The sequence below is a fragment of the Mchenga conophoros genome, linkage group LG11 (genome assembly GCF_057382185.1).
Source record: "Mchenga conophoros isolate Kocher_MC1m ecotype Shallow Benthic linkage group LG11, M_conophoros_male_GT1.1, whole genome shotgun sequence".
In the NCBI taxonomy this organism is placed as follows: Eukaryota; Metazoa; Chordata; class Actinopteri; order Cichliformes; family Cichlidae; genus Mchenga; species Mchenga conophoros.
The window spans coordinates 27312350-27453664 of record NC_140536.1 but is presented as its reverse complement, the minus strand read 5'-3'; the positions used below and the strand labels follow the sequence as shown (position 1 = coordinate 27453664).

Genomic DNA, 141315 nt, shown 5'->3' with positions numbered 1-141315 from the left:
TATTTGAGAACAATGTTATTGATTTAAATGTACTGTTCATTTATTTATCATTTTATTTTCTCCAAAAAAGCCTTTTCTATTGGTATTGCGTTGCTCATGCAGGTGGTGTGTTTGTCAGAGTTAAATAATCTGCATTGAGAAATAAAACGTTTTTTGGGGATACTTTGAAACTGATGATCTTTACATTTGAGTAGATACCGTCAGACTTAATCTTGAAATAATTCTGTGGTAATCTGCTGAACTTAATGATATTCATAGGTTAATACTATTAATAGTAAACACTGTGTAGTAAATGTTGAAAGGTTTAATTAAGGGATACTGAAATATATGTGATACAACATCAGCTTACTACTTTTTGTCAGTAAATCACACAACTGAAGGACGAATGGGTTCTAAATTTATTCTTGAAGTTTTGTGCCCCTTACATCACAAATGTTACACAGTTTTGTTTTTCATGTGTGGGTTGTAAACTGTTACCCCCCGTGTGGTGGTTGTGGTTTTATTTGAATGTGGGGTGTGAATTTGCATGCCATGAGAAATTATGACATACAATGAAGGCATGAGGACTTCAAACCCAAAATCGTCACGACAACTGGCTGTTTTTTACACGAGCTGGTTATTCTCGTTCACTCTGACACTTTGAACGCGTTTCTACATTCAGAAACGGCTGACGGATGCCGCAGTATGCCATAATAAGTAACACAGTCCACATCACAGAGATCAGTGCTGCTCTAGCAGCCACTGCAGACCACAGTTCTACAAAACATGACACCTGAGAGTATGTAGAGTACTGTTTTTGATTAAACCCATACTGTACTGACTATAGGTTGAGGACAACATACCTCCCGAATAGGCTGGCATCTTGTAACTGAGGAGCAATTACAAAATGACTCCAAAACATAAAAATATTATATGTGGGATTAGTTTTTTTTAGGGAGGTAGCAGGTTCACTTTATATGTATATATATATATATATATATATATATATATATATATATATATATGTATATATAATATCAAATATGTACGATGACTACCTGACCTTTCAGAGCTAAGTTAAAGTCATAATGCACCATGTCCAACCAGCAATATATAAGAGCAAAGCCTTCCTGCTTGTAACTTTACATAGACTTTCAAATGGCTTGCTGAGACCATGACATCAAATGTGAATGTTCATTATGCAGTGCAACCCAATTAAAAAGTATTAGTTTAGCTATATTTTCATTTCAGATTAGTTTTTACCTTATAGTTGTTTTGTCACATTTAAAGTCACATGAAAAACAAAGATTGTATTGGTGTCTGTGTAGCCCTGTTAAAAAGCAGAGTACACCCCATAATTCATCGTCTTGTAGAATCAACTACAATAACCTGAAGTATTTATTCTCTTCTTGCTTTTGTCAGTCTCTCACGTCATGGTGGAGGAATTTTGGCTCACTCTTGTTAACAGTGTTCCTTTAGTTCATTAAGGCTCATTCATGCACACCTCTCTTAAGGTCTCACTACAACATTTCAGTCTTGTTCAAGCCTGGACTTTGACTCGGCTGTTGCAGCACCTTGATTATTTTTCTTTTTTCAGTCATTCTGTTTTGCTGCTGTGGATCTTTCTCCTGTCGCATGATCAAATTCCATCCAAGCGTTAGCTGTTGGACACATTGGGATTGGAATAAGATAACACAAAGATAAGAATCTGGATGGCCCCTATACTCTTTTGCCTGGAAGACTTGCAGTTTAATATTTAACATCTTGATTTCTCAGTCCACAGGCTGATTTTCCACTATCCCACACTCCACCTTAAATGAGCTCAGCCCTGGGGAAGGTACAGATGGTTTTCTTTGCGTGGTACTTGTTTGTCTTTGTCCTGTCTTCCTCCCCTCACCTTCAACCAGTGAAAGATGATGGCTGCTGTCCCTCTCTGAGCCTGGTTCTGCTGGAGGTTTCTTCCTGTTAAAAGGGAGTTTTTCCTTCCCACTGTTGCCAAGTGCCTACTCATAGGGGGGTCATCTGATTGTAGGATCTTTACCTTACAATGTAAAGCGCCCGGAGGTGACTGTTGTTGTGATTTAGTGCTATATAAATAATAATATTAATATAAATGAAATAAAACTGTACATAATTTAATTTTTGTAAGCAATGATAAAGTATGGTTTTCAGAAATGTTCTATATGTGGCTCTATAATATAGTGGTTTGCACATTTGCCAAACAAGCAAAAGATTCCTGGTTTAATCCTGGGAGGAGACTGGGTTGCATCAGAAAGGGCATCAGGTGCAAGAATATGCTGAATGACCCCTTGCGAATTAGAGTGCAGCCTTCCTGGGCTCATGCAGTGATTTCCACTACAGATTTGTGTGTCTATGTGTTTTTAAAATTCAGTGCTGCTCAAGGGTCTGAACATCGCAGTCAGTCTATTAAGAGAGCGTAAAGAGATTTATAAATGTGTGTGTATATATATATATACACACACACATATATATGAAGAACCACAGGTCATGAAATCTTAAAAATTCTTGGTCATTTAGGAGAATATTTTTAAACCTTTAAACAGAGTGCCTCTGTTGTAAAGAGGTTTTATGCACAACTGCAAAAAGTGACTGTTTAAAGTTAATATGAGAATAATTATTTTCAATAAATTTTTTTTTCTGTTCTGCTCTTAGTAGATCCTGTCAAGTAAGTTTTTATGCAGCAGTCAATTAGTGGTTTAAGGTCTACAAGCCATACAGACTTTCAACTGCCTTTAACTTTAGTTCTCACACAGTTTGGTCGAATGTGTGGTTTCTGAGTGTATGGGCTCATCACAGTACAGGCCTGGTGGTCTTTTCAGGGCCCCTCATAGCTTTAACCTCAGTAAAATTGAGATGGAAATGCTACCAAAGTTTTTTAAAACCTTAATGGTGTGTGAGCATCTGTGTGTTTGTGTGTACGTGTGTATGTATGAGTGAGTACAGGACAAGTGAGCACTAGCAGTGTTTTTTTTTCCTTTCCCCTGAAGAGCCATGTGGTCAAGTTGGGTATGAGGAAGCGGGTGGAGGTGTTTCCACTTTCAGTTAAAACCACCTGCAGCATGCTCTGTCCAGTAGCATTTTAGTCTTCAGTGCTTTTTTTTTGAGGGGCCACAGTTTCACAATCCCACGGCCTTGTCATGAAATGTTTTGGTAGCTCTGAAGAGGATTCAGTGTTTTAGTTCTCTAGTTCACAGGTAGATTCTCAAATACTTAGACATTAACACATTTTCTCATAATTTAGTTTCTGTACACCTCCAACAATAGATTTTAGATCAAAGGTCAGTTCAGTTTTTATCTTCAATAAATAAAAAGCATGGCCCTGTTGGGTTGAGATCAGGTCATCAGGACATGGCCACTGAAGAATATCCCACTTCTGTGCTTGGAGAAACTCTTAGGGATGTTTCCTGGAAAAGTCTAATCTGGAAGTGGCTTGCAACTTGTGAAGCTGTTTTTCTTAATTATGGAAAGAATATTTTGATCATCCAGTCTTTCAGGCTTCTTGGTATTACTGAGCTGACAATGCATACCTGCTGTTTGAGAAGGAACCGGAGTTTTGATTTGGACAGCTAAAGATTTTTTTGTTTGTCCTCTTTTACTCGCATGGCATCTCTTTGTTCCAATGAACAGCTATCAAAGCTAACAAAATGACTTCAACACATGGGATCAACTCCAGATCCTGCTGAATCTGTTCATGGAATGACAAGGAACAGGCCTCACCTGGCCATGCAACTGCTGGTCAGTCAATTACCCCGTTGCTTTTGAGGCAAATGGGGGACTGTGTATAAAAATAAACAATTAATTCAAAATTGCAGTTAAACCCCTTCAGTTAAAGTGTGCACATCGATCTAATCTTGATTGTTTGATTCAAAATAATCCCCTGTGGTGGAGCACAGAGGCAAAACTAAAAAAAAAAAAAAAAAAAAGAACAGTACAAAATTAAACCAAAAACAAACAAATCAAAATCCAAAACCTTAAGCATGTAAATATGCTTTGTATTGTTCTTTGCTGCAGTTATTAGCAACATTTGAAATGAAAATACTCACTTTCTCACAGGTTAGCTAGCCAACACATCACTTAACTGTTTTTACAGCATGTGTGTTTGTTTGTTAGTTAAAGCGAGCCATGCAGCATTCACTCCCTCACTGCACCTCTGAATTATTTTTTTTAAGTACTTTTAGCATAAAAGAATCAGAATCAGAGTCAACTTTAAACACAGGAACTTTAACCCTAACAGCCTTTGAGACTTGTAATCTGTAAATGCTGGTAAAAGTGAAAGGACTTGATAAGACCCTGAAGTGATTCTTGGTGATTTAGATGAACTCCAGTGTTTTGAGTGAGTGTTGGATTATGAGGATTATGATTTATTATTGCGAGTTAATTTTTGTAGTAAAATGATTTTAAAATATAGCTGAACAAATGATTAGTAGTTTGACACACAATTATTTATTTATTTATTTTGATAATTAATATTATTAATAATATTAATAATTAGCAGCTCAGTTGTTGTGTACATAGTAGTTCAACTTAGTTGTTAAAGTAGTTAGAACAAATTATAATTGACTGCTCAAAGACATGCTGATCTAAGGACATACTAAGATTTTTTTTATTGACGTTTAAAAACATTGTTGTCGTGAAAGAAATACGTCCTTACGAAGAATGAAAAGTGTCACTATCACGTGGCAAACATTAAATCAAGATAAGATTTTGCAGCCCGGGTTCATATGAGTTGTCTGCTACAGGCTACTTGAGTAAATGCACTCGGTTACAGTCTGTTTCCCTCCTGACATGCATGTGTCTGCACCATGTCTGCAACCACTGTACGAGCCATGTCTTAGAGGATTTACCACAATGATGTAAACCGAGAAGACGTATCGATTATTCATCGTTTTCTTTTTGTCCTCCCACCCGTGTTAAAATGGGGCATAAAATAACCCTTCCGTGTATGCCATACTGTATGGGCAGGGCCCTACGAGTAATTCTAACAAAAATGACACCAACCCACGAAAATGGATTTTTAATTTAAGGATGTTCCATTTCCATACAGACTGAAATCTAACGTCTCCACCGTGCATTTTATTTTCTCGATTGGTGTGGCGGAAATTTGTGGCAGCAACATGGGATTATATTTCTCAACCGAGCACTTCAAAGCAAAACCCGATCCGGTGCTATTACGTAAGAGCCGGTGACATAACTCTCTCCAGCCTGGGACGGCTAGGGCGCACTGTGAGCGCAAGGGGAGGGGGGTGGCGGGCGCGCGGCCGGCCGGTCCAGCTGCACTCTCCGCACTGCTGCTGCCACAGGGGGGAACGGGATTATTTCAAAAACAACCACACAAGAGGAGGAGTGCTGTTGAATAAGGGACCCTGACACAGAGAGAGAGAGAAAGAAAGAAGCCAAGGAAGATGACTGCCGATTTTGGGGAGCCACTGTGAAGACTCTTGAAGGAGGCGAGATGGCAGTGCACGTTTTCAAATGCCTGCGCCGGCCTGGGCGCTAGAGCGACCAACAGGTAGTATGAGTCTCGAGTTTTGCTTCGTTTCTTTCTGAGCACTGCAGTGTCAGCAGATAGATTTGAAAACTGACTGACCTTACAGGACTTTGTGGTTTGTGTGCGCCAGAGTGCGTGAGTGAGAGAGCGAGTGAGTGAGGGGAGAGTGTGTGCAGGCCCACCTACTGGTGTTTTGACAGGAGAGTTATGGAATATGAAGAGCCCGACGTGCCCTCCGCTGACACCCCCATCAAGAGAGGTGAGATTTTCCCTCTCCAGGTTACATTTACACTGTGGCAGGTGCAGGAAAACTGAACTTTAAAGTCACAGCAAGAAAAATACAATTTGTTTGACTAGTTTCAGCTCACTAAACAGTGTGCCTTGACATTTTATGCCCTCATGTCCCTCGCTTATTTCCCAGCATGCCTTTGTGTGCCCACTCACTCCCATCCCCTCCTTTCCTCCTCACTTTTATCTCATCCTGTTGGCCTCTAGTACACCAGCTGACTCCCTATCTCTCCCTCTCTGTTCACTCTTAACTTCTCCCCCTTCACTCTCATCCATCTTTACCCTAGTAAACCTCCTCATCCCTTTAACTGGGGTATGGTTAAGGTGCTGTGAGTGTGTAAGAATGGCAGTAAGCCGGAGTAATCCATGGGAATTAGCTCTAATTTTTGCCTCTATTACTGGCCAATGCCTTTCTGTTCAAAGCCTCTCCCAGGCCATAATCAAACTATTGGCAGTGACTGGAGATAAGACTGTCTCTCTGTCACAGAAACCCATAGCACACCTTTCCTACAGGATAGCAACACAGCTTGTCTGAAGTGCTGCAAAATGTATTTGTGTGTGTATGTGTGTGCCTCCATTTAATGCAAAGCAAATAAATAGGTTCTTATTTCTAAAGAGGTGAAACGATAATGAGGCCTGTCCCCTTTTCTCCAGTAAATGTAGGAGGATCATAGCAGCAACAGTTTACATTCAAAGTCCTGAACTTTGTATTTTACCTTTGAAAATTTCACCACACTGCTGATATAGTTTTTGGTTTTCTTGACTTAAGTTTTTCGATATTTGCCACTAACATTGACAGATTGATACTTTTATCTACCCCCCTAAACTCCCCCAGAAACATAACATAAACAATTTTCTGGTTACCCTAGATTACCTTTAGACCGCAATGCCAACAGTTTTAATTTGGAACCATTAGTGATTTAATAGTATTATGTAACCATTAGAAAGAAAGCGACCAGCAGGCAGGTCAGAGAGGAAACAGGCACAATTTAGTGTCCATTATAGATGTATTATAGATGCACAATTATAATTTAAAATGGGTTTTGTTTATGTTGCAAAGTGTCAATGGTAATCAAGGGAGGAAAATAGGGTAAGATTAAAAGTGAAAAAAGAAATGCCAGTATCAACAGGGACACTGAAATGGCTCTTAAAAGTTTTATGTCCTTCTGTTCTTCTTCTTCTTCTGGTTTTTATTTGCAAGTGACAATACAAACAAATAATTCCAGAGTGGTTTCCTTTGGAGATAGCTTGCCTTGGGTAAGTTAAAGTCATGTCGTGCAGAATTTAGTGTAAAAATGACAACGTTTGGGGTAAATTTGTTAAAATGATGCACAGCTGAAGCTTGAACATTATGTGCAGGATACCTAATGCATCTGGCCCTGGAGCTGATGCTTTATTCAGGTTAAACTAGAGTGTGGTTGCACTGTTTTATTTTCATATTTAGTTTCCGTACTGCTGAGACGGCTCTTCTTGACTTGATGAGAGTCTTGGTTTTAGCGGCTGTTGTGGGCGTCACTCACTTTTCTCAAGCAGTAGTTTTAGTCTTGCTCCACATTTGGGGTTTTTTCTCCTGTCTGTACAGTATAGGAAAAGAGAAAAACAAAACAAAACAATCTCCTGTTCATTATCCAATAAACGCCCATTTGTGGTGTTCCCCAGGGACCTATTGTAGGTCCGATTAATTTCACCGTAAATCATTCTGCAGCCATTTCTGAACCAAAAACTGTCTTCACAGCAATGACAGTATATTATTCTTTTAACCAAAATGCATCTGGCCTTCTTCAGCCGTCTGCTATTTTCTTGGAAATCAATGCAGACAAGTCAAGAAATACTTTCTGTTCTAAAAGAACACTAGCCTTGCAGCCGTCCTACTGATGTTTTCAGAAACTCTTTGAAGCCAACATGTTCAGATGACTCTTTTTACAGAGAGATTATCCACAATTTGTGACACTGTGAGTGCTACTCCTTTTTTTGTCACTCTATACCTTACTTTTCTTAAACTCCTGCAAAGGTTTGCTTCACCAAATTGGCAGCGACATTTATTTACAGACTTGTGGTGAATTACTTACGGTGTACTTCTGAGCTACACGACTGTCCTAAAATTTTCAGCTGTGTAGATGTTTTGGGTTTAAGATTTTAGAGGAACTGCACGTGTTGGCACATTCTTCTTGAAACCTGGCGAACAGCTTAACCATCCAAATCAGACTTGCTTTTAACTTGATTTGTACATATTTCTTTTTGTTTCAGCATCTAGCATATATTCCTTTTCATATTTTATAGTTGTTATGGTACTATATGTTGTAATTTTTTTACTTGTTTTAGTAATCTTCTTCTCAAATGTATGCTTTTCTTTTGCTTACTGATTAAGCATTCTACCTAAACCTAATTTTTAAAAAGCCCTTTTTTAATCTTGTTTACTGTATTTGGCACCGGTCTTGAATGTTCACATGTTTTGTATGTTTTCTGTGCTAGATGGGTCGTGGTTTCTATTCAGACAAAATCGTCGCCTCCTCTCTGGGTTCAGTGGTCTTCGGTGCTGTTATGTAACACAGCAACTGTCACTTCAGCAGTGAGCTTAGATGTCAGTGCAGAGAGTGAGATTTTGCCTGATGGGTGGTGTTGATTTTTGTGCCTCCGCTGTCACTTTTGGGTGTGTGTAGATGGTTCATGGCCTGGCTAACAGGTGTGCCTTGCTAAATATGTACATGCTGTGTCACATTTAGTTTTCACAGGTGCCATCGACCGCATGTTTATTTAATTCTGCTGCAGCAATATTTTAAGCATTTAATACCATTGGTGACACATTTCAGGAATAACAGCGGTGCAAATAGTTGGCGTCAATTCTCGCTCATTTTCGATCAGCGTATCGGGGTTCAGCATTTTATTTATTTTTTAAAATCAGATTAGTCGGCCTTAAAATCGTCTCCGTAAGGCGAGAAGCTGCTGTGCGTTTCTGTAAATGACTATTCAAGGAACGCAGGGGAAAGCATTGATGTAACACTAATGTAAAAAACACTGAAAAAAATTCAGGCCGTCCTCATTTGGAAATGATGCTCTAATAAATGTAGCTGATTTTTTGTGTGTAATTAATCAGCCTTTTCTTAATCGATCACCTTTAAAACAGTTGCTCTGTGAGTGTTGAAATTTTCTTTTCATTTTCCGTGCGTGCACTGCTGCGCTTTCATTCCATATATTCTGCTTATGAAGCAAAACTGATTTGATGAGGGTAGGAAAACAGAGGAAACCACAAAGGGCCTGATCTGGCGCCAGACAAAGACCGGCTAGCTCTACGTCTTCCATTGATACTTATCTGCCCTGCATTCAAACCTCTGTCTAACACACACAGCCTCTCACACGCAAATACACAGAGAAAACGCACACATACCCTCACACACATGCGTATACATACACCCACAGCAGTAAACCCCCTGCTTAAGAACTGACCCTTAGTCGCTCTAGCTGCACTTCAGACTTTCTCACAATTGCGGTCACAAAGGCAGACAAGAAAGAGGACCTATTGCTTCACAGACACCCACCTTCCTCTACCTTTATGTCCTGTGTGTGCGTGCGCTGAAACACCACACAAACATATCATAGACCCACACTAGTGTAAATAGGAATCCTCTAATTTAGCCTCTCCGCTCTCACTGAGGCTTCTTATCTGTCCACATGCTATTGTACACTAGAAAAGAAGCCAAAGAAAGTGCTGCCTACTGCAAACCCCGTATCAAACTGCCATTTAGGAGCTGACAATGGCTACAGTGTAATTTTATGCCGGTTTTACTTTCCCTCTCATTTCAGTCTATTTGAAAGTCAGGATTTTACTTGTTGTTACAGTAGTAACATGCTCATTTGGATATTTGATTATGATTGGTGAGTATGATATGTATTTGAATATCAAACGTGCTTTTGTAATCCATTCATTGCACTACAAATAGCTCCTGTGTAGGTTTCAGTGGTATTTAAATTGTTCGCTTAAGTAAAAGTAGAGATACCGCACTCTAAACATGATCACTTCTTTTTTTAGTAGCAGATGTAAAGGGAACAATAAGTTAAGGTATCAAAGGTATTCATCGAGCAATCAAAGATTGTCTCATCTAACTTTTGTGATGGGGTTAGCTGTCATTTGTAACTCTTTTTTCTTAAAATGTTATACTGTACAACATTTATCTCAAAAATGAAGTAAATCCGATGCCTAATTTATTTTCCAGTGGCTATCACATTTTCAATTCAAAGAGATGGAAAACTCTATTGGTAAATGTTTACTCCTGGATTCAATATGAAGCTTAGATGCCACTGTGTAACGCCCACCATGTATTCATATGAGTATACAGCAGGTTGAGTTTCTTTCACTAAAATGCGCTTTAGGATGCTCGTACAAAGCATAGACTCACAAAGTTGTTTAGTTTGAATCCACTAACTACCCTTTTTCCTCCCTTTAGGAGGTGCCGTGTCCAAGAAGAGTCATTTGAGTAAGTTGTCTACATTTGTGTGTGTGTGTGTGCAGTAATAACTTTGCTTGTGTTTGTGCTAGATATTTGTGCATGCAATGTGGTTAACTTCATAGTTAGTGAACATGCAGCATGCACCTGTACAGCAAAACACACATACACACAGTAGTGTCGACGGGGACGGGGCCATTAGTGACACACTCGGCGCGCGGCGTGTCGCACCTGTGCTACCCCCCTCGCACAAACACACTCGCAGACAAACAGTGATGAAAATACCAACCACTTTGGCATCTGAATGCAGATGAAAGCGATAACATCTCGTCTTTTTTTAACTTTTTTGGTTTAACACCTTCTGCCACAACTTTAGCACACCTGTGTATGTTATCGAGAGTGAAGGTGCTGTGTGTAACACACCACCGACCTTCATATTAGGTGGCGTGATGATAAACCAACTGAGACTAAATAATAATGGTTTTCATTCATCACACGTACCCAAAACCAGAGAAGACAAGAAAGGAAGGGCAACGTTTGGGGGTCTTCTGTGGTTCTGTGTGGCGGGATGGAAGTGGAGGGAAATATGAGTGGAGAATGAAGAAGCTGTGGTGGATTGCAGCTGCAAGTGTTTACTTAAACACAGCACTGAAGACATAAAATAGTCTGAAATACATTTTTCAGTTAAGTTGAAGAGCTCACATAAAAAAATAACAGATCTCAAAATACGTACCTTTTTTTTAGCTACATCATCCGAACAATTTTTAATAAAATGCAAACTTAACATTGAACACATGCAGCATAATAATTAATTAAGGTAATGTTTAACTCACTGTACTTTTGAAACCTAATTGCTAATTGTATGAAAATGATAAATATGTAGATTTTACTTGGAGCATTTTCAGTGGAGGAGATCTGTAAGCTAAACTCAGATAACCTGAATCAAGTGTGTAAATATGCTACATGGAGAATAAATAATTCTTTAAAATGATTTTCTCTCTCTCATATACATATATATATGCATTATTTGAAAATATCTGAAATCTCCAAACTGAGTTTCCCAATAACAGAAATGTAAGTTTGTGTGACTTACATATTTTTTTTAAGTTCATCTCCAGTGATTCCTGTCTGCTGGTTTGACTTAAACTCTCTCATGGACAGTCTCAAAGGTGCCAGACATTATAAAGCATTTTTTGACATATGATACAGAGTGAGGGGGTGAAGGATAACAACAAAGGTATAAAGAAAAAGTACCTTGAGAAAAACGACAGGGCAGGGGACGGTCCCCCCTTCTTTGTCTTGATCTCTCTCTCTCTCTCTCTCACACACACACACACACACACACACACACACAAAATCATGCACACGCAAACAAGGAAGGTGAGGCGGTGACTGACACTCAAAAGTCTGAATATGTATGCTGAAGCTGCAGTGAGCACCCGACCCAGCTTGATAAAGGACGAGCAAAAAAAGGAGCAAGATTAAAAGATATAGGTGGTTCCAAAAAACGAGTGTGTGTCAAAAGAAAGACTATTCTTAGACAAAGTGAGAGGACAAGTGAGTTTGTGAAAGTGGGACAAACGTCTGACACAAGTGGAGGAGTGAGGATGATGCGAGGTAGGGATGAAGCTCTTCAGCGTGTGTGTGTGTGTGTGTGTGGGCACTTCAATCAAAGATATTTTTTATCAATTAAATCAGTTACGTGCTTTTTGATGACGTTTTTCTCCAAGCCTCCCATATTTCAAACTTTATGATTATAAGGTAACGTTGCGACTGATGCCTCTGATGGTGCGCGAAATCGGTATCGTTCGATAATAACGTCACCTTTTGGTTAAAAGTAGCTGTGTCTTTTTAAACCTTCACCAAGTCACCCTGAAATATCTGTGCTTTCATGCAGACTCAGACACCTGTGGCTTCAAACACATCAACTTTCTCAGGGTGTGTCATTAAGCTTTTTGTTCAGGTTTGCACTTTAGTTTCTGGTGTAATACTTCGTTGAACAGGAAAACGCCGCTCAAGTTTCAAGTGCCTTTATATTTCACAATTTTTTCTCGTGTGCTAACTAGAATTTTACAGCTTTACAAGTTTTATTGAATCCCACCGACGGATGTTTTTAGCAGCATTGTAGAAAGCATGAAAACACACACGTGTGTTCCTGTGCTTATGGTTTTCAGCGAGTAAAGATTATCTAATCTGTTTTGAGTCCCTCCATTGGCTGAATTTTGAGTACCTTCACAGTGATTGATGTGTTTCAGTTTTACGGTTTGGCAATATGACTCAATTTTGAGCTCTCTTTGATGATTTTAAGATTTGAATCATGTCTCAGATATTTCTGCCCTCTGATACTCCCACATATACAGTATACCTCAGGCTAGGCTAATTCTGTAGAGTGAAAAGGTTGTATAAAAATGTATATTTCTGGAAATAATACCCATTCATAACATTGTAGTAACACCTTTTGTCAAGTCAAGTTTCCATTGTAAGTAATTCTTTTAATGAAGCCAGTGATTGGTGGAAGATCAGTGTGACCAGGTTATAATTCACACACACACACACACACACACACACACACACACACACACACACACACACACACACACACACACACACATATATATTATATATATATCATAATCAATCATCATAGTCTTGCACTTGAGTGCGGAAAACAGGATGTTTCACTACCGCAGTGCGTTGCTTTTAAATGGACCGACTCCAAGCACGTACAGGATGCAGAGGAAATGCTAAAAGTGTGATACTGAAAATGATTTCTCACACAAATAAGTCCCAGATTACCTGAATAAAAATGGACAAAATACACAAAGAGGTGACAAGGGAGAAAAGGCAAAGGGAACAATGAAAATTGATTAATTTGTTTTTGCTGCGTACACACTTTTGCCGTTGCAACTTGCAAACACTTATAGACACACCAGCACACGCAAGCACAAACACGCATACACAGATGCGCAGCTGCTTTTTAGATGGCGGCTAGATGCAGCATATCTCTGCCCTGCAGCTGTGCTGTGGATACTGCCTGTGTGAACAAAACGAGAGCAGCCTCTGATGAAAAATAACTAACTAAATATATTTGTGTTATGACCACAGCTGGGAGACAATGAATTATCTCTGGTGTTACACACTTGATTCCATCAGGCGCACTTGAGATGGCTTTGTTGCTGTGTTTGGGGGGATTCCTGTGTAGATTGTTACACAGTTTCTTTATCAGAAAGGATTTCCTTGTTCCTCTGGGTGCAGAAGCCTGCAAAAGCACTTCCAAAGCAGCAGAAGCGGTTGGCTACAGATCAAAGCAGACATGAAAATGGCAGGTGACACATTCCCCCCCAAAATTTGGTAAATGAAATACACAAGTCGAGCTGATTCATACCCTTTGCTACTGTCAAAACATTACCTCTTTCAGACACCTCCGAATTCAGGAGCAACTTCAAAGTCAAATATGTGAAATCTGATGCTAATTGGTGTTCAGATCTGCTTTGAAAAATTCCTCAGATAATCATCTCTCAGTAGGTTTTTCCATCTGTTTTTTGTTATTGCAAATTAATGAAACTCAGCGAAGGAGTTCTTGCATTTATTAAACGACCACAGTCTGGCTCTGAAACCTAAAAATACATTAGCAGTGAACTATTTCTGAGTGAAAATGTTTAGTCCAAAAAAGCTGACGTGAAATGCTTCTTATTAAACCGCTCTCTGGCACTAGGTTTTACTTTATTTCCCCTTTTTTAAAATTAATTTTATTCAGTTGCTGCTTATTTTGTGTTTTCTTGTAACTCTTGGTTTCTTTTAATGGAAAAAAAAGTAACCTGACTTTTTATTGTTATTTGTTTGGATTTGCGCTGCAAAGTATTGTATGGTATGATGTGTAGCAAAACATTCATCTTTTATCTAATGTATTTAAATGCAGTACTACACATGCAGTTATTTGTTTAAAAATAAAAAGCTGTGACAATCTGCTTTTTTTTTGTCATTTAAAAATAGTTTTAAATGCAGCAGAAAAATAGTGGTTTTAAGCTAAAGTTCCAAAAGTCTCAAATTTTACTTCAGGACGACCTTAAATTAAAATCATTAAGTGTGTTTTTATGTATTAGAGATAATAACAGTACAAATAAAATTGAATTTAATTCGCCATGAGTCATATTAAAGTAAGCGGTTAAAGAATTTGTCTTCACTGGTGTTGTAAACTCAAAAAATGATCCTACATTAGGTACAGCCCTCCTGTGCTGAGTGTTAATGTGCTGTATGAGGATAAAGAGTCTGTGCAAGTGTGTTTGTTTGTGGATGCAGTCTGTATACAAAGCTTGTTTGCACTTTTGCTTGCGTATGTCTCAAAGGTAAGCTTCCGTCAGAGGAAAGATTGAGGTTTTTTTTGTCCGTTTACAGTTCATAGAACAAGCTGCTGACAAGGTAATTTCAGGCACAGAGAAGAAAGTGTCTGGTTAAACACTGCAACAGTGGAGCTGGTACAGTTTTCACCCGTGAGTCTGTCTGCCTGTACGTATCATCATGGTAAAATGGGATTCTTTGCCCATAGCGTCACAACCGTGAGAGACACGGTCTCAGAACTGGCGTCTTTGTGAGGTCAAACTGAAGGCCGAGTTCAGAGATTTGGGGCAGTCCGATGTACTAGTTTGCTGATAGCGGCGATGTGAAAAAGGACGTGAGTTTCCACGATAAACCCCTGTCAAAAAGTCTTTTTAAATACCTGCAGTGACAGCGGTGCCGTTAGTGTTTTGACTTTACGAGTCCGTTTCTCTGTCTGTGTCACAGCGTCGTGATTGAAAACCTTTACAGGTGAGAGCTCAGTTCAGAAGAAAGGCCTCGATTGATGGTGGTTGTAGTCTGACTCATGAGTGCTGACTAAAGGGAACTAAGAGTCGAGGGGCTAATCCCATTGTCCCTCTTTTAGAACAATTTTATATCACAGGTGTTCTGATCCCATCATAAAACTGGTGCTGGTTTGCATCAGTATTCACACACACACACACACACACACACACACACACACACACACACACACACACACACACACACACACACTTGTGCTCAGTTTGACTTAAACGTTGTGAGAGGACTAATTAATCTTTTTTTGATTTGAAATCCAGGAATAAAAAACTGTCCTTGATCTTTTCTTAATCCTTTTTATTTTTTCTAAATGATTTTGAAAACGTTCCTCATTTTGCAGTTTGCTTTTTAGCTTTGTAAATGTTTGAGGGTTTATTAATTTCAGCACATTTAACCTCATCATTATTATTATTTTTTTTGCTTTTTCAGTTTCCCTAAAAAGAGATTTAATGCTTGCACCATTATTATTTTCCTTAATGACTGATATTTATTATCCAAATTTCACTGAAAAGCCATTACAACGTCATCTCTGCTTACAGCTCTAAATGAAAGCCTATATATTATATTATTATATTTAATATATGATTTTTTTTTTTACTTTGACAGCAATCCTGCTTTGTCATTTAAGTTCTCAGTGAAAGATCTCAATACTGTTTTAAAGATCATCAGATCATCTCTGTGTGGCGGCATTTAGGTGTACAGTGCACTGTGTGCGGAAGCGTGGGAGGTGGCACGCTGTTGTTTGTACTGACAAATCAAAATATCTCCACCACTAGTGTACTTAAACCCCTACACTTGCCAACAGCATGTGTCAGGCAGTTTTGAATAACTTTTCAGGCGAACGGTTTTTGTGTAAATGATCTCATTTCATTGTTCCTCAATCATTAAGTGGTTGGTATAGGATTAGTTTCGCACTGTATGTCGTCACTTGTAGGTTGTGATTGCTTACGTAAGGTGTTGGCAGCCATGACTATCAAAAGAGACTTTTTTGAGTGGAAAAATCTGTGTGGACTGCAGAAACATGTTTAAAAGTCTCTATCAATATGAGTTTATTAGCATTACTGCATGTGATTACTGTGCAGTGGGAATTTATAACTGTCTAGCACTTAAGCTTTGCATTGTCATTAGCATACTGTCATGTTTATGTTGCAGTTATGAACTATAAAGCCTTCAATGACTAGAATGACTCATTTTTCAATGTGTTTTATTGCCACTAAAACAGAACAAATCTGAAATGGAGGAAGAAAACATCTACTCGCCTGCTGAGGCCTACTTTAAAATAGAAGAACTGCGCTTTGAGTTCTTCTGTGTTTGCGCACATTAATCAAATGAAAAGAAAAGGAAACCTACACTCACAAAATATAATGAAAGAAATAACACCATACCCGCTGCAAAAACAGTAAAAGTAAAGCAAATAGTACCAGTTTAATTCTGACTAAACTTCGGTTACATATTAAACACTGCTAATTACTTTTATTTTAAAAAATTTGGACTCCACAACTAGGAGGACTCAGGTCATGACATTTATGTGTTTAGGGTGCTAGGTGATAGACAAAGACTAGGTATTAAAACATTTATTTTTTTATTGGGTCTATTGGCTGCGCCGTGTTTTTACAGCTGGAGAATGTAAAGAATCGCTAACAGCACTGATAAATAAAAAAACAAAATGCCAAAAAAAAATTAAAAGTCAGATCAAACTGAAAAAGGTTACTGTTGCACCCAAAGGCCTTGTGGTTGCTTCACTGTTGCCAGTTGTGACAGCATTTTAGCAGTTTTCTTTTTAACGTACGTGTATTTGTAAAATCTTATTCAGTAGCGCAGATTCCCAACAACAGTTGCCTCAAACCGCTTTATATTGCAAGGCAAAGACCAAAAACCATTAGAGAGAAACCCAGATAATCACAAAACCCCCGTGTGAGCAAGCACTTGTTGAAGGCGGGAAGGAAAAACTCCCTTTTAACAGGAAGAAACCTCCGGCAGGGCCAAGATCAGGCAGGCGCAGCCATCTGCAGCGACTGGTGAAGGGTGATGGCAAAGAAAAGAAGAGAAGGAGACAGGACAAAAGGCAAAATAACTATAGTTTAATTCTGTATTAGCATCTGTTGTAGCGACCCCTAAAGGGAATGATCAAAAGAAAAAGATGAAGACAGTCATCTAGTTTTTAATAAGGCCATTGAGAGTCACTGGAGCTTAAACAGATCAAACTGAAAAAGGTTACTATTGCACCCAAAGGCCTTGCTGTTGTTTCACTGTTGCCAGTTATGACAGCATTTTGGCATTTTTCTATTTAACAAACATGTATTTGTAAATCAAGCGCTGTGTTTAGCTACAATGCGCACCAGACGCAATCGCTCGTGACGGAAAAAGACACAAATGGAAGAAATAATGGTAGCGCAGTATTTTTATCACTCTATCTCACACAACCATACAACCATGCAAGCACGCACACCAGGAGATGCTGGGTTTGATTGGTCTGTGCCTGTGGCTGGAGATAACCAGGTGAGACAAAAATGGCTATAATCTGCTGATAGAGGGCTGTTCGGTGGCTGCCTGGCGTTTATTTCTGTTTGGCAGTCGGGCTTTTAAAGGCAGATTGATTCTTGTTTCTGTGTGGCACCAATAAAGATGTCACAGTTGTGTTGGGCTCATTTAAGGTGAGCGCAGGTACGACTACATGGAAAGCTGTTGGAGGAGCGGTGTGCGTGATTGCCATGAGTTTGAGTGTGAGATTGCATGTGTGAGATTGCATGTGTGAACAGCGAAAAGCTTGTGGGCCACGGTGGATTTCCTGTTGTTTGAGGTTGACAATCAGAACTGAAATAACTAAAAAAGCAGAGACCACTGATGTTCTCTCTGACTATCCAGCACTACCAACAGGAACACAATTTTAGTCACAGCTCGGTCTCTTTTCTTCGTTCTTTTTTTTTTTACATGTGATATTCAGCTGGCGGCGAAAGGCTGCTGGTCAAGCTTAATGGTTAATTTAAAGGGACAGATTAATGTGAAATGTTAAGCATCAGAGTTAAACTGGTGAAATATTCTTATCATGGTCAATCATGAGGTTAATCAGACAGTTCCATTAGTAGAAGCTGCAGTCTTATCAGATTTGTGGCTCTATTATTTTCAGCTCGATTGTAAATGCCTTTGCTCTGTGTCTATATTTATTTTATCTCAGACTGGCTGTTCTCAGAAACCTTCTAGTGATCCCTGTGGCACCAAATAAAGAGGGCACACACTGACACACTAACACACACTCGTGAAAACAAATCTGACACAGTTATGCACGGAAACGTAAATACTCCCGTATATTGTCAAGTTGCAGCTATAAGAGCTTGTCTCGAAGAATGCAGTCACACTTTCTAATGAGAGACGATGGCGGGAAGAGATAGCCGCCTGCATTATTTTAGGTTATTTGAGGCTGGAAATGCCTCTGCATCACCACACGGCATAATGCGAAAGAAAAAAAGCCCACTTCCTCATGAGCTTCTCAAAAATATTTTTGTCAAGGATCCGTGATACAATTCATCTTTTTTAATGAATCAAATGACATCTGATTGTGACAGAAATCGCCACTAATCAAAAGACTGGGGGGGTGTGAGAGTTTCACAGTGCAGTGGCATGGGGGGAGGTGAGAGGGGATGGCCATTACTGGCAGTGATGAAGGAGAGCGCATTACTGGCAGCGATGTCCTTTATGAGCGAGATAGAGAAGGATTCACAAAGAAAGAAATGACATGAAAGCAGGAAAGTCAGAGTGAAAGAGAAGTCACGCAACCACTTGAAAGCACTCTGAGGTTGACACCTTCATATTCGCCGCTTTTCTCCATTTGCAAATATTCCATGTCCTCAGAAGTCTCTCGGCTTATTGCATTTGAAGGTATTTTGTTCATTATTATTAAGGCAAGAGGTGCTTGAGAGGAAAATACCTTTGGTCTACTATGGTCACACAACAACTGATAGATGCTTAAGGGAAAGTACAGAATAAAGCAAAAGTTGTGGGAATCACTTTGCAGTTGAATTGTTTAGATAAAAATGTGCAGTGTCATTAGAATGACAGTTGGTATAGTTTTACTTACACTGCGATGAGCTCTGTGCTGCAAATGTTATAAAGGAATGATTAAAAATGCTTGCTTTTAATATTAATAACAGACTCGTTTATTCTGCTATTTTGTTTTGTTTTGTTTCCATCTGTACTGTAGATGTGTGTGCATATACAAAGTCTGAACTATTGAGCTGACATTAGAGCAACAAAGGTCACGTTAAACTACACTGATCAAACGTAAAAAGTGCTGCATTTAAGAACTGTATTTTATTTTCTATAAAGTTAAAGTTTGGATTTAACAAACTTTTTCTCTCCTTCTGTGTTTGTTCAGCCCAGATTGAAGTTATCCCATGTAAAATCTGTGGTGATAAGTCCTCTGGAGTTCATTATGGAGTCATCACTTGTGAGGGCTGCAAGGTGAGATGGGCCACAACAACCTCATTTCCACATCATTCTGATCCTGACCTCATATCACTCCACTCATTATGAACCTACAGCCAGAAGCCTTTAAGGTTTATGCCATAGCTGCCTTAAATTAACAATGTCTGTAATTTACAATCCGTTTTTATATTTCTGTAATGATTCATCCATCAGTATGTGCAAGCTCTTTGATCAAAATTATATTTTTAATGCAAAAATATAATGAATGTTGTCATCCATGAATTTTAAAATGACCTTTATTACAAATAAGCAGAAAGGAAATGCATGTTCTTATTTTGTGATGAAGATGTCAAATTACAGTTTTTAACTTCCTAAACAGAAAGATTCGTTTTAGCAGTTGAACATTACTCTTGATTAACTTCTGACTTTCAGTGTGCCGCGCCACATTTGGATATAAAATCATGAATTCAGTCATTTGAGCTTTTTAAAATTTCTAATACATTTTTGTTTTTATAACACTTGGTTTAAATAATTTGTCAAGCAATGTGCAGGAAACAGGAAACACTTAGCTATGTTAGCATAAAACAAATCTAGTTATCAGTGTCTCTTAAGCGTAATAATTTAATATGTATTCATGTTTTATGTTTAACTCATTAAAAAGTGTCTTGAAAATTTAGCCATGTGAATCTACAGAGTTACTTTTCTCATCCAGGTGCTTTTATTTTTGAAGTTCTTGCTAGCAGGCTAACTGGTTTCAATCAATGAACATTTCATCTGTTTTTCTACAAGAAAGCAAGTCGATATTTCCCAATACCCTAGTTCCTAGAAGAATTCCTTTGACAATTGGTGACCAATAAATTTTCCCAATAGGAAAAAAAAATCTGGGACTGTTGTGCAGGGCCGCACCAAAAAACTGTTGAGCAAAACGGAGGTAATCTTATCGGTGCGGCCCTCCACAGCAGTCCCAGTTTCTCACTAACCTTTCACTATTACAGTTGGACTGTTGAATAGCAAGTTTTAGCTTATTTTAGATATTTTGTATCACTTATACCTGACAGATTACAGGAAATATGAGTTATACTGATTTAATTTAGAACTTGTCAGATGATAATAAAATATTTTGGCCACCAGAGAACATTTCTGCTCATTAACAAGAGCAAATAAAAATGTTTCTCTTCTGACTTTTATGTGTAACTCAAAAATCACTATTTCCCAGTCAAAAATTGAGCTTTTGTTTGACTCTTCTAATCCCTCAGGGATTTTTCCGGCGCAGCCAGCTGCCTACCGTATCTTACTCCTGCTCCAGGCAAAGTAACTGCCAGATCGACCGGGCCAGCCGCAACCGCTGCCAGCACTGCCGTCTACAGAAGTGCCTGGCCCAGGGCATGAGCAGAGATGGTGAGAGAAAGCACACATGCACTGACAGGCAGACAAATCTATTTACTGTTAATTCGCAGCAGCTGCTTAGTCATTTGTTGATTGTTTATTTCCAGCGGTGAAGTTTGGACGGATGTCCAAGCGTCAGCGCGACTCTCTGATCGCTGAAGTGGAAAGGCACCGGCAGCAGCAGCAACAGCAGCTTCAGGGAGACGCCCAGACCGTGTTGTCCTACCCCACCAAGAACCGCCAGGACCGCTCCCCCCAGCTTCTTCAGCCCATGGCCCCGACCTACTCATACAGCGGAGATGCCGAACTGTTGACCTACGCCGCTGATATTCACCCTTACCTGATGTGCTCCCCGAACGACTCACAGGTGCCTGCTATGATCTACCGCACCTCTGGGATCTCTCCCACCTCAAGATCCCAAGGGAGGGGAGACAACGCCGGTCATGCTGATATAAGAGGTGAGGCTCAGATGTGGGAACTTCACCATGCAGGACGAATCCTCCTTTCTTTGTTACTTATTTGTCTCTCTTCTCTGTTCTTTATGCAAGGATTTGACTCCAGGCAGTCGTCTCATGATATGATGGGGATTCATCCTTATAGTGGTCTGGAGGATCCATACAGCCTGTATCCTCACTCCCTGCGAAACATAGGTGAGCAAATGAGCACAGTGAGCCAAACTAAACATGTAATTTTCTCATATTTATAGTATTCATAAGTGCGTCTTCTTCTTTTTTTAGATGAACTGTGTGCCAGCATTGTGCGTTCCCACAGAGAGACCAGTCAGTACAGAGTGGAAGAGCTCCAAGCTCTCAGGTGGAAACTCTTCAGCAGAGAGGAGATCCAAGCATACCAGAGCAAAGTATGTGCACTGTTTTCTCTTCATTTTTATTTTTTATTTTTTAATTTTGCGATTTCTCCTTCATGTGTGTGAGCTTACTCAGACAGTCTCAAAACAAAACATGTCATTTCACATGCTTTACGTCTGAGGCTAGTTTTGTTTGATGAATCAAACAGGAAACTGAGAAAACGTCTTTCATCGCTTCCCCCTCCTCTTCTTTCTTTGATCTTTTTTTTTCAGTTGATCAGAGAGAAAACAGCAGGGTAAATTGAGTGATAAAATACAGAAACTTGAGCAGCAGACTGAATTGTTGGGACACTGAGGATGAGTTTTTGTGAGACGAGTGAAATGTTTTGCCCTTTAGAGCCCATTTTAAACAATCTATGGTGAAAGAAAAGGATTAATGAGAAACAAACTGAGCTAAGCAAACTGAGCTTCTGTCTGACTCTCTTTCCCAGTCAGTAGATGAGATGTGGCAGCACTGCGCTATCCGACTTACTGATGCCGTCCAGTTCGTGGTGGAGTTTGCAAAACACATCCCGGGTTTCCGTATGCTGAGCCAGAACGACCAGATCGCCCTTTTAAAGACTGGTGATTTTCCCTTTTCTAGAAGGATGTGCTTAAAACACAATATATATAACTGAACAGGTTTGATCTTACTCTCTTCTGACCTGCCTTCCTACTCTTTTCAGGCTCCATGGAGGTGGTTCTGGTCAGAATGAGCCGGTTCTTTAACACAGAGAACAACACTGTGTTCTTTGATGGGAAGTTTGCTGGAACTGAGGTCTTCAAATCTTTGGGTGAGGACTTATCTGAAGGTGTGAAACCGTCTATCTAAACACCATAACTTATCAATGCTCAGTGGTTTCTTGTCTTGCAGCTTGTGGTGATTTAATCGCAGCAGTATTTGACTTCGCACATGGCATGTGTGCCCTAAAGCTGACTGAGCAACAGATTGCTCTCTTCAGTGCCCTGGTGCTCATCAATGCAGGTAAGCCCAGCTCGGTCTGTCTCACTCGTACTGCGTTCATTTTAAGCACATCAGGAAGGAAGCGGTCTTTTCTTTTCTCGTCCTCCATGATGGCGGCACATGGTGCGGTCTTGGGTTCGGCCTTTATGTGTTCATTTGGCGTTCTCCCTGTGCCTGTGGGGACTTTGTCTTGATACTCTGACTTCTTCTCAAAGACATGACTGTTAGGCTTAATTGGCAATGGCGTCTATGAGTTAGTGTCATAAGTACCTTGAACTGGAAATGCAGTTACAAAAATGGGTGGATGGATGTCATAGATGAATAAGCTTGACCTTACTGTCAGATGTGCATGAATAAATCTTGTAGGTTTATCATATTACTGCCCAAATATAGATGACAGATATGTTTTGTGTCTGTGTCTTATCCAGTTTGCCTCTTTTCCATTTTGTCTTGTGTAATTTTAATTCATTCTGTCCCATTAAGTTAACCTTTCTGCCCCCTAGTGGCCGTGAAGAGACATAGTTCAGTTAATAGGCCGCAGTGAATGAAGATGAACTGATGAATGAAGGAAAAGACACAGAAAAGGAAAAAACAAGAAAGACAAAGAACACTTTCCAAAAAGTGTTCTTAGGTGTTGTTGGGAAGGTGCGACAATGTTTCTGGCCTTTGAATGAAGTCCTTTCCTGTCTCGTTGTTGTTGCGTGAATTTTAAACTGAAATTAAAAGGAATCAAAGAGAATATTTTAACAATGGACATTCAGAATAAGGGCGTGATAAATATCTGGATCCTATCACCTCATCGCTTCAGTCCTTATTTTTACTGCTGTGCTTTATGGGTTCCGCTGAAGATTTTAATGTCATTATATGTCTAAAGTATAGAATTGAAACAAACTTCTGAATGTATTTGTTAAAAAACTCTTTTATGATTTCAACCCTGCTATTTTTGCCTGCCAAAATTGACTAAAGTTCACTGCTGAGAGCATCAGCCTGCTGCCAGGGACTTAACTTCCATGCAGCAAGTAATGCTGTCTAGCCTGTTCTGCAAAATGCTTTACTTTATGATTTTTGTTATGTTTTTCACCTTTAAAGGGAGCAACCTGAAAAAAACTCAATCCTTCTTTCATAAAACATCTTTGTGTTCAGATCGTCCGTGTCTGGAGGACAGGAGCAAAGTTCAAAGAGTTCAAAGAAGCGTGGAGTCGGGACTGACACACATTTTGCACCGAGACAATCAAGAAAGTTTGATTCACAAGGTAAATATCAGTCACCTGGGTGTTCAAACACTAAAAGGCTTGTATGCTCCATGTTTCATATCTGTGAGTACGCGTAAGATCGCAGGCTTTCCTCGCTGCTGTAGAAAGCTGACGGCTAAATGTGTGTGTCCTCCCTGCAGCTGTACCAGAAGATGGGGGTGTTGCGCTCGCTGTGCAGTCTGCACATGGAGAAGCTTCACTGGTTTAGTCAGCGGTACCCGCTCACAGCTCACTCTCTGTTTCCTCCGCTCTACAAGGAGCTGTTCGCATCAGAGGCAGAGCTTCTGCCGGGGACCACTCACTGATGATCTACGGGAATATGCAAAAACAGTCGCGCACCAACGTACAGAGACTCCTATTAGTTTGAGTCTCATTACTTTCTGGCAGATTCTATTTTTCTAATAATAAAAAACACACAATAATTGTAGCGTGTGTTAAGTGTTATATGACTTCCAGCAGAGCTTTTCTTTGTTAGATGATGTCAAGAAGAATTTTTTTTTTTTTTTTTGATAGCTTAAAATTATTTTGATGATGCCAGAGAAACATATTTTGATGTTCTTCGAGAGCACATTGTCGGTGGAGTAAGAGCTTCATTTTCTCTCAGGTTGTGCTGTTGTGATTCTGTCCAGTTGTAGCTTCTGTGTGTCACGGTGTCTTTCAGACATACAAATTCAAAAAGGCAGGCCACTGTTCATCATTAGTTCGAACTTTTAAGTGTTAGTCCACAGAAAGTCTGTCTTTCAAGCAGAAAACACCAAACTTCAGAGGGATTCAAATGTGACTTTATAAAGTTTGTATCTTCACCTTGTAGTGATTTCAAGAGGTTTCTTGCTTGACTTTGTCAAAAAATAAATAAAATTTGCGCTATATAAGTTAAAGCTAAAGCCAACCAATGTGCTTTCAACAAACTTTGCAAGACAAACAACAATATCAAGCACTAAAAGCAACCATATGCAACTACAGATGTTGGTCTAAAAACAGAAATCCACTTTGTCTTTAGCTTCCATACTCATAATAGGGTTTAAGTTTTGCAATGCTCCTTAAGGATCATGCAATGCCCTGTTGAGCCTGTGCATGCTAGCTTGCACAAATTACATCCTGTTCCTGTTTCTTCTCGGTTGTTTTTGCCCTCAGGAGTATTTAATGCAACACTGGCTTAATGCACCTGGAAGCTGAGAAAGTCAATCATCTTGTCTCTTCACATCAGCAGTTTCAGTCACACCCGCCGGCCATGAAGAGCGGAAAGTGTCATTTAGATGCTGAATACTAAATTAAAAACTTGCCTCTTTGCGTCTGTATGTCTCCAGAGAAGTTTCTCCTCCTCAGGCTGGTGTCTGTCATAGACTGACCAATAAATACTACAAGGGCAGCAGTACCACTGAAATGGTTCCCTTTAAATGAATCCTCACATGCTTTTATATTGTGTGAGCTGTTGCATTAAGTGTAGAGATAATACAAAAAGGTGCAAGCGTGTAAAGTAGAAATCTCGTCCCGTGTGTGCTAACTCTTCCTTCTTTTCCCCAGATGAACTTGTTTTGTTTTCTCTACATATCTTTGAATAGAGCGGCGGGTGAATGAGAAATGTCGAGATGTTTCTGCATTAAGTATGTCTGTATGTAATCATCTCTGTCCCTGGAACAGCTGGCATTTCCCTCAAGATAATTTGCTGTAAACCTTCTAATAAACTGCTGAAGCTGTGACACCAAGCAGATGTTTCACTTTATTTGACTGCTTGTGAAATCACCATAAATATTTATGCAAGGCTGAGACAAGGAAGAAAAATTAACCGAATTATAGGGAAATCCCTATCAAGTCAAACACCAAAGTTTATTTGTTGCAGTCAAAGCTCTATAGCGAATATACTGAAAAACATCCAAATAAGTTGTCTCCAGCAAATTTCGGTAAATTTGCAGCTGCAGCAAAACAGAGGAAATATTAGTCATTGTGGGTGACTACCAGTGGTCTGTGGAAAGGTTTTTTGAGGTTGTCACACATCGACACACGCACACAACGGTTGCTAGCCAAGTTAGAGAGGAAGCAAATTAAAAGCTTCTAAATCCGTGGGATGTAATTAACCCAGCAAACAGATTTTATGTTAAAGACAGCTCCGATCAAAGCTGCTCACATTTTCTTTAATCATCTCCTGCATGCAGGTTTGGGCAACAAAACTCTCTAAACTGCTCTTGTATGTAGTGGTCTTTGGTTTCTTTAAATATTCTGTTATGCAGAACAAAAGAATAAAAGGGTCATTTTTGCCTTTGCTTAAATACCATTTCCACTCTTCTTCCTTTTGCTTAGATGTTTGTAAGAAAACTGACTGTGTGGCTGGATTTTAGTAAGCGGAAGGAGAGTGGTTTAGTAGTTTATTACCTTAAAGGAATTTCCAGTTTCCACCAAGTTATTTCACTATTACAGATGAGTGGTACACATGACTCGAGGTCATGGGAAATAGGAATATTTGGTCCTAACTACTGTAAATCAAAACACTAGTTTACCATTAAACATAAAGGCAGCATTAATTATAGCAAAGATGCGCATGCTTACTTACTTGTCCACTCACAACTGAAACATTATAATAAAAACCTAAAAGACCCCCCCCAAAAAATACTTACATGGAGAGGATGCTGCAACAAAGGCCGAGGGGAAAGCTGGACTATTCACACAAAGTGGGTAATGAGGGAAGTGGAAATAGCTGAGCAAATGAGATACAGGTGTAGACAGTCCCGTGGGGGGAGTAACCTGAAATAACCAAAAGGTAACTACTAAACACAGAGATGTGAACTCACACTGAAACACGATACAGAAAAAACACAAAGTCAAAGACAGAAATCCAAACACAAGAATATTACAAAAAAACAGAAAACTGTCAGATAGACACCAACTCTGATGCTTATCAGCTCACGTCAGCTGGCTGTTAAACCAGAATGAATAATGATTACTTTGATTTGTGTTATTTCTTACTCAGGTTTTCTCATTTTATCTTTTCTTTCTTAAATTCTGCCATCTTGTCCTATGTTTTTATGTCATTTGATTATTTTTGTTGCGCTTTGGTCGGCAGCTGTTGTTTTAAATGTGCCACAGAAATAACTTTGACTGACTGGATGAAGTCCCACTCCCAAGTCTTGGAAAGCAGATGGGTTTTTCAAATGGTGTAAAGCATCTAAGAAATAAACATTATCAGTCTGGGTATGTCTCTGTCTTTTGCAAATGATAACATGTGAATCTGTTTTCCCTGCCTGTGGAAGGGAGACATCTAGTTGCCCAAAGAGGAGCAGATTTGGGGTCATGAGTCTACGATTAGCGAGCTTTAATGACATGTTCCAGGAAATTTGAGTTGAGTATGTGTTCAGTAGTTATCAAAACAGCACCAAGAATGTCTGCAGTAGCTATTTGACCATAATTACTCTGGAAAACGGACAAATGAGTGATTTGGTGAAAGAGAAGAGTTATTTTCCTTAATGGAAGATAAAGTTGTGGGAATTCTGAAGTTTCATATGGGTAAGCTCGAGAATTATTTTGCCAGGTATTACACTGACTTACTGGTTTAGTAGATGTGAGTGCTTATAGGTTGGTTTGAGGACTCAAAACAAAGGATTTATTAAGTCAGGAAAAGGAGCGTGAGGTGGCCACAGATCAAAAAGCAGCGGCAAGAATGCTGAGCATCTGTTCCATCTGCACCATTTGGTCCCATCTTTCACGGCCTCCCTATCCTGTTTGGATCAATGATTCTTGTTCTTGGGGGGAAGAATGTGCATTTAGTTCTATGAGTATCGGGATGATAACACATTTGTTCTTTTTATAATTTTTCCTCTATACACATCAGTTAAAGACTTGAGTGTATACTTTGTAGTTGGCATGCAGCATGTACACACTGGCTTTTTGTGGGATTAGTAGCTTCATAGTCTGCCTCACATAACTTGAGTGATAAGAACAGCAGGAAACTGTAATTTAGTCATTTGGATTATGTGTTGTGGGTGGGCTGGAGAGTCTTTTGTTCATGGGCACAGCTGCGTGAGAATGTTCTTGGAGGTGGGTGGGTGGGTGCATGGGGGCCCAGCCCTGGAGCAGGGTGCCGCCGGTGCATCGAGCCACCTGGGGGGCTCTTCAACTGGTGGGGAAGATTGTCACATCTTGCAGGAGCTTTCCTCTCCTCAGGGGCTCTCTCTGCAGGAGGGGGAGATACAGGAGAGGTGGAGGAAGATCTCAGCCTGGGTGTTTATTGTCTTATGTAGTCTGGAAGATGAGTGGATGGTGGGGTGGGTGCAGTTTTCTCTGTGGTGGGGTTGGGTGGACTGTCCCGGGCTCTGTGGGGCTGGGAGGCGCTGCTGCGCTGGGCCCCGGTCTGGATGGGCCTGGGCCCCCTTTCCCTGGCGGGTCGCAGAGTATGGGTGTGCCTACTAGGGTCAGCGGGGGAGCTGGCCCCAGGGAGGGGTCACTTGCCCCTCCCTTCCTTCCCTCCCCATCTCCAGCTGCCTCCCTCTTCCCGCTCCACCACAACCACCCACACATGCAGGACCTTGGAGTAGGGGTATGTCACCAGGGTGCAGAGGAGGCTACCCCCCCCCCCCCCCCCCCTGTCCCCTTCTGGCTGCCTCTGCCTCAATTTTATCCCACAACTTAGACATTCACATTACTCACACTCTCATTACACATACATATAGGATCTTGGGGGTGGGCACGATACACGGAATCCAAAGTACCATCAGGGTGTACACCCCACCCCTGGCGTCGTTGCCCACCTCTCAATGTTAAATACACGTAGACATTGAGGGCTAGCAGGAGGGACTATGCGCTTACCTGCTGCTCTCTGGCAGGTAGCTCCATGCCCTCCTGGGTTTTAAATGCACCTTAGCACACACATGCATCAACACTACAATGAGCGGGTGGAGGGAGGTTTGGAGTCTTCTCTCACCCCCATTCTCTGCGACCTGCTGGAGCGGGGGGGCTAGGAGGAGGAGTTGGCCGTCCGACTGCGGTATGGAGTGTGGGGCCTCCCTGCTGCTGCGGAGTCGGGGCGGTCTGCCTCCCCCCACCGCAGGGAAAAGGGTAACACCACCTGGGTCTGGGTGCAGTTCCCCCCTCCAGGGGCAAGGGTACCTAGACGTCCAGGTACACACCGGCTCACTCCTTGGCGGCCGCTTATCGGGGCGTGAGGTGGCCACAGATCAAAAAGCAGCGGCAAGAATGCTGAGCATCTGTTCCATCTGCACCATTTGGTCCCATCTTTCAAGGCCTCCCTGTCCTGTTTGGATCACCTCCACTTCGGAGGTGGGGTGCCCCCGGCCTCTCGGCCTGGGGCTCGGTTACTCAGGCACGGCTGGCTGCCGGCGGCGCTCACGGGCGCGTCACTGCAACTCCCCCTGGCTTCTGCTCCGCGGCTGCTGAGTGAGCCCTCATCTGGAACTCTCCTCAGCTCTTTCTGGGACAGTGGCGCGGCTGCCCCTCTGTTGGTCTTCCTTGGTCTCTTGTGTTCTGGGGGCCTCTGGATGTCTGGAGTTTTGATCACCTCCATACCTGCTTCATACCCTGGAGGACGGGGCTGTGGCCCCCCCACACCCTCTAGCAGATCATTACATGAAGGAACCTTTAAAAAAAAAAATCAAGCGCGTCCATGCTCACAGGTGTACACACGGGTGATCACACCCACAAACTACACCCTTTTTGGCTCCTACCTCAAAGCACACTGTGTTCTGTTGATCTTATGTGCTGCGCAATAATGTTTAACATTTAGTATTTACTGTCATATTCCCATATATCATTGTGATGTTGTTTATTCTATTACTCTCGTTCTCTTCTGCTTGTTTTCTTTTTTCTTTCTCAGCAGGTGATCCAGGTGATTGATATATGCATTTTTTTCTTTTTTTTTCTGCTCATTCTGTTGGTTTTTGTCTTTTGCCCTTCTCCCCCGTCCCTCTTCTCAGCTGTTTCTCTTTCCCTCTTTCTTTCTCCCCTTCTTTCCCCCAGTCAAGTCTGTCCCGTATTCAGTAAGTGAAAATAAAATAAACAATAAAAGGTGAATCAAATGGACCATTACGGCAAGGCTGGGATGGTCAGTTTGGTAAAGTAAATCCGTTGGGCATCTTTCTTTGCCTTTAGACAACAATTCTGATGGCAAAAGAGCCAAACGGGACAGGCAAAAAAAAAAAAAAAAAAAAAAAAAGAATGTTCTTGGAGGTGAAGAAGGATAAGAGACTTTATAATACTAACAGTCCTGTGTGCATGAGGGCATTTTTCTCAGCTGAGCTCCCCTCCTAGGTCTCTTTTTTATTATTGTGAACTCTCTGATCTGCATCCAGTGTCTAAGTGCTCCAACTCAACTCCAGGAACCATGCAGAAAACAGACTAACCTGGTGTGTAGGCTTTAGTAAGCACCTCTGCACTGACACACCAGTGAAACAATGAGAGTGAGCAGTTAAGTGGTTTAGATGAGGTAACCGACTGGTACAGATGACTGCTGCAGATGACTAAAACAGAACTTTTAAGAGTCAAATAAAAAAAGGAGGGTTGTACTTTAATAAGGAACTAATTTAACTTTGAAATGATGCAGAAACAAACATAAGAAAAATGTGAAACCTTACTTAGAAAACATATCAAACACATTTTTAGTGTCGTTTAAAAAAAGACATCATAGCATGCTTGCTCGCAGGCTGCAGCACGCAAGACAGAACAGATGTCTGATCCAGGCTTCTGATTGGGTCCAGTGCCACCCCCAAAAGCTGGGCAGGGCGTGGGATTTTCAACAATATTATGATGTTTTTGCAGTTCTGTATATCTCATTTCCACTGACACATGACTTACCCAAAACTCCTTTTTACCAGAGAACCATTTACTGTTAGAGGCTGTCAAAGCAAAAAAAAGAAAAAGAAAATTGTTGCCTTTAATTTTCTTAAACATCCATGACAGGCTGTGATGTATCAGCGGGGCTTGTTTATTTTTCCATAACCCTGACCTCCAAGAGGAATTTCAGCTTTTTCGTACAGCTCCCGGCACTCACCAGCACCACCTTTAATACTAGTATTTGTTTGACTCGACAAAGCTGCAGCCAAAGCAGCAAAAGAAAAATACTCCTCCTGGGTAAACAACATATGTCCAATAGTCAGTATTAAAGTTTATTTGAACTGCAAAGGAGAACTGAAGGAGAATTAAACTGGCTGGAGAAGCTGTGTTCCAGTCATTCTTTCATACACTGAGGCCATGATGACCCTGGACCTAATCTCTACAGATTAGAGACATAACAAGGACAGCAAGGCTTTTCATATCTCTGTCATATAAAGTTAACCATCGCATCACTGCATTACCTTGATACTGAATCCTGGTGTTATTTTATGAAGTGTCTTCATATTCCAACTTCTTTGATTTGATTTCAATTTTACAACACCAAATCTAAACAGCAGCTGCCTCAACACACTTTATATTGTAAGGTAGAGATCCTACAGTAATAGATTGAAAATGTCAACTATCAAATGCCTCCCTGTGAGCAAGTACTTGGCGATAGTGGGAAGGGAAAACTTCCATTTTACAGGAAGAAATACCTGGCAGGATTCTGGCTCAGGGAGAGGCCATGATCATTTGGGGGTGAGGTGTGGGAGACGGGACAAGAATACACACTGTAACACAAAGTGAATGACAATGAAACACTCAGCAGCTGTCACGGCCTGGGGGTTCAGCTGGTCGCTGATCAGCTGTCTCCCCCTCTTTCTCTCTTCTCCTCTCTCTCGCCAGGGCTGAACTCATTATGGGTTCACGCCCTTGGCCCACGCCCTCGGAGGAAGAAACACCTGCGCCTCATCAGTGTGGTATTTAAGACGGGAAGCAACAGCTGTTCTTCGCTGGATCGTTGTGAGAATCGCGTCAGTGAAAGTCGAGCGCCCCAGCAAGTATTTTCCCATGCAGTGTGTGTTTAGCATTTAACAAGCGTCTCTTTGTGTACAGATTCCCTGGACTGTTTTCCTGGTGTGCGAGTGGATTCGTGTCTGGATTGTGTGGAGAGAAACGAGCGTGTTCCCCTGGATTTTCCCCGGACCCCTGCCCCCCTCACCTTTTGTACATAGCACTGCCCCGTATCTGTGTATATAAACTCATTGGACATTGTTCTGTAATAAATTCTCTTGTGTACATCATCCCCGGAGTCCTGCGCGTGAGTCCACCTTGTACGTCGTGACAGCAGCCTAGACCTACTGCATCTTAACTAAGGGAGGAGTCAGGGTCACCTGATCCAACCCGAACTATATGCTTTCTTAAAAAGGAAAGTTTTAAGCCTAAGCTTAAAAGCAGAGAAGGTGTCTTTCTCCCAAATCTAGTGGCTGGTTCAACAGAAGAGGGACCCGAAAGCTGAAATCTCTTCCTCTTGTAAATATGCTTCTAGTTGAGGAACTTTCTAAAAATGGTTGACTAAAAAGCAAACTCGCACATCTATTACAATAAAACAAAAGTTGTGATGATCAGTTTAATCATCACAGAGATAAATATTTAGTATTGTGTGTCTAGACAGGCCTCCACAAAGTCTGACAAATAACCCTGACGACTGTGTTTGCGGTGTCGATGACAGCTATGGAAACTCATTCTCATGAGGCAGGAAGTTGCCATAATCCAGAGCATAAACTCTGGATGGAATTTGTCATTTATCAGGCAATAAGCAAAACAATCACTGAGCTAGGAATGATTCGCCTATTATTAAAATAAGGATTACTCAGGCTCTGCTGCTTTGTAAAAAAAAATAATTTAAAGGATTTCTTTTCAGTCAGCCAGCTTTAATGGGAGTATTGGCATTTATGGTCTCACACTGTGGTATTTCAATGTAAACACAGTATATAGGTCAAGATAACATCAAGACCAAGTAAACATCTGATACATGATAAGGACAAGCTTCTGATCCTTAAGAAAAACAGACTGTGTTGCATTAAGTTCTCAGTAGCCTTGAGAAATAGGAAAGCATAAACATACTTTGTTTTAACACTTTCTATTTAACAAACTGTATTTTATACGTTATTTTACAAGACATATTTGTATTGCTATTCCAAGATTGCCTATGTTTTTGTTTGGTTTATTTTCGTTGAAAAGTTTTCTCTTTTCCTCTCCATGTTAAGTTTTTAAGCAGGAAAAAATGCTAAAGCTGAGCTTTTCCACATAAGGGTTCCATACATTCCCATTAAACAGCACCAGGAATTTGAACGCATCACCAATGAGTCATGTCAAAAAACTTCCTTCCCTCCCACCTTTTTTCCGCTCCCTTAAATCCCACAACAATCGTAAAAAGTTTTTGTCCTGTTGCGGGCTTTTGCTCCTCAGACAGACAGCGCAGCGGCTTGTGTTGGACCAATTAACGGGCCCGTCTGTGCGCTGCCCCGCGGAGCGTGCTTTCCTGGGCGGCCTCTGCGCACTCTGCCAGGACAGTCAGCTGCAGCTGCAGAACATAAAGCACGCATAGCACGGCACGGACACGATCAGGTCCAAAATGGGTCCGACTTGGGCGCTAATCTGTTCCACCGCTTTGCTCTTGGTTTTACTGAGCTCAGCATCCGAAGGTTGGTACACTACTTTTTTGTTGCTTCCAACTAGAAATCCACGCAGGGAATTCGTGTTTGCTTCATGGCCGATTGCCCAGCTCCATGTTTGATCGCTCCTGCTGCAGTGGGAGCGTCTATTTTGCAGTGATCTGGTGCCAGGTAGACTTTTATACAAAGCAGTCTGCTCTGAGCACTTTGATTCAAGTTCTTCATTTCAGACATGTCTCACGTGTATTTTTATAGATTACACACAGATGCACGTATAAAATAACATTTTTATTTGTTTGTTTGTTTATAAAACTTCCAAAACTTCTCTTATTTTGTCCCACTCTACCTTTTACAGTTTTTTTTTCCGATGAAGGATCTGACTTCTTCAATACTTCCATCATTTTTCGCTCTCAGTAGTAATAAACAAACAAACAATAACAAAAAAAAAACATGCGTAGTTATGGTTATGTAACTTTGTCTCACTCTTTTTTCTCTGTCTCTCCTTTGTGTGCCGCCTGCAACATTATAGATGAGCGCTTCTTTGAGCAGCGCGAGGTCACCTTTGACATTCCCCAACTGATGCAAGGTGTGTGCGCGCGCATTCACATATTAGCGCAGCATCTCCACAGCTACCAATTATAACGTCACATGCTCATACTTGTATTTGGCCAGCTCTCACTTCAAGAGGAATGTTAGGACTTTGAGATGAAAGTCTTCTTTTAACCGGTTTGTTTTATGATTGCAGTGAAATGTCTTCTGTGGTTAGAAGGTTAGAAAATGTACTGATAGTCTTGTTTTTCTTCTCTCTTTTTATGGAAGTGACATTCTAAACCCCGAAAGAGCCCACCACTCTTGTTTTAAGGTTATTTGCAGCCAGGTTGAGTTAGTTGTGGCCCAGTTTGAGTACAGAACTAAAATATAATTAAAAAAAATATAAAGCTGTGTCTTTCTGTCTGTTTTAGTGTTTTACTTCATTTAAAATAATGTATATAAAAATCTGGTATTATGTTTTGTATCTTTAGAGATGCAGAAAGAGATGGACTTGAGAGATCACTTTGGTATGGGCACCGTTTATCGTCTTACCTCTAGTTATAATGTTTTGGCATAAATGCACTACATACCCCCCCCCCCCCCCCCCCCCCAAATTAAATTAATATATTTTGTGGTTTTTTGCTGTTTTCCCAGATTCACAGCGGCCAGTGCAGCCTCAACCAAGGCAGAGAGGTGAGCAGATATTCACAGTAGTGTGCAACACCATGGAATGTCTTTAAGTAGTCTTCGGGAATACTTTTCCAGGCTTCTTAAAAGCACACTCAAAGCTTTTCTTTGTATTTTGGCTGCCTTTGGTCCATTCTCTGTTAAGAGTTTCTTCCAATTCTTTAAGGACACACCGCACACCATGCTGAGATATGTCTCCAGTTTTCAGCTAATAGCTCTTTGTGAATCAGCTTATTAATGTAAAAATACAATTTTATGCCTTTGTAACCTTTGTCATTTTTTGTAGAGCCTGTTTATACTTGAATGATTCCCAGGTCAATGATTAGTGGCATAATTTAAAATTAAAAAAAGACTGGATTGTGATAAAAAAAAAAAAAAAAGGCAGCTATGGTCCTAAGAAAAACTTCAGAAGGTCTGCAATTTATTTTTCAAGTGGCTCAAAACTTTTGCACAGTACTGTACTTACCTACTCATAAGTACCACCTGGGTCAGGGAATCTTTCTTGCCTTCTCTTGTTTGATTTTTAAAAAAAAAAATGTTATTTGTTTTCTTAGGTTTCAGACCAAGACCAAGAGGACGTATGCATCTACTTTACTTACATCTTTTTTTTTTTAAACTTGCTCCTTCTGTACTATGTTCTACTGCTAAAAGTGCCGACTGTGGTCTTTCCCCTGCAGGCCCACCAACTGTTGGTCCCCGTTCTTACAGCGGTCCTCTTCCGACAACTTATAACGTTCAGTTTCCTCTCGGTCGGCCAACGTCAGAGAATCTCCAAGCCATCTGTGACTATAGCGACCTTCGTCCGCGCTACCCATCATCCTACTTTCCTGACTCAGGCTACGGAGTTGACAAGTTGAGGGCCTCTGCTGTGAATAATGCAGAGGCCTGGCTGAGCACATGCTGCAAAGACAACCAGATGTGGGAGAGAGAAGTGACCCTGTGTTGCGCCACACAGGCTGTATGTTTTCACAACAACTCTTATAGCTAATTCAGCAATACTTTTTTAGCTCTGCGTAAATATAAAGTGATGTCATGGTGACCTGTGTTTGTTGCTTGAGTTCCTCTTCTCTTACTTTTGCTGATGATTCGGGGGGTTTTTTTCAGAATAGGGAAGTAGTGTTTTCTCTACATCCATGTAATAAAAAACACAATTTGTGCTGTTTAGGAACAATGCACTAATAATATACAGTAACATATACAGTTTTTTATTGCACTCATATTCTTTTCATTTTTGAGTCTGTAAATGTAGAAAAAGCAGCATTTTTTTCAACCACTTTATGAATTGGACCTGAACATAATTGGAGCATGAAACATTCTTCACATTGCAGAGGTGATGGTACTTGGGTTTTGTTTTTTTAAAAACAAAGTTGAAAACCTTGAGCGCTTTCAGTCGATAAGCCCAGGCAGACATAACAGGCGGACAGGCCTTGGCACGAGCATCAAAACTATGTTGAATTCCTCAGTGAGCGTTACCTTAGCAGCTTCTTGTTTGTTTTCTAATTTGTCTCTTGACAACATAACTTCAGGTGGTGAATTTATTCAATAAGTAGCAGACAAGGTGCAGACTTCATGTTATTATTGAAGAATTTCATTCACACTGTGCACCCTGACTGTCTGTGTTACTCTGTTTTGTGCTTACTCAAGTGGGAGCTGTCAGTTGAAAAGTACTGTGAGGAGGACCTTTCAATAAAGCATCCTTGGTATCACTGCTGTAAAATAAACGACAACAACAAAAGGCTCAACTGCTTCAGCAATGATGCTCCAAACCCAAACTACGGGCCGACACAGGGGCTGCCAGTGGAACCTCTTCCCTCTACCGCTGAATTCACCTTTAACCCGAACACTTGCCAGAGGTGCGTAGAAAAGCAAAAAAATTGATTATCAATATTTTTGCTCACTCGGATTAAAGAGGATAATGCATTTGTTCTCCGTCAGTCTCAATAAACAGTACCAAGGTTAAACCATAAATACTTTGCTGCCTCAGCCACTAAAGGCAGTACTTTTAAGGTACATTAAGTAATTTTTTAGATCGTTTAATAGAAAGAAAATATTGTACTCATAAATGTATATTGATTTGTGTGTAATTATGCCTTTCAACAAATTAATAATTCTTATAAACTTAGAATGAATCCATTAAAAATGCATAGCAGCAGGCACCATTTTTAATACAGTAGCTGAGATGGTTATCACTACATTGCATTTATGTTTATGTATTAATCTAACAATACACTTTACAGCAAATGATAGTACTAATGATTCTATTACTGTGGAAAGATGTTATTGTGCACTTGCTTATATTGATTTTGTTGGGCGTGCATCATCTGTCAAGTTCAAAAGTTTAATTGCAATGAAGAGAAGAGTCCTGTAGAAGAAGTAATGTCAGGTTATCATTTAAGGCAAAGAGAAAAAGTAGCTTCATATTGCAAAACACATTTCCGTTATGCTGAATTCATCCTGAGCCCGTAGGAGGCATGTCTGTGTCTGACCTTATGCCTCATGCATTGCAGGACACACGGCCCTGTTCCCATAGCCCTCATAGAAGGGAAGACCAAGAAACTATCTACTCCCCGAGCTGCTGACATCAGCTTTCCTCCTGGACGACCCACCGCAGATACCATTGAATCCGTGTGTCACAATCAGAGGCTTCGCCCCATCTACAGCATCAAGTGCCTCCCACGTTCAGGCTATGAAATGGTGGCTCTTCAGGCGAAGACCGTTAATCTTATAGAGAAGGGATTCAAAAGTTGCTGCAAAAATAAGAAGACTAAAGTCAACTGTGCTGACCAGAAGGTAAAAGAATAGCAGCTAAAAATACACATTTTTGCTTAACTGAGTAGTTTCCATGTCGTGACACTTCATTCTTGCTCTTCATTTCAGTGGCGTGAGGAACTGAACAAGTTCTGCTTGCGTGAGAACAGAGGACGGGTGAATTACCCCTGCTGTCTGAACCAAAGTGATAAATACAGCTGTTTCCAGCAGATGTCTCCAGACCCGTATTATAATGTGACTTCTGCTCATGAGGAAGTGTCGCTGAACAAGATATGTGACACTCACAAAACCATCAAGAAGAAGTAAGACACTATTTATTGCATTTTTTCTTTGATCTGATCTTCCTATAATTTATTTTTGTTTCTTTTGATGTTTTTTCCATTTTTTCTATTCATTTTGCTCTGTGAAATGTCAACACATTTGTTTAAGTATATAATCTGTGGGCAGTCTAACATGAGATGAATTTGCATCAATGTGACTGTGTTTTAGATTCCCTGTTGGGTTTCCTCTTAAGGACTTTGTGACACAATGCTGCCCCCTGCAGGAAGAAGAGAAGACCGCTTGCTCTGCGCGACTGGTAAGTCCCATTAAAAGCCATTAAAAGGGAAGTTTGTCTGCAAAAATAAGACAAATTGCAAAAAAAAAGTTTGGCCTAGCAACATTTAAAATTTGAACAGAGAGTTCTGATTTCCCGCTGCTGTTCTGCCTTTGATCTCTCCATGACATCAGCTTGAAGAAATGTCACAGAAGCTGTGCGCATCAAAGAGGGCTGTTCCCAGTACTGTCCGCCGCTGCTGCAAATCGTCCTCACAAGAGACTCCACAGTGCATCTCCAAAATTATCATGAGTGCCATCACCAAAGCAACCAACTTCTCAAGCCAGAAGAAGAGGAAAAGGTGCCCTATCTCCTAAGCTTGTATGGCCTTTCGCTGCTGACCCCACTGTCGCTGGGCTGTTCGGGATATTGGTGAGATAGCAGCAGACGTGGCATTCGGTCACTGAACAGAAACGATTCGTGCAACACTTAAATGTTTGTAAGACAAAATGAAATGTAAAATGTTGACCGAGTTTTCTAGCTTCAACTACTGCCGGCGTTCTGAGACCAAATGAGCATTTCTACCATTTATACTACACATACTTAGCATACTGTTACATGCATAGTTGCTAAAACAGACTATTGTCTAGGACACTGTACCACTATTTTTATAGGCTGCTCTTTGCATACTTGATTATTAATTTCTTAATTCTTTTGGAAATTCAAGATCTTTTTTTTCTCTTTTATATGGTTTCTAGTTAAGATCTTCTCTGAAAAAGTGATAATAAACACATTTTTAAAATCTTCCTTTCTGTCTGGTTTACTGTGTGACACTTTGGATACAAGTCCATGCTGCTTTAACCACAGACCACAAAATTCCCTTGTTACAGCAGCACAAGGTAGAAGTTGAAAGGATAAATTAGGGATGTATTGGAAAACAATAAAAAATAGAAAAAAGAAAAAAGGTTTACAACAACAACAAAAAACCGCCTGGCCAGAGGATGAAGCCTGCCCTGCCTTCTCCTTCTAAATGAAGGTAAAAAAAAAAACAAAAAAAACCTTCTGTCCTGTGAATAGGGGTCTTGTTCCCTAGAATAGACCCCTCCCCTCGGGAACAATTATTTTTCACAGGACGGAAGTGGGTGCTCTGGTTTCATTTGCAGTTAATCTTCTGGACAGGTTGCCAGTCCATCACAGGGTTCATGCAGAAAGGCCCCAGCTGACCAAGAGGCTCATAAACTGCTTGAAAAAAGTTTTATCTCAACAGCTCAAAAAGGTGCTCAGTAGTTTGTATGGCTGGGCACTGTCATGCACCAAGAGGATCCCAGGACTCCCTGTACCAACTGTAGGGTCTGACAGTTGGTCCAAGGATTTCATCCTGATATATTATGGCAGAAAAGGTGCTGTCCCCCAGCCTGAGGAGTTAAATGCCAACTGGACTCCACAGTACCTGGCAGTGAGTTCAGGGACCAGTAAAGGACATCACCTCATGTTATCAGCAATTACAGCCCAAAAAAAAAACACCTAGAAAAAAAAAGTCCAAAAAGATGATGAGGGACAAATGTTTTTACAGGCCTCCACCCGTGATTATTCAGCCCCCTGAGTCAATACTTTGTAGAACCACCTTTTGCTGCAATTACAGCTGCCAGTCTTTTAGGGTTTGTCTCTACCAGCTTTGCACATAGAGACTGAAATTCTTGCCCATTCTTCTTTGCAAAACAGCTCCAGCTCAGTCAGATTAGATGGACAGCGTTTGTGAACAGCAGTTTTCAGATCTTGCCACAGATTCTCGATTGGATTTAGATCTGGACTTTGACTGGGCCATTCTAACTCATGGATATGTTTTGTTTTAAACCATTCCATTGTTGCCCAGACTTTATGTTTAGGATCGTTGTCCTACTGGAAGGTGAACCTCCGCCCCAGTCTCAATCTTTGGCAGACTCCAAGAGGTTTTCTTCCAAGATTGCCCTGTATTTGGCTCCATCCATCTTCCCATCAACTCTGACCAGCTTCCTTGTCCCTGCTGAAGAGAATCACCCCCAGAGCATGATGCTGCCACCACCATATTTGACAGTGGGGATGGTGTGTTCAGAGTGATGTGCAGTGTTAGTTTTCCAAGCTAAAACTCAGTGGAGATTTCAGCTGTGTGCCGGTGATTGGACATCAGTCGCTGATAAAGTGGGTTCACCTACAAAGTGCTCTGTAGGGAAACAAGCTCCAGCAGCTCTGCACTCAGGAAACAAACTATATTTACTTATCTTGTGCAGAATAATGCACAGGCATTGCGTTATATCGAGCACCGGCTGTCCAGTTAAACTGTGACTATCACCAGGTAACGTGGGCGTGTTTCTTGAATTAGCAGCAGGTGTTAAACAGCTGACAGGTGAGCAGGATGTATGCAGGTAACTCGAGGGCCGTTGAGCTGATCGCGTCCTGAGGAAAATGTCAGCTCGTTATTTAACACAGAGACACAGCCACAATCATCAAAGCTTTAGATGATTAAAAAGTTTTTTTAACCTAAGAACAAGAAATGGCAGATTTCCAAAAACTGCTGTAAAAAAACTATGCAATAATGTTTTTTTCCACTTTAAATCACTCAGTCTTTTAAAAATACTTCAGCCTGAACTGTATATATTAAATATTAATTACAGTTTGGGGATTTTAACCCTTTAAAGGCCAGTATGTTTACATAACTCCATTGATTTTTATTGAATCCCCCCAGCCAAACAAAAACAATTTCCATAAAAAACATTTCAAGATGCATTTGATCATTGTTTTTATTAGGCCCAGAGATGGGCCAATGATATAGCAGCGACATTCATTTTCATGCATTTCTATTTTTTCTGCAGTGTCAGATTTTTGTTTTACAAAAAACGATACTCCAGGTCCTAACAACAAAAAATGCCACCTTCCCAAAAACTATTATATTGTATTCCCCCCCCCCCACTGACACAGTCTTTTAAAACTTCAGCCTGAATTATAAGTTTAAAATATTAATTACAGATTTTGGATTTTAACCCTTTATAGAAGAATTTTAAATTTAAAAGAAATTCTCTGGCAAATATGGGATATATTCATTTAGCACAGTCAAAATAGCATGAAATGATCTTCTAATGTTGTCCCGATTCATTGTTTCATTCATTTTTCTTCTTATCAACAGAAAATTTGCAGACATTGAAGCATCAAAACACCAGCTTTGGCATCCACTCTTTATTTTAAGGATGAGGACAAAGGCATGTCCTCTCTGTCGTCACACAAGCCAGATTCACCTGACCAGTCTGGTAATCCATCTAAAAGTGGTGGTCCACAGGATGCCGATAAAAGCAGCCTTCGAACAGGTACAGATGGCACCTCAAAGTCTATCAGTGTCACCACCTGACTTACATGAAAGTCAAGTAAATACAAAAAGGAAGCAGACTGAATCAGGGCATCTTTGGAAACATCACTCCAAATCGCAGTCCTCCACCTGCAGAGCTACGGCGAACAAACAGAGCAAGAGGAGGCAGGAAAAGGGAAGCAGAGGTCATAAACCGGTGGAAATGAAACCTATTAGCTCCCCAAGAAGTTTTGACTTGTACCACGGGGCTGAATTGTTTTATTTTTACAACAAGAGTCAGCCGACAACTTCTTTTTTGAGTAGTGTATATATTCAATTGCGGGCGCCTTTCTGTCGCACTACAGCAAACTGAAACCGTCCCACGTCCCTCCACTGGAGGCGCTGTGGTGCTGCAGCAGCAGCAACACGAGCATCAAAATTCAAGTGTCGGCTCTGTCTATGATGTTAACAGTCAGATCGTAATGGCGACTGCTGGAACAGCAGACATGGGATCAGCAGCCCCGACAGGTATCTAGCTATCAAATCTCATTCCTTTCTCGTCTCAAAACTAGCGTAAAAAGCGATATCTACAGTGTTTTAAAGCATTGAAAGTGATGCAACGCTGGAGCTCTGGCTGTAATTGAGCCTTCGTTAGCCGTTAGCTAATTAGCATCGAGATTTTCCACCAAAGAAATGAACCAATCTGTGGTTCGCTTATTTAGCTGGCTCTTTAATAAATCCTGGTCTTCTCGTGTTAAAACACAAGAAGATTTTGTGTGCAGGCCACTCTTAAATATGAGGAACAATCTATTGATTTTATAGCGTGCTATAAAGTAATTCCCGACACCACGTTGACCAAACTGTTTTGTTATCAAACCGGCTGTCTTGTTGACGCTTTATGGTGTTTACACGCAAACGAAGCAGGTGAAGGCGAGTTGAGATTTTATAAATAAAGATCGCCGTTGCTTGGTAAATGAATGGGACGTGTGTAATACTGCTGGTGTTAACCCCCCCCCCCAATCAAGCATCTATGGGAAGTTAACGGTAACTGCTCTCACTCACGTCTTCCTCGCCTGTTACATCCCGTTTCCTCTTCCTCTGAACGTTTTGTGATGTACATGGATAAAAAAAAATCCGCTTTCACTTACCTAAGGGCTTCATTAAACAGCTCCCAACTGCTACTGTACAAATATTTTCAGTTTAGGTGGTGTATTGTCTTTTTCTGCGTTCCTTTGTCACGCTTATCTAAGTCAATAAAGCAGCCTTAATTTATTTAAGCACCTTTGTTTAGGATCACCGATATCAGACCTATGCACTGCACATGAACTGGTTCCACTTGCTTCACAGATATAGATTGATCACGTGCTTTCAGAGACTTCTTTTCCCCCAAGATAAAGCACGCAATGGGGAAGATGCATCTCTCTAATCCAGTTAGTTGTGCATCACTCATTAGCTTCCCTGTATATGTTTGAGTTGCTCTGCTCCTGGTAACCACCCAGTCTGAATCAGTGAATAAAAATAGTTGCTTTTTAAAGCACTCCTGTGGCTCCCAGATGGCTGAAATCCAGGGACAGCACAAGCACAAGATGTAGCATTCACGCTCACAGACACTTCAGTGACAGTAACTCACTGTGGTTTCCCTAATAGCTTTTATCAGCGTCGTTTCCAAATCAGGTCAAGAAACAGTATATTTGTGGATTCTTCAGAAATGACCTTAAAGAGTGTGTCCATGGGTCATGGTATTGCCGTGCATGCTGTGGGCTGTGCGTAAACAAGGCTGGCAGGGACTTGTTTGGTACACAGAGAGGAACAGATGGTTTGCCTATTGTAGTGAGGCCTGCCGCTGATGAGCTAAAGTCATTGTTAGGGAACTGACTTAGTCTAATTACTATCCATAGTCTGATGCAAAATATATGCCATTAACTGGTTGTATATTGACCTTAATAAATACAGATGGTAGTAATAATAACAATCATAGCTGAAACCGGGCCATCTGGGGTTACTACACATGCAAGTACGCATGATCCAAATTTAGTAACAGTCTGTGTTATCTACCTTAAACAAAATTGTCCATTTCTAAGTTATTTTTGGTAAACAATATTCTATTTTACATGTTGAGCACATTTAATCATGTTTGTTTTGTAAACGGTCCTGATGGTTTTCCTTTTACAATAAAAGAAAAGTAGCAGTTGCTTAACTGACTTAATTATTTAGGCCATGCTTCCTTTACTTCTGTGCACACCTACTTTAAATGAGTTCAGTGTGGCGCATGTACTTGGTTAAGCCAGTTAGCCTGACCTTGTCCTGCTCCGCAGATATCAGGACTCAGTTCTGGAGGAGAGCGTTGCAGCGAGGTATTCGCATGGGTGTGCTGTGTTTGTGACTGTGAGCAGCAACTGCATGAGTAGTGATGATATAGTGTGTTGTTTTACATAATGAGAGGGAATGTGGGCAGAGCGATGCTCATTGTTTCCCAGCAGATTGCAGTGTGTCCCTGCTAACTCAGGAGAGATGCATGGCATTCAGTGAGTCTGTGTAATTATACATAGTCCTGCATTTCTTAGGTTGAAAATGTTTCATTTTCTGTGCATTGCCAGGTTTGATGGGGGCAGAAAGACAATTTTTCAGACTCACTTGTTACTACAGGTGTAAAATCTTTGTAGCCTTCAGTCTTTTTTTGTGTGTATATTGACCTATGGTACTGCAGTGGAGGAGATGTTGCCATTGGTTACAGGCTAGAGGTGATTGCAGAGTGGGCGATGTAGTAAGTGTATACACCAAGTTTATATAAGGACAGGACACAGGAACTCATTCGCTGTATTTATTTTGTTGCACTTGAGTGCCTTTCTTACCAAACATCTGTATGCTGGGATTTAATGACTTATCTTTGTTTAGCAATTAAGCAAAGGTCTTGGCTTGGTGTTTGCATTATTATTTTACAGGCACACAAACAGAAGCTGTTGTGTTTGAGGTTTCATGCAGGCATGAAAACCCTCCAGTGTTCCTTCATATCTCCATGCGGCATTAGCTTGTCACATGGTGAAATAAACATTGAATTACACAGAATTGAACAGAATATCAGTCTCATAGATCTCTAGTCGGATAACAGAGTTTACTAAATGGCCTAATTTAAAGGGGACCTGTTACCTCATTTCCTGCTTCATATTTCATTCTTGGGCTACAAGAGTAGCTTTGCGTGATTCACTGTTCAAAAAAAATCCCTATTTATCTTATACCAGGCCTTTGTGCTGCCCCTCAGTCCATCACCGTTCAAAACAAAGCATTTAAAGAGTTGTTAGGTTGCCTTTAGGAAACATCTGAGCATTCGTGAGCATGCTGGAGTGGATTTCAGTTATAAAATCAAAGTTAGTCTGAGGCTTAAAGTAGGCTGGGACAGCAACAGCTAGAAATTGCACCATTTTTTGAAAGGAGGTGGTGATGTTGACACACATCCTGGGGGAACAGATGAATGTGGAGCAGCTAGCTCATGGGAGAAGTAGTTCCAGTTCACATACTGGGTGCAGCCGGTGGTAACTGTGGCCACATTTAGGTTTGGGTTCATCATCGGTCTTATAGTCATCCGTCAGTGCTGGAAATAGCCTAATTAACCAGCACAGGGATTCATAAACAGTCCCTAACAAATTCGTCATTGGTCAAAGCCTTTCCAACTCAAACTCTTCAAATTTATTTCAAGCCTTGACTTTGAGTACTGACTGCATGGGTTGGGTTTCAGAGTCTCAACAAAGGAACTATACAGAGTGCTTACTCTGTATATGTAGGATTTTCCTTGCAGGTTTTCGAGCACTTATCTTCCTCTCAATTTAACTTTTTCTGTTTTCTTTTTAGGGACCAGCAGCATTCGAAAAATGGCCCCCGCCGAGGTAACTATGGCAGATACTGTAAATGTAACTACTCTCAGCTCTAAGGGGAAAAGGAGAGCAGAGCAGGCTTATAGGGCTGAACTTTTTTTCATCCAGACATTGGCAGTTTGAGGCATCGGTCACTAAAAGTTTATTATGGTAGTGAGAGAGTGGCTCTTGTAACGCAGGAGAGCCACATTGTTGTTCCTCAAAGCTCTACATAGATTAATATTTAAAAGTTTTCTTACTTTGAAATATGAATAGTTACTCATAATAATACTGTAGGTTCAGAAACAATTATGACATTTTTGTAGCTCCAATATCAATAAAAGGAGGAAGTGCAGAGGTAGTTTTTTGGTCAGGAATAGTAACATCAGGCTGATTGCTGTTTGATTAGTTTCCTGTCTTACAATTTGACCTTCCTCTGCAAGTTCAGTTACTTGTGAGCCCAGTTGATCGCTTGGTTAAGGTTGTCATCCATCTGGCCTAAAGCTTGCATACTACAACAGCTAGCTCATTGTTTTCTGCGTTTACCAGCACAAACACACATCAAACTGTGTTTGATTTTCCTTTGACAGCTTTCTGCCTCTCTCCTCAGATGCCCGGCTCTTCAGGCATGAGTATGAAGAAGACCATTGGACACCGGGGCGTTGAGACTACCACAGGAGAAACTACTTACAAAAAAGTAAGGGCAGGGGTCGGGGTCAGTGACAACAGTGATTTGTTGACACCCGCAGCACTGAGCCGGAGTGATCCAAGGTGTTTACAGTTCAGTGGGTTGGCCTGCATGTTTTGGTGTCTGTATTCTAAAATTAGTTTGGAAGTTCCTCTTGCTGGAAACCCAAGAATAGTGAGTGAAACAGCAGAAGTCACAGGGGTAAAATGCTGTTTGTTCCAGTGCTTACTCTCTTTTCCTCGCTGACCTCCCTAGACTACGTCATCTGCCCTAAAGGGAGCAATCCAATTGGGCATCGCTCACACAGTTGGCAGCTTAAGTCAAAAGGCGGAGAGGGATGTTCTCATGCAGGACTTTGTAGTTGTTGAAAGCATCTTCTTCCCGAGGTTTGTGATACGAGTTGTTTGAATGCATGAGGTGAACTGTTATTTTTCCATTTTGCATAGTTTAATGGTTTATCTGTTTCTTGCTCTTTCCAGCGAAGGCAGTAACCTGACCCCTGCTCATCACTACAGTGACTTTCGCTTTAAGACCTATGCTCCTATCGCCTTTCGTTACTTCAGGGAACTGTTTGGCATTCGGCCAGATGACTACCTGGTCAGTATTAACCCCAAGGCTTATTCTGCCATGTTCACCACAGCTGTGTGTGAATCTCTACATGCTGCATATATATTTAGTGGTTTAAGCAAACATGATCCCCTTTTGGAGAAATAATGAACAATAGCTGAAGGTTTTCTCCTTTTTTTTTTTCTTTTTTTTTTCCTCAAAAATGATGATGCTTTTGTCTGCATCATCACCACATTTGCTGACACAGTGGGCATGGAGCTGCGCCATCTCAGACAGAATGATAAGCTGTGGTCCAAGTGCTTTTTGGCTCCGTTTTATTTTCCTCCTGACTCTTTCTCTGCTGTCTGTTTTTACAGTCAGCACTAGAAATACTGATAATCATGTCTCTGTAGTTTAAATCGATCAATTGTGCAATCAGGAGCCAGTGACCCATATATCTTACTTCAGAAACACAAAATCTGTTTTGTTTTTTTGGATTTTATATTAATGCGGGTTCATCTGTCTCTTTCTGGAAGTATTCTCTGTGTAATGAGCCGCTGATCGAGCTGTCGAACCCCGGAGCCAGCGGTTCCCTCTTCTACGTCTCCAGTGATGATGAGTTTATCATCAAGACTGTCCAACACAAAGAGGCAGAGTTTCTCCAGAAACTGCTGCCTGGATACTTCATGGTGAGTGTGGATAGAGTGGGAGGTGGGAGTTTGTTTAGAATGAGTGACTATTACTGCAACAATTCTCAAGTAAGGGGAGGTTTTTCTTCTAATTTCAGTGTCTAATTTTTTTTTGTCTGTTCCCTCTCCCTTTCAGAATATAAACCAAAACAAGCGCACCCTGCTGCCTAAGTTTTATGGACTGTATTGCGTTCAGGCAGGCGGTAAGAATATCCGTATTGTTGTGATGAACAATCTCCTGCCCAGAATCATCCCCATGCACCTCAAGTATGACCTGAAAGGCTCCACCTATAAGAGACGGGCTTCCCCTAAGGAGAGAGAGAAGGCCGTCCCCACTCACAAAGACCTGGACTTCATCCAGGACATGCCTGATGGCCTGCTGCTGGAAGCAGAAAACTACAATGCTCTGTGCAAGACTATACAGAGGGACTGCCTGGTGAGTTACAGAGATGTGGCGGGTTTGTATAGATTGTTTATTGAAGTACTGAGCACTAAAGTGTATGGAGAATGGCTTGGCAAGCTCAAATAGTACACCACCACTTTATATTGTTGTTATCCTCTTGCATAAAAGATACAAAAAAAATGAAATTTCTCTACATACAGCATAAATGTGAAGAAATATCAAAGACTTTTTAGATTCATTTAGTTATTTTAGGCTATTTTTCCATATAATGAAAAGTCCTTACATTGTAAATGGCCTGCAGATGGCTTGACAGATTGTACAACACATGTAATGTCGACATGTAGCGCACTGGCACTTCATTAAACTTTACATTTTACAGAGACTACTATAATTTCCAATTTCTCCAAAGTCGATTAGTGGTTGTTGATAGTTGGCATTGGTTGTTGTTTGCTGTCATGCTCCAGGGTCATCAACAGATGTGTGTAGTGTCGGAAAGATGACTCAAGCTTGCATGACACTGCAAACTAATACCTTATTTACTTTGAGGGATGGTATCTTTTGAAATGATGGGGGTAGACTGGTGCCAATCTGCACAGACTACCAGAATGTTCTGTATCATTTTTCCTTTTAATCAGCAGCTGCACATGCTTTATTGATTCGATCCATTTCCATTACCTCATTGTTCCAGGGTTTTCAGCCACCAGAGGTTCTGGCTTTCCACCAAAGAAAAATCATTAGGACTGTCATTTGTATTTTTGTTTGTTTGTTTGTTTTTTGCTTTTTTGATTTGGGTGTGTTATTTAGTTAAGTTTAAAATAGATTTTCTGATCAGATGACTTTTTTGTTGTGTCATGTAAAGCAGATTATTTGAGTTATATCTTTTCACCTAATGACTGTGACTAACATCTAAATATTTGAATGCAGTTTGAAAGTAAATCACAAAACCCAACTCAAGACTTTTAAGGATTCCAAAATAATTTTTAAATATTTTTTTTATGTAAGAAATTACCTCTTGTGGTCCATACTTTGGAAATAACTGTATTAGAGGGTTACCTAGGCAACTGCCGCCTTGAAAAATCTCACTTTGATCCCTGTGTAGATGGGATGTATTTCAACTTTGGGCTCAAACTTTGTTTCCAGGATCAAGATTAAATCAGAATCAGTGGTCACATTACAAATATTTTTGTTCTTAACTGTTGCTGGATTGAACACTTAGACCTGTTTTGTCATATTTTAAAACCTTGCTGCTGTAGCGTAAGGAAACAGCAGCAGGGTTTTTAAATGAGCGTAATATATATGACAGCATGTCACATTTATTATTGTACACTCGTATCATGTTTTATTGTAGTGTTGCCAAAGTCTTTGGCGCCTGTTGTGAAACAGTGTGTCTTTGCATTGATTTACAGTTGGTTGTTCCAGTCGTTGCCAGACGATTCTCATTGCACTTGTTTCTTTGTTGCAGCTCCTGCAGAGTTTCAAGATCATGGATTACAGTCTGTTGATGGGCATCCACAACATGGACCAGGCCAGCAGAGAAAAGGAGCGTAGTGGAGGCAGTTTGGTCGACAATACGGGGTCTGAAGGAGCAGTGACCCCAGATCAGCGCCGACCACAAGCCCAGAAAAGTCTGTATTGCACCGCCATGGAGTCCATCCAGGGGGAGGCTCGAGGGAAGGGAGCTTTGGATTCAGAAGATCAGTGAGTGTGACCATCAGCACACCTGTATCAGCCTGTATTTGCTTGCTGGGGAAATTGTAGCTGTGAAATAATGGTGAATGAAGCAGTTGTTCTTTCTGTGACCTTGCAGCATGGGTGGTATTCCTGCTCGCAATAGCAAAGGAGAGAGGTTGCTGATCTACATCGGCATCATCGATATTCTCCAATCTTACAGGTATGTGTGTCAGAGCAGCAAAATCCACTCTTTATATATGCATTTATGCTAATTCATAAGCAAGATTCACGCCACTTATGTAAGTTGCACTAAATAGTTTCATTATGTGATATTATTTAGGTTTATTAAGAAGTTGGAGCACTCCTGGAAGGCGCTGGTCCATGATGGGGTAAGTCGTACACTATACATCACAATATGTATTAATAGACTTTTGTTGCTAATGTTGCTTTATAAGGTCTGTCAGGTTTTAATGATCCTTTTCCTGGTACTTAGGACACAGTTTCAGTTCACAGACCTGGCTTCTATGCAGAGCGCTTCCAACAATTCATGTGCAACACAGTGTTCAAGAAAATTCCACGTACGTCTGTCTTTGTAATTTTACTGCATTGAGAGCAGAGGTGTGAAAAGTCCCGATGATTGCACTGATCATTTCCTGTTGTCCTCTTCAGTTAAACCATCACCATCCAAGAAAAGCCGCGGTGGAGGTCAGGCAGGGCTAAGGAGGGCGCCCACTCTTGGAGCACCCACACCGCTCTCCCACGCGACAGGACAGTCATCTGTGGATTCCAGACTAGTTTACCACTCCCATTTTAAAAGCACAGAGTCCGAGGCGGACAGCGGTAAGAGCCAAGAAGATGAGGTCACATTAAGTAGATCTGTGGTTAAGTGGAGTGGTCACTGATGTGGGAACAAGTTCAGGCCCCAAACTTTTGTCAAGCATTAAAAATGAAATTGGTGGGGGAAAAATTGAGATAAAGTTCAGCAGATAGCATCAGCAAACTACACATTGTAGTGACACTCAGTGACATTTGAAACACTAAAATGATGTTTCAAATGTCACTGAAATGTTTGGCGCTTTGTGTCATCTGATGTCACGCACACACACGTGCAAAGTCAGACCTGTTACGGTAGTTGTAGTTAATGTGAGCAGTGAGTGTCCATGTGTCTGTGCAGAATGTGATTTGTTAACTCTGACTGAGCCAATGTACAGTCACAGAGTCCTGCAGAAGCACACAGCTGTCGTGTGCTTACTTTCCACCTACTTTTCACCTGATTACAACTTCCCATCATAGAAGGCAAGAGAAAGGCAGTGCGCAGCATCAGCCTTGGAAAGACTAGTCAACTAGTTGCGCTCATCCCCATACTGTATCTGCAGCAGCTCCTTGCATTCCCCACAGGCTTAATTTTATTCTAAACTGCACTCAGCTTTGGATAAGCTTGTTAAACTCTCTGTAATTGCCATATTAATATCTTTTTTTTCCTCAGGTGTGCAGTCAGGAAGGCCGGATCTGGTTCCTCGGACTCCTCCGCTGGTAGACAACCCTGCAGACTGCGAGGCCAATCTGTCCACCTCATCACAAGGCAGCACAGGAGTTGTCTCCACCTCTCCTCCCCTGCGGTAAAACCTCTCATCTTCCTTCTCGTGCTCACGCTGTGTTTTTTCATCTCTTCTGGTCTGACTCTGACTTTCCTCTGCAGCTCTGTAGGCGTGGAAGTGCACAAATCGGCAAACACTGACTGTGACCAGGCTGTTTCCCACAGGTACAGAGTATAGCCAATGATAAGTCTGTTTAAAAAAAACAAAATCAATAAATATGGGGTTTTGTTTTTTTTTTAACTCCTTATGTTAGTCATTGTGTCTCATTGATTGCTTTTTCCGCTTTGCAGTTTGGGAGTAGAAGGGGCTGCAGATAATTCAGGCAACCTGTCTGGAAATGAAGATGTAGTTTCTCTGTCGGACATCGTCCCTGAGACCAACATCTGTTTCGTAAGTGTGTTCATTCGCTAGTGTTTATGCATGGTGTCAGAAATACAAAACAATCTTAATTACATTTTTTCTTTGCAGTAAAAACACTCCCAGCAATGAGAGACTTCTGGAAACGGCGAGGTGGGTAGAAGAAAGGCAAAATGAACTGGAGTCAGTCATCCACCGCAGACCCTCCATCGCTCCTCTGCTGTTTTGTGACCTCTGCAGTTTATACAGTAGCCACCGAATAAAACAGCATGGTTTGTGACCGTGAGGAAAGCAGTGATTTGGACCATGTTGTGCGGTAGGCTCCAGACTTCCCCAGCCATCAGCACTGTCACTGTGTGTACATATTTGTCCACACCTATCCAAAACTGTCCGATACACACTCAGAAAAAGGCGTTCGGCCCTGAATTGAAGATTTCCCTTCATGTCCGTCTGCAGCGATGATATAATAAACAATATAATGAGTTGTATATTGTATTGAAAGAGAAATAACAAAAAAAGAGGTCATCTTCACTATCACCAGTTGATCATGGAAGGCAGTCAAATTATCCCTTGAAGAGCCAGTCATCCTGCCCACTATCCACAGCATGAGGAGATGTGGGTAGGAGTGGGCAGGGACGGTTCAGCAGGAACACACACACAAAAGCACATGAAGGGCATAGCCTACATAGGAGGAATGAATGTTACTGTGCGTTCGTGCACAGTCTAGGTGGGTTCACATTTCCGTGACTCCCACTCCGGCGTACCTGTTATTGCACATCCATCTCCCCTCAGCACTCTAAGCTATCCATGGCTCTCTCACCGCCATCGATAGAAATCCGTCAAATCAACACCTGCTGCTGTCGACTCTGTAGTCATGTTTGCGTTTTTCTTTACCGATTGTACAGTATTCATTTAAAACAGCAGAGGGATGGGGTTTTAACCTGACCTATATGGTCATTTTTTTCTTATAAGTTATTTTTCTGGAAGCCTCAGTGGTGCCACATAGATCTTCCCACTGCTGAATGTACATTGTAGTGTTTTTCCGCATAAAAAAAACGTGTCTTATTTAGGGATGGGTATCGATAAGATTTTCACGATTCAGATTCCATTTTCGATTCTGTTTAACGATTCGATTCTTTATCGATTCTCTTATCAATTCTTTTTTTTTAAAAAGGAGAACACTAAGGTTGATTAGCTTAGAACTTTGTTTCTTCTTTTTGAATAAGATAGAAATTTAGGAGTAACATGGCTTTACAAACCCAACAGTGAGATCTTAAGAGATCCACAGCCTACGGCTCTTCAATGGGGTGTCACAGGGTCCCCGGGAAAAAAAATTGTAAATGTAAAATAAATATTCTTCTGTAGCAATAACAAAGTTTAACATAAATTATTCTGTAGCAATTACACAAGAATATCCAGTAATGTCCCTGCCTACAATTAAACACATTCACTAACCGAAAATCGGGGCATCTGCTGTGGCAAATGAGTGCAAACCTTTTACCACAAACTTAGTCACTGCTCGGTGACATTCGTCTATCCTGGCCTGAAAGGAGACGCTACCGGTAGACTGCAGCGAGAACTGCCAGCATCTGAGCCAGCCAGACTCTGTCTGTCTCATCATGGTCACCTAAATGCACAGTAATGGCAGGTTTTGTAATAAGGCAGATCGCGCTAACATAATATGCACTGTTAGTTGATTATTTACCTGCCGCATTAACGGGAGAGGACGTGCAAACGTTACCGCTGCTGCTGGGTTGAGATTCACGAGTCCGGAGCGGAATTAAAAACACGACATTCGTTTAAGGTCATCGCGTGTTTTGTGAGCAAATGCTTTTGCATATTCGTAGTGTTTCCTCCCTTAAATGAAATATCTACTTTTCAAGTATTGCAAGTTGCCCTGTTGTCATCCATTCTCGTAAAGTATAACCAAACTTTTGAGCGTTTGAGCCGCCATGTTTCCTGCCAGGTAAATGACGCTCCGCAACGTGGTGACGTCATTCAGGGCGACTGGAATCGATAAGGGAATCGTTTGCAAAAATGGCAAACAATTCCAAGGAATTGAAACAGTGGGAACCGGTTCTCAACAAGAACCGGTTTTCGATACCCATCCCTAGTCTTGTTACCATGGCAGATCACATTTATACTAACCTGAACATCTCCCCTCTCTGTTTATGGCCGTATGTGCTGAAGTATAAGTGTAACAGCATTGCTAACCAGTAGATGCTGTTGAATTTTTAATTTAAAGTTGCCGTGCATCATGTCTGTGCCTTTCCGTGTTTGTCCCCTTCCCTTACATGCGATGAAAACTGACACTTTTTACAGGTGAGTGCACTGGTTACACAGAAACCTGCCTTATCACTACAGCTGAAGTCCTCAAACTGCCATTTATACGTCTCGACCAACCAGTGAGTCAGTTTTCAGACTTTCAGTTTTAAAATCTATTACAATCTCCCTTTTTTTGATTACGTCAGGTATTCGGTCACTGCGGTTTTTCATCTCAGCCAATCACATCGCTCCCTGTCACAGCATACATTGAAGGATATACCGGCCTCCTCATTTCTGCTGGTTACAGAAATGACACTCGCTCACATCCACTCAGACCAATATTATTAACGATAAGTAATTTTTGTATCGTGTTTTTATGAAGTCTTGCTCAGCTTCAATGTGGCTGTGTTTATTCTACCTAAGTGATTTTTTTTTTCTAACCCCAAGAGATATTTCTGATAGAGAAATCACTACAAAGTGACTGAAGGAAAACTTGAGACATCTCATTTAAAGAATCGTTATTTATGTTTGTTGAGCACATGTGGTCTATGCAGCAGAGAGGCTTGGGAAGAAATATGAGCTGTGACTAGAGAAAGAAGGAAAATTACTCATGTTCATTAATGCACAGCTGACGATTTAAGTCTTTTTGTATTATAAGCAAGTCACCAAAGAGAAGAGCAGAGTAGACTGAAGATTTAGTGCAGTTAACGTGAGGCTGAGGGCGAGGGCTTTAGATTACTGCATGGACTGATGGTTTCTGTATGGTAATAACACTGGGCTGACCTGTGTTTAAGGATTTATTATTAAACTGGATGTATTTTGTTTTTCCTGACGTTGAAAGTTTTATCTGACGTAAAATCCAGAGCCTGATAACATTTCTTTGTCAATTATTTCTTCATTTCAAGATTTATCTCCACATTCCTGTGAAATTCATTCATTTGTGGTAGCGTTTAGAACCTTTTAGTTGTACTTGAAATGAAATAGTTCTGGTAGTTTGCTGAAATGTAAACTAATCACAGTTATAATACAAAAATGAAATGCCACAGCCAACAGAGTAAACACTCTGACAGTGTCTTCAGATCAGAACGAGTCCGGGTTTGATTTTGCGAGAGCTGCATTTTGATGTTTTTATGTGATGAATTGGTTGCACTGGTTAATTGCTGGCTGCACACCTGTTTTGCTGGAGTAATGTACTACACCGTGACAAAAGGAAAAACCTCCTTTGGTGCTTCTAAGGCAGTACACTCAGTAGTAGACACTACAATGAATTTGAAGTAATGCAATATGAACCACAATCTGCCACTTTTCAGCTCTAAGAAGCATATTTATTGATACGACTGATTGCTGTAGGTTGAAGTGATGTGTTATGTACCTTTTTAGATGATTGTAAGTAAAGTGTATACTGACAGAAGGATGTCTGAAACTTTATAGCATGTGTTGCCTATAAAGGGAGACTGTTTGACAATTTCACTTTTTATATTACATGTTTGGATTGTGATACGATAGATATATTCTCTCCATGATGATTTTCTCCATGCTTTTTTCTACATGAATGTGTTATACGGCTCTTGAGCCACCGTTGCTGGTTGTCCTATATGCTTCGATTACTATATTTTTACTGTGTACAAAATGTGTATATGTACATATGAGTCACGGAAATGCCTTCTCATGCGATATGTGCTGCCTGTCCCTCCGGCCATGTTTCAGTTATGTGGTGGTGGTGGTGATGTTTTCATGTCTGATTTTAAATGAATAAACACATTTTGTAAGTCTTCATTTTGGTTGGTTGTTGTTGTTTTTAAATCTGAGCATCGCAGTGAATGCTGCAGTTACTAAAATTGATTTCTTGTTTTGCACTCTATTATATCACTTCCTGCATGAAAATATGCACTTTGGTTTCATACTGAGCTGGAAAGGATTAACTTTACTTTTTCCACTTTTTGCCATGTTACAGTTTATCCCAAAATGATTTGTGAAGGAAAGATTTAATCTGTTTTTGGGAATTCATATGACTGAAAGTCTTACTGGTGTCACACTGCCCACTGGTGGGGTGTGAGATGCTCCTTGAGTGGATCCTGATGGTAGGTGAATCTCATTAAAATTAGCTTGCCATCCATCCTCAGGTGAAATAATCTGCTGTCAGAGCTCCAGGTGATGCTTACAGAGTAACGAGTGTTTGGAGGAATGACAGCAACAGGAACTGGCTTTATCTTTCCAGTTTAAGCCAGTCGACATCATCCAGGTGCAATGTTAAAGACCAAAAGTTCATTTATTGTTTTGTTCCAAATTGGGCCAAGAGTACATTGTTCCTGGTAATATCAGTGAGGGATCTAAACAGATGTTCCAGATGCTAGGAACTGGGACAAACTGTTCTTGAAACACTGAAATGAACAAACTTTGTTTGCACTGTCTGATCAGTTACCGCAGACAGGAACTCAGAGAATTGCAGCTGTTTTTAGATGTAAGGACTTTCACATGACCTGTGTTGGTCTTTTCAAATTCAAATTCAAATTTTTTAGGAAGACCAAAACTTTCCCTTAGAGATCTGCACAAGTGGAAGATGAAATAAGTCACAAGTGTGTGTGTGTGTAGCATGTTGCAGACATTAAGAGTACAGTTATTTTCACTTAAAGGTTGAACCGTTTAGTATCAGTGAAGATAGTGAGTTCTTTTGATAACATTTCATGGTCATTCAGTCACTGTCAGGTGAATAATGTCAAGGTTTCGAGCTTCTAAGTTTTTTACAGAGAAATGCATATCTCATACCTTCCATCCCAGTTGTGAAATCCTCTGCCTCTGGATGATTTGGCCCCCACTTTAGGATGTTTAACCCACTTTTATTTGCAAGGCCAACATCGGTTGACCTGCTTTCTTTCCACTGGACTGTGGATGGTTTCTTTTTCTTTTTTTAAACTGAAAATATGAACTAATGGGGGCTTTGATGTGTGAGTGTGTGTGTGATTTTTTTCCTATTACATATTAAGTGCGATTAAGAAAACCACAGCAAGCTGTTGCAGCATGTACATTGAAATATGATGTAAAGCCATTATTGCTTCTTACATCTTTTCTAAATTGTATGCAATGTAAAGATTTTAATTATTTCGGTATAATTTAACCTGTTTTCCTTTAGTTTATAACAGCTTATAACAGTCAGGCATTCCAGCTCACTGTACCAGCAATTGAAATTGAAATTCTGAGATAATAGCTTAAAATTTCTTTCTGACTGGCAATTTTATGTATTTATTTTTCAGAATCGAAAACAAGCTCCTATATATACCTATACGCTATGGAATCCGTAGATTGTACACAGCAAGAAATATAAAATTTAAAGATTTGGCTTTATCGGAGAAATTTCGATTTAACTTCATTACCCACAAAGCATCACGATGACGTAGTAAACGGCAGACGCCAAGATGGTGCTTGAAAGCACTATGGTCTGGTAAGGAATTTGAATTATGTTGAAAATGAACACTTTTGAGTGCTAGCTTTGTTTAAATGAACCCGTGACATGAAAAGCTGAGTGTTTTTCGTTTTGGCGCTGTTTAAATAAATTATTTTGGACGTGTTTGTCTCGCTTTGTTTAGGAAATAATGAACTCCGTCTATTCCCTGAGTCACTCCACAACCTAACGTTAGCCAGCAGCTCAAAGCAATCATCGTTAGCTGAACAGCAGCTCTTTAATCGGGACCTGGTCATGCTACTGCTTGTATATTTGTAGTTTAATTCATATCGTTTCTACCCAACTTGAATTTAATCTAGCTGTAATTTTTAGGTTGCTTCTGGCGGTAGATTAAAAGCAGTTTGATACGTTAGCATTAGCCCGCTAACAAATCAAAAGGCTACTGTCAATATGAAAACATACATTTCACCAACGCAGTAAACAAAGATGAATGCTATCGCTTGCCTTAAATTAGACCTATATCTATCTTTTAACGTAACATAACTCATCCTTTGAGACAATAAAAGGCTTTCAAACATTGTTATTAAAACATTGTATTTATTTCTATATGAAGTCGGTAAAATCCTATTTTTACAAAGCCCAAATTGTAAACATTTATACAGTAGCTGCTATGTTCAAGAAGCTGCCTAAAAATTTTGTTTTTATTTTTTTAAGGCATTTTTTTTAAATAATTTGAGTGGTTTTAGATTCGTTTATTTGCATAATCAACCTTTAAATGCCAATTTTGAGTAGGAAAAATCCTGATGATATTTGTTTTTGGCCTCTTTTCACAAGCAATATTTATATTATTTGACTTATAGCATTCATTTACATTGAACAAGTGCTTATATTTTAAATAATCTACTATAAATTTCCTTAGTGTGGACAACAGTGAGTACATGCGAAATGGAGACTTTCTACCCACTCGGCTGCAGGCTCAGCAGGATGCTGTTAACATCGTATGTCACTCAAAGACTCGAAGCAACCCTGAAAACAACGTGGGCCTCATCTCCATGGCAAAGTAAGCAGCAATCCACTTCAGTATACTGAGGTTTAAGATGGGATTAAACCTATGATAACACAAGTGTTGTGATTCGCTCTGCAGCAACTGTGAGGTGCTTACCACGCTGACTCCGGATACGGGGAGGATACTGTCGAAGCTGCATGCTGTGCAGCCATGTGGAAACATTAGCTTCTGCACCGGTATCAGGGTGGCGCATGTGAGATTGATTTTTATCATACAACAACTGCTATCTTGGTCTTATTGCTGGACACACAATAGACAAGTAGAAATGCTTGAATGCAGTGAAGTTTTAAGACATGTGGATGGATCATTAGTCCAGAGTTTGATTAAAAACTCTGGACTAATGGTGTTGTTGTTGCTCTCCGCAGCTTTAGTGAGGTCCTTTTAAATTAATGGATACAGTAGCAAATTTTGTTGTCTAAGCGAGGAGCTGCTGGGTTTGCAGAATTGCAGAATATTTTGAAGTAACGGTTCTTAAGCCCAGTTAGTGTAGTAAATATTAGACGAAACAGAGCCTAGTGTTTCAAAAAAAGGAGGAGGATGTGGCCATTGCAGAAGAAGTTGTGGGTTCGACAGTGCAGGAAAGGCTAAGTTGTACTCTGTTATTTAATTTGTACGAGCAAGAAAGCAATCAGGAAGAACGGACGTAAGGAGTGAGCTCGACTGCAGTACAAGAGCTTGACTGGAAAGGCTAAAAGTAACAAGAAGATTGTGAGAGAAGCAAAACAAACAAACTGGGGATTTGTGTTAATCTATGTCGTAGCTACGTCATAATGACAAACTACTTTTGGTCACAGTCTTTGAACTTATTAGTGAGAGAATAACGATAATCGTCTCAATATAAGGAATAATGATCATAGCATCAGTATAAGTATCAGCAAAAACGTGGGCCACTTATTTAGGTTATGCCACAAACCTCACCTGACTCAGTGCCGAAGTCTGAATCCAGCATAAGTGTTACAGACTTGTGAAAAAGGGCAGCTTTCCACAGGTTTCCTTGAAATTCCATTTGATACTTTCAGTGTAGTTTGCAACTTGAAATTGTTCCTTAACTTTGGATATTTCAAAAGGTTTTTTTATGTGTTTGGTTGTTTTTACATAACATACATTTGGCTGTATCGCTAAAAGTTCATGCAGTTGTTATCAGTGGTACTGATTGTATTGATGTTGGTAAATGCTATTCTGCCATTTCTGTTTTTATGTTCACACACAGAAAATCACACAGATGCATTTTATTTTGTATGCGTTCGTTTCTCTTTTTTAATGTTCTGTCTTTCTGTCTGTAGTTGGCGCTGAAGCACAGACAGGGCAAAAACCACAAGATGCGTATAATTGCGTTTGTTGGCAGCCCAGTGTGTGACAACGAAAAAGAAGTAAGCCAAACTCTTGTTATTAGTTATTATTATTATCTTATTAGGGTTCATGTATTGCTCAAAAAGTGTTGCTTTCCCCCACCTTGGTTAAGATAACCAGTGAGAAGACTTGCAGCTGTTTCAGACTAGCATCTGGAAAGCAATCAGTTTATTACAGTTAACTGAGTTTACTCTGAAATCACTAGTTGGACGGCAGTGTCGTATCTTAAGGTTACAAAAGACGTGACAAACTTGACATTACTATCTCACAGCATGCAGGCCACAATCTCAACGTTACAGCATCGGTTGAATTGTTTACAAAGGAAATGTACCTCACAGAGCGATTCTGTTGCTTTAAAGAACATAAAGTCTTCAAATCTTGGCCTGGGAGCTGAAGCTGCTTCAACAGCTTCTTTAGTATTGCTGTTTCCTTAAACAGACACCAGTTTGTTAGCTAAGTGGTCTCTGATGTCAATGTTGAACTTATAAATGTATGACGCGCCTGATAAATTAGTGTTTGTTTTAACTCAAGTGTTTCTCTCTTTTTGTAGTTGATCAAAATGGCAAAGCGTTTGAAGAAAGAAAAGGTCAATGTTGATGTCATTAACTTTGGAGAGGAGGTATTTTTATTTTTTTAACCTTCTGAGCTTATAACCCACTCAAACATTTTTTTACATGCACCCCTTAACTTTTGCTCTGCCCGCAGGCGATGAACACAGAGAAGCTGACAGCCTTCATCAACACGCTGAATGGCAAAGAGGGAGCAGGTTCCCACCTGGTCACAGTACCCCCGGGTCCCAGTCTTGCCGATGCCCTGCTGTCCTCACCCATTCTGGCAGGAGAGGGTGGTGCCATGTTGGGTCTGGGTGCCAGTGACTTTGAGTTTGGAGTAGATCCCAGTGCAGACCCTGAGCTGGCTTTGGTGAGTGAACACAGGACACAATTTTTGTTTTTGTTTGTATAGTTTGTGCAGTTTAATATAGCCGCAACTTTTTGTGACTACATTAAAAGTTCTTCAAATGATCTATTTTAGGCTACGTCCACACGTACACGGGTATTTTTGAAAACGGAGATTTTCCATTTTCGTTTTAAAAAATAATCCCGTCCACACGTAAAGGCAGAAATGAAGGAAAACGCTGCTATGAACATGCCAAAGCAACAGGTGGCGATATATTCCTAACCATGCAGAAATGTTGGCCAATCAGAAGTCTAGAAGCCTCGGTGGGAAATAGTAAACAAAGCTGGGGCATAGAAGCAGAACCGAGTCGTATGTGTGGAGGGACAGTAACTGTGTGTAAGCATTTAAACACTGCAGAGAGTACAATTAACAGTAACAGTATTGTAGAAATTCATTTCACCGAAACAATAACGTGGCGCACAGTGTGACATCAAAAAATGCGCACACCTTTGACGCTGCGTTTTCTCAGTTTTTCTCGTCCACACGTAAATGCAAAAACGGAGTTTTCAAAAATATCCACCCTGGCCGGAGTTTTTAAAAATCTCCGTTTTCAGTGACCAAAAACGCCGTTTACGTGTGGACGAAAGGTGCAAACGCATAGAAAAATCTGCGTTTTCAAAAATACCCGGGTACGTGTGGACATAGCCTTAGTCTTTCTTCATTATATTTTCTGCCTTTTCTTTGCTTTTTTCTGCACAGTTGTAAGACTCAACGTGTTTCATTAGGAAGTAATTTTTGTTTTGTCTCCTGCTTTTCTCACTAGGCTCTGCGTGTGTCCATGGAGGAGCAGAGACAGCGACAGGAGGATGAAGCTCGCAGAGCCGCTGTTGCATCAGCTGCTGAAGCTGGCATTTCCTCCCCAGCTGCAGATGGTGAGAAAACATTGTATTCATAGATGCCCATTGCTGCCTGTTTTCCCTCAGTGACAAGTGATCTGAGTGTATACATGCAACATATTCTTTTTTTGCCTGCTTCAGAGTCTGAGGATGCCTTGCTGAAGATGTCTGTTCCACATACAGACTCAGCCACACCTGCCCTACCAGACTTTAGCCGCATGACAGAGGATGAGCAGATCGCCTATGCTCTGCAGATGTCCATGCAGGGAGCAGGAGCAGGTTTACCTACATTTTTTTTCTTCTTCTTTTACTACAGCCAGTCAGCAAATTATTATAGAGGGTTCATAACTTATAAGTGCTCTGTATATGTTACGTGCATAATTTGTATTAACTTGTATCTAGAGTTCACCTGTAAATTTGGGGTGAAAAAATGGCTACAGCGCTGGATTACTGTACGAAAATACCAAAATACCAGATTTGGCTTGTAGGTCATCAAGTCCCCAAAGAGTTTTAGTTAGATATTTATGAAGGTAGTGTTAATGTACAACTTGGGTATAACTTGAGCTAACTGGGGGGGGGGAATTCAAATTTTAGACCTTTTTTAAAAATTGTTTTTTCCTATTAAAAATTTCAGGTTAAAACAACTACAATTACTTCCAGTCCCCTTTTTGTTATGCACAGACATCACTGCTTTCATTTGTTCTGCAGAGTTTGGTGCTGAGGACATGGATACAGGTGCTGACATCGACTCCAGTGAAGCTAAGGTGAATATAAGCAACTGTGGTTTGAAATCAAAGTTTTCATCACACTAAAAACAAAAACCTTTATATATTTATTTATTTATTTAAAAACCTCTACTCAGGATGAAGAGGATTATGATGTTATGCAGGATCCGGAGTTCCTCCAGAGTGTTTTAGAAAACCTTCCTGGGGTCGACCCCAACAACGAGGCCATTCGTAATGCCATGGGCTCTCTAGCTTCCCAAACGGGCTCTAAACCCGACGCCAAGAAGGACGAGGAGAAAAAGAAATGAGCATAATGCACAGTGTTATAAATAAAGGATGAGAATTGCCCTGTGTGTGTCATTCACCATAGCGTCATTATTCTCCTCAGAACAGGAAACAGTTTGTTCACCTTTTGTTTATATAGCTGTGTAAACTCTAAACATTTGCCTTTTTTATGTACTTATCTGATGTTAACCCTTCTGTGTTCAGGACTTGTGTTATCTTGATTTTTTTGTTTTTAATGTAACTAAGTTACATGGTTACATGGACAGATTTCCTCAATAAATTTCCAGAATTCAAAAGTTTATTTACAGTTTTTAATTTCCTTGCACAAACTGGAAAAAAATGTTGGCCTGATACTTGCATACACTTCCATTTAAGAATATAATTGAAATATTTATTTATTTATTGTACAACTTATTAGTACAGGTTGGATTCCCTTTTGCAGGAAACATTCCTCAGAGATTTTGGTCCATATCAAAATGATCACACAATTGCTGCAGACTTGTAAGCTTCACATCCATGATATCAATTTCGCATCGGTGCATTGCCCTGCTGGAAGCAGTCGTCAGAATGGAAATGTTGGGGTCATAAAGAAAATATCCAGCTCATCAGACCAGGCAACGTTTTTGAATCTGTGCTTCAATTTTAGTGAACCTGTATGAATTGAAGCCTCAGTTTTTTGCTCTTAGCGGACAGGAGTGGCGCCCAGTGTTGCTGCTGTTGCCCATCTGCTTTAAGCTTTGGCATGTTCTGTCTTTAGAGGTACTCTTCTACATATCTTAGTTCTAAGGATTGATCATTTCTGGTGTTGTTGCTTTCCTACAATCCCAAAGAAGTCTGGGCACTCTGACATCAACAAGACATTTTCACTCAGAACAGCGGCCCACTGTGAACCCTATGATTGTGCGGTAAATCTTAGTAGGTCAGCAGTTTCTGAAATAACATTACATTTCTTCCCCAACCTAATGGTGGGGTCGAACTCCAGCGGGTCGTCTTGAACCTGTCTACGTGCCTACATGCATTTAGCCGCTGCCATATGATTGGCTGATTCGATATTTACGATAACAATTACCTGAACAAGCACCTAATGGACTGATGATACTGTATGTTAAAATGCTGTGAATCACATCATAGTGTGTAAATAAGACGAAGTCGATAACCGAATTATTTTTTAGTTGTTTTCTTTTGTGGGAGATAACAGAGGGCACTTTCTGACGTCTGCGTTTTATTTGGTCCAGTAGCTCACCGTCGCATTTGATGACGCAAACACGTATGACACCAAGTGCAAAGTGAGGAACCAACTTCGCTAACTTGCAGGTAACATAATTAAATTACAGTTCTCGTGTCCTCTTTAATGCTAGCACACTTAACACGCAGCGGATAAGATGGGTTAGAGCCCGCATACCCGAGTGCTGCACTGCTCCAGTTATTTGGACTGCTTAAGGAGAGTTGGTGTGTTTTCATTAGGAAGGCCAGCTAGCAGGTAACTGCTAAAGTAGCTAGCTGTTAGCAGTAGCACACACTTGTTGCAAAACGACTGTGAAGTTTGACTTGATGGTGTGAGAATTGTGCAGTAGTTTCCGTGTTTTTCTTTTTTAAATGTGCTGTTCTGCACCGGTAGAGTCTCTCCTCTTGGAGTTTTTCTTTGACTAACCCCTTTTCACGCCAACTGTTTTCGATTTTAGTCAGCGTAAACCTGCAAGCTGTTGTGGACAAAACAGAAGTTTGCATGTTTAAAGCAAGTAGAAATGGTATCCCAAATCTTTGACCTAAAGTTTAACGCTGTTTTGGATTTAATTGCTTTATACTTTTGAGATTCTGAAGTGAATACGTACAGTCAAACCATGCATTCATATAAATGTGTAATTTGGACTTGGTGATATTGAGATATGTGAAGTACAGGTAAGTGTTTATACGCTTTTTATTGTCTAGAAGAGCAGATAATTCATTCATTAAAATTGCAATCAAACTTTGGTCAATACTTTAAGCGCATACACTTCGACCACTTCATTAGGTACATCCGTTCTACTGCTCTTTTATGCAAATAGCCATCTAGCCTCTCACGTGACAGCACTCAGCACATAGAGGCACGCGGACATGTTCAGTACGACCTGCTGAAATTCAAACTGAGCATCAGAATGAATTGATTTAATAAGTGACCTAGCATGTAGCGTGGTTGATGGTGTTAGACAGCATGCTCTGAGTATTTTAGATGATCTGATTTGCTAGGATTTTTCCGCGCAAAAGTTAAACACATTTGGACAGTGAAGGAATGTCAGGGTTCTTGCTCAGAAAAAGGATCAACATGCTCTGAAGTCAGAGCACAAAAACCTTTTTTGTAACAAAATATCGATTTCTGCTGTCCCTATATCGATACATTATTAGCAAACAAAATATCACGATACTACACAGAACCATTTTTCCCCCCACCCCTAGAATGTATGCGGAAGAGCATCTCTGAGTGCACAACAAACTGAACCTTGAAGCAGGTAGGCTACAGCAGCAGAAGACCACTCTGAGTGCTGCTCTGTCGGCTAAGAAAAGGAAACTGAGGCTAAAATCGACCACCAAAAATGGACAACACATTAGAAAAATGCTGTCTGCGTCAATATTTAGTTGGTTAGGTCAGAATTTGAGCTAAACAACATGAAAGCATGGATCCATCCTGTCCTGTATCAGCAATTCAAGCTACTGGTAGTGGTTTAACGTTATGGGGGATATTTTCTTTATGCCCATCTGTTGGTGGCTGCCTCCAGTAGGACAACCACTCAGATCATCTCAAACTGGTTATTGAGCAGGATGGGGAGTTCACTGTGCTCAAGTGACCTCCACAGCCAATCTCAATCTAATAAAGCAACTTTGGGATGTGGTGGAACAGGAGATTCAAATCATGGATGTGCAGCTGACGAATCTGCAGCAACTGTGCAGATTTCTTTTATTTTATTTTTTTACTTTACTGGGAGTAACTGGTGAAACGAATATCACATATGGGATTTTTCTGGTGGCAGTGCATTTGGTGGTTGAGATTTAAAAACAATAAAAATTCCAGAGAGTATTACACATAATCTGTAGCTTTTACATGGACATTATACAACCAACACAAAGACCTTAGAGGCATCGAAGCACTGCCAACAACCAATTTCCTGTTTTTCTCCCTTTTTGGTAAAGAATTCTGCGTAAAATGTTCAAAAAGGGTACAGAAAAACAAAGAAACCTTCAGTATTAAAAAAAACAAAACAAGCTGTATTATTTTTTTTCAGCTGAATGCTACGTTTAAATGCTTTAAACTTTCATTTTACCAGAATTAAAGTTACAGTTTAATGTGGATTAGGGGTATATGTGGAATCTAACAAACACTTAGGGATTCTCTTCTGATTAGTAAATATAGAACATGTAGTTTATTAGAATTTTATAAGGAGCAGCTTTATCAGTGTATATTAATATATATTCATCTTCATAAATGTGTAACCTTTGTAGTTTATCTGTGTCAGCTTGTCCTGACTAAATTAATCAGTTGTTCCAACTCATTTGTTGCTTTAATTGGTTTTTCTTGCAGTGGCAATGGGGGATATGAAGACCCCCGACTTTGATGATTTGCTGGCAGCGTTTGACATTCCTGACATTGACGCCAAAGAGGCCATTCAGTCCAGTCCAGACGAGGAACGGGATGAGGCCCGGACTAACGTTCATGGGAGAGAGAGTGGATCTCCTTCAAGGTTTGCCGACCCTCCTGCCCCTCAAAGCGAGCCTCCTGTGGTCAGTGTTATTGTTAAGAACACAGTGCGGTCAGAGTCTTTTGAAGAGGAAGAGAAGTCTGCCAGGGATAAAACAGACAATCCTTCAAGCAGTGCCTTAGCCTCTCCTGTGCACGTTAAGTTGGATGACATCACTTCACAGCTTTGTCCCAGACTCCCCTCCGAGTCTGCTTTGGAGGGTGAGACGACTAATGGCTTTGAGGAATCTCCCTCCAGCCGGCAGGGACAGTCTAGCACAGAAGCATGGCACCAGGCTTCACCTCTGAGGTCCACACTGAGTGAAAGTGACAGTGAAACCGATAAAAGGCCTGAGCCTGGATCTTCCCAGCATGCGGTTGATGTTATGAACAGTTTAAGGCCCCTTCTCCACCTCAAGTCGCCAACCGCTGGTGTTCCCACCCCATTATCTCCTCCTTCCCCAGCCTCTGTCAGTGATCACCTTTCTCCTCACTCCCCTCAGCAGGATGAAACTTGTCTCAGAGATAATACACTATCATCACCGTCACTACAAAATGACAGCATGGAAACCGGAATCAAGCATGTTATGCACACAGATGAAGATGACTCAGAACCAGAGCTGGTGATCCAGGAGAGCCCAGAATCTGTAATGGCCCCACCTCCTAAGTTTAAATACAGAGCAAAATTACCACCTACTTTTCTTGGGTCTCCTGAAACGAGGCCTTCTGATCCTCCTAAGCTCACTTTTTCCAGAAAACCAAAACCCCAACACGAGGAGGATGGGCTGCCTACCACACCAAGCTCTCCACCCTCACCTCAAAGTTCCCAGGACCGCCTCCCACATGTTAGCACCAGCTCTTCATCAGTCCAAGAGGAGAAATACCCAGAACATGTGATTGATGAGAGGGAGTCGCCTGAGAGCCCACCACCCAGTGAGACAGGGTTTTTACTCCAAAATAGAAGCAGCAGCCCTGATCCCGGCTCAACAACAGCTCTAACTGCAAACCATGACGAATTCCACCATCAGGAGGAGCACATGGAGAGTGAGGACTGTCAGCAAGACAAGCCGGGTAACAGTGAAGGAATGGGTGAAAAGGTGGATGGGGAAAATTTAGACACGGAGAAGTGTGATGCTGACACTGAGGATGCTGCAAGCGCCACAGAGACGGTTTCACCTCCACTGCGACCACTCAAAGTTAAAATCAAAATGCCCACAGGCAGCATCACAAGGACTGTCACTGGTGTGGCGCCTAAAAGAAGCGGAAGAGCCACCAGTAAGGGTGTGACTGCTCCAAAACCATCACCACAGCGTCATAACACAAGAGCCAAAAGGGAGTTACCGCAAGAAAGTCAGCTGACTGCAGTGGAGATGCTGCAGGATGCTTGCGCTGCCACACTAGAAGGTGCGAGTACAGTTAGAGAGAAAACCCCCGCTGACGCCAGGCCTAAAGTTTCCCCCACAGCAGTGAACATCACAAAAACTGCAGCTCTGCCCTCTATTACTACCTCCTCCTCCAGAGTCAGTGCGAGTACAGGCAACCTGCGCACCCTGGGCCAAAAAACTCTCAACAGTGGGGTGACACTACCTGCTTCTTTACCTCTGCTGCCCCCTCAAAGCAGCAGCAGGCCAGCATCTATAGTCAACAGCACTGGGGCCATCATATCAAAGAGCCAGACCAACTTAGTGGAAGCCTTCAACAAAATCCTGAATAACAAGAACCTGCTGCCCAGTTATAAACCAAATCTGAGCGCCCCTCTTCCTGCAGCGTGGGGCATTTCTCTACCTGCGCAGGTAAGCTCTCTTAGAAATTAAAGAATTAGTTGGTCAGCAGCTAAATGAAGCATTTGATATTTTTGTAAATCATTCGAGGTCAATAAGCTAAGTCTAAAAGCGGAACTCAGTTCTGCACAGTATTAATTTGATCTCTTTTATAAATGGTAAATGGCCTGTATTTATATAGCGCTTTTACTAGTCCCTAAGGACCCCAAAGCGCTTGACATATCCAGTCATCCACCCATTCTCACACACATTCACACACTGGTGATGGCAAGCTACATTGTAGCCACAGCCACCCTGGGGCGCACTGACAGAGGCGAGGCTGCCGGACACTGGCGCCACCGGGCGCTAAACAGCTACTGGTAAGAGTAGATGTTACAATTAAGCAATGAAAGTGTCAAAAAAGTGGAAATTCAACATTCCCAGAAACAACTGAAGGTTTTTGAAATTTTGCAAAAACATGAACATTTTATTCACAAAGTAGTAATGCTGTTTGCTTGTAGTTGAATCACTACATCTGCAGTTTTTCAGCTTCTTTTTCTTATTCAAGCCCAAAACAGATTAGATTTTTCTCATTGAAGTGCATTAAAGTCAGATTAAATGTCTGAGGTGGAAATGCAAACAACAACAGAGAGGTGATTGTCATTGATAGAGGATCTGGAGTTAAATGTCGTCACTGACTGTTCACATATGAGAGTAGATCTTCTGAGGATGTGGAAAGTTCTTCTCCGTGAGGGAAGACTAAAAATCCAGCAGGGACATTGACCTAGAGTGCTCTGCCAGCAGTTAATCAGAAGTGTAGCAAACTCTTATTCAGTGGTTTTACCCTGAAGAAGTTACCAACTTTAGTTACTAATAAGCAACATGGTTAATTTTTGTCACTCACTTACACAACACCACCTGGTGTATAACATGGTGAGAGAATACCAGTTTCACTTCTTTACAGTTTTGTCAGAATTCAAAAAGCTGGTCTTGAATGTTCCCTAGATGTGTAAAGCTTGATGCTTGTGACGTCTGGTTTCAATACAAAAACAAGGCAGCTAAATGCTAAAGTTCAGGCTTGAAAACAAGACTTCACAAAGCAACGGGTGACATCACAGTGACTATATCCATCATTTATATACAGTCTATAGCGCTAAGCAATTAGATTAAATTAAGAAAATCATGATTGTTTCACCGTTCAATCACAGACTGCTAATCAAGGGTTGAAAGTAGTTCTTTTAGTCATGTTATGTAAAGAGGCACGTTATCAGGTTAACACGGCTGAAAATGAAGATAAGCTTGATTAAAGCAGGAATCCTGACATTAGGAGCGTGTTTATATTTAAAAAAAAAAAAAAAAAAAAAAAAAAGGACAGAAAATGTGGGCAGTATATCTCGCAATGGATTATTTTTCATACTCTGACATGTAATGCAAAGTGAGTATTTTTTTCATTAGAACAAAGCTGTAGCATTGTTTAATATTATAGCTCTATGTCAGTTTGAGAAAGAGGATGTTTGATCCCCTGCAGGGTTACCGGTGTCTGGAGTGCGGTGACGCCTTTGCCCTGGAGCAGAGTTTAGCACAGCACTATGACCGGCGCTCGCTCAGAATCGAGGTGACCTGCAATCACTGCGCCAAACGGCTGGCCTTCTTCAACAAGTGTAGCTTGCTGTTACACGCCAGAGAGCACAAGGACAGAGGCCTGATCATGCAGTGTTCACACTTGGTCATGAAACCAGTGCCTGTGGATCAGATGATCAGCCAGCAGGAACCAACAGCAGCTGGTATGGGAATGTTTTTGTCTCCACTCCACTGTTTTGATTTTTGGATGTGCTTTAACTGCCTCTTCCATCCTTTCAACACCATGCTTTTAGGCCAGAACAACCCAAAGGCAGCACCCCAGGCACATCAAGCAGTAGCTAAGAAAGCAGAAGCAGTGCAGTACACAGGCAACAAATGTCCTGAGTGTCAGGCTCAGTTCTGCAGCAAAGAAGAGGTAGCCGAACATTTCCAGGAAATCAAGCCAGCACAGAGCACCGTAAGTCTCCATCGTGTATGGAAGAGGGTCAAGTAATTGAATTTAAATTTCTTTGACTTGCTAAATGGACTCAAACTTAATTCTTTCCTTTTTGGCTTCTCCTGTTTCCAGTCGTGCTCCGAGTGCTCGCCTCCCATGCTGCTACCCAACAGCTGCAGTGCAGCAGCTCATCAGCGCATCCATCAAGGCTCCTCTCCACATGTGTGTCCAGAGTGTGGGGGCACAGCCAAGCAGGCACAGTTCAGAACACATGTGGACGAGACCTGCTTGCACTTTTCCCGCCGTATTGGCTACAGGTGTGACGTCTCCCCATGTGATTGGTTTATTAAACCACTGCTACACCAGTCATGATTCCACTCTGCTGATTTTTTATTTATTTATTTTTAACTTTTCTCTTCTCCAGATGTTCTAGCTGCCTGGTGGTGTTTGGAGGTCTGAACTCAGTGAAGTCTCACATCCAGCAGGCTCACTGCGACATGTTCCATAAGTGTCCCAGCTGCCCCATGGCTTTCAAATCTGCTCCCAGCATTCAGAACCACATCACTGCCCAGCATCCGGGGCTCCCTGAAGGACAGCCAATGTATGTGCAGCACACAGAGTCTGAGTGTTCACGCTCGGATTTATTGCATCACTTTCTGTTTCTTTACCCCGAATTTCTTCCTTCACAGGCTGATCTATAAGTGTGTCATGTGTGACACAGTGTTTACCCACAAACCCCTGTTGCATGCCCACTTTGACACTCATTTAACCAATCAAAAGGTCCACGTGTTTAAATGCCCCGCGTGCACAAAGCTGTTTTCTCAGAGGAACTCACTGCTGGACCATTTCAAGGTATAACTGTTATAGTTGAGGTAGTGCTAAAATCTCGTCCTCTACTTACTCATTTTTTTAAAAAAAAACTTTTTAAAATCAAACTTTATTCTTGTTTCCATCAGACCCACAAGACTCCCAAATCAAAAGGAGAGCTACCTTTGCTTCCAGGTGGTGCTTCTCTGAAATTAGAGAGCTCTGATGGAGATGAATGGATGCGTAAAGACAAAGAAGAGAAGGTGAAGCCAGAAAAGATGAAGACCCCTTCAGGGTGGAGGTGTTCATCTTGTAACACGCGCTACACGGACCGGGAGGACTATATTACCCATATGGGTGAACTGCACGGCAAGGTTTGGAAGCCTCAAATATCACAGCACCGTGTGCTGATAAATATGCAGATGAGTTCATTTATAATCACATCTGAAATGGTTACAGATTCAACATCAGTTAAGCATTTATAAGTTGTTGTTAGCTTTGTGGTGCAGTGGTTACTGCTGTTGCCTCACAGCAGGAAGGTTGTGGCTTGAAAGCTGCTGGGGGACTGAGGGTGTGGGTGCTATGCTTTCCTCCAGCAGTCCAAAGATATGTATGTTAGGTTAATCTAAACTGGCCATAAGTGTGAACATGAGAGTGTCTGTACCCCTAATTTGTTTATCCACACTCCTGGATACAAAGTACTGATTCATACATGAGCACATTATTTTGACAGTTTTTGGTTTTACATATGCACTTGATTGACATAATAAAACTTTTCAGCTTTTCATGTATTTTCAAACTGGGTTTTTGGAGACCTTGAACCTTTCTGTGTTGACTGTCACATCTATTTTATCTATAGCACATTTAAACAATAGAAGCTGATCCAGAGGTTTTTCACAGTTCATTTTTTTGGAAAGGAAGAAAAAAACATGATTAACACAGTTCAGTGGGATACATACTGAACCAGCGTTGACATTAATACGATCGATATGTGAATCGATCAGCACGCCTCTGTGCATGGCCATTACTCATTTATTTAAAACATTTCTGCATTCTCTCTGTTTCTGCACCCCTGGCTGTGAATCACTGGTTTAAAATGTCTGATTTAATCAAATCCTTTAATTTTTTTGTGTAGATTTTGAAGAAGTTTCCCTGCAACAAATGTGAGAGCTCCTTCACAACCACCTCCAGTCTGAGGCGTCACATCAGAGATAAGCACAAAGCCATGAACCGCAGCTTTCGCTGCCAGTGAGTAACTTCCCCACCCAACCTCTACTTCCAGGGAATTTTTTCTTTTCTGTTAAATGCACATTATAGGAATGGAAAACCCCGCTGTTCAGTACCAGTGAATCCTATGCATTTCTGGTTATTTTTTGACCACAGCTTTTGAATTTATTAGTGAAAGAATAACAATCATCACCTCAGTATAAGGAATAATAATCACAACCTCAAAATAAGGACTCACAGATATCAGAAAATTTGTTTGCCATAGCCTTCCTATTTTGTTTGTACTTGCTCTGCATGTTAGACTGGGAACAACCAACAACTTTTACCCCACAACGTTTTTTTTTTTTGGTTTGTTTTTTTTGTGGGGCGATCATGGCTCAAGAGTTGGGCGTTCGCCTTGTAATCGGAAGGTTGCCGGTTCGAGCCCCGGCTTGGACAGTCTCGGTCGTTGTGTCCTTGGGCAAGACACTTCACCCGTTGCCTACTGGTGGTGATCAGAGGGCCCGGTGGCGCCAGTGTCCGGCAGCCTCGCCTCTGTCAGTGCACCCCAGGGTGGCTGTGGCTACAATGTAGCTTGCCATCACCAGTGTGTGAATGTGTGTGTGAATGGGTGGATGACTGGATATGTAAAGCGCTTTGGGGTCCTTAGGGACTAGTAAAGCGCTATACAAATACAGGCCATTTACCATTTACCTTTTTTTTTGAAGGATTAACTAGCATTTTATTGATTTCTATTGTGGTGCACATCAAACACACCCCCACTAGCTGGTAACAGTGTTGGTTATGTTGTAGGCTTTATAAAGATTCACCATAGCCATTACTCCCTAATGTGGGATTTATATACTTATATAATGTCCACTGTAGGTTCATCCTAACTGTAAACTCTACACTGCTTAATGTTTAATTTATGGTACCGCAGTTGTGCCCATTAGTGTACGTATTTGCAAAGGCAAGTGTGCTTCCCCGCAGACTCCCAAATTCCCAACTGCATCCTGCTTGATGTGAATAAGGCTGACTTGTTGAAGTAGGCTGCAATGGGGAAGGAAGCAGGTGAACAGCAGAGTTCACCAGGAATTGGATAAGCATGAACAGACTCATTTTAAATAATGTTGCCATTGTACTTTTTCCAGATGTTGAATCTAAAGGTGGTATGTGTATGAAGCAATGTGAGACTTCACTGATTTCATGTGGTGACACAAAAATTGTTGAGCAGAAGGTTTAATTGTTCCACAATTATGAAAGCTTACAAGCCTGTAAGCTTTCATGTTTTGGGCACCTCATATACTTTTGTCAGACCCTGGTCCCCAGTGCAAGTTTTGGGAAGCTCGTTGTAAACTCCTGAATACTAACTTTAAAAACTCTTAAATGTATGAAGTCATAACAGAGGACAGTTATGACTGTAATTTGGTGTGTGTGTGTGTGTGTGTGTGTGCGTGTGCGTGTGCACGCGCAGGTTTTGCACTGAAGGTAAGAAAACCTTCAGCAGCAGAACGATGTTGGAGAGGCACCTTCAGCTGAGGCACAGCACAGAAACTGCAAGCCAGAAAACCACAATGGTAAGCCAGCAGTAATCCGATCACACAAGAAGTCAAACAGTAAGTATTTTTTACTAAAGTTTGTATCTTGATATCTCAGAGTGGTGAAGATGAAGCTGACAGTTCATCGGAACAGGACAGCAGTTTGGGGGCTCGCAAGAGACGGAGAGGAGCCGTGAAGGTGGAGCAGAATGAAGAGTCCACAGACAGAGGTAGTCCGGGGAAGAAGCTACGGTCCTCTTCCTCCTCAGCTCTCGCTCCATCCTCTCTTCCCGAGTCTGGGTTTCGGTGTGCCGTCTGCGGCTTCACCTCAGAGGAGAAGGTGGCGTTCCTGGAGCACATCAGCCAGCACAGGCGCGGAGGCATGGACGACGGTGGCCTGCAGTGTCTCCAGTGTGGCGCCTGCTTCGCATCCACCTTCTCACTGTCACGCCATCGCTTCATCACCCACAAAGTGAGAGATGTGGTCAATGACAACCAACAAGCACCCAGTGTGCACCTGTCACCCTCCGTTGGAAATAGTAGGCACCACGAGGAAAAGAGTTCTCTGAATGGCTCTGCACCAGCATCACCCTCCACTCAGCCCTCCACAGGAGAGGGGAAAGAGGAGGAGGGAGCACTGGCCTGTAAGGTGTGTGGTAAACACTTTGACAAGGTCACAGATCTGAATACACACTTCAGAACTCACGGTATGGCTTTTATCAATGCGAGGAACGCAGGAAAAACGATCTGAGATGGCAAACATGAAGAATATGTCATGATTAAGAGTACTCACAAGTGCCTTTCTGTTACCGAGTACCGGTTAAAGTGCGAGTTCTGCTCTGATTTTACCAAAAATTACCAATATAGTCTGAAAACGTGAAATGTTCAGATGCGATTCTCATTGTTCCAGACGAGCTTTTGTGACACTCAGGATCTGATGCTGTGCTTCTGTGTTTAGTTAATGTAATGAAATTAGAGTTTAGTCTGTTTCCCTCACAATCATGTGCCTGCAGAGGCCGGTGAACACTGTTCTAACCGTGCTGTGATAACGATGGCCGTTGAATGAATATGCTTTTTTTTTTTCCTTTTTTTTTTTTTAAAGCAAACTGTTGCAGTGATTTTGATGCGTTTCTTTGAATTTATTGCCAGTCATTTTTCAAAGCATGCTGTCTCTTTCAGTTCATTCCCAGCTTAAACTGCAGCCGCTGGCTTCTCTACATTTTAGTTTCAATTTACAGATACTTAAATTTCGCTTTTCTTGACTATTTTCACTGACTATTTCTGCACTGAGCTGAAATGGAAAAGTACACGTTTGTACTTTTAGAAGATTCCCCCTGAATTTTGCTTTGAGTCACACTGCTGAAAGTTTTTCATTAGCTTTCGCTTAACTTTGCAATATATGCTTGCATATAGTGGAATCATGGTGGTGTCATCCCTGAATGAAAGCAGCAATAATTAAGGCCACCAATACTTTACTGCATATGTGCAATAAAGCATTGGTGCTTTGGGATTAGTTTTGAGAAAAAAAAAAACTTAACTTAAAATAATGTACACTTAAAGGCCACATATTACCGTTATTGATATTATCCTTGAAGTCTTTACACATTTAGATGCTGAAATAAATGCGGACCAAAAATTTCTGGAAATTTTTCTAAGAACTTTTGACTATGCTTTGGAAAATGTTAAGCAATAATCTGACTCGCAGACACACTATTTGTAGGGGTGCAACTTTCTGATGCATTGAAATCAACGTTTAATTCCTTATAAATTGAATGTATTTATATCAGATTGAGTAATTTATTCAGTGAGCAAGAGGTGGAAAGTGAAATTGTTTTTTGTTTTTTGGTATGCGGGCCATATGTTTACCTAAATCTTGCTTTATGGAATTACTGTAAATGGAAGATTGTTATATATGCATTTTGTCTAAAGTCCTTGGAACGGCTAAAAGATTAAAACTATTGTTCCCCATAACCGACTACACGTTCTCTCGTGGTTCTTTCACCTATAGGTGTCAACGTAGCTTCCTCATCAGTTCAGAGAAACTGCAAAATCGGCATGTTTAACACAAGTGTTCTAAAAAAATCTGAAAGGAGGAATAAGTGCCAGTTTGATCGAGACGCCTGGTTATCTTGTTTAGAGGATGTTTATTCAGTACAGATGTAATGCAGATTTATTAATTTGGTAGCTCAACAAATGTTGCACCTCCTCAGGTTTTGTCACTACTGAAGAATACTCCCAATAAATTTAATCCTACCTTAATCAAATAGAGTTCACAGCTGAGGTTTGTAGGGTGGATTTATGAACTTTCATGTATTAAAACCATAAACCATAGATGGATGTTTGTATTTTCTGTCCTGATGTTTTGGTTGGATTTCATTTTTGTTTTGTTTTGTTTTGTTTTTAAAGGAGCTGCTATACTTTTTCAGCTGATCACTCTCTTGTTGAGGCTGGCAGCTCACAAAGATCAAACACTTGCTTTTAACTGCAGACTATTTTGCATATTTACATTTGCAAAGGTATTTTTATTTCTAAAACATGGGTATTTTTTTGTTTTAGGTTTTTCTTTTTTTTTCTTTTTTTCCATTTTCTCGAAAAAATACAAATAACTGAATTTAATTGGTTTTGGAAAGGTTGAAGCCAAGATGTTCAGCCATAAAACAAAATTGTCTTCAAATTAGAAAGGCTGAATGAACGTCTACATGTGGGTGATTTCATAATGTGATCCTCAGTTGTAACTTTGCATTAACGTTCAGACAGGCTGCAAGTTCTGAGCTATTTCTCACCACCATCCATGAATAATATCAATAGACAGCTAACAGTTTTTAAAAAAAAAAAAAAAAACTGTCAAAGTTAGCTCTCCCCTGTGCGTGTTTAGCATTGATAAAACAATTTCAAACCAATCATTTCAGAGAAAGAGGGAAAAAAAGTCACTTGTAACTTGGTCATTTCTTTCAACAAACTTCACTGTTGGCTGCTGGCGTAACAATAACGTTTATTAAGTTGAATCATTCTTCGGTTTTTGTCAGTAAATATCAACTTTTCAAAAAACAGTCTCATACCGAGAACATCTGAAAATTAAACATGAAATATTTCTCTGCAATTAATAAAATATATTTTCTTATTAACACATAACACAGTAAAGGAACTCTAACACATCTCAGAAGGTCATCTAATCGTGTGAGCTACAGTCACAAACATGTATAGATTATCATAAAACATCAATCTGTGCAAACGTCTTCAACACTAAATAAACCTGAAGAATTGCTGAACTGTTGTTTATTTTTATTTTATTTTATTATTAATATAGGTCTGTAATTAGCTTAAGCAGATGGATGTGATGACTCACAGCAGGAGAAACCCAATGAGAAGCAAGAGAAGGGGCTTCATGAAGGCTGAGAGCCCCTCTGCACCCAGCGATGGAGCTCCTGGACATAGCAGTGAAATATAAAGATTTCTCGGTGATAATATTCAAAGGTCATTAAAACTAAAGTCTAATATTTACATATTGATATATAAATATATCATAATAATTGTTATTATATTGTTAATAAACAATTTAAGTCATATTTATGTTGAAAACACTCTGAAATTAGGTTTTTCAGAATAAGCCAAGCCTACATGGCAGCGTTTAATGGCAGGATGAAATTTAACTTGTTCCAAATACTTCAAAATATTTAGATGACGAAGAACGTGGGAATTAAATGCTGTGCAAATTTGTGTTTTTACCTGATTGAACAGCTCTTTGTGCCTGGTTACGAAAACCAGTTAGAGCCGTTTCAACTGTGTCAAGTTGATCATTATTCAACAGATTTCGCTGTTCAGTGGTCACCATTGCTGCATTGTCAGGCCCAAGGGCCTCCAGCTGAGCAGCAGAGAGTACCTGCAGGGAAAACAGGCATACAACATTTAATAAAATAAAAGTCCTGCATTTAAAATTTGTACTGACATATATTCACACACGTAGAACAAGCGAACTTTAATTTCAATGTTATTAGTGATGCATTTATCCTCTTCATAATGACAATATTTGTTGTCTTTCACTGTACCCTGTGAAAACCTTTATCTGCCTTATTGTAACTAATTACATTTTTATGATCTGCTTTGAAATGGAGTGAGCCTAATAAAAGTAAAACATAGTATACATTTGAGCTCAGTCCACCTGAGCTCAAATTTTCTCTTATAAAATATTGGTAAAAATATCAATTAAGGGTTTTTGTATGTAGGCCTATTTCGGCACGGCCCAACACTCGAGTGAATGTATTTGTTAAATCTGGCCTCTAGGTTTGGCTTCTAGCTTAAAAACAATAGTAGGAAATAAAAAGCTGCTTACAGCAAAATTGTTTGGAGGGATGAGTGGGATACACGTCCTGCTGACAAATGGAAAGACAGATGGGTCCAAAGAAGCCAGCTCCGATGCATCCAGCCCAGCTTAGGGACACAGATGAAAACATTACCAAAAGTGAAAGCTAATTTCTCTCCCAGGTGACACTTTACAGGTATTTCTATGAAATATTCCAATGGGGGTTTTTTTTGTTTGCAGATATTATCTTACCAAGTATGTTGCCCAAGTCTGCAACCTGTGGTTCTGTCCAGGTGCTGGGTTTCCCAAATGCAGCCACAGCTAGAGTTTTTAATTGCTGTAAAATCTGAAAGGAGCACTTAATACCATCCATCGAGCCCACAGCCCTCCTGTGACAAACACAAACTTTCACACATCGTGCAATTGTGACTCTGTATCATTGTGCAGCTCTTTAAAGTTAAAATAATCTTAGCATCACTACCTGTGAACGAGTCTACTCTAAAAAAAGGTTTGTTTATGCACCTGACCAGAAAGAAAGTATTTATGAACTATTTATGATCACTGCTTCAGAAATAAGAAGACATCACAGCTAAAAATTAAAAAAAAAGAAACTTTTAAAAAGTCTTGAATGAGTGGCAGAGGTTAAGATTTCTTTTATCTGCATATGACAGGATATCACTTGAATTTTCACTTCTCAAAAGTTGCAGAGGTGGGAGGAGATGGGCTGTGGGCAGTCACGGATCATTAGATTAACAAAAAATAATCTGTGAAAATAAGAGCCTGGAAAAATGGGTGACTTAAATAAAATGAAAAGTGAGATGTGCGGTGGACAAACTTGAAGGCGCTGATGTTGAGCTGTTTGATCTCGCTGGAGCTCAGGCCACAGATGAGCCGGTTCAGTGATACCATCTCTGCAGCTCCCAGCTGCTGCGCTTTCAGATTGTTATATTTGGCAATTCCCCTCCACAACGACTCCATCTATTGGCACATGAGTCATGTCATGTGTGTAATCGATATAGCGGTGAGCATGCAATGCTGTTTCTATGCTTCACCTGTGATTGAGTCCACCCACAGCGGGAAATTCCCTCTACAATATCCATTGGCAAGGGGAGATTCTCCAGGTCAGAATTAGAAAAACCCTGATTTATACATTCAAGCTGTATGACCACGCCCTCGTTCATCTGTGACACGGGGCCAAAAGCCTAAAGAAATATACAGAAATATTCACACTAACACAAAATAACTAAATATAGGATTTCTACATACAGACCAGCAAATGCAACCTTAAGAAGTTACAGATTGCGTTTTAATTTTGACACCAGAAGAGTGCAGCGTTTTATTTGTTTGGATATTTACACAGACGTTATTCCTCTCTAACTTCCATTAAGCTGCGGAGCAAATTATACCTAGGTCAGTTTATCAGTTAAGACAAACAGGGATAATAACTGCTCAATTGGATCTTGGTTCAATAATATTAAAATATTGATATTCAAAATGTACACCTTAACTTTCATTAGTGAAGCTGTATTAATTATTATTAATTGTGGGAAAGTGGAAAAAATCTTTTATGTTCCACCTTGATTTACAATAACTTTTTATTACTGTGGCAATCTCACTGTGAGTGCCCGAATCAAAGCCAACTGTTCAAACTAGAAATGCTGGAAAGAAAAAACAGACTGGCGAATGAACGAAACCAAGATGACTGTGTCTCACTGTACCTCAGTAGCTTTTTTGCTGAGCACAGCCAGTTGATCTGCACTGTAGTTCGGGATTTCTCCAAGTATTTCTACAGTGGCCAGGAAAGTGCTGTTTGACATCTTATCCAGCTCTCCTGCTGACCAGTACACATTATCCATTCCCAGTTCTTGAATCAAATTCTCAGTGGGTTCTCTCAGGATCTCTACAGGTATAGACAATATAATCATAAGGCTTTTTAAAAACCACTTTAAATAAAATGTATTTTAATTCAAACTAAAAACTAAACTGTGGCAGAGATTCAAATAAAAAGTTACGCTGCTATTACCATGATCAGTGTTGCTCTTGCTGTTAGAGACACAAGAACTACAAAAAACAGAAATATAAAACTGAATTGTTGCAAAACAGATAAAGCACGCCTCCTTCTCACCCCTCTTTTTACGTGTTGCATTTGATCTAGTGGTGGTAAGAGCAAAGATTTTCTTTTTCAGGGCATCTGAAGGATCAGAGGACAGTGACTTTATGTAACGAAGAACATCCTTCATCCAAGGCTAACGGAGATACAGAGAGGGACAACATCAAGAAAAACTGAAAATATATATCCATTTTTAATCACAAGCAGGAGAGTCACTTCTGAGTTCTGAGTGACTTAATAATGAACATGACAAAAACAAACACAAGATGAGCTGCATGTAATGGACAAGGCAGATACGCACTTTGTTGGGTAGAGCAGACGTGGCAACCTTATCACAAAGAAGAAGGGGACCGACTGATTCCACAGTGTCCTCGGTCCAATCAGAAGAATTTCTACAGATGTTTTAAAAAAGTACACAAGACTACTACTTTAGCTTTTTTGTTTGGCTCTATACAAAACATGTATGTATGTATGTATGTATGTATGTAAGCTGGATGTCACACACACAAAGCACACTGGCTTTGTTCCCCTTATTCACTCAAAAAGAAAGCATATATATATATATGTATATATATATATATATATATATACATATATATATAAAAACTTCATGTTATATTCAGTAAGAACCATAACTTTTCTGGAAGCTTTGTGCATCTTTTATATACAGTCTATGGTCCTTCTTTGTATTAACTTTAATGCTCATTAGGAGGGTGTCCTACCCAAAGGTCTGGTGAACCATCTTAATGATATCTGCCCTGTATTGTTGAGGAATATGTTTGCAGGAAGCCATCTCCTGGAAAGCGGAGTTGAGGACATCAGGGTTCATTAGACGCAGCTGGGAAGGCTGCAGCTCACATACGAGGGGCCCTAGCTTGGGCAGATCACCACCGGTGAGGCTGGATAAATCTGTCCCCTACAAAAACACAGCAGACATCTCTAACTGCTGTTGAACAAGCGGATCAATTTATCAGATAATACTTATTGTTACTATGTGTATCCTTGAGTGTACATTGGTTAGGCAGAACAGGGCTTTCTTGGTGAGTGCAGGACGAGACGGGGAATTAAGAGGCAAAGAGCTGATGTTGGCTTCTTCCATCTTGTCAAGGAAAATAGGACAGACAGAACTAGGCAAATCGTCCACATCTGAAGGGCTACGATAAAAGGAATGAGAAAACAGATTTCAACACAAACTTAAAAAAATCTAAACAAACTTTAAACTAGTAAATATACCATTTGCTTACAGCAGGTGAAGAAGCAAAGCTGAAGGAATCTTATCCAGTTCCTGTTCAGTGATGGTTTTGAAATAGTCTGCTCTCTTTTTCACCAAAGTTGCAAAAAGTTTTTTGGCAGCACATCCTGCCTAGAAACATGTTTGTTATAATAGTTATTCTGTGCGGACTGCACACACTATGTAAAGACAAGATGTTTATGTGTGAGTAAATACCTACCTGAACTTTGGAGAGCCACTCTGGAGACTCTGCCATGGCCAAAGCCATTTCCATTACACCGCTGTCAGGAGCTTCATTAATCATCTTACAGGTTATGCCCTGAAGGACCGAACGCATCTTCCTGTGTTAGACAACAATGTTTCAGATGAAGGAGCAACAAACACAGTAACAAGAACATGACAATAACTTAAGCACCAAAGAAAATTGTAAACCTGCATTAAAGGCTTTGGTAAAGATCACACGATAATCTTAAAGAGCTTCACAGAAACAACTAAATGAATAAAATTAAGTAGTAAGGAAATTTATGGTGCAGTGAATTAGATTTTATAGTAGTCTGCAGAAAAAAAAACATATCAGTACTGGGGGCTCTTGGTCTTAATGTGGTTGTACTTTGCATTCACACAGGTGCTCCTAGATATGATCAAATAAGTCACAAATGTAAGTGAAACACTTGCGTTTACATGGCAGAAAGTGAGGGCCAAAGAGCTGTAGACTAATGCGTTAACGAGCTAACTGTGCCAACACACTGATGCCGTGCAGCCCCACGCACAGGGCGATCCGCAATAACTCGTTAATGGAGATTTGCCGCAATAATGCAGTTATTTTAACAAGATTAACGCTGACAGCACTAATATGTATATATATATATCTATATAGATATATATAGATATATATATATATATGCATGTATATTCTATGAACCGTTTCTGTGTACAAATATTTGTCAGACTTTGCATAAACATAAAAACTTGGGTCTATTCTTATATTTGCAGTGACAATCTCAGCAGCATATTTGTACTATTTATAAGCTCTGCAATCTGTTCACGTGCATTACGCATTCAATGAAAAGCAATAACATTGACAGGTTGCTCTAAGGCAGTAATGTATTCTCTCTGTACTTGTAATCCTTCAAAAAGGTCAAAGGACTGCCAATAAAAATGATCCATGAGGGTGGCAGTGAGTCAATAGGCCAATTCAGGTGCTTCAGCAAGAACCTATATGGACAAGTTTAGACAGAGAGCTCTAAATCTTAAATGAATACAATGTTTTCTGTTACAGTTAAGTCATGTTACCACTTGTGGCAAATATCCAGGTATAGAGAAATATTTCTGAGATTTGCTGATGAATCAAGTAATAAAGTCAAGTGCTTTAAGCAAAAACTGTAGAAACGATTAGGTGAATAAATTCTTTGGATGCACTTTCTGTTTTTCTATTAGAAGGATTTTTTTTTGCCAAAAAGAGTTTCAGATATTTTGTCAGCAGCATACTTCTCTCACCTAAATTGAAGCTGTTTTAGGTCAGCCATCTTCTTTGCCAGGTATGCTGCCTGAGTAAGAACACACCACAAGTGGCACCATTTTTTGAGTAAAAAGAGAAAATCACAAAATCAGTCATATACTTACTACAGCAATGCATGGATGGTAACAGTAAATAAATTAGAAAACTCAACAAAATAATACAAAGAAGCTGCCTAAGGCATACTTAGCATCACTACCTGTGACCGAGTCCAAGTTTTGTTTGTCACTTGGTCCAAAGAGGTGACATTTGCATCGGCCAAAATGTTAATAGAAACGACGTTAAGTAACTGGGAAGACAACTTTGGCACCAGCGCAGGAGGATGCATTTCCTTAAGCATCTACAGGAAAACATTTAATTCTTTTAAGAATATGTTTAGAAATTAAATCAAAGAAAGAATACATACTTTTTGTTTAAGACACAATGTATTTGGTGTGATGAAATGAAGAAACATGAAGAACTCACCCCTACCAGCATGGCCATTAGCTGTCCCCTGCTCAGTCGTTTGGAGATGTTCTTTAGGCCCTCTGGCTCATTCAGGACCTCTACAGCTTTTACCTGTTTCAGTATACAGTTTGGCAAACCTTCTGCAATGGGCTGAAGTTTCATCAGCTCCATCCCGGATATCTGTTTACACTGAGGCGGAACAGAATGAGGTAAGTATCAAGCAATGAGGACAGCTATCTGACACAAGCCGTCAGCTGAATCCACCCACTTTCTTTTCACCCAAATGTTTCTCGATAAGAGCATGCAGCTGGCTCCTTGTCCATCGGATGTTGGGTCCCAGATTTTTGAGAGCCTGTGTGAGACTGGTGGCAGGGATTGCAGCAATTTCTTTGGCAGACAATGCAGTAACAGTACTGCTTAAGTCTCGTATTATTTGAGCAGGGCTTGACAGTGACCTCAGAGAACTGAGAAGCCGTGTCTTCAGCTTGTGTTTTGGGAAGGATAAAAGAGAGAACGAGTAATTATGACACTATTGAGATTCAAGAAACAATTCAAATCTTTGATCAAAGAAGATAAATGTGAAAGTTTGGGTAAGCGTAAGTGAAAAATACCCCTTTGATTTGGGAGCTGTCACACTGGTCCAGTTGAGAGAGGAGTTTCCCACTGAAGTTAGCATTCAACTCTGGGGGATCATAATAGCAAGCCAGTGGGCCAAGTCTGTGGAGATTCAAATACCAGACAACGTAGTGATTATTTCAAATCCTTCACACATTTTTGTGTGAAACCTTGTGTTTCTTTCTGTCCCTATAAGATCTAAGATCAGAAACCTCAGTGATGTTGTGTTATTTTGGTATGTAGCGGGTAAAGTAAAACCACTCGGCAGTCTTTTAAAAAATGACATGACATGTTATGTACAACTAGATCCTTTTCCTGAAATGCTTCTTATCACTTCTTTCACAGCAGACATGTTAGAGCAAAAAAGAAGAAGACTCTGGGCTTTCCCCATAGTGACAAATCAATATTTTTACTGTTAACACCTGCACCTGCTAATGAACATCAATAATGTATACACACTTTTCCACATGTTCTGGAAACTCGTGTGAACTGAAGCACTCTTGGATTCTATGGAGCAACTTCTTACTCAGAGTGGGGTTCATCGTGGTTTTGAACTTAGCTGAAGAGAAAAACTTGCATAGCTAGAAGACAAAGCAAAGCAGACCAACCAGGAAAAAATTATAACCTTGTTGTTTTTTTCTCTTCCATGTCTTATTTCTTCTTTATCCTTCTCTTACCTCTACTTTAGAAGAATAATTAACATCACTTGGTGGTAAATAGGACAGGTAGGGTCCCAAAATAGTCAGTGCTTCCAAATTCAGCCATTCCAGTGAAGGGGAGCAGATATCCACATGCTCTATTAATAAATCAAGGTTTTACAATGCACATTTATACTTATCAGAAGCGCAACGAGAGAAATGAGGTAGAAAACAAGGCATCTTAATTGCCTCTTAAAATGTATTTGCGAGACTGTGGTGTGTTGGTGGATCTGTCTGTATGGTCATTTAAATTTTACTAAATTGAAACAGAAATTGTTCAAATGGGATAAAACTACAAATTAAGGTTTAACATAGATCAGAGTCAGGGTTTTGCAGGTTCTGGGTATAATGGAAGTCCCAACGTAAGTAACATGAGTCAATTTACAGTTTTTCTCACATAAAAAATGCCATCAAACTGTAATAGCCTCTGAAGTTATGCTAACAGAACTGTATGTGTGTACATAGATTTTATCAATTGATTTCTGACTTTTCTTACTTAATGTTGCGTAAACCCATGGCTTTATTGAACAGTTGAAGTAGTTTTGGGTGATCTGATCTTTCGCCCATTCAGCCACACGAGTCCTTTGACCAGGAGGTATGCGATCATACATACTCTTCAACATGTCCATCCTGGAAACAACACCAGGTTTATTTATAGGAAAGGTTATGAAAAAGCCAGATAATATTATTCCATAAAAGCATACTCACATGTTTTTTAGCTTTGGGATATCTACGTTCATCAGAAGTTTTGTTTTTAGGAAGGGCATAAGCCCCGCCATAGGTGTAACAGCCCACATCAGTTTTCTGTAGTCATTTGAGTCCATGCTGTTTTTATCCTGTGTGGTCAAAGTTGCCCAGGAAAGAGGGGCTGCAAACGCTTGCATATAACATCCAGAATCCTCCTAGGAGAAAAGGATAGATGGCAGACATGATAAGACTGTTAAAAAACAGTAACAATTTATCCATTGCATTTATTTTTTGGGGGGAGGGTTTCCCTTGCCTTTGATATGCCACCAGAATAGTTTCTCATCACCTCAATCATGCCTGGAAGATTGCTGCAATTCCACATCTGGTTAGTCTATTAACAGACAGACAGAAAAAACATTAACGGTCAGAACTGCACAACAAAAAATTCATACTGACTATTAATAAGACAATAAGCGCTGCTTTAAATAATCAGTGACTTTAATGACTAACCTGGTACTCATAAAAAAATGAATTACATGTTTCAGTTAATACAGAGTGCATCAAAAAGAATCATCCGATTTCAAAAGGCTATATTTTTTAAGGAAATGGAGATAGATTATACAGTATGTGTGATTATGGGTGTATGGATGTTTATATTTTCAAACCATTTTTTGTGAAATATCCACGGGGAGTTGACCAAATGACTTCATGTTTGTTCCTGTAGTGACTGAGGTCAGGAGATGACGAAAAGTGGAAAGGAGGGCGTTCGACTGGTTAGCATCTCTGTTCTGCACAGAACCACTAAGGCTAATGAGAGAGCAAATAAAAGCTGATGAGAATAAATGTTTTCACATATGAAATATACCAAATATCCTTTGATTAACTAGACACATTTGACCAGGCAAAACCATATTCTTAAGATGGAGTTAAATACCAATGTCATAGCTTATCAATAAGTTATTTACTAACATTTTGCAGCAAAAAGCAAAAGCAAATCTTTTCTTTACACTTATTTATGAAAATACTGGCAACCACCAGTGTTACCCCTCAGCCTCCTCGTAGACACATGTATGGTACCAATTTTAAAATCTTATGTCACCTTGTTCTGAAGTTCACTAGCTGGGACCGAATCCTCATTTTTAGGTTTAACGGCAGATAAGCGTTGAAGGAGTATGTCTCCAAGTTTTAGACTAGTTGGTTAGTTACATTTCTTTTCCTTGTTTATGCACAAAATTGATAAAGAATAACTTGAGGGACAAAAAAGACAAGAGAACTAAATTATTCCCAATTATCACGTTCAAAAGACTTACAGAAAACTTACTCTGACCTCGGGGTCGAGATCACTCAGATTCAAACTTGTCCAAGATTTATAGTAGATGCACCTATGGTATCAGTTTAAAAATCCCACATTGCCTCGTTCTTGAGTTATTGCATTCACAACATTTTCAGAAAACTTGACCTCTGGCCTTTGACCTTTAAGTCGAGGTCACTGAGATTTGAGCTTGTCCGCAATTTTTAGTAGATGCATCTATGGTATCAATTTGAAAATCTACGGTGACTTTTTTCTTGAGTTATGGAAATCACAAAGAGTTTCAGTGGGGTGACGACAAAAAGTGGATAAGCATAAAGAAAAATATTACACAACAGTCCAAATAAGTGTGATAACTGAAGTGACCACTTGATTCTTCAGGACAGCAACAAAATACAAAAACGAATTACCTGGAGTTGAAGACACTGTTGACCTGCATCAAATTAGGCTCTGGGTATCCTGTAAAATCAAACCATTTGCCACATATCAGTTGTGGCTCATATTACAGAATGTGGTCAGGGTACTCACACTCTCACACTGACGCCAATTCAGCATGGTGACTGGAGTTACATTACAATTACTCCAACAAAACATTTTAAGGTTCAGCTTCAGTACACCCTGTGTCAGTTCCAAGATTTTATACATGTTAATTTTTTAATGAAGCTATTCATTTTGCAGAGGAATTCACTCCTGGGACTGGCAACTATGTTGAACGTACAGTGGTCCCTCGCTATAATGCGGTTCACTTTTCGCGGATCTTTTTTTGGCATGATTTTTTGTTGTTTACAGCGCTTTGTGTTCTGCGTCCTGGTCGGCTGTAGACCATTGTCAATCAATCTCCTCCGTGCCGTGTCCCCTGTACAGTACAGAATGTGTTCAGCTTGTCAAATTTATATAAATCTTCTATCTCTAGCAGTGTGACTGTGAAGTGCTGTACTGTATGTTTGTAAGTTTTCTCCCTCACAAACACAACAATGCCGACGAAACGTTTTTTTCACTATCAAAGGTACCTGCGCTAGCACCCAAAAGGCAGAGGACGATGCTAACCATCGCACAAAAGGTTAGCCTTCTAGACATGCTAAAGGAAGGTGGAAGTTAGCGTATTTTTCAGACCATAAGGCACCACAGTATGAGACGCATTAAGCAACAAAATAGTCAGATCAGTCAAACTTTACTCAACTCATTCTTCTTTCTTCCTCAACGTCCATATCATTGATTTGTTAATCTTGAATTCTCTCACTGAGGCTCTATTCCCATGTTCTGGACCTGAAAACAGGGTTTGATCTTTGGTTTCATTATATAATACTGGACTTATTTTTCTACGAAGGCTTAAACTGTGAGGGTCTTTAAACAAGAGAGAAAAGTGTGAAAATCTTCGAGCCTGTCTGAGAAAACTGTATAAAGTGTGTAGTGAGGGGTTTTAATGTAAAAAATAAAGTTGGGATTTCACAGATCGCGGGTTATTTTTAGAACGTACATCTCACGATAAACGAGGGACCACTGTATTACACTTGTGAACAATGTTTTTTACAGAAGAATGATCGGTTTGCTGGTTCGATTCCAGTCGGAGACACGAATCCCTTTTTGGGGGTTGCGTCAGTAAGGGCAGCTGAAGCACCAGGCTGGTAGGACTTATCCTCTTAATTCCTATGGAAGCAGTAAGGGTGTACTTTTGTAATTAATGTGTCATGCGTTGCTGTACATATGAGGTTGTGTTTGCCTAACTTAAAGACTCTTTAATGAACAGATTATTTTTATTACGCAGTGATGTATAAAAATGTGAAAGAGGGTGTACTTTACACACATACACATTCTTCTCTTTAAAAAGTGTATTGAAAGTTTTCTTACCTCTATAGTAGCACTTCTTCATCTGATGAAGAAAAAAAATAAAATAAAATCACTGGCCCCAAACTGAATATGAACACATTTTATTCGCTTTGATGCTTTGTTTAATGCATGACTCTATGATTCAATTGTCACTATGTAAATGCCAGTGTTTCACCCGCTCCATTAAAGGCTTTACTGGGGAAAAGCTGATGGGAGGTTGACGAAACCTCAGCCCTCAGAATGTTGATATGCGCACTTTTCTTAATGCTCTTTTAAAGGCTTACAGACACACAAACACTCATTTATTAGCACACTAAAAAATACATGCAAAACAAAAAAATACGCATGAAGCCTCCTACTAATGTAAGAAAGATCTCTAAGAAGACAGCGTAAAGGCTCTTTCACTTTTTTTTAATCTTAGTTTTGGCTGCATTTATACCTTATTTTTTTTACCGTGATTATTTATTTATTTTGGGATTTAAGAAAATGTTTTCTTTATAAAAAATATTCAATATCGGATTACTCGATAAACTGATGAGAATACTTAATTATTTAATAATCGACAGCTGCAGCCCTACTCTTAAGCCTGAAAAATAAATTTCTACTGACGTGAAATTCAGAAAACACCTTACCAGTTTTTCAGTCACTTTTTCTAACTCAGCTTTTTCTTGAGGCCCCATATGTGGAAGTTGAGCTAGGCAGACACGTAAAGGTTTGTATTAATGAACACACACTTTTAATAGCATTCATACATGTATGTTTATGTGCCTATGAGAACACATATTTACATTAACAAACATATAGTATAAAAAAGGGGTAAAACGGGATGTTTTTGGAGCTTACCGAAAACTGCAGAGGCCAAGATGAGCAGAACCAAACAGGCTCCTCCCTTCGGAGCCATGTGGATAGGCTGTGCGTCTGTTCGACAGGATGGTATTACATAATGTGTTAACATGAACACAAATGACATGTTTGGGACAGATCTTCTTTCTTGGGCTTTAATTTCACTTCTAGTTGCATGCAGTTAATCCTCATTGGTCTTCACTTGTTGTTGAAACTGTCTCTATGTGAGCCACCTCCAGTTTTGTGATATACTTCCTCCAGTGAGGATTTATGATCACACTTTCCTAGTAACCGTGTGAGCTATTCATCCTTTGGGAATCTCTGAGGACTTTGGAGGATAACTTGCAGTGAAAAACAGGTTTGGTAATGCACGCAATGTACTGTGGAACAATATTTTAGCACCACGTTGTTGTCTTCTCTTCTTTTGTCCTATCATTTTTACCTTTTTTTAATGTATTTGGTTCACATTCATTAGGATTTCCCTTCACCAACATTTGTATACTGTTATGTTGAATTCACTGTTTACTTTACAGAGATTTTTCTTCTCATTTAAATATTTCAGCAGATTATGAATAATAAAGAATGAAAAGAGTATTAGAACAAAAATGAGTGTTTTAACCACGCAGTCTCAACAGTGTGTATGTAAGAGCAGGATTTAGAGCATATCTTTTCTTTACTATTATATCATCTATTAGCGAGAAAAACAAAACATTAAAATATAAATGTTCATCTGTGCCAGATCTGTAAAGGTTTACAGTTAAATTTAAATAATAGTATTACAAGAACTGAGAAAGAAAAAAAATAATAACTTTTGCAACTTATGAATATATAAATTAGTTGTTACTTACAGATTACCAGTCTTCTCCTTGGTAGATCTGAGAAAAAACAGGATGCATAAGCATAAGAGTGTTCGTCCTCTGTGCCTGTACTTCGTGACTAATGTGATCTGGGAGGATGTCCACCTGTAACTGACACAGTCAAAGCAGGGGGACGGCATTAATACAGCACTGTGTGTGTGTGTGTGTGTGTGTGTGTGTGTGTGTGTGTGTGTGTGTGTGTGTGTGTGTGTGAGTATTTGCTTTTTTTAACAATCAAAATAAGTTTCACGTTGAATTCACAAAATTTCTGATTCTTCAGGCAAAACCTCAGTAATAAGTCAAAACAGTTTTGTCTTTACTCATTGCTAACACCGCTGAGTATTCATTATTACATTCATGTAACTCAGATTTTTCCAATCAATCATGTGTGTATTGCAGTTCTAGAAAAAATAAGAAAACATTAAGCAAAATTAGAACTGTCACCCCACAGTTACTACCTCCTAACTATTTTACAACGTGCTACGGCGTGTCTGGTGCGATTAAGCTCTTAAGTTCCTCCAATCACACAAGAAAAAGAAACATCAACTTTCACATTTTATATATACACAGTATATCTCATAATTAAATCCTATATCACAGCAAAGCATCTAATAGACATGCTGGTCCACCATGTCCATTTCACGCTTTGCCTATTCTAAGTGTGAAATGGACACACATGCAGAAATTGCAGTACCAGCAGGGGGAGATACTATATTCAAAGCCAAGAAGTCGCTGGCGAGCAAGGAAGGTATGAATCTAGGGTCCTTGAACAATTAAGCTAGGCTACTAGTATGTATTTACATGTAACTGTTGGTAATGTCTATTTAAACACTTTTCTGTGATATTTTCATGTTCAAAATAAAATATCTCTCTCTGCTGGTACTGCAGCTTACTGAAACTTACTACAACTTTTGCATGTGTGTCTATTATTGTTTACTTTGCCATTATATTGAGTTGCATAGTTATTATCAAGTATGAATCAAACAAACATCGTGCTACAGAAGAAAAACCTTGAAAGAGGACACTTCAATGGGTAAATTGTGAAGTGACATATAAATCTGGTCTTATAAAATTCTGTTATTTGTTTGCATAAACTATATAGAAAACCGTATGTGGACAAAATCAAGCATTTAAACACTCTGCTTTAACAAACATTTGTTTAAGAATGGGTAATTAAAAAGAGCTCATTGAATTTGTGTGTGGCATTATAATACAATGCCAACATTACAACAAGTTTGCGAAATTTTCTCTCTCCTAGATACTCCTCGATTAACGATATGTGAAATTGCAAAGTGGAAGCATTTAGGAACCACAGTAGCTCAACCATAAAGAAGCAAAGTTGCTGCTGAGGTGGCTTAAAGTTTCAGAGCAGGGCTAACAAGTGCGTGCCTATTGCCTAACTGCAGACCTCCAAACCTCCTCTGGAATAAGTCTAATGTGTGAGTGGTCCAGGAGCTTTGATCATATCATGTATGGGCATGTATGTATATCATGTAATTCTCATCTGCTGTGCACGTATACTAGTTAAATTACATTAGTAGCAAGTGTCAACAAAAATTAAGTGCTGTAATTGCGTATAAGGTCTGGTGAAGAGAACATTAATTCACCTAAAAGTTATGAATAAAATCATTCACAAATCATTAATAAAAGTAATAATTGGTAACTCTGAAGCTGTTATTCTAATAAATTCAGTGAAGCACAATGTTTATTTAGAGTTTATGTCATGATAATATCTCAGTTAAATTGTATTTAAGATAAACATACCACAGCTCATATACAAGTATTTTTCATATAAAAATGTGAAGTCAAAACAAAAAAAGACTATTTACATTTTCCAGGGCGAAAGCACATAAATATGAAACAACTGCCACTGGTGGGTAAGGCTACTATTAAAAAAAACAGTAAATAGCTCACCCATCGTACTATTAAGTAATTAAAATATCTGACAGGACACTAGAGCAATAATATTTTTTAAGATTGATCATAATATCTAGAGCACTGAGCACTGTGCAGTTGCCTCACTAGTTCCTAACAAGCAGTATTCAAAGAAGTCCATGTAGCTGAGCTTAAATAGCTCAAATGGGATTAAAGCAAATCACACATGGGGCACAATTAAATCCTTGTCTCTTTACAATAATACATCAGATGGACATCCTTTTCTCGTTAAAATATCAGAATCAGAATCAGAATACTTTATTGATCCCTGGGGGAAATTATTTTTTGTTACAGTGCTCCATTTTAAACCAAATATAATATAAAATATAATTACACTATTACCTAACTGTTATGTTAAAATCAATAAAGAAATTAAATTGAATTCCTTCTTAACTCTTCTTCAAATTAGACCAAACTAGAAACGGAAATAGACATCAAAATAAAAACACACCCCAACCAAGTAATCGCACTCATGTCAGTTTAAGTCTGGTCAAGTGTTAAGCTCAAATTTTTTAATTTAACATTTACTAATATTAAATACTTACTTACTAATATTTCCAAACATAACATAAGCTAAATGAGCTAATAGTTACGGGTTAGCAAATGTTTACTCATTAGCCTACTATTACCATTAGCCGTTTTCCACATACACCTAAAAAGACTGAAATGGTTACAAGAACAATAAAGAACTTATACGGATGTTTTTATTTCATGTGTATTCAGCTCACATTGATCCATTTACCTTCACTATTTCTGTGCCACCAGCTCCTTGCCCTATGTTAAAACAAATTTCTGTTAACTTAGCTAAGTAAGCTAACGAGCTATCTTTTACTTATTAGCCTATTGTTACACATCAAAAAATGCCTGTAAAGATTATAGGAAGGTGAAAAAAGTTAATAATGCAAATATTCTTGCTTAATGTCTTTTACCTTCAGCTGTCCAACTTTTTTCTGCTTATGGCTGCCGAATTAATTCTTTACTTTGCTTGTTTTTTTTAAGTTAGCTAATATTACCTTTATTTATTAGCTTACTGTTACTGGCAGTACCATTCAAACAATAGAAAATCTGTCTATAAAGATTTAAATAATCACAGAGAATAGTTGCCAAAAAGAAAAGAAGCACCAGATAAATGCAGTAAGTTGGCCTATACTTTTTTACCTTCTGTAATTTTTTGGTTTAGCCAAGTCGATCCTATTTTCACTGTAAAAGGATTATCATAAACTGGCCCGCCTACCTGGAAAGAGTTTCTGTCCACCTCCAATGCACATGGAACTTACACTGTGAAGGAGGAAAAAGTGATTCTTTAAATTTAAAAATGGTTTAGGTGTCTGTGTTTGATTCCTAATATCCACGACCCCTTGCTTAACCAAAGGTTTACATTAATTATATTAGTGGTATTAGTGCTTTCTTTCTGCTTTCTAGTCTAATAAACAACCAAATAACTAAAATTAAACTAATTTAAACTTATGCTACAGCTGTAAAATTTAGTTAGTTAGGCATCTAAAGATACTTGTATTTAAACACTTATTTTTTGAAAATTTTTATTATGTTATTGTTAAGCAGGTTGTGCTAGATCTGTGTATTCTGCTAACAACTATATGACAAGCTTATCTTAAATTGTCTTCAAGGGTTAGACTGATAAATAATTCCTGTATATCAGCCAGGTTAACCAATAATTTGCATTTTCTTGTCAGTATGGCTTTCTAGAGTGTGGATCGTGGCTTTAAAAAACATTTTATTGTGTAATTTATATAAATACTTGTGGTGACGTGACAAAATATTTAATACCACTCAAGGTATATCAAGGTAATTATACATTTAAGGATTTTGATTAATAAATAAGCATAAAACCCTTTAGGACCCTTGTCCACAAACTGGACAATGGAGCAACTGAAGCAGCATCATTGTTCCAAAAAACATAGTCCATAAATTTTTTTTATCAATATAGAGAAAACATAGGTGAAGTTGTTGGAAGTGTTTTAGTTTGTCTCGCTGTTTCCTTCCATTTTGGGGAGAATAGTTTCTTCAAGGTTTGGGTTTGAGAAGTGATCTGAAAAAGTCCAACAAAAGAGAGAAATTGTAAAAAAAAAACGTGGCAGACTTTAAATATGTATTTATATTTATTCACTAACTAAACACTGGGCAAAAGGATGAATGTGAAAATAAATAATAGTGACCAACTGGCCATTTTTGGTGTTGATGCACACTGCACACAACTCACCTGCAGCAAACTCACGGATGTCAGCTGGCTGTTTGTGAAGCACATCCCTGTGAGGAGAGGTGGCAAATGACAAATTATTGCTCAAGTAGACTTGAGTGATGGTGCTTTAAGCTTTGGGCTGTTTGGAGGCCTTTTAAAATTATTCTTTGGACTTGGGCTCATTGTCAGTCCATCAAAAGAATGGTTATTTTAAGTTTGTTTGTTTGTTTATTTGTTAGTTGCAAAAGGCAGACAATATCTAAAGTAGAGCTCTGGGATGTCCTAAAGAAGCCTCGAAAAACTATTCCTGAATACTACTTAACAAAATTACAAGAAAACTTTTGTAAAATCGTTTGTACTTTGCTCCATACTGTATCCACATGCATGTTTAAATAAATCACTGCACATATTTCCCATTTATTGCTCGGATATTAGATTAATTATTCCAGAATTATTGAATTATTTTTTTATTTTTTGAGGCTGTTAAAACCTATTTTGGCAGCTCCAAAATCAATTTAAGCAGGGAAAACTCAGATTTTAATACTGAGGTTGTAACATGTGTTAAAAATATGATACAGAGACTAAGCTTGAATAGCACAAACCATATTGCAGTACATATATTGGTGTAAATCCTTTTCAGGGTATACATATATTGTATTATTATATTGTAAAATACATTGTAATCTTTCATACATTTCTTTGAAAGGGTAGCTGGTTCCACTGAATGTACAGAGGTTATTAATATAATATGTTATACACAGTGAAAATAAAATGAAAGTTTGCATATTACCCTAGAAATGTAACATTTGCTGTAAGATAAATAAATACAAACAAAATTAAACTTAAAGCAGACAGTGTTAAGTTCAACAATAAAACATCACAAACATTTTTCCCCATTCAGCATGTATTTTTGTGATATTAATGTGAACTTGAGCAGACCTTAGAAAGTCGCCTATGAGTACGTCTACTTCGGGATGCGACCTCAAATACCTCTCGTTGTCGATTCTCGTCTTGATCTGGGTCAATGCGAAAAGCATTTCAGGACATAGCTTACAAATAAAGGTGGTATTTTAGCGTTGAGAAATGCAACACGTTACCTTAAACTGTCGCAGTTTCTCTTGCTGCTCAGCGTTTAGTACAGAGACGTCTAGCTTGGTCACACCGCCTGTCTCAGCCATCATTTCTCTAAGAAAATGCTATATTTCTGTCAAAGTGCGAACCCTGCAGTGTTCACTGACTGCAAATCTACAGCGAACCCTGAAGTCACGATAAGCACGAGTCAACCGTTGCTAACACAGTGGTTCGGCAGTAACGGTTGCTATGGAAACGAAGTACCGTACACAATGAACGGCAGTGTCCGCGAGGTGGCGGCATACGTCAATACCACGTTTGAGCCGTTGCTGTGCAAAAAAGTGATTGACTACTAAATAACGATTTAATTCTCTCTCTCGCTTTTGAAATCTGTGATCTATTTGCTTAAATAGGCTGCAGTAAACATGATCTACAAAGGGGTTATATATTAAACGAAGAAATATCCTGCTTTGAAACCATCTTTATTACAATCCATCCAGCCCTTTTTGGCCACGTTACAGAACAGTGACACTATGTATGTATACCTTGCAATTTCTGTTGCCTTCTTGGCCAGATTTCTCTTGAAAAATACTTTTTTTTAAATGTCAGTGACACTTTTTATTTGGAACCCCCTGGAAAACCGATTACATCTTCTATCTTGTGACGACTATTTTTTTCTCCGGCTCAAAACGAGTTAGTATCATTCTTGACAGATCGATATGCTTGACATATTATATACCCATCATTTGGATATGAAGTCACCAAAACTGCCCCACTGCTCCTTGGCCATCTCATTCTCACAATTACGCCTTCACAACATCTTCTGACAGGCAACCGTTTTCATCAACTGTTTATACATTTGTTAAGCACTGTATATGTTGGCATTGCCTACATATTACATATATATATGTAAATATTTATATCTCTTGGCATGTTACTGGGGTTACAGAACCAAATATATGTGGTAAAATGTAAATAAGGATTTGTGGTTGAACAGGATAAAAAACAAAAACGAATCCACACATGTCCTCCTCCTCCTCACTTTATATAAATGTCACACTATTAAGCATTAGTAAGGTATTAGCAAGTGCCTGATTTATCATTTATACATCATTACTCCCCCTTAGTATGCCATTTAGACTTGCTATTAATTAAAAAGTGCTACTAATGTTATTTATTCTTATGTTTTATTGTTGTTTTTGTACTATTTTAACATGTTTAAAAATCTATCTATCTATGCTGGTCTAGAAACATACAGCTTATTCAAAAAGTAGCTCACATTTGTTTATTTGAAAGGTTCCCTTGCATTCTTATAACAGCAGGTGAACCATTTAAAGTCCACCATGTCACTGAAAAACTATACAAAATAAGTTGTTGTTTTTTCACTGTGCAATAACTACAAAAATCAAAAGCATGTTGGGGACTATGACTGTCCCAGTCTAAAATCCCAGGCAAACAGATGAAGTATTTACAAGACCTCAACCACTACTTCTGCAAACCCTGCATACATTATGAACACCCTGAAAGGAAACAATGTGATATATTTGATAACCTTTAGCAATATATACAAAATTCAGACAGGTCAGGTTGCTCAAAAATTGTAAATTATTTGACCTGCATAACACATATTTTAGTTGCTCTGATGCAGGACAGTAAACTCTACATAGCTTCAAACCTGGGACCTTCTTGATACGAGGTGATGGTGCTAACCATCAGACCACCATGCTGTGTGTGTGTTCTCTGACATGCATGGCAGGCTAGGTGGTGATTCTAAATTGGCCGTAGGTGTCAATGGTTGTCTGTCTCTCTGTGTTAGCTCTGAGACACAATGACCACCTGTGCAAGGTGTAGCCTGCCTCTTGGTTGGATGGATGATGTAGGATAGAGAAGGTAAAGGGCAACTCTTTGGACCAGTCACACAAAAAAAGTGTTTAAGAGGTATTTTAGGTATGAGATAAAGTTAGATAGATAAAGACAGATAGAAGCAAAGTCAGAAAGCTGCTTCTGACTTTGCTTCTTAAAGTTCAGTGGAGAACATCGTGCCATCTATAAAACTGGCACGGAACTGGAAAACAGTCCAACAGTATAAGTTGCCACATTTTCTGCCTATAATTCTTCTTTCTGCACAGCTCTCATTCCCTCTGGAGGAAGAAATAACTTGTGTTGTTGAAGTGCTTGGCGTCTGTCATCTCTCTCAAAGGCTTTTGTTCCTCATTTTCTTCACTTTCGTTTTCATCACTTGGTGGGTGCTCTTTGTTGCTCTTTGTAGGGACAAAGGTCACCAAAGCTACTCCTTCTGGGGCAACCGGGACAGAGGGCGAAGGTTGAGATGAGTCATCACAGAGGGTGGTGAAATAAAGACTGTGCAGTTTAGAGATAAATCTGTCCTTGTGCCTGAATGACAATTTAAAAAAAGAAAAAGAAATATGAAAATGAAGGAGCTGACCGTACATCACATCTTAGAAATGACTAATGTTATGTCATAAATCTGCCCTTTTTTGAAGAGATGCATTGAAAGTGCCAATGTCAGTACCCGAAAGTGTAGATGGCCAAAATGACAGACAAGATAGCGAATAAACCAAATATCCACAGCAAATGATGTGGCCACTCTTTAGGTTTTGGTGGAGGTTTTGTGGGATCTGTGGTAAAAAAGAAGGGTAGACTGTGATAAATCTTAACTGAGCAAGACAGCATCCATCTAAATACATCTGAGTGCAACTGAACGTCTGTGTTTGCGTGTAGGTGTGAGGAACCATAACTCCTGAGGCCTGTTTTTGTTGCAAGCCTGAGTTGTTATGATGACATGGTTTCCTGTTAAAACACAGGGGGCAGAGGGGATTTTCAGCACTAACAACATTTAAGAGTTCCCTCTCGTCTTTTGGCTCTCTCGCACACACACGCACACACACACACACACACACACACACACACACACACACACACACACACACACACACACACACACACACACAACGCATAAGTAACTGCAATATTTCACAGTTTGCATGCCAACTCACCATCATCTTGATATTGATCACCTGAACCTGAACCTGAACCTACGGGGTAAATAATATATTTTAAAAACATATTAGTAGGATAATAATAAATGATAAACCTGAGATAACAAGGCAAAGTTGTATAAGGCAATTTTAAAAAAGACTGAAATTGTCCATTTCCTAAAGAACTATGTCAGACTGCAATAAGACATAGTTTAAGTGGTCCCAATAAGCAGACAAGGAGATGTTACAGCAGGGAGGAATAACTCCTGGGGGAAAATTATTCTAAACTGAATTCTGCAAACTTTTCAGGTGTTTATAGCTATGTTAGTTCAGAGTTGCCAAGCAGCAAGACTTGCTTCTTTGGTTGTAAGAAGTTTTGGGTAATTTAGCAGACAAATTCTTTACCAATTAAAAGTCAATATGGCCTAACACTTGCTTTCAAAATAAAAAAGACTATAAATAATCCAACATGATAGTGCCTAATCCAGCAGAATCTTGTTTCTCTCTTTCTCTCTCTCTTTTTTTGGAGGGCTGTTTCTTCCTTATTTTAAAAACGGGCTGAAAGAAGTGACCATTAAAGAGAACAGAGAGTTGGACTGATGTTTAAAAAGAAAGGGTTTTTTCACCACAACGAGGGGAAGTGCACTAATGGTACACGGTCAATATCTTGAACCCCTAAGCCACTGAGAAACTTCTTAATAATAATAATAATAATGGATTGGATTTATATAGCGCTTTTCAAGGCACCCAAAGCGCTTGAAAAGCTATTCATTCACTATTCATTCACTCTCGCATTCACACACTGGTGGTGTAGCCACAGCTGCCCTGGGGCAGACTGACAGAAGCGCCCCTTAAACATCTGTCACAGGATTTAAAGTTTAATTTCATTCAGCACAAATAAAGTCCACTCAGCTACTTCTGTGAAAACTTACACTCTTGTACTGTGCTTTAATTGAGCATATAGAATACTTACTGATAAACTTAAATATACTTATTTATTTTATTTTTAGAGGTGTGTGTGTGTATTTATTTACCCGTTGGGGGGCTCACAGGATAAGGTCTACTCCACTCACTCCACTGACCATCATGTTCTGCCTTATACCTCAGCTGTATCAGGAAGTCAACGTCAGGTGTAGGAGTCACTACGATGGTGTAGGAGCCCTCTCCTTCAAACTGCTGTACCAAGATGGACATATACAGGCAAACGTCTCCATTTACTGACACAACAGAGTGTTCAACTTTTCACAACTAAGTAAAACCTTGTCTACTTACGTTTTCGCTGTGAAAGGAGAGGTTTGTTTCCCCGTATTTGATCTCACAGATGAGTCTAAAATTGTGTGGCTCCTCGAAGTTTGTCGGTAAACTCCAGCACACCGTCATCATCGTCGTCATATCCTGTCTTTCCTCCAACGTCACTGACACGATTGACGGAGGCTGAGGCTTCTCTGAGGGATCAGGGACGAACATGTAAAGGTCTTGTATGTGGAATAATATGACTAGTTTAAAAGATGACGAATTTGTCTGTAATTTACTTGAATATGAAATATTAGTCAGATACATTTCACAATTAAATGTTTTGCAATTAGGAGCATTACAACTTATCCAAAGGTACAATAATAAGTCTTTAAATCATTACTAATGTGTTTAATATAAACCAGAAGACTTTCCTAAAAATGAAAATATGCTTATTTGTTTTCTTCTTGGGAAATTAGCTAGTATTCCTCTTTCATGTCTGTAGAGCAATTGTGAAAATCAATCAGAAGGCATCTTAACTTACAGACGGGCAAGATTAACCGATAAAAACAGAACAAAACAAAACATAGACCACAAAGTGGTTTCACTTTCATGTCTAAACTTCGACTTTAAAGGGAATTTGAAGTATTTAATCTGGGAAGGTGCAACAGGACACTGTTACTCATAAACTTTTTCAACCACTTCATCAACTGGTATCCTGAATGCTGAGCCAATCTGCACATATTCAAGTCATTCATAGAGGAAGAAAAATTGGAGGCTGTATAAATGTACATGAGAGGATGTTTAAGCAAAGTTTTTCATGAGAAAGTCTAATCATATGGCACAGAAACAGAAATACTACCTCGTCATGACTCTGTGTCTAGGATGGATCATTTTTCTGATTTTTTTTTCTTGGGTTTGTGTAAATTTACCTGTCCAGCTCTTAGCATAGGTGGATGGACTCCATTCACTCCATTGTCCATCAAATTCCTCTTTAGCTCTGACTTGTATCAGGTACTCAACACCAGGCATTATATCAGTGATGGTTGCTTGCCGCTGGCCATTAACTGGCAGTACCTGAATACATACATATAAGACAAAAATCTCTGAAACAAAACTGCGTTTTCTGTTTCATGCCAGCGTAATGAACATTGAAAAAAAAAAAATACACACTTAGTAGTTTGACAACAGGTGTCTCAGCACTGACCTGTTCGTTGCCAATTGACGGTTTGACAGGGTTGTATTTAACTTCATAGATCAATTTATAGAAGTTATCTTGCACCTTCCAGGATGTCGGTAAATTCCAGGAGACCGTCAGCCTGTTCTTCTTTCCTTTCTCCTGTCGGACTGACACATTTGACGGAGGGTCTGGTTTTACTGAGGAGTGGGAACAAACACAGTGAGCACAACTTTAAAGCACTTCAGAAGGCCAATACTCAGTCCTGTCATGGACACATGTACTTTGACTTGAGCACTTACAAATTTTTAATGGTGTAAAGTACTTAAGGGGGCTGGTGACATTGCCTGTGATGCTTGTCACACACATGTAGACCAGGTGAGGGGTTCTCCGATCATCCTCAATGTGGTCCAGAGCACACCAACAGCGAGAGAGCCGAGATGAGTATGAGCATGACACTCGCTTGAATTTCTCTCTTGGACTGAGAGAAGGAAAGGAAAAGAACAGTCAGTCACACAAAGATGGACATAAAGGAAAAGAGAAAGTGGCCTACAACAACATTTCTACTACATTAGGCCCATTTACAACTTTCACACTTTTTTCTTTTTCATTTTTGATCTCAAGTAGTTTACTGGAAATAGTATTTATTTATGTAACAGCAATGTTAGCATTTTGACTGCACAAGATTACAGAAGTTTTGCAACATACACCAATATTGATCGAGAACAACCACAGTATGCACATTTTTTTATCCATGGCTTGCACACATCAGTTTTCCTGTATGTATGTAAATACAGGAGCAAAATATTACTTGATGATCCTTTTAAAACACAACACAAAGCACTCATGGGGGACTTCAAGTGCAATGAACGTACTTTTTACTCAGCAAGAGGTAACAACTAGGCTGCTTTATGGCGGCTTTCTGAGGCATTCCTTCACAGCGGATTTTACTACTGGGCGACTTTTTGTAGCAGAACAGACTGGGAGGCTCAGGAGAATCTAAGAGATAAAGAAGACATGTAAACACACTGTTCACCCATCCATTTTTAAAAATCAATTATCTAAATAGGGTCCTCTCAGGCTCTACAGCCCTCAGGTAGTTTGTTATATTGTTGGCCTTCATGACAGCACGATTAGAAAAAGACTGAACTATGTGTTGTTTTAATGGCTGCCAGGAGAAAGCTTCTACTCTCTTAAAAAGATCATGGCAGCATGACTTAGATTTGCAAAGTGGCATGTAAACAAACCAGAAGAATTTGGGAACAATGAACTTTGGACAGACGATAGTCACAACACCACGTTTGGTGATGCATATCAGCAACAGTCTGGCACAACAGTGGAGTGATGATCTGGGCTTGTTATTTAGCCACAGGACCTGGGTGCCTTACAGATATTGAGTCAACCGTGAATACTTCTATGTAAAAAAAAAAGTATTCTAGAGGCAAATGTGAGGCCTTCTGTTTTACAGCCAAATGTTGACCCATACTGGCTCATGCAACAGGACGACGAGCAAGCACAGCAGCAAAGCTATAACATATCTGAAAAAGAAAAGAATGGATGTGTTACAATGGCCCAGTCAAAGTCCCGACCTCAGCCTGACTGGTATGCTGTGATGGGGCTTCAGGAGAGCTGTGCATTAGCAGTTCAGTTCAAATCAATTTTATTTATATAGCACCAAATCACGGCAACAGTTGCCTCAAGGCAAGCTTTACATCGCAAGGTAAAGACCCTAAAACTGCTAAACTGCAAAATATTTTTGGTGTCACTATTTAAAATTTGAAATTTGCCCAAAAACATTTAAAGTCACAGTTCACCCGCTGGTTTGTTTACTGATTGTCTATCAGTGAGTCGTGTGTACAACATCAATCCTGACCCAATGATATACAAGTTCTGAGCTGGATTTAAAAGATGGATTTTAAAGCCATTTGCCTTCCACCTATAGGCTTTTTATTTGAAAATGAAAGCATGGATGGAATTATATAACCTTCCTCCTCCATCACAAAGTCCTCACTATGAGAACTCACCTGCAATGATCACCTTTAAGCTAAACTTTTCTTTGCCTTTGTGATGACAACTGTATTTTCCAGAGTCTTCCATTCTCAGTGAGGCGAGAGTTAGCGTTGTCCCACTCCTCCCAAATTTAATTTCACCCCAGTCCCTGTCTTCTGTCCCCACTGTCATCGTGTTCCACTTCCACTCAGGCATCACTTTTATCCCCCTTGTTACCCGGTTCACTCCTTCCCCCACTTCATCCTCTTCATCCTCCTCATAGTCATCCTCAACATCTGTTTCTCCAGTGGTCCAATGAGATTCGTCCTTCAGCGATCGAGTGGCCCTGGTTGGCTGGACGATGTGAGGAGAAGTTGTGTACCCTGCATCTGAATATATGAGGCTTCTGTTTCCTCCTGCCTCCGTGAAATGAGGGCTGTAGCCCTCACTTACATTCTTCAGAGAACTGTCATCACTTTTGACTGAAACTGCACTGTTTTGTATATCATTTGGAGCGGCTGGTGTCCCGTTCGAAGAACCATCCCTTTTGTTGATGTTTAAGCTGCTTCCCTTCAGACTGATCTTTACACCATCCACCCTCACATGACCGCCACAGGTCAGAAACAGCTTACAGCCCGGCGATAAGACCAACACACCTGGAGGAGGGTCTGCAGAAAAACACACAAACACAGAATCTGTAGAACTAATAAGAACCAGAATCATTTTTGATGTACGTGTGTGTGTGTGTGTGTGTGTGTGTGTGTGTGTGTGTGTGTGTGTGTGTGTGGAATGTTTGTGATTTGATTGTTCATACAGTGTTTTGTACAAAATGTTAGCTTCTCATTATTTTCAGTACTGGTTGTATTTGACTAGGCACAACACAGAGCGACACATTGCATAACCTCCACCCCAACTTCCTCTTTTAACGTGTCTCTCATCTTCATCATTTCTTTTCAGTCTTGTATTATTTCTAACATTCCCCGTAATGTTTCAGATTTTCTGCTCAGACCTCACACAGTCACTTATAACCTGACATGTTTTGGTTTAGTATGACTTGCCTGAACTTGACTGGGTTGAAGTCATAGATTCATTCCCCTTAGTCTTTAGTAAAACAAATCTTTTTGCTCTTGCCCAGTTAACCGTTGTGTCTTTTTAAACATCTGATAAGACTTTATCTGATAAATCTGATAAAATGGAGACTGAAGCTGAAGCTGATAAGGGCCTGATGTAGAATCAACAGCCACTATGTTATATGCTGGTACTGGGTTAGTCCTTCTCTGTTCATACTGACATGATAGCATCACACAGTCGCTATAGAAAGTTATGCTTAATTCAAACTAACTTAAAAATAAAAATAAAACTCGATGTGAAAAAAATAGTTACTAATAAAAGTAGACTTTGAAGAAATTGAAATGAGCTTAAATGATTTTGTAAACTTGGAAAACTAACTAAAATAAAGTAAAATTGGAGAGAAAATATCCTTTTAACATTTGTTAGTTTTGTAAAATTTGTTGTCACAAGTTTCCTAATGAGGCTTTGAATGACTTTTTTTTTTTAAACTTGTTACTTGTTACTTTTAAAAAGCTCTCTCTGTCTCTGGTATATGGTTTCCAGACAACAGTCAATAAAGAAACTAAAACTGACATTGAAACTAATAAAAAAATAAAATTAAAACAAAACATTTTCAGTAAACTGAATTAAAAACAAGAGGTCAAAATAAGATCCACATAAAAACTAAGCTTTCATGCTGTTTATGTCTGATCCTACCATCCACATGTGCAGCAGAAATTGACACATCACAGCAGCCAATATTTTCTGTCCAGTTTTAATGAGCCCTGTCAATTATAGCTTCGCTTTCCTCTTTTTAGCTGACAGATGTGCTGCTGCTATAGCCTATATATTTCAACGTTCAATGTGTTGTGCATTCAGAGACCTATACACCTTCATGCTTCTGTTGTAACTAGTGAATATTTGAGTTGCTGTTTCCTTCCAATCAACCTGAAGCAGTCTGGCCATCCTCCTCTGACCTCCGGCATCAACCAGACATGTTCACCCAGAGAACTGTCGCTCACCTGATATCTTCTCTTATTTGAACCATTCTCTGTTTACCCTATAGACAGATGTGTGGGAAAATCCAGGCAGATTCTGAGATACTCAAATTAACCTTTCAAGAATCACGCCACATTCAAAGTCAGCTACATCATCATCTCACATTCGGATGCTCAGTTTGAACTTCGGCAGATCGTCTTGACCACGTCTACACGCGTAAATCCGCTCAGCTGATAAGACCGGCATACTTGAACAGGTGTACCTAATGAAGTGGCCGATTAATTTTTGTTTGTTTGTTTTTATATGAATTTTCCTGACTCTGTGCCTATAATATTTATAAAATGCAAAGTTTACAACAAAATAAAAAAAAGCTTGTAAAATTAGCTGCCACAACGCGTCATAACATTTCCCAACAGGATAAAAACGCATTTTCCCCGAAAGAACAAAAGCGGAAAGAGCAAGAAAAAAAGCTTACTTTATATATTATCCTGTAATAATACAGTCAACTTCGATGAAGTAAATATTTTTAAACGCTGTGATTTTCAGTTAACTCCAAAACTAGACTCCAAAAAATCCTAAATTACAATAACTTTAACTTTGTCACTAAATTAGCCTAAGTTTTTGTTATTCTTAATAACAAAGAAAACAGATGAAGAAAAAAAATTACATTTAGACAATATGAGAGGAGAGGTTACCTTTTCTGGGACATGTTCCTTCAAAAACTCCGCTGACCGGAGCGAAGAACAGCAAAAGGAGAAAAATCCCCATTTTTACCCAGAGATCCTCCTTCCAGCGGCGGGTCCTCACACCATCGCCGACGGCAGCAACTGTACACTGACCCCACTCAAACGTTTTACACCGTGAAAACAAGACCGAGCTATTTACACCACGAAAACCGCTCATGCAACACCAAAACCCCCTGTGCAGACAGCAAAGTTAAAGGCGGCTCTCTCTGGTTGGCTCAGTCTGCTGTCCATGAGACCCGTTATTGTGAAATCCCTGCGCTCTTCCCCTTGTTCAGCGCCGTTACACAGAGGAAATCCTCCTCAGCATCAAAATAAGCCCCCCCAACCCAGCGAAAGCTGAATATAGCTCTGCTATATTAATATTCATTTATGAAAAATCTCTTAACTTAGAAAGTTCCTTAAAAATATTTTCACATATCCTGTTTTCTTACTGTAGTGTTTTTAGTATACACCATGGCGCACGAAAGGAAAATGGCAAATGTGGCAATACAGACTGAAGCTTTTAATATTTCATATATATATATATACTGGGAGTCATTTCCACCTGAAACTTCGTTTGATGAGTAAATCATTTGCACAGACGCAGCATGTTTCCCTCATGTGAAAGACAAATCAGATTTTTATTCAATATCATTCACATCCACACTTCCACAGAGACCTGCCTCCTGCTAAAACTGTACAGTACATTCATTTAGACCAGATTTTGCAGATCACGTGAGCTGTGTTTCAACTGCCTGTTGCTGACCGTAGTACAGAGAGATGTCCAAGAGCAGGTCAGTGTTCCTTTGGTTACCCTATTTAATGATTATCCAAGTCTGAGGTGCATCAACACTTGGATTAGTGGAGGGGTGGAAAAAATAAAAGAAAAAAGGGGGCGATATCTTGGCTTTGTTAAGGCATGATTGTCCACAAACAACTTCCTTTCTTTAATTCATGAACAAAAATGAATATAAAGCACTTTACTGGAGTATATGTTTACAGTACGGATAAGCACTACTGTTCACAATGACAACAATCATGATTAGGAATTTAACAAATCACTTTTTTTTTTTAAATTTATTTTTCTTCTACCTTTTCTTTTCTGCAGAACTGGCCTAAAGTGAAGTCTTTCCATTCTGTTCTTACGTCTGCGTTACATCAGAGGCACATTAACATGATCTGGCCTTTGTTAGACCAAAAAAAAGGCCTAGCTTTAAATCACACATAAACACATCAATGTGATGCAAAAAAAGCAAATGTGGGAAGAGTTACAGTATAACAAGTAAGAACTAAATAAAACAGACCTTTGGGAGAATACTTTAAATTAAAATACCATTCTCATTGAGAACCTTTGCAGATAATACAGCTTGCACTTCACTGGTTAAAACTGTTATGATTCTGCTTGCTCATTCGTCTCATTACTGAGAGGCGCTGAGTGGCTTAGTTGTGAGTGAGGCTTGTGAAATAAGCAGAAACAATCTTTCAAAGGCTACTTTGACATTTGCTTCTGCACCTGCTTCTGTCCCTCAGTTATGTACTGTAAATCTCAAGCATTCATTAACATAACCACCACACACTGTGCGCTCAAATATCTCACCAGTAAATCTTAATTTATGGCTGAGAAAGTTCATGTCATAAGACGATATGTCGCTTCCTGCAGAGATCCGGATGTAACTGATGCATTTTGAGACACTGTGCGGGTAAAGTTTTTTTTATTTAAATAACAGTCTTTGTGTTCTCTCCAGAAAAGCACACAGTGTGTACAGTTTGTGTGTCTGGTACACGCAGTAAATATAGAATTCATCCATCAGATGTTTACGTTTCACTTAATCTGGTTGTTTTCCTTGGCAATAGAGGTTGGGCCCGGACTGTTGGATGAACTGGCACGAGATGCAATAACCTTCCAACCAAACAGAGCTTCCTGTTGGACAAAGAAAGAAAGGTTATGTTTTAGCTTGGTGTTAGAAGAGTTGCATCACACAGATATAAAAGTGCTAGTGTGTATTGTTGCATTTGTTATATAACTGTTGTGTTACTGCTACATCATAAAACCTCAAATGACCTGCACGGTCCCCAGAGAAAGGGTCCAGCCTCCAGGTGAGTCTCCCCCCTGGGACTTTGCTGCTGTGGGGGTTAAAACGCCAGAACTGGTGGCCTGAGCTGAAACTTGAGACGCAGGAGCTTCTGCATCTGGTGCCAAAGCTGGTAAGGTTTGTGTGACTGAAGCAGGGATCATCTGTGTGTTCTGAGCTGGTGCCGCAACCGTTTCCTCTTCGATCGGTGTTTCTTGAGAGCCGCCCAGAATAGACGAAGAGTTTGAAAGTGGTGGAACCGACACAGAGATGAAACTGGGTGCTGGGCTGCACTCCCCTGAGGTGCTGGGGGGAGTGTGAGTATGCTTCTTCCTGCGGAGCGTGTCAATCCAGCTGGAGCTATGTCTGGAGGCAAAGGATGCCAGGGCCAGAGACGAGAGCCTCATATTTTTCCCTGATGTGATTAGCTCTCCAAAGCCTTCCTGATGGGCGAAGGCATAGCCGGATCTCCTTGAACCACCACGGGCGCCCAGACGGCCCTCTGACACACTGCCGGTACCACGCCAAGCGCTTCCAGTGTTACGACCTGGCGGCTTTCGTCTCTTCTGCCGCACCAGCTGAGTGTAACGAACCTGGAGAACGATGAGACAGGAAATGGGACATCGTTTCAGCTTATAGGAACACGGCTAGTTCACCATAGCCGCACAAATAAGATCATCCAAAAATAAAAATAAAAACCAAAACAAAAAAAATTCCCCCAAAACAAAACAAAAACTCAAACTAATATTTACGCCATTTGACAACAAAATAAAAACGGAAAGTTTCAGTGAAACTTTCAGTTTTAGGACTTCTAAACCATCACATTTTTTCAAACTTTTATGCATCCTGCCTTATTTTTAGTCTTTGTAGTCTTTGCATCTATCCAGCAGTTCATCAAACTATTTCTGCTGCTTTTAAACTCATGTTTTAGGTCATCGAAACCCAGAACATTTTGCACTTAACTCAAAATTAACCTCATCATAAAAAAAATCTGTAATAGTGACTGTTGAGAAACTACATGCAAATCAAAGCAGGAACTTCTTCACAACATCTTGACATCGGCTTCGGTTGGATGCACGGCTAAGCTCAAGACATAACGTCTGATAAAGCCACACACTTATGTTGGATGAATTTACTGAAAGCAAGTCATGACATTAGGGGAAACTGATTAGGTCAATATTTGCAGGGTATTAAAGTGCACTGTGACGGTTAGCAATTAGTCCCGACCACCCCACACAAAGACACACAAAGATAAAATGTTTTTACACATGCAGTTAATCATTGCACAGAGTTCAAACTGACGTTCTAGAAAGACTGTAAAGCATGTTGCAAGGAAGAAGATGGAGACATCAGTGTTAGAAACGCTGTGTTTTTGTGTGTTTTCTCACCGTGTCTGAGAGCTGAGGTTTGAGGTCCAGCTTGAGGAAGCGGAACGCCAAAACTGGAACTATGCATATTGCTGTTGCCAGTGCAATCGTTAACCACACGACTGGCTGCAATAATGTGCTCTGGGCACTACCTGCACTTACAAACAGACAGAGAACAGACAAATGTGTTTTAGACATGTCTTGCTTTTCACTGTGTACACATGATTATTATTATTATCTCCAACAGTAATGCATTTGGTGCAATGAAGTGATATCAGATTATACAAAATCAATCTATTCTCAGTACTGAAACTTACTTGTGTTTAGTTTTTAGACTCACAAAATAGATTTTCATTACAAAAAAGTATGTAAATTATGGATGAAAACAAATCGGTGTTGGCAGAATGATATCGGCTAAGAAGAATTGCAGTATTTGATTTGCTGGTACACATGTGGCTGAGAAATGGGAGCAGGGACGAACCTACAAAGTGGAACTGATTAGGAAAGATCCTGAAGAGGGTCTGACTGTGCAGAGCAAACATGATGATGAAATAGGAGCCCAGAGAGCCCCACACAAACACATGGTTGAACACTGTCCAGAAGCCGGTATCGAGAACAATCTACAAACACAGACATGCAAACAAAACAAAAAGAATAAACCCCCAGAAAACAGCAGATGCTCACAGTTAATATGCCACTCCTGAACAATTAATTGTTATACAACGCTGAGCTTGCCACTTCCCTGCATTTCTTTATATTTTGCTAGTAAAATGGGAAACAGGTGCAGCGGTTTATTGAAATCTGTGCAAATATACATGGAAATACAGGATATAAGCATTAATACACAATTCTAATGAGTTTGAAAATTAATATTGTGTATGACCATCTTTAATCTTCATCTCAGCCTGAGCTCTCTTAGACAAGCTTTCTTGTAATTTCTTTAAGTAGTCTTCAGGAATATTTCTCCAGGATTCTTTAAGTAGAGCCTCAAAGCTCTACTTTGGATCTTGGCTTCCTTTTGTTCTGTTCTCTGTCGACATGATCCCACAATCCTTCAGTAATGTTGAGATCTGAGCTCTGGGGAGGCCAGTCTTTTTAGGTGCACCTTTACTGCATTCCCAGTGTCTTTGGGATCACTGTCATGCTGAAAAATGAAGCTGTTGCCAATCAGATGCTTTCCTGATGATACTGCATGGCGGGTCAAAATCTGATGGGACTTTTCTGTGTTTCACCAATTTTGACAAGTTCTCCAACACCACTGGCTGAAATGCTGCTATAAACCATGACAGAGTCTCCACCGTGTTTTATAGATGACTCACTGTTCTCCGTACGTATTGATGATGATTTCAAACAAAAATTTCACATTTGGATTCATCCTTCCATAAAGCCTGATGCCACTGATTATTTTAGTTCAGTTCATGTGTAATTTGGCACACTTCTTCTTAAGGAAGAGAGAGTTTCTCATCCACTGAGACCACCTTTGATGAACAGTAGATGGCTAAACTGCAGCGCCAGATGCATCTCTATTTCTTCACGATGTTATTTTCAATACAAATGAAAAATAAAAACCTTCTCTGAAAGTGATTAAGTACAAAGACTAGATGAGAAGAAACTGGGAATGTAATTTAAAGAAAAACCTTGCAAGACCAGAAATGACAGAACGTCTGGCTCCTTTGAAGTAAAATATAAAGAAATGAGGGGTGGCTCAACACTTTTGCACAGCACTCTGTGAGGCAGTCGCCTGCTTAAAGCACTCTACAGTTCCTCACCTGTACACTGACCACAATAACCAGGGCTGTCGCTGTGGTGACTGCAAAGGTCTGGTAGTCAGCGAGGGGTACTCCGTTGCTCTGAGTGGCATTGGACAGGACAGCATATGGAACAAAAAACAGCACCACTGATGTGTAGATGCCCTGGGCAATGCAGATGAAGAACTCTCTCTTGTTGAAGAGGAGGTTGAGCTGCCCGGGCTCATACAACTTTGGATATTCCAAACTTCTGTGATCAGGAACATCCTGCATTCATAGAGGAAGTGAGATGCTGCGTTTACTAAAATAACATTATATAGAAACTACAGCCAAAACTTGTGGCTTGGTGTTCTGAGCAAAATGCTAACATCAGCATGTGAAAACAGTTCCATATTTCATGCTAATCCTGAGTACTGTCACCTCAGTTAAAAGGATGTGGTGTTGAACTTGATTGTCTGGGACCTTTTTGTGTCTGTTCTGGTTTTCTCCCACAATGTGTGCAGTATTTTTAGCCACGGTCCAACAGACTCTGGCCAAAAACGTGTCTTATATGCATTTTTAAAAAAATTTTTTTTTTAAAGTTTTATAAAAAACGAAATGTAAAATAAAATCTTATGAGAGCTCAATACAAAGGAATAAATGTGAAAGACCTGGTCAAATATCCCCATGGCCAGCACAGGGAGGGAGGTGTAGACAATGTTGAAGAGTGTGATGAAGTACTGATCGTATACGGTCTACAAAAAAAACACACACACAAACAGAGTTATAATCATGACTGTAACCCTTTACAGTATGCTTTAATCATAACCTCTACTCTCTGACCTGGGCAGAGAAACCACAGAAGAAGCCAAACCAGAAGTGCACCATGGTGAAGGCAAAGTTCTTGTAGAAGAAGTAGCAGAGGAAACGGCACATACGCAGGTATGACCAGCGGCCGTGGACCAGCAGGAGGCGCTGTAGAAAGCGGAACTGGGAAAAGGAGTAGTCACTGGCTAGCACAGCCTGGATGCCCTCCTGACCTGAGATACCAACTCCAATATGAGCACCTGGAAGCGTGCAGATGAAATGAAAAGACAAATTCAAGAGATTTTTTCCCCCCCAGTTTTCTATACAGACAGTGCTGGGAAAAAGGATTTGACCCCTTCCTGATGTCTTAGTTTTTATACATATTTGTCACACTTACACGTTTCAGACGATCAAAGAAATTTTACTTTTACTAGACAACTCTAAATCTTTCATTTTTTTGTGTGTTTTTTGAGCCACTCAGAGGTGGACTTGCTGTGTGTTAATTGTCCTGGTGCATAACCCAAGTGAGCCTGAGCTTCAGGGCACGAACTGATGGCTGGAGGTTCTTCTTCAGTAGAGAGCAGAATTTATGCTTCCATGAATTATAGCAAGTCGTCCTGAAGCAGCAAATCAACCCCAGATCACAGTACAACCACCATGTATGATTATTGGTATGATGTCCTTTTTATGAAAAGCTGTGTTCGTTTTATGCCAAAGGCACTCAAACCTTTAAAAAAGTTCAACTTTTGTCTCACCAGTCCACAGAATATTTTCACAAACATCAAGATGTTTTTGATAATTGATGTTTGTGAAACAAGCCTTTGTGTTCTTTTTGGTCACTAGTGGTTTTTTAACTTTTGAATTCACCCATTGATGCCATTTTTGTTGAATCTCTTTCTTATTGCTGAATCACAAACTCTGATCTTAACTGAAGCAAATGAGGCCTGCAGTCTCATATTGAAATTTCTTTGATCCTCTGAAACATGATGAGTGTGACAAATATGCAAAGAACTAAGAAACCAGAATGGGGCAAACACTTATTTGCCCCAGTGTAGACAATGGTAAAAGTTTCACACTGTTTTTTTCTCAGATGTGTATGATATCAATGAGAGGGGAAAACCAAAATGGTGCACTCATCTTTGACACCTCACACGCCTACTGTTCAAACCTTCTGTTTATCAAGGGCAGACAGTCAGAAGAAAGACTGAAATAAAACAACTGTTGCATAAAGGACCAGAGCATAATAATAAATAAATAGGATTATTATAAACTGTGAATAATATAAAGCTACTTGCAGAGTCCAAGAGTAAAGAAATAGAGTACAGGGACATATGGACACAACAGGTTACCTTTAGGCCCTGCTGTCTGTATTTTACACAATCTAATAAGTGAAAACTGTGGCAAAAGCTAACTCTAGCTAATAAAACTTTATCATTTTCTAACGGAGAACCTTTCCTCTCGGTTATGAGCTATAGTTAATGCCATGTTGAATAACTTAGCAACGTTAGCATGCTCATTACCTTCCTGTCGAGAAGACTAATGCCACATAACATTATGTGGAGGAAGAAAGCGGTAGCCAGAAAATGTTTTCACAACTTGGGAACCCAAGGTTCCCACAAACTTCCCACAAACTTCCCACTAACTGCTGGTAACTGATTGGGAAACCAGCATTACCATCAGCAAAACCATAATTCTCAGTTTAACTTGAGTATGTGTTCCATTTTCAATAGCTGGACAAAAAGAGCACAGAAGGGGGAAAAACATTTGATTGTTTCGAGATTTTTAAATCAGAAATTACAGGAAGTGAACCAATCCTTCTCCTCACTGCTGCACTGATTGCATTTCTGTTTTACACTTGCATGCAGATATGTAGACATGATGTACATCCACAGACAAACACACACAGGCTGATGCACTTACAACACACTGATTACAAGACATGCAGAGAAACAGAGCACTGAGGTATTAATAGTTTTCTCTTTTAGTTTGCCTTTAAGCTTAGAAATAAATATTATGAAGCAATGATTGACAGTATAGTTCAGTCTTAGTACAATTATTTGTACAGTGAACAGTTCAAACACAAGCCTCCTTTCTATTAAACACAAATACGTTTTCTTCTAAACATCTTTTCAAAGCTTAACAGGACATATTTGGTGTTTTGGGATTTTAGGAGTGACACTAAAATTAAATGTGACTTCTGTCGATTTGTTTTGTTTGTCGGCGTCACATCCATCTATAAGCAGTGAACAAATAATTTGTAAATAAGGCCTAAAAGAACACTGACAACCAAACCTTTACCTCAGGAGGACTCCTGCAACACAGATTTCCACATGACCTACATCACTACTAGGAACAGCGTGCAGATAAACAACTTCTACAGCCGCACTTCTGCTTAGGATTTCCATTGCTTAAAAGTAGACAAGCCACCCAAATGGCTAAACCCAACTTCTCTCTTCTTTTCTGAAAACAATATTTCAGTTACACTTTTGCACAACTCACTTTTGATCATGCTGATGTCATTAGCACCGTCTCCTATAGCCAGCGTGACGGCCTTCTTGCGCTTCTTGATGAGCTCCACCACCTGAGCTTTTTGCAGTGGCGTGACTCTGCAGCAGATGACCGCTTTGCACGCGCACGCTGTCGACACAAACTCTGCCTCCATGTCTGCTTCGAGAGCGTGGGCCTACCACAAGACAACGGAGAGAGGTTTTAGACGTTCAGGCGGTAAAAGGAGTCCAAGTTGCTGCTTTGAAGAAAAGTACTTAATGAGAAAGAATTGTTTTTATGTAACTAAGCTTAAATTTCCGTGACAGATATCATGCAGGAGTGTTATTCATACCAGACTGTGACCGTTGATTACGAGGGCAAACTCTCCTGAGATGTTGTCCATTAAGTTAGAGAGAGGCAGAGGAGGAGGAAGGGGAGAGCCATGCAGCTGCTTCCCCACTCCTCCTCCACTTCCACCTGCCGTATCACCTCCTTCTTGTCCTTCTTTGAATCCATTTCCATTGAAACATGGCTCCCTCCATCCCTGCATTCCCTCCTCTTTAACTCCATCTCTGGTACGTGACAGCTCAATCATCCTTTCCCTCGCTCTTCTAGAGAGGAAGACAAACAAAGCCCACATCAACAGTGTCTATCTGCATCACAGAGACATAATTACATGACAACATGATCATGCACAGCAAAAAAAAAAAAGAGATCTGAGTGTGGGATAAGGAATATAGACTCACAAAAGCAAGTACATAGGGGATAGTTGGAAAAGTAACATGGATGTGAAGAAGATTAGTGATAATGGCAGGTTTTATCCTGAGCCTGATATTCCAATATAGGCTCTTTATAACTTGAATAATTGCACTTTCCAAGTGAATTTGAACATTGCACAAAGAACAGCAAAAATACCAGTTTAGAGTTCTTCTGTCTTTGAAAGATAATTTTATTCTTTTGCACCATTACACTGGATTTGCTCACTTTCTAAACTGACTTCATAGTTAAGGGGTATGTTGCAATGCTGCTCATATTTAACCTTGTGAGTTCTCAGCCATAATCAGTGATGACTGGAACTCTAACCCTTTGCTATCAGTTCATGTCATGATGATCACTGAAGTCTGGGAAAAATCTCTTTCAATTATTCCTTTTTGCTTTTATCTAAAATGTCAGGGTCATGAATCAGTCCTCACAGGGTGAGCTGGATGATTTGACTAGAAATGAGTCAAGAAGCTCTGGTCACTGTCGAGTGATTCTCACAGAGTAGTTGGAACATTTTGCTACCACACCTACCGACTTCAATCATGCATACATTTCTTAGTTTCTGCCCGCCCGTCATCTGGAGTTTGGCATTTATTCTCGATCCCACAGTGTACAGTCTAGTACAGTGTGCACATAACCAGACTGACCTGAGTTCTTGCCGTACGCTCTGGACGGTGTGGCCACTGATGATGAAAACCTCGGTCATATCATCTGTCAGCATCTTGCAGGAGTAGCCTATGTTTACAGCCGTTTCTGTGTGAAGGAATGGGAGAGGATCTAACAAATACAAGTGCTGTTTCAGTTAAAAGCTATTTGCTAATGTACTGCTCGTCGTTTCGGCTACTTCTCCCTTTGCAGGCATGCCTCTGGCCTTAAACTATAATAGCTGCTGCAGGCACGTCAGTCAACATGTCCCTTTATTTTTCATTCACTGCACTCATTCCTACAGCCTACGGTCCTTTGGTGATGACAGAATACATGATAAATTTCCAGAAATTAATTTTTCCAGTGCTAGCCCAGTAAATAGGTTCAGACTACAAAAGCAAGAGGGGTGTAGCAGTACTGTATGTTTACATGAATGACAATACACCCACATAGTCAAGGTGCAAATAGATGCACTGATGCTTAAAGTTTTCAGTTTCAACAACCTCCTCATCACAAGGATGCTGCTCTATAATTAGTTTAAATTTTGCAGATTCTTTTGCGTTTTAAACCCTTGTCTAAACGGTTTAAATGTTTTAAACATGCACACTAAGTTCTGAAAGCTGGTGCAAAACTGTGTGCATCTCACCCTGTTTATCTCCAGTAAGAACCCAGATTTTAATGTTAGCCAGAGAGAGGACAGCAATGGTCTCTGGAACGCCTTCCTGCAGCTTGTCCTCTATAGCAGTGGCACCCAGAAGCTAGAAACACAGGCCGAGAGAGAGAGAAACACAAACAAATAAATTGCATATTTAAGGAAATTTAAGACGGGCTTAAATGCAATTGTTGTGTTAACACTATGAGTAGAAAACCCAAACTCAAAAGCATACGTGTGCTCCAAATATAGAAAGTAAAAGAAAGGAATTTCCCTCGAACTGCTTAAGTTTCAGTGATCCCAACAAGTTCCCCTTGCTCATTGCAACATTTTTACTTTATTTGAACTTTTTACATGAAGGGCAAACGGGCCTACACACACACACACACACACACACACACACACACACACACACTTGCAATAAATAAGACACATTATCTTGATACAGATTCATACATTATCTGAAAATAAACTCACTGACCATCATATTTTGTTCTACTTCCTCATAAGCTGCTGCCAGTCTATCCTCCCTGCAGTCTGTGGCCTTATCAGCAAAGCGGTGGCTCTCTGACCAGGCCTCCCATTCATCCTCTGACAGGTCCCTGTAGGCCAGAGCCAGGGTCCGTAACCCATCTGCTGCATACTCCTAGCACCAAAAATATACACATAAACATGTAGAAAAACAAAAATATACAGCAGGGACATTAAGAATCACATGACTAAGCATTAAGTAGTGTTGTTTGATGATTTTTAACTTATACTTAATCTAAGAAATGTGTCATGCCATGATGAGGTTGACTGTCTCATTAGGAGAAGGTAAATAAAAATGAAGTGCTGTTAAAAGTTGTTTTAAAGTGTGGAGACTCTAGATGGCAGTGCAGCTCAAGCCATCCGTCCAAGAGCTGACTTACATTGAGGTGGTCTGAAGTAATACTCATTACTTCCTGGTTACAAGGGTGGAGTCTTTCCAACAGAACAGTGTCAGCTCCTTTACAGTAGAGCCGAATCCTGCCCTCTGGGTTACGTACTGAAAATAAAAAAGAGAGAAATGAAGAAAAAATAAATCTCAGCAATTCAGACAATTTTTCCATCACCTTTACAATAACGGAAGAACTCTTCAACAAAGGCCACCGGTAGTCTTTATAATTATGGGTGTATGTGTGTGTCCTCAGAGCCTGGCAGCAGAGGTAAAAGTAATTTATGACCAGAGGTCAAATTTACAGCATATTCATCCATCCATCCATTCATAGCATATTTCAGCTGTAAGGGGTCTAGAGGTGAGATACACCCTACACAGGTCACCAGGTTATTGCAGGGCTGCCACAGAGAGAAGGACAATCATACACGTTCACGGGCAGTCCAGAATCACCAGTTAACCTAACATGCACGTCTTTGGACTGTGGGAGGAAGCCAGAGTAACCCACTTCACACAGAAAGACCAAAAAAACCCCCGAAAACAAAGGTTAAAACCCAGAACTTTTATGCAACAATGTGGCAACAAAGATAAAGATTGCACCACAATGCCATCCTGTACAACAGCACTGTACAGCCATACCAGTTTCTGCTGTTAAGTGATTGTCTTGTGACATTGCACAGATACACGTGGCCCTGAAAGGTCAAATGCACTGCAACTTACGAAAACACAAATAGAAAAATGCTGCAAAAGCGCACAATGCACAATGAAAGTTAAAAAACCCAAATCTCACAGAACAAGACAATAATGTGACGTAAGTGACAGAAACCAAAATATGTGGAGGACTGCACTGAGACACGCTTGAAAGAAGCCAATGATGTATAAGTGTTGTTTTTGCATATTTGTTTCCTTTTCCATTGTGTGCTTTTGTAGAATTTTTCTATTTACTGGTGTTTTATTATGTTGCTGTGCATTTGACCTCTCGGGGCCACCATACACAGGTTTTTTGTAGTTAAATCAGAAGAAAAAGCACGGATTGCTGCATACCTATAACAGACATTCGCTTGCGTATGTTGTTGAAGTCCAGTATGGCGAGCAGCGAGTAGGTGACGGTGCGTCCCATTTCTGTGGTGGTTATCGTCCCAGGTGTTCGGGAGCGAAACACAAAGCCAAAGTTTCGAGCCGCCGTCACTAAAGCGCCCTCGTCTGGAGACTGAGCCTTATAAACCAGCTCTCCTGTGCAGGCAGGTAAAACAGTCGTTAAATATTATACGATAACGAATGAGCAGATGTTGAGTTTTGATGTCATTATTTGCTGTTTTGCAGTTTCTCTCTTTTTTTAAGCTCACCCTCACTTTTCTCCTCACTCATAACGGTGTGACAGAGGGAGAGCAAGCGGAAAAACTCATGAGTGCACGAGTCTCCCACTTTCACTGATTCCAGCAGCTTGTCATCATAGAAGCAGAAATCTGGGTCCGCCAGCGGGTTGAAGGGACTGAAGTCCAGCCTCTGAAGACAAATGAGTGATAAATAAAATCACAGGTGATAACAGACATGCATGTGATCTATGATTGATCAAAAAATACTCATACGCACCTTTGGCTGAGTTTCCAGTGGGTCTGTTAGATCACCTGACAAACACATCGGCACCACATGTATGAGCTCTGATATACACGTACATACGGTCTCTGCTACATGCACATGTATTGTGTGTGTCCTTACCGTAACTCTGTCCATTGATGGAGCACTTATTGAACGTCATGATGTTCTGAGTGAGCGTTCCAGTCTTGTCACTGAAGATGTATTCAACCTAGGATCATTTTAGGAGTATATAACTACTCAAAGCAAAGCACGATGGATGGATTTGCAGAGTAGAGTGAGTCTGGACACTTACTTGTCCCAGTTCCTCGTTCAGAGTGGTGGTCCTGGCCTCAGCTGCTGTGTTACATTGTGAGCAGAACATCTGTTGGTCCCAGTTAATGAAGTAGCTGTGACCGAGCCTGATCACCTCCACACTGAAGCAGGTGAGGAAAGGGAGAGGTTACAAACTCCGAGCCATTCACAGTTTAAAATAAATGTAACTAAGTAAGTAACAGAACAAGTAAGCACAGAACAATACAAAGATTTTCTGGCCAAATACATTTGGCATGCAGTCAGTGCAGTTCACTGACTTACTGATTACCAAGGACCAGATCTCTTTGCACACACAGTAAGATTGTGTGCATGTAAATACAGAAAAGCATGTAGCGATTTTTGAAAATTACGTTTATACAGCTGTGTGCATGTTCCTCTTTTCTAAATCTCAGTCATTATGAAACTTAAGCATGTGCACAACTCTCATTTCCACTTCTCTGACTGGATATAGACACCAATACTTTCAATACTTGCACTCCTATTTGCACCTGAAGCTGTCTGGAAAACAAAAGACCACAACTGGCTTGACCAGAGGAATGAAGAGAACAAGAAAAAAGAAATGTGGGTTTTGTTTGCCTCACTTCTGGAGACACAAACAGAAGAAAAACTCTTGTAAATGAAAAATAATTGGGGCCATTGTACCACTAGGCACCAGCTTTTTACAGCACTAATATTACCAATGAATGACTGTGATAAGAGGACTGATAAAACCAAGTACACGATAAATTTTCAATGATGTTTGCAAATGGCAAACACTATCTCCAACTGCCGCTTTATATTAATCGCTGTCTAACTAATCTTTATCTCTACTTCCGAGTATTGTGGTTGACTTTCTATGTAAAGTTGGGAACACGCATGGTCACAAGTCCAGTATTATGCAAATTGTTGTGCAACCCATCATTTCTTGATATTTTGAAGTACAGCAATCTATTGACACACAGATTGCAAGATATAAGGAAGAAGTAAAGCTTATAAATGTTTATATGTGTGTGTGTGTGTGTGTGTTTAAATCCAGGTATGCTTTAACTGCTTTGGCAGTGTGTTTGGGATCAAGACAGAGCCTCGGCTATGTTTTACAGATGGCTGTAGACGCTGTTGTATCTCTCTCTTTACCTCCTGTGAACATCTTGATTTCAACGGTCACTAAACACAAATGTGAAAATTTCATATTTGGATTCATCACTCCATCAGACTTGTTGCCAGTTCTTAAAAATGGCTTCTTAACAGCTGCACTACTATTGAGGCCATTTCTGATGAAGCTTCAGAGAACAGAGAACTGCCTCAGGTCTTTGCTTTGTCTTTTCCAATTCCATAATGACTTTCAGATGCTATTTATCTGTTGTAGATAGTTCGTTTTAGTTGTTGAGGTGTTAGGTTTTGAGTTAGTCTTCATTTTTATGTTTTAATGATTAACAAACACACAAAAACAAGCAGTCCTACGAACATTGTCAGGTACACGGACTGGACTGAAAATGAGTGAAAAAGAAGCTAATGTCCAAAGAAACACTATAAATGATTTTCAGAAAGTCTGGAGCACTTTTGCTCAAGACAATTAAAAAAAGTATGAAGTAAGCCTGAAGTAAGCAAAATATGAGGAAATGAGGGTTGGCTTAAGACTTTTGCACAGTATTCTATCCATGAGGTCCATACATTCTTTCTTTATAAACACCAGTTTATATGTGGGAAGGGCAAACACAGGGTTTTTGTCTGTAAGCATCATTTATATATTCTTATAGAACTATTGCTTTCTTCCTACCTGACATATAGAGAGATAGGCACGACGGTATTAAGAATGATGACGTAGGACCAAAAGGAGAGGAAGGCCGAGAACAGGAAGTTATTCACAGGAGTGTCCCAAGCCAGGTAGCTCTGGAACAAGGACCCCACCTCTTTCTCCCACCCTGCATTACCCACAGCCAGGATCATACCCATGCACACCAGGAAGCCAAATATCTGACAGAAAATGGACACAGGCAAAAAAGTAGAGATTAAATAAATGAATTTTACAGTTAGATCTATAGTCATTTAAGCCTAAGTTAGAACAGAATACATCAGTAGTGTAGATATATGAAACTAAATTCAAGCCAGTGAGATCATGTCCTGAAATAGTTATGAGCTATGAAAATGAGAAGTGTGGGATGTCCTACCCAGAGGACCAGTGTGTTCATCAATCGATCGATACTCGTACGCTTAAACTTGGTGCGACCGCTGTTCTGCATTAGCTTGGTGTCTGGGCCTGGCAAACAGAAACAGGGTAAGACTTGCAACATACAGCAAATGCATTATTTTTCTGTGCAAACATGCACACACCTACCTGCAAAGATGACCAGGCCATAGCAAGCCTCTGTGTTGCGGAGCACGCATCCTCGGAGGAGCATGTTCTGATTGGTCAGGCTGTATTTCTTCTCTCTCCAGTACAGAGTCCCGGAAAAACGATCCAGCTTGTTGTTGGGAGGCTCACACACCACCTCTCCTTCAAACAAAGAAGAGTGTGGACAAGCAAACACACAAATGTAAATTAGATGCTCATTCATAGTCATCTGAATCCAGTCACTGCTATGTTTTTAGAATTGAATTAATCACCCGGATGACATCACGCTGTTGTCGTGCACCTGAACACGTGCACAGAGGGAGGATCACACACCTTTTGTAAGCTGATGTGAGGCAAAACGTGAGCAGATTTGCTGCAGTAATGCATTTTCCCGAGCAGGTGAGGAGTGTGTGGGTGTGATGTGCTGACACAGTGATGCGGTGGCTGTGTGATAGGCTGCCATTCACTGGTGGTGGAGCCGTACAGAAAGTGTGTGTCTCTGTTTGTGTGTATGTGTGAATTTTAGTGTGAAATGTGCATTAGCATGATTGAGAAAACATTTGATTCAAGCTTCCTGGTGCATGCTGAAGACCGTTAATCCTTATTCTGCAATGCAAAAAGACAAAACAAGTTTCTCCTCCTAACTCACCGTCAAATGAAGCCAAGTTGTTCGGGTCTCCAAGTTCAGATGTCACTGACACAGACTGACGCACCTTCATATTGGTCTCTCTGCAAGATAAAACCACACACAGCAGTTTAGATGTAGTGTTGCGTTCCTTCTGCAGATTTTAGGTTTTTTTTGGTCACGCGAACAGATGTTGAGGTGCAGCGTGTTTTCTGACCCGTCTAGCTCGGCTGTCTCGATGTAACAGAGACCATGAGGTTCAGTGCTAGACAACAGGAGCAGGTCAGCCTGAAAATGGATACAACAGCTGAGATTAGCATCAGCACGGTCAACATGGACTGAACTAGAAAAGCGCTGATGACACAGCAACGACTGTTTGCATCTATTACAGCTACAAGAAAAGGCAGAATAATTGCAACTGAAAGCATGTTAGTGATTAAATGTAGCACTTCTAATGAGGCACATAATGCATTACAATCCATTTAGCATCAGAGCTTGTGGTCTACTGAAAGCTATTATGATCAAACAGAGGTCTAAAAACACGAGAAGATGCTGGTGCTGAACACTAAGCTGGTGTAATGGTGGATAAATGGGCCTTTTTGGACTACTGATCACTATGTTTTCTTTTGTTTCTGTGCTGGGTGCACACTTACTGCCACAAACTGGTTGTTTTCCAGTTTAATAATATCACCCACTCGAACATTCATCCACTTTTCATTTTGAAGCCTGGAAGAGCAAAACGAAGAGAAACAGTAAAAAAAAAAAGTAACGGATGCTGCTCTATTTTAAGAAACCTCTTAAATCAAGAGATGGGTAAAATCTGAACAGGTAAGTTGTCAGATGTAATGACTCACGAGCCACGGATGAGGACCTGAGACTGACGATTGTTCACTTGGTTGTCGCTCTTGTGACGAAACTGGAGATGACAAAAGGTAACGTGTAGTAGAAATACAGACTCGTATCTGTGCCTGTGGTGCATGAAAACATACTCACGTAGTCATCCGTGGCATCCTTTACTGCAGTGATGCTCAGCACCAGAGCTAAAGGCACGATGGTGGTGAACCAGGAGAGGGAGGAGATCTGAGGTATCAACTAAACACAGGGAGACAAAGCTTATTATGCAAATTACTTTTAAAATGGAACACAAAGGCAGTGTAAGATAAAGAGATAGCTACGTCTAACCCCAGCCACATCAAAGACAGCTTGTTATGATGGTGAGTGTACCTGATGGTACAAAATCGTGGTGAGACAGTACCAAGGAGGCAAAAACAACAAAGCTACAGTACACTGGTTTGTTTGGGTAGTTTTAAAATAAGCATTTGTTCAATAATAGACCCCTAACTTTACCAGAGTGTTAGGAACCAAACCTTGCTTTTAGTTGAACTATAACATAATATAACATTTTGGGGCTTTGAAATGAGTTTAAAGGAGCTGAGGGGGTATGATTTCATTTTATATAGCAAGGTTTAAGATTGCAACTAACTCAATATCTCTAGCCTAATGAACAGGAGAACTTACAGTGGCTTCTAAAAATGCAAAAACATAAAAGAATTAACAGCAGCTCTGTTAGCCTGGACTTAAAATCAGCATCCTCACTGCCCCACAGTCACGTGCTAATGATGTGCAGGTTTCCCTGCATATCATTTGATTGCACACTCATTTACTATTATTTAAAATATTGATAATTGATAACATGCCATCACTACAATCATACAGTACAGTACCAAAGTATTGCACGTAATAAAATTTTGCTGCTGGTGTGCAGAAAAAGTTCCAAGGATCAGCCTCTGGCACGTGTGTTTTTCTGGCTTTATTGTGACAGGAAAGCTAGAGGAGAGAACAGGGGGAAGTGGCCTTGGGCCTCTGGTCTGGCCTTACAGCATATAGTTTGCCTCATTCACACAATGAGCTAACTGTGTGTATGAATTTTCATGTTACTCCATCCACTAGACATTATGACATAATCAAGAGGCATTTGTTGCCAGTGAAATGTGTTTGAAATGATTTGTTATGAAATAACTGATCTCATATTCCGCATTGATGTTTTTTTTTCATCATATTCTCAAGTGCAGGAAACTGTGAGGCTCACTACTTCCCTGAAAGTCTTTTATTAATAGCTTATTTTCCATTTCTACAACAGATTAGATCAGCCATTTGGAATTTGAATGTACCAATATTCATCTAATTTTGTACCACCAAACTTTAACTAACAGTTACTGATCACGGTCCTTTAAGGGCGTTAACTAGAAAATCATGTGCCCCTTATGCCTCCTGTCTGTCTTTGATTTCTCACCTGTAGTATGAGCAGGAAAAGAAAGTAGGTGTTGGCTACTTCCTGGAACTGCTCAAACAGATTGACGGGCAGAAACGTGATGATGTTGTACTTGGATGTCATGATGCAGTTACTCTGGAGGATTAGGAGAGAAGAAAATACCTCTCAGTTAAATTGCTTTACGAGTATAAATATTTTGAATATGTACAATAGAAAACAGCAAACTCTCTTACGGCATACTGAAACTTTTCGTTGTACTCTCTGTCATTGGCTCTGACCCTTCTCTCCTCCTCTGCGGAAACACAGCACACAAGATGAGTCATTAAGGCATCAAAACAAACACATGCAGTAAGTCTGCATAAGGACGAATTTTTAGCATGTTTGGCAAACTGCAGAGTTTAAAAATGTCGGCACTATTCACAGCTTCCTAAAACCTGGAAACAAAAGAGAGGGAATCAAGCAGTGAAATCCAGACGTTTATTGTCATATACACCCCAAAACACAGTGGTTACACTGACCAATGATTGTTTTACTTTGTGAGTTGCCCTCACAGTAAAATAAATAACTACACTAAAAGAAAAGAAAAGAGTAATAAGCATAGAAAAACAAATAAGATGAATGAAGTAGTATGAACAGAAGGTTTGATTGTGGTTAGAATATAAAGTACAAGATACTTATGGATGCTATCTTACTTACTAATGGTAATGGACATTCAGAATGTATGAGTGTTATTATATAATACTGTATTATATTGTGTGCAATTGCAGTTGTACAGGTCAGTATGGAAGAAAATAGCCGGCAGTGTTGAAGCATGTATTCATACATCAGTGACTGTGCTGTGCATTGGTTGAGTGTAATAGATACAGAGTGTCAGGCAGGAGGCATGCAAAACCAATAAGCAGGCCAATCATCGCTGATGTTTTGTTAGCTGCTACTACTCTTTGTTATTAACCAGATGTGCAGTTGTGGCCAGATACACGCAACCAAACATGAGTGTGCGTGCAAAAGTTTAGGCACCGATAAAGGCAGATCATAGTATAGTCTCCAAGTTTCAGAGAGTAAAATTAAGACCGTTTCTTTTTCCTGTGCTCAATCTCTTGTGCACCCCTCCTCCTGACCTTGCACTTTATCCTATTGCTGTTTTTAGGTTTCTGTTATGCTGATGCAAAGTAGTTTGGGAGTTCCCCTCCTCATCTTCCTCCAACACCAGTCGCTTCTCTTCTAATATTAATGATGTGGCTTTTAAAATGAAATGACTGGTCATTTTGAACAGGGCTGCACACACACACACACACCAAAGTAATAATATCCAAGACCAAGCGCATGTTTTGTGCACGAAAGCACAGTCCTTAGCATACTTTTGACAGATTTGTGAAAGGCAGTGAGGTGCCACAGGAAGGGACATCACACAACAGAAACCGATAGGCTATAATCAAATGCCGGCACATAAACAAAGACGCTGTGGTTTCCTGTGTTTCTGCAGCACAGTGAAGCTTTCGCACTGCTCATAACCTACATCTTTGTCCCTGCTGTATTCAGCTTCACCAAAAGAGACAGAGGCCACTTAAAGTGATCCCATTAGAGCTGCACTTTACCGTCAGATTATAAGACAGATCTGATGTGACAGATTAGCTCTGGTTGGCTTTAGACCAGTCAGGGTGGTTTTAGTCAATTTAGAAAAACACGTTACGTCCACTTATTGCTGATGGTGTTGAGTGAGACTGACAATGAGAGGGACACTAGCAGAAATGATTACATCATTGTTTGTTATGTTGATAAAATATTGGCATATTTAAATGTATTTTGCTCCGGTTTATTAAAAAGAGGTCAGTTCACAACTACGGTCACCTCATGGTGCTTTACACTGTAAAGCAAAGACCATACAACATTATAGAAATAACCCCAACAATGCAATAATTTCCGGTAAAGTGCTTGTTAGGCTGGCAACTCCCTGTTACCACATAGAGACCTCAAGCAGAACCACGCTCAGTGAAGAGTAACTATCTGCCAGGACCGGAAAAAGAAGGCCGAGAAAACAAAAGCATGGTCAAAATTTGTTGCACAGTGCCCTGAAAAAGTATTTGCCCCTTCCCGATTTCTTTTTTAATATATTTGTCTATCTAACATTCAACAATTTGGGGGTTCAGTATCTCACTCAAAAAGTGCAGGATTGAACCACTGCCCTTCTGATTAATAGACAACCTGCACTACCTCCTGAGCCAAAGCCACAAAACCAGATTGAGATATTTTTGCGTGACTTGTAAAAGATTGCACGTGCTGGAAAACCATCCAGTGCGACTAAATTAAAACAATTCTACGAAGAAGAGTGGACCAAAATTCCTCCACAGTGATGTTAACGCAAGTAAATACAAAACTGTAGTCGTTAACTTTGTTCATTATTAAAATTAGTTTGTATGATCCAAAGCATGTAAGTGTGACAAAGCCCCCAGGAAGAGGCAAATTGTTTTTCATTGTTTCCAAAAGCAAGTGAGTTACTTTTGTTTTTAATATTCCTATCTGTCATTGTGGCTGTTGTTGAGTAGCACGATTTATTAGAAAAAAATCTAAATAGTTACATAAGAAAAATTGTTTTAGGCATCAACTTCTCTTTCTTGGAGTTTCTATCTGACAGACGTGAGATTTCTGGGTGCATGCAAAAAGCTGTGAATGTGATTGTGCACAATCCACAAACTTTTCCAATCCCTCTGGCATTTCTCCTCTTAAGACGAAGGTCATCGTGCTGTTTTCTGAGACAAATGTCCACCAGAGAGATCTGTCTGACGTGCAGTGCCAAGCCTGGTGGGAAAAGCCAAGATCCTTGTGCCAGCTAAGCACCAATGTGAAGTCAGGACCAGCCTGTGTCTGTCCCAGCCACTGCTGTGCAAGCTGAACACCTCAGCCTAAATGCATGAGCATCTTTAACAAACTGCTCAGTAAGTGTTTAATGTCTCTGACAACTTCAAGGGCATTAGAAGCCCTGACGCAAGCTGCATACCATACAGTAAACCTGCGTGAATCTATAAAGCTCCATTACGGAGAAACTTTCAGTGGCAGCCTTACTCCCAGCATAAGGTTTCCATAAAGGGCTGAGACACAAACGAGTTAATATATATTGATTTAAACTAAAATAACTAATGTCATATAGAAAGAGTAACTGTAACCTAATACAAAAGCACTAATTTTGTTTCATCTACCTTCCTGTCTCTTTAACACTGTCTCTGCTCATGGCTAGACATGTGAGGACACAATCTCCTTACGTCTCCACAAGCGACACACTCGCACAACAGATTTAGTGCAGATTGAATTCGGAACAATAACGACCACAGTCATTCAATGTGAATTGCAGTACGGGAAGCACTAATGTCCCTGCCACGACTAAAACTAAGTCAGGGTCAGATCAGACTGCAGAGAAGTGAGCATCACTCACAGTGGCTGATCTAATTAGGTGAAAAGGGGATAGCGGAGTCGTGTGCAGCCCAGCAAGCGCATACGGTGATCTAATTTGCTGGAAAAAAATGCTAGTGACACAGTCAGAGAATGATGGAGTGGAGGTCAAATGAAGGTGCACATCCAGGGTGATTTGAGATAGTTAACCTAAGGAATAAGAATACAGATGGAGCAGTGCAGAGGAGGGCTGGTGCCTGAAAGATTGATCAGGGACTCACGCAGCAGAGACACGAACATCAGCCACATATTTAGACCGGATCCAAGCAAAACTCTGGTGTTTGGCATGATTCACTGTCAGCATGATTCACTGTCAGCACGAAACACCGGAAAACAGCTGAGATTAAGCAACTAGTTTAAGGCTGTTGGGGTCAACTCCAAAAGATACAGACTGAAGTGTGAAATCAGAAGAACAACAGATATCTCTCTGTTATTAAATCTTAGGAGAATGCTGATGTGTAAAAACCTGAACAGTCATTGATGACACAAAGTGCTACAGTGCAAAAAACCCCAAACAAACCAACTAGGTCTGTGATGCAGAGATGTAATATGACACATATGCAAAAGAGAGTGAGAGAGAGATGAAGCAGCAGGAATGAGACTTGGACTCAGATGGGATGAAGATGAGAGATGATATTTATTAGGAAACAAATAAATAAATAGTTTGCACGATGAACAGCCTCCTGGCGGTGAAGATAGTAAAGACTTCTTCCCAACTTCAGCCTTAATTTTCCCCGCACAGACTCGTACCTGTCCGCCTCTTTTTCGATTTTCTTCCATCCAGTCCTCTCTTTTTCTTTCCTTGCAGGGGGAAAAGAACGACTGGAAACCATTTCTCCGGGATGTCTTTGAGCACTGTCATCTTAAATTTCTTTAAGTCACAGTGTGATGATTTTTTTTCCTTAAATCGCTGGCTATGCGCTGTTTCAGTAACAAGTCACAGCCACATCTGACCGTCACGTCTCCGCAAGGACGCGCGCACGAAGCTCCGGCCCCAGCTCAGTCAAGTTAGATTAGAGACTCAGTCCCAGTCCCAGCCTCTGCTGCTTATTGCTCCATCCCCTCCCCCAAAATATACACACGTGCACGCGATGTCCACCCCTTGCTGATTCGTCTTCCTCCTTCCGCGGGATCAGTGATGTCATCTTTTTTTCTAATTAGGAAAATAAAGCGCAGGGCTCGGACCTGTATTTTCTGTGAACATCGTGCTTTATGTCAGCCTCATTCGAAACATAAACACTGATGATGTGTAGGCATTACGCAATCTCAAAGGCGAGAGGCGTTACCATGGAAGCCGCATCACCACGGGTCCTACAGCCGAAACTGGTCGCCATTTTGGATCTAAAGTCGTTTTTTCGTGTGTGGAGTCCAATTGTCGTTTGGAGCCAAAATGTCCGGTGCAGGAGTTCAGTGTCCTGCGTGATCCTAACGTTAGAAGGTGTGCCGCAGTGGGAAGGGCCAGACAGGTGCCCGGGCACGTGCTGAGCGGCGATCCTCGTGTTGAGGCTGAGGCTCTCCCTGATCTATATGTGAAGCATGAGCCTAAGAAACCAAAACAAAGCACTGCGGGGGGCGAACAGGCAACTTCCTCTACAAACAGCAGGTTGTTTTGGCACATGAAGAGTTAGTTTACACCTATCAGAACTGATTTGACGGGGCAGGAATTATGGATGGGGACTGATGACGGCAAGGTACAACAATGACATTATGGCAGTCTCTTTAATGACCTGCAATGCATCACTGATGAAACCACTTCACTTTGATCAGCATCTGCAGGCGTCCTGTATTCAGAGATCACGAGCTCTGATTTGACTTTTTCTTTTCAGAGATGAGCGCACACAGATCGTGTGAAGGCTTAGGGAAAGATAGATAAAAGCACGGCTAATACTTCTGTATGACTCTGAGTGTGATTGGGGGAATGAGACTGCAGTAGAAAGTGATTTGAGAGTTCAAATTGAATAGAAAGGCAGTATATAAATACCATAGTCCACTTACCACCTAATCAATGATGGCAATTCATTAATTAATTTATTCATTCAACATTAGTGCGTAAACCTCGTGTTTCACCTGTACCTAATCTCTATTCTTTTCTTGTATTCTAATAATTAGCATTTTCTGCTTACACCAGTGCCTCTTCTCCAAACGAGCATCAACTGCAGTCAAAACACACGCTTTACGAAACCGTCAGACTGTGAGAACAGAGAACTTTTCTCATTTCTCACTTTCTATAATCTGTCCCTCCTAGTCTCCCCTTTCCTCTGTCGTCTTGCTTCTGGCCCTGAAATCCATGTCAGTGCACCTCACTGAAGGACGTCTCCGCTCCTAAAATGCATCTGGAGGACTGAGGAGAGAGGAGGCTTGCCAGGAAAGATGTAACCTTTGCAGGAGCGCTTTATAAAAGCGGTGTCACACAGCTGGAATATATGCAACAAACTCTACAGTCCTTTCAGTCCATACGCCGTTCAGTTATTTAACTGTGTGATCAAACTTTCAGGCCTTCACAGTTTGTGTGGGTTTGATTAAAAATCTTTTCACATTGGGTTACGGCTCCAGAATGTCTCATTTTGTTAAAGTGCTCTCTCTCCCTTGCCTCCTCTGTTCATCTTTCTGATGGGAAGGACCAAGATGAGAGGAAATGAAATTGCAGGAAATGAGAAATGAGAAAAGGGGACAATATGACTTGTTTGGAGATCCTTTGTTAGTGTTCACTAGCTTGAACTAGTACTCTGGTTCTGTGCGGACTTAGCACATACCTGAGACACTTGGCCTTTTCCCAATTACTTTTTTGAGGTCTGAAAAGTGACTTCTCATGGCTAAAATGCCTCTCGGTGCTTGGAGCCTGAGTCAGGCATTACCATACATCTACATCAATGCCACACACACAAAAGTCAGGTTTAAGAATGTTATTCCCAAGTGTTTGTTTTTTTTAACATCTATCCAGTTCAGGGTCGAGAGGCTGGGAGCCTATTCCAGCTGATGCAGGGCAAGGTATATCCTGGACAGGTTGCCAGTCTATTGCAGGGCTAACAACCATTCACACCTACAGCCATATTTATAACCCCACAGTAACCAAACTAGAACATTACTACTATATAGATAGATTCTTTATTGTCATTGTGCAGCTTGTACAATGAAAGTCTTTTCGATGGCAGTCTTTCTCACAGCAGCGTATAGAACAAATAAAATTACTAGACAACAAGACAATAAATACCAGGAGAGAGTCCGTACTGGTACAGCGATAACATGCGAAGTCCACACACAAAGCAACCAATGTGCTGCCCCACCGGGTTTAAGAGCAATCAGTAAGCTATAAATAACTTATATAGTTAATTTAGTAATAATTTGGAAACCTCCTTTGTTTTATTAACCACAGAAGCATTCAATGATACTGTCAAACGATGTAAAACAAGTTGTGGCAGATGGATCCCCCAATCTGAGCCTGGTTCTGCTGCAGGTTTCTTCCTGTTTAAAGGGAGTTTTTCCTTCCCACTCTCTCCAAGTACTTACTCAGAAGGGGTTGTCTGACTGTTGGGATTTCTCTCTATTATTTTAGGGTCTTTACCTTACAATATAAAGTCATTTGAGTCAACTGTTATTGTGATTTGGTGAAATATAAACAAAATTGAATTGAACTGAAGGCTAAAGCTGTGTTCGGCCAGTGTTTGTAAAAACTTCTATCTTTCAGTCATTTCCATCTGGTTGTTTTAGAGCCCCCACCCTCCCCTCCAGAGAACTGGTGTCATAATACATTGTCTGTCTGGGAATCTGCAGATGAGCTTCAGTAATAAGTGCTGTTTAATACATTATGATAGTCTGAAATGTATTGAATGTTTGTTTTCCAGCATATTGTTTCTGCCTGTAGATAAATATGTGAATGCATTCTTGCTATCGAGCAGCATGCATCACACCTTCCATGTCTACGTTGTCATTTGGTTAACTGCATTTCTCATTGTCAAGCCACACTGGATGAAACTAGTTTAACTGCAGATGTGATTAATGTACTGACCTGGGGGAGGCCTCTTTCTGAACATCTCCACTCTGCTGGCGTCCTTCTGCTCTGGCCCATGGGACTGTCTGCCAAGGGAAAGAAGGGAGGTGGGTGAGACTGAGGAGGATACAGGGGAGACTACAGAGCTGACCGTCTACAGAGCACGAGCAGGAAAAAAAAGTGAAATGGGAGCCATAAAAATGTGATTGTGCGTGGAAGGGAAATAGCTTTTTCAGTTTCAAGCCAAACCACGGCCAGGTGATGCAACCTACTTACTGTAATGTTTCTTTTTTTTTTCTTTTCACAGCTTTGCCCTCCCATTTAGACAGTGAAAATCAGTCGAGCATTAAAACCACTGCACAACACGACACACACACACACACACACACACACACACACACACACACACACACACACACACACACACACACACACACACACACCAGGCTCTCTCTGGTCTCTTTTGAGCCATAACGAGGATGTGACATTCAACAGAGAGCTGCATCTGTCTCTGTAGCACACTGTCTCTGGTGGCTGGGGCCAGATCCACTGTCAGCCTCTCCCTATAGTGGATCAAAGAGAGTAATGGAGCAGCATTTTTTGCATGCATAGCACAGTTAAGCATCTTCTCTTCTCTCCTGTCATCATTTATGCTGACCTATTAATATCACACACCTCACTGCTTTTATTCACTCTTTTGCCACAGCTAAGTACATAGGCTAAAAGGCATGACAGGTGAGGCATTATAATCTTTGCCTTGCCTTTGTTGTGGATACTACAAGATACACACAATATGACAGTCAGGGGTAGCTGACTGGGAGCCAGGATCTAATCAATACTCCTGAGAAAGAGCTGCTTTGTTTTTCTCCATGTGAGCTGAGCTGATCAGTTTTCAGCTAGAGTTCCCAACATTATCTCTCAGCCTGACGTACAGTCCCCTTTTTCCATGTCCTCTGCTCACTTTCCACCCTATATATACCACCCATTTATAATTCTAACAGGTACTAATGAGTGAGAGTGTTTGCCATGTTCTTGCACATCTCTCCACAAACATGCACACACACACACTCTCCATCTGTGAGTGGCATCTTCTATAACCCACAGGACCCAAGAAATGCCATTATGAAATAACGCTGGCAGCCAGGGGAGTGAGGGCACAGTAAATATCCAAACACCTTTCTTGGCCTCTGAGCAGAATTCCTTTCTTTGCTCCTGCTGGATTTAGGCTGATGTATTAGAGGATTTGAAGCTCGGAAATTCATTATTACGCTATTTTACAGTGTTGTTAATCACCTAAAAAGCTAAAACTTGAGATACAGCAGGATAATAACTCAGCCTGCTGGGATGTAATTAGGGAAATGGTCAGAAGGGACCTGCTAGGTTCAATTTGATCCATGCTATAGAACAGATTTTACAGTTCTTTTCAATAATGTATTGCAATCACTTATTTTTCTATAGCTGCATGCAAGCCTGCTGAAATAAATCTCAAGATCACCACTTTCACGTCACAACTTTCGTAAGGAAGCCCAGAACATGAAACCGAAACAGCAAAAGATTAAAAGATAACTAACAAAGTTAGGTTATTATGCAATGAGCCTGCTAACAGACCAGGCTATATATTTCCTGAGGCAAAATTAAATGACTTGGTTTTTCCTCGTGTCTTGTAGGCGGTGCATCGCTTTGAAATGATCTGCTCCCAGTATGTGCTATAGTCCCCGTGCCTCCTCTACACATGGTCACATCAAAGCATTCTGCAGGCAAAGCACTGGCACCGCTATAGCACACCTTACGCACATGAAATCTGCATTATGTTCTATCACAGTAATGTTACAAACACCACAAAGCTGCCTTTTATTAACAATGTCATCAGGAAGCCAACAAAGTGGAACACTTTCAGAGTTAAACCAGCATACACTTGATGTTCTGATAACAGGCTGTGCAGGCTGTAACCTTCTTTTACACAATGCCTGTCTGATTCAACACCATTATAAGACTAATCTGTTTGATACCATAATAAATACTAACTTGCTAATAACATGTTGCGCTGTCTACTGACAATGCAATCTGTTCAAAGAAAAAGCAACAACACTGCTGTATGCCACTGAGGCAACTTCCAGAAGGAATAAAAAGCACAGCATTGGTTTAATATCCTCCACTGTATGCTTACGCACTCAGGACATTATCTGTGTGCTTTAGGATATTTGCTCCTCTCCACAAGTATGTAAATAAACACTGATGTAGCTTTAAGTATAGCTGCACAGCATCCCATTAAAAATAATGCTATCATAGGTAAAAGCCATCAGGCTCTGCCTTGGATGTAGTCGTTTATTAAGTAAGCTTAGTGTACCACAAAGCTCACGGCCCTGGTTTAAGTAACCTTAAGAGCGAATGCTTTCAGTCTAGTGATGCTCGCCACAGTGGCGGGACTGAGTTTCACTTTGAGTTTGGAAATGTTATTATGACTAATACCGACATACAGGAACTCTACTGCAGAGGTGTGAGGGTGAAACTAGCCGTACCTACTGTACAGGATGAGCCTGGTCACACTGGAGCAGCAATGAGAGCTGAACGCTTCACAAGAAAAGCGAGACTCGCGTCAATATTTGCAGAGGATAAAGAGACTGCATAGCAAATCCTCATGACCATGTTAGAAGAAGAAGATGATGATAGGGAGCAGCTACCCAAAGCTAAGAGAGACCAGCATAGGGATCTTACCTTGGCAACTTTGCGTTATAAACAGGGTTTTGGAGACGTCCTCGCTGCTCCTGTCGCTGAGGTCATGATGAGGTCTGGGGGATGAAGAGGCGACGCTATGTGATATATGATAAAGGCCAGTGAGGTGGGAGGGGGGAGACAGGCACCGTGCAGAGGTAAGGGAGGGTTTGGCTTCAGCTGCCGGAGAGGAGAAGAAGGAGCAGGAGGAGGGGTTGCACCTCCTTCACTTTCTCCTCTCTCTGAACTTCCTGCAATCAGGAAGCCAACATCACACCGGACAACCCATAGGTGTTTTACTTCTGTATTTAATGTGGCAGCACAGTCTTGCGGCATTTCACTCATGCTGTTTGCACGTGCTGACGGCACGCTACCCGTTTTTAACACTTTAAACTTGATAAACAGTCGCTCCTTCCCTCAGCAGCCTGAACACACCTCATCGCCTTTCAAGCGTTTTATTTGGTCTCTGTGTTATATCGCCCTCTACAGGTCTGTCAGCGCCATCTCCTCCAACATCTTTGTAAGCCTCCACTCATTCATACTACCAGGTGTGGGAAGTCGGATTTTCTGATGAATTATTTATAGTGAAGATTTGTGGCTGCTTTGCTACAAGTTGCTCCAACTTATTTTGGAAAACTCTGGTCAACATTACTGAGACTTTGCCTCGGGTTTAATCATTTAAGGGTTCAGCCTAAAAGTGGTGCATTACATTGAAACGTATAACTATTCATTCTGAATTATTCTTGGACACTTTTGAAGTTAACATTGTAATGTGTGCCCGACTCAGTTGAGCTTCACAAAGGCGAAAAGAACAGCATATTCCATTAAGTTGGCTCATTTTTGCCTATGAGGTCTAAAACTTCTGCTTACATTTCAACATGAATGTACTACTACTTTCTACTTAGTACCCGAGTAATCCAGCAGAACAGCTCCAAGATGGTGGTGGTGTAAAGGCAGCCCTCTCTATGATATAGAGGAAATATATTTCATTTGAGGGTCAAATATTACAAGCTCCATTTAAAACAAACAGCACTATCAAAATACCAGGAAAAACGTAATTGCCTTTATAAAAAACAATGTGTGCAGACCAGCTTTAATTGTGGACAAATTGAAATTCAAACTTCAGTCAGGTATAAATATACCCAAACGGTATTTTTTTTTTCTTTCCACCAAAGTAAATATGATTCAATAGATTTTTGTAATTCCACGAAAAATCACCTTGCCCGGTGGGCCGATGGCCAGTCCAGCTATGGTCATTACGAGGGAAATTTCTTTTGCAGTTTGTCTGAAAAGATGGACTTGCGCTTCGGGATCCTTTAAACATCATCAGGCGCGTTGCTACGCGCTGTCTGTCCTGTCTGTGAGCTCACAAAGCAGCAGTACGGGGATGAATGACGTCACACACATGGATCCGCTGTCGGAATATAGTAAAACCGAGGACGGTTGGTTAGTTGGCTTAGTCCTCCTTTGATCGAATCAAAGGATCAAAGGATCGAAGAGAGCTGACGTCATGGCTGACGTCACGGTCGCTGCCAGAAAAATCTATAAATAGACCCCAGTTTCTTTAACTCGGCATTTCAAGAAACACCTTGTTGTTTTCACAAGCCAGGAATCCTTGGGAAAGAGAACAGTTTAACACTTAAATTATTCAGTTAGCGGTTTTGTTTTGTTTTTTGCGAAACTTTTATAGAAATGTCACAGGAACCGTCCAGCAATTCAGTGTCTCACAGAGAAACGAGAGAGGAAGGACCGTCCAACTCAGGGGAGAGAGGAATAGTCCAGGGCATGGAGCCCAAAAAGAAAATTCGCATAAGCGAGATAGAGGGGGTGCCCGTAAAGATAACACTGCAGATTGGAGCACTTGAGCAAAATGTGCATGAACTTGAGGAAATGCAAGAGTTTCTCCTTGAACAGAACAACACCATTGTTGTTCAGCTGTCCAAGGCTGAAAGCGAGAGAAATGAACTAAAGAAACGGAATGCAGATCTCGAGAAAGCTTTGAAAACTATTCAGTGTCAAGTGGAAGAATTACAGTTTTCAAAAACCAAAAATGCTGCTGAACCTGAGGGACTTGAGACTCCTGTTGCTCAACCACCTCAGGATGAGGTTCAGGGTACTGGTATGTGGCATCGTGGTGCCAAATGCCTACTTAAAGTAGGTTTAGGTCTTGCCACAGCGGCCCTTATTGTTCCTGCAGCTTTCTGGGTCTTCTCAAAGATGTCCACCTGACGTGAATGACCCAGCTGCTCCCTGTGGCATTGTGTTTATAACTGATGCGCACCTGCGGACCACTTATGTGCACCCCTGTTTATAATCTTGTGAAAGACGCACGACAGACCTGACCATATAGGCATGATTGCAGATTGGCGCTCAGGTGCGTCCACCTCCCCTGCTTTCCAACCACGGTCCACCAACTACACCAACCTCCGATAACTATGCAGTGCTCTCCTTTAAGTTTTATTTTGCCCCTCACCCCCCAACCAGTCGCGGCAGATGACTGCCCCTTCTTGAACCTGGTTCTGCCTCAGGTTTCTTCCTGTGAAAGGGAGTTTTTCCTGGCCACCGTTGCCCAGTGCTTGTTCATAGGGGATCATTTGATTGTTGGGGTTTATTCTTTAAAATGTCATTTTATTTAAATTATTTCAGGTGAGGGGTTCACTTGATAGGGAGCACAAAAAGCTGCAAATAAAAAAAATTAAAAAAAAAGGTGTATTTAGCTGCAAATCAAAAATAAAAAAAAAACAAATATTAAATTTCCCTACTGCTTCGTTTATTTACTTAAAAGAACAGCTTTAAATTTTGTGTGATAGTGTCATGGCCCTTGGTCAAGTGATCCAGGGTTTATCTTTTGGACTGTGTGAATCTGGTTTAATTTGTGTCCTTTGATTTAATAGTATTCATGGTTCTGTTTCTCGTCTCCCATGTGTCCATGTTGCTTTTGTATGTCGTGTCTCTTTAGCCGCCGCAGCAGTGGGCGGGCACATCCACATCATCCACGTCGCCGCCAACATACGTTGTATGTTTAGACCATTTATATCATTTGACATCCACAGGATATAGAGGTTCGAAAGACACTGAGTCATGCAATACCTTTAATGAGAATACTGTCAGTGAACACTGATGAGCTTCTGCTTCTTTAATGAGCCATAATTCTCATTAAAGAAGCAGGTTGGCTCATAAAGTGCTCTGTAGTTATCTAATGCAACTGCCATTTGTTTCAGGACATAACCACAATCTGTAATCAACACAGGGTTTATTGAACTGTCGGCTGTGCAGACAACATGGCACGCATGAAAAATGGGTAAGGACATTTTGTGAACACTCATAGTTGATGTCTTAATTATGGGAATAGCTACTATGTAATTGATGCTTCCTATTCTATCAGATAAGGTGCACCTTGTGTGGAAGTTAAGTTGGCTCATTTTTGCCTATGAGGTCTAAAACTTCTGCTTACATTTCAACATGAATGTACTAGAGATGGCACGATACCACTTTTTTATGTCCGATACCGATACCGATATCATAAATTTGAATATCTGCCGATACCGATATGAATCCGATATAGTGTTTTTTAATCAACAAAACTGTTTTTTAAATATCTTGCTGCATTTTGTATAAGTTCATACTCAAGTTTAAAACAACAACTACACTAAAGCTATTCTGTTATACCTGTATGCAAAAAAAAAATATTTCATAGTTCAGCAATACTGATCAATCTAATAAACTTAAACCTACACCATCCTCCCTATTCTGGTATTTTAAAGAGTACTTAGCATAAATATTAAGCAACCTAACTAATAGGGCTCCAACTCCCAGCAACAACAAAAATAAATAAATAAAAAATAGGGAACCACCCCTCACGCGCCACCTCATGATGCTTAATCGACGTAATCAACCTTAATTTGATGCAGTGTGAAAAAAAATGCACAGAAATCAATTATTTTTCAAGAAATATTAAATAGATTCAACATCTTTCTTCAACAAAATTGCAGACTGCACAGATGGTACCTTCCCAAAGGAAAAAGTACTATAGCTTACTAGGGTATATTAGACTTAATAGTTACTATATACAGTAATTGACTTCTATTCATTTTACATCAAATTAAAACTTTGGGTGTCAGATAATTATTTATTAAAAGCTAGACATTTTAAATGAGAATAAGAAAGAAAAGTATGTCTTTGTGCCCCCTTTTCCCTGTTAATGCCCTATCGGCCCCCCTGGCTAAACTTTGCTAGATCCGCCCCTGCACAGTTACCAGCGTCAGCTACGTAGAAAAAGATCCTGGAGTAGAAAGTAATATTAAATACATTCTAACAACAGCTGATCAAGCTTAAACGTGCTGCTGTTGTTCAGCCGCTGGTTTCCTCTTTCTGGTGCAAAGTGGGCCAAAAGCAAACTAGAGACACGACTGGCGACAGAAAAGCCGATCAGCTGATCATTAAGCAGTTTCATGATTGAAGTAGCAGCAAGAAGAGGCAGTCGCTCGTTAAGCTTAACGCAGGAATGCTTTACAAACATTCAGAGATGGACTTACACACTTGCTTTACTTCTCTCGGGGATAACTTTGTCGGAGATGAAATGCCGGGTTGCTAGCGAAGCTCCACATGCTATCCAGACCACCGACAGGTCCCGCATGCCACAGCCGCTCTATCACGTGATGCATACTGCTCCGACATGCTAACGTTCTGAGGTGAGTTACGGCGTGTTGCAAGTTTTGTGAGGTGCTTTCGTGATATTTAATGGATCGGATTACATTTTTTATTTTTCTCCGATATCCGATCCAGTAATTTAGGTCAGTATCGGACCGATACCGATACGTAATATCGGATCGGTCCATCTCTAGAATGTACTACTACTTTCTACTTAGTACCCGAGTAATCCAGCAGAACAGCTCCAAGATGGTGGTGGTGTAAAGGCAGCCCTCTCTATGATATAGAGGAAATATATTTCATTTGAGGGTCAAATATTACAAGCTCCATTTAAAACAAACAGCACTATCAAAATACCAGGAAAAACGTAATTGCCTTTAAAAAAAACAATGTGTGCAGACCAGCTTTAATTGTGGACAAATTGAAATTCAAACTTCAGTCAGGTATAAATATACCCAAACGGTATTTTTTTTTTCTGTCCACCAAAGTAAATATGATTCAATAGATTTTTGTAATTCCACGAAAAATCACCTTGCCCGGTGGGCCGATGGCCAGTCCAGCTATGGTCATTACGAGGGAAATTTCTTTTGCAGTTTGTCTGAAAAGATGGACTTGCGCTTCGGGATCCTTTAAACATCATCAGGCGCGTTGCTACGCGCTGTCTGTCCTGTCTGTGAGCTCACAAAGCAGCAGTACGGGGATGAATGACGTCACACACATGGATCCGCTGTCGGAATATAGTAAAACCGAGGACGGTTGGTTAGTTGGCTTAGTCCTCCTTTGATCGAATCAAAGGATCAAAGGATCGAAGAGAGCTGACGTCATGGCTGACGTCACGGTCGCTGCCAGAAAAATCTATAAATAGACCCCAGTTTCTTTAACTCGGCATTTCAAGAAACACCTTGTTGTTTTCGCAAGCCAGGAATCCTTGGGAAAGAGAACAGTTTAACACTTAAATTATTCAGTTAGCGGTTTTGTTTTGTTTTTTGCGAAACTTTTATAGAAATGTCACAGGAACCGTCCAGCAATTCAGTGTCTCACAGAGAAACGAGAGAGGAAGGACCGTCCAACTCAGGGGAGAGAGGAATAGTCCAGGGCATGGAGCCCAAAAAGAAAATTCGCATAAGCGAGATAGAGGGGGTGCCCGTAAAGATAACACTGCAGATTGGAGCACTTGAGCAAAATGTGCATGAACTTGAGGAAACGCAAGAGTTTCTCCTTGAACAGAACAACACCATTGTTGTTCAGCTGTCCAAGGCTGAAAGCGAGAGAAATGAACTAAAGAAACGGAATGCAGATCTCGAGAAAGCTTTGAAAACTATTCAGTGTCAAGTGGAAGAATTACAGTTTTCAAAAACCAAAAATGCTGCTGAACCTGAGGGACTTGAGACTCCTGTTGCTCAACCACCTCAGGATGAGGTTCAGGGTACTGGTATGTGGCATCGTGGTGCCAAATGCCTACTTAAAGTAGGTTTAGGTCTTGCCACAGCGGCCCTTATTGTTCCTGCAGCTTTCTGGGTCTTCTCAAAGATGTCCACCTGACGTGAATGACCCAGCTGCTCCCTGTGGCATTGTGTTTATAACTGATGCGCACCTGCGGACCACTTATGTGCACCCCTGTTTATAATCTTGTGAAAGACGCACGACAGACCTGACCATATACTCGTGTTTTTCATCATCTACTTTTATTACTACAGGTTTACCACTACAGATGGCTGCAGCTTTGCAGCTCACAGCCACACACAGTAACAACAACAACACAGCAGGACCTAGTTCAGCCTTTAAACCAGCAAGGCATGATTGCAGATTGGCGCTCAGGTGCGTCCACCTCCCCTGCTTTCCAACCACGGTCCACCAACTACACCAACCTCCGATAACTATGCAGTGCTCTCCTTTAAGTTTTATTTTGCCCCTCACCCCCCAACCAGTCGCGGCAGATGACTGCCCCTTCTTGAACCTGGTTCTGCCTCAGGTTTCTTCCTGTGAAAGGGAGTTTTTCCTGGCCACCGTTGCCCAGTGCTTGTTCATAGGGGATCATTTGATTGTTGGGGTTTATTCTTTAAAATGTCATTTTATTTAAATTATTTCAGGTGAGGGGTTCACTTGATAGGGAGCACAAAAAGCTGCAAATAAAAAAAATTTAAAAAAAGGTGTATTTAGCTGCAAATCAAAAATAAAAAAAAACAAATATTAAATTTCCCTACTGCTTCGTTTATTTACTTAAAAGAACAGCTTTAAATTTTGTGTGATAGTGTCATGGCCCTTGGTCAAGTGATCCAGGGTTTATCTTTTGGACTGTGTGAATCTGGTTTAATTTGTGTCCTTTGATTTAATAGTATTCATGGTTCTGTTTCTCGTCTCCCATGTGTCCATGTTGCTTTTGTATGTCGTGTCTCTTTAGCCGCCGCAGCAGTGGGCGGGCACATCCACATCATCCACGTCGCCGCCAACATACGTTGTATGTTTAGACCATTTATATCATTTGACATCCACAGGACATAGAGGTTCGAAAGACACTGAGTCATGCAATACCTTTAATGAGAATACTGTCAGTGAACACTGATGAGCTTCTGCTTCTTTAATGAGCCATAATTCTCATTAAAGAAGCAGGTTGGCTCATAAAGTGCTCTGTAGTTATCTAATGCAACTGCCATTTGTTTCAGGACATAACCACAATCTGTAATCAACACAGGGTTTATTGAACTGTCGGCTGTGCAGACAACATGGCACGCATGAAAAATGGGTAAGGACATTTTGTGAACACTCATAGTTGATGTCTTAATATCATTGCAAGGCGTGAAATATTACAGAACAAAGTCTGCAGAGGTGTGAGGCTGTTTGATCCCAGAATCCCTCTCTGCTGATCACAGAACAGCTTTACCCTTTGCCCGAGTCCTCTTTAAATGAGCTTTGGCCCAAAGAACATGCTGGATCACGTTCAGACAGCTTCTTTGCAGTTATTGAGCTGTAACCTGCACTTGTGGACAGGAGGTTGAACTGTGTTCACAGACAGCGATTTTTGGAAGTGTTCCTGAGACCCTGCAGGGATTGTCATGACAAAAAAATATCACACCCAAAAGGGCCTGAAGATTACAGTCATCTAGTACTGAGCTTCACACTGTCACGATCCTGCGTCTCTGACCCAGCGTGTT

At 40.3% G+C, this 141315-nt stretch overlaps 8 protein-coding genes across 24 annotated transcripts; 5 read left to right on the top strand and 3 right to left on the bottom strand.

Moving 5' to 3' along the window:
- Positions 1-5246: 5246 nt before the first annotated feature.
- Positions 5247-25644, top strand: rorc (RAR-related orphan receptor C). 2 transcript variants are annotated; one of them, XM_085292101.1, is made up of 13 exons: positions 5247-5509; positions 5619-5747; positions 10219-10248; positions 19448-19533; positions 20754-20895; positions 20991-21341; positions 21432-21533; positions 21621-21742; positions 22180-22312; positions 22414-22521; positions 22602-22712; positions 23835-23944; positions 24085-25644. In XM_085292101.1, exons 2-13 carry the CDS (start codon positions 5696-5698, stop codon positions 24247-24249), a joined length of 1512 nt encoding a protein of 503 aa, XP_085148227.1. In that variant the 5' UTR covers positions 5247-5509; positions 5619-5695; the 3' UTR covers positions 24250-25644. The 2 variants fall into 2 exon arrangements, with proteins under 2 accessions (XP_085148227.1, XP_085148228.1); XM_085292102.1 differs by lacking the exons at positions 5247-5509; positions 5619-5747; positions 10219-10248 and adding an exon at positions 11698-11835.
- A 7558-nt stretch (positions 25645-33202) lies between these two features.
- On the top strand, positions 33203-38767 carry ecm1b (extracellular matrix protein 1b). Of its 2 annotated transcripts, XM_085292099.1 has the most exons (11): positions 33203-33468; positions 33968-34024; positions 34461-34496; positions 34624-34662; positions 35211-35234; positions 35334-35614; positions 36301-36509; positions 37164-37446; positions 37534-37727; positions 37915-38002; positions 38155-38767. In XM_085292099.1, the coding sequence occupies exons 1-11, from the start codon at positions 33399-33401 to the stop codon at positions 38335-38337; spliced, it is 1464 nt and encodes a 487-aa protein (XP_085148225.1). In that variant the 5' UTR covers positions 33203-33398; the 3' UTR covers positions 38338-38767. The 2 variants fall into 2 exon arrangements, with proteins under 2 accessions (XP_085148225.1, XP_085148226.1); XM_085292100.1 differs by lacking the exon at positions 35211-35234.
- Positions 38768-41697: 2930 nt separating this feature from the next.
- On the top strand, positions 41698-55115 carry LOC146564356 (phosphatidylinositol 4-phosphate 5-kinase type-1 alpha-like). 2 transcript variants are annotated; one of them, XM_085292096.1, is made up of 17 exons: positions 41728-41804; positions 43592-43630; positions 45123-45157; positions 45735-45821; positions 46068-46198; positions 46292-46409; positions 46895-47047; positions 47184-47483; positions 48913-49148; positions 49258-49341; positions 49462-49510; positions 49615-49699; positions 49791-49961; positions 50608-50740; positions 50821-50883; positions 51010-51109; positions 51188-55115. In XM_085292096.1, exons 1-17 carry the CDS (start codon positions 41759-41761, stop codon positions 51188-51190), a joined length of 1833 nt encoding a protein of 610 aa, XP_085148222.1. In that variant the 5' UTR covers positions 41728-41758; the 3' UTR covers positions 51191-55115. The 2 variants fall into 2 exon arrangements, with proteins under 2 accessions (XP_085148223.1, XP_085148222.1); XM_085292097.1 differs by lacking the exon at positions 43592-43630 and having other exon boundaries at positions 41698-41804.
- A 1518-nt stretch (positions 55116-56633) lies between these two features.
- Positions 56634-62261, top strand: LOC146564355 (26S proteasome non-ATPase regulatory subunit 4-like). The gene is made up of 10 exons (XM_085292095.1): positions 56634-56780; positions 57661-57801; positions 57886-58000; positions 59091-59177; positions 59708-59776; positions 59863-60078; positions 60878-60986; positions 61092-61229; positions 61659-61714; positions 61813-62261. Exons 1-10 carry the CDS (start codon positions 56755-56757, stop codon positions 61981-61983), a joined length of 1128 nt encoding a protein of 375 aa, XP_085148221.1. The 5' UTR covers positions 56634-56754; the 3' UTR covers positions 61984-62261.
- Positions 62262-63137: 876 nt separating this feature from the next.
- Positions 63138-76414, top strand: znf687a (zinc finger protein 687a). 2 transcript variants are annotated; one of them, XM_085292080.1, is made up of 11 exons: positions 63138-63274; positions 65514-67462; positions 68958-69213; positions 69304-69467; positions 69579-69763; positions 69871-70047; positions 70136-70298; positions 70403-70627; positions 71389-71501; positions 72934-73036; positions 73116-76414. In XM_085292080.1, the coding sequence occupies exons 2-11, from the start codon at positions 65519-65521 to the stop codon at positions 73746-73748; spliced, it is 3963 nt and encodes a 1320-aa protein (XP_085148206.1). In that variant the 5' UTR covers positions 63138-63274; positions 65514-65518; the 3' UTR covers positions 73749-76414. The 2 variants fall into 2 exon arrangements, with proteins under 2 accessions (XP_085148206.1, XP_085148205.1); XM_085292079.1 differs by having other exon boundaries at positions 68958-69467.
- riiad1 (regulatory subunit of type II PKA R-subunit domain containing 1) lies at positions 75832-94811 on the bottom strand. 10 transcript variants are annotated; one of them, XM_085292081.1, is made up of 32 exons: positions 94670-94811; positions 94512-94588; positions 93609-93640; positions 89429-89455; positions 88581-88655; positions 88370-88431; positions 87759-87780; positions 86321-86369; positions 85267-85408; positions 84915-84992; positions 84623-84816; positions 84411-84544; positions 83894-84012; positions 83676-83797; positions 83213-83318; positions 82870-83085; positions 82620-82790; positions 82354-82494; positions 82136-82185; positions 80859-80979; positions 80652-80770; positions 80420-80561; positions 80130-80323; positions 79709-79799; positions 79423-79543; positions 79016-79197; positions 78350-78499; positions 78133-78275; positions 77550-77686; positions 77328-77425; positions 76724-76877; positions 75832-76422 (listed from the first exon to the last, which is right to left on the bottom strand). In XM_085292081.1, exons 1-32 carry the CDS (start codon positions 94751-94753, stop codon positions 76340-76342), a joined length of 3636 nt encoding a protein of 1211 aa, XP_085148207.1. In that variant the 5' UTR covers positions 94754-94811; the 3' UTR covers positions 75832-76339. The 10 variants fall into 10 exon arrangements, with proteins under 10 accessions (XP_085148207.1, XP_085148212.1, XP_085148211.1 ...); XM_085292086.1 differs by lacking the exon at positions 94670-94811 and adding an exon at positions 92607-92650 and having other exon boundaries at positions 89429-89548; positions 94512-94544; XM_085292085.1 differs by lacking the exon at positions 94670-94811 and having other exon boundaries at positions 89429-89548.
- Positions 94812-96775: 1964 nt separating this feature from the next.
- Positions 96776-105082, bottom strand: il6r (interleukin 6 receptor). 3 transcript variants are annotated; one of them, XM_085292093.1, is made up of 11 exons: positions 104786-105082; positions 102077-102709; positions 100928-101051; positions 100355-100533; positions 100083-100252; positions 99808-99952; positions 98915-99087; positions 98677-98815; positions 97661-97699; positions 97177-97282; positions 96776-97037 (listed from the first exon to the last, which is right to left on the bottom strand). In XM_085292093.1, the coding sequence occupies exons 1-11, from the start codon at positions 104991-104993 to the stop codon at positions 96776-96778; spliced, it is 2178 nt and encodes a 725-aa protein (XP_085148219.1). In that variant the 5' UTR covers positions 104994-105082. The 3 variants fall into 3 exon arrangements, with proteins under 3 accessions (XP_085148219.1, XP_085148218.1, XP_085148220.1); XM_085292092.1 differs by having other exon boundaries at positions 98677-98818; positions 104786-105080; XM_085292094.1 differs by lacking the exon at positions 97661-97699 and having other exon boundaries at positions 98677-98818; positions 104786-105081.
- Positions 105083-105371: 289 nt separating this feature from the next.
- Positions 105372-133682, bottom strand: atp8b2 (ATPase phospholipid transporting 8B2). 2 transcript variants are annotated; one of them, XM_085292078.1, is made up of 30 exons: positions 133517-133682; positions 130820-130887; positions 123603-123661; positions 123391-123504; positions 122091-122189; positions 121952-122013; positions 121751-121823; positions 121315-121385; positions 121122-121201; positions 120476-120634; positions 120309-120397; positions 119918-120114; positions 118142-118262; positions 117970-118057; positions 117844-117878; positions 117597-117756; positions 117295-117483; positions 116246-116361; positions 115816-115980; positions 115329-115440; positions 114685-114790; positions 113628-113886; positions 113288-113471; positions 110825-111048; positions 110653-110736; positions 110024-110269; positions 108736-108874; positions 108276-108406; positions 106878-107480; positions 105372-106736 (listed from the first exon to the last, which is right to left on the bottom strand). In XM_085292078.1, the coding sequence occupies exons 2-30, from the start codon at positions 130842-130844 to the stop codon at positions 106638-106640; spliced, it is 4089 nt and encodes a 1362-aa protein (XP_085148204.1). In that variant the 5' UTR covers positions 130845-130887; positions 133517-133682; the 3' UTR covers positions 105372-106637. The 2 variants fall into 2 exon arrangements, with proteins under 2 accessions (XP_085148204.1, XP_085148203.1); XM_085292077.1 differs by lacking the exons at positions 130820-130887; positions 133517-133682 and adding an exon at positions 127564-128051.
- Between the last annotated feature and the right edge of the window lie 7633 nt (positions 133683-141315).

Coding starts and splice junctions, on each gene's coding strand:
- rorc (XM_085292101.1), top strand. CDS start 5,696: ATGGAATATGAAGAGCCCGACGTGCCCTCCGCTGACACCCCCATCAAG. Junction 5,748..10,218: donor TGACACCCCCATCAAGAGAG/GTGAGATTTTCC, acceptor TCCTCCCTTTAG/GAGGTGCCGTGTCCAAGAAG. Junction 19,534..20,753: donor TCACTTGTGAGGGCTGCAAG/GTGAGATGGGCC, acceptor CTAATCCCTCAG/GGATTTTTCCGGCGCAGCCA.
- ecm1b (XM_085292099.1), top strand. CDS start 33,399: ATGGGTCCGACTTGGGCGCTAATCTGTTCCACCGCTTTGCTCTTGGTT. Junction 33,469..33,967: donor ACTGAGCTCAGCATCCGAAG/GTTGGTACACTA, acceptor GCAACATTATAG/ATGAGCGCTTCTTTGAGCAG. Junction 34,497..34,623: donor GGACTTGAGAGATCACTTTG/GTATGGGCACCG, acceptor CTGTTTTCCCAG/ATTCACAGCGGCCAGTGCAG.
- LOC146564356 (XM_085292096.1), top strand. CDS start 41,759: ATGGCGACTGCTGGAACAGCAGACATGGGATCAGCAGCCCCGACAG. Junction 45,822..46,067: donor GAGAAACTACTTACAAAAAA/GTAAGGGCAGGG, acceptor TGACCTCCCTAG/ACTACGTCATCTGCCCTAAA. Junction 50,741..50,820: donor TCCACCTCTCCTCCCCTGCG/GTAAAACCTCTC, acceptor TTTCCTCTGCAG/CTCTGTAGGCGTGGAAGTGC.
- LOC146564355 (XM_085292095.1), top strand. CDS start 56,755: ATGGTGCTTGAAAGCACTATGGTCTG. Junction 56,781..57,660: donor CTTGAAAGCACTATGGTCTG/GTAAGGAATTTG, acceptor AAATTTCCTTAG/TGTGGACAACAGTGAGTACA. Junction 59,777..59,862: donor TCATTAACTTTGGAGAGGAG/GTATTTTTATTT, acceptor CTCTGCCCGCAG/GCGATGAACACAGAGAAGCT.
- znf687a (XM_085292079.1), top strand. CDS start 65,519: ATGGGGGATATGAAGACCCCCGACTTTGATGATTTGCTGGCAGCGTTT. Junction 70,299..70,402: donor CACTGCTGGACCATTTCAAG/GTATAACTGTTA, acceptor TGTTTCCATCAG/ACCCACAAGACTCCCAAATC. Junction 73,037..73,115: donor CAAGCCAGAAAACCACAATG/GTAAGCCAGCAG, acceptor TTGATATCTCAG/AGTGGTGAAGATGAAGCTGA.
- riiad1 (XM_085292081.1), bottom strand. CDS start 94,753: ATGATGGCTGAGACAGGCGGTGTGACCAAGCTAGACGTCTCTGTACTA. Junction 80,562..80,651: donor GCTTTGCTTCTTCACCTGCT/GTAAGCAAATGG, acceptor CTTTTATCGTAG/CCCTTCAGATGTGGACGATT. Junction 78,500..79,015: donor TCAGCAAAAAAGCTACTGAG/GTACAGTGAGAC, acceptor ATATTTCTTTAG/GCTTTTGGCCCCGTGTCACA.
- il6r (XM_085292092.1), bottom strand. CDS start 104,993: ATGAGCGGTTTTCGTGGTGTAAATAGCTCGGTCTTGTTTTCACGGTGT. Junction 101,052..102,076: donor CTTAAAGGTGATCATTGCAG/GTGAGTTCTCAT, acceptor TTTATCTCTTAG/ATTCTCCTGAGCCTCCCAGT. Junction 99,953..100,082: donor CGTCAATTGGCAACGAACAG/GTCAGTGCTGAG, acceptor GTATGTATTCAG/GTACTGCCAGTTAATGGCCA.
- atp8b2 (XM_085292077.1), bottom strand. CDS start 127,675: ATGACAGTGCTCAAAGACATCCCGGAGAAATGGTTTCCAGTCGTTCTT. Junction 113,887..114,684: donor AGCGTACGGCAAGAACTCAG/GTCAGTCTGGTT, acceptor CTTCCTCTCTAG/AAGAGCGAGGGAAAGGATGA. Junction 107,481..108,275: donor AACCTCAGCTCTCAGACACG/GTGAGAAAACAC, acceptor ATCGTTCTCCAG/GTTCGTTACACTCAGCTGGT.